Genomic DNA, 121,896 nt, shown 5'->3' on the forward strand with positions numbered 1-121,896 from the left:
TCTATAAGTGTCTGACAATTCTATTTAGTCTCGAAAAGTAAAAAAAAAATGAATTTCGAAACTATTATTTTGGGTCAAAAGAATTATGTAACCAAAGTGAAACTTTTTTGTTAACTATGATACATATAAGAAACTATTTTCCGTCTTATATAACCGAAGGGTCTTGAATAAATCTTCGCACCGGATTCTGTTTTTCTCAGCCACGTCACTGTTAAACGATTATGATACATATAAGAAATTATTTCCGTCTTATATAACCGAGGGGTCTTGAATAACCGGACTCTGTTTTTCTCAGCCACGTCACTGTTAAACGATTATGGTTCGATTCCAATTGCCACCTAGTTGGGAAGAAGGAGACGAAAGAATAACGAAAACCTAAACCTACTTATTTTTTGTTTTATAAATGTAGACATTCCGATATGAAAAATGTATAAATAAACATAAAAAATAATTATTGATAATATTACAAATAACTTTTGGGTTCCTAGTCCAAAAATTTACACCTACACACACATTTAGTCCAAATTGACTTATCTCTATAGGAAAAACATATCTTTTTCGTTTCATAATACCCATTATAACAATTTGTATTAGAAAAACCCCACTTTTGAAAACCAACCCCCAAAATTCTCTTTCTTTTTTTCTCAGATTTTTTCGATTGATTTCAAACTTACTATCTGTTTCGCAATATGCACGTTATTTAGTAACAAGTACGTGTATTTCTACAACAAAACACATTTAATATAGTTAAAGTATGTCTAGATGTCAAAGTGACAGTGTTTTTCTGTTTATTGATTTTTGTTTTGTTTATTGTTAAAGTTTCATACTTTATTTCATTTTTTTCATATGTGTCATACACAACACATTATGCATCGACAATGTTTTTTCCAAAAGAGAAAATGACTAAAATCATATTTTATGAGAAACTTGAACCTTAATCTCTTTTTAAATTTTATTTTGGACCTAAAACCCGTAGACCCTATTACAAATATGAGATAAATACAACTACACATAAAACTAAAAACTTTATTTAAGAAAAAAATCAGGTTTTTTTACTTAAATTTCCTTCATCATCTGTGACTTCTTCTTTTTCGAATATTTTACAGGATAGAACTTGGAAACCTCCCCCACATGGACGAATCAAGGTAAATGTTGATGGAGCTTACAGGAATGATAGAGCAGCAGCAGCAGCAGTGGCGAGAGATTGGAGAGGGGAGATAATAGATACAGAAGCACAAAGATTCCCACCGGTTTCATCACTTCACAGTGAACTACGAGGAATAGAACTAGGGTTTCGGCTAGCTGAGAGATTGGGGCTGCAAAGCTTCGAAATGGAGACTGATTCTTTAGTCCTTGTAAACCTAATAATGGACGGACGTGATGCTTCCCCGTGGCGATTAATCAACGACTTGGATAGATTACGTGGGTATCTAGCAGAAAGAGACGTGGTAATAAACCATTGTACTAGAGAAGCAAACTTCGCCCCACATGAGTTGGCGAAATCCATTTTAAATCCTTAACTATGTCTATAGTTTTCGGTTTGATCCTCTAAAGGATTTGTAAGCTTGTACGATGTACATCTTTTGGATGTTATTAATGGAATTAGCTTATCTGTCAAAAAAAAAGAGTATAATGTTTTCGACTCAAAAATCCATTTTCCATTCCAAGATAAATTTCATAGTCAATAATACCCTCAACTTGTATAGGAAACAAAATACATAAAGATTGATGATTTTCTCAAAAAAAAAAAAATAAAGATTGATGATTTGTTAAAGATTAGTAACAGTTTGAACAAGAAAAAATGAGTGAAAAACCCAAAAATCTAGACCCTAATAAGAAAAAAACCCACTCAAAAATAATAATGTCAAAAAAACCCATTTTTTTAACATTTTTCAAAATGTTCACAACATATGTAATTATGTTGTTAACAAGGCAACATATTTTTTTCATAATTCCATTTTTACCCTTATATGTTGACAACATATATCATTGTGTTGTTATAAAATGTTGACAATGTCTATAATAATGTCCCGACTTATTATAAAATGTTGGCGTCATATATAATTATGTTCTTAACAACATATATAATGTATTAGTCAAAATATTATTTGTTCGTTAACGGATTTGTTAAATACAAAGGATAATATGCATAACATTTTAATTTTTGTAAAGGACAAATAAAAAATGCTTTAGTCTTTATATTTATGTCGAAAGCAAAACAGAAAATGCGAAAACCATTTATTTTTTCACAAGACAAATCGAAAAATGTTGTAGCCAAAATGTTTGTGTTTGTTTGTCTATGTAAAATGCAAAAGAAAAAAATGCGAAATATTTTGGCAAAACAATGTCTAAGCAAAAACGAATTTGTTCAAAAATTTACAAATTGTTGAGACAAACTAAGATTTGTTCAGAAATTTACAAAATTGTCGAGAGCAAACCAAGAATTGTTCAGAAATGTTCAGAACGCTGATTTGGGCGGAAAATTTCATTTTGGAGGGTAAAATTGTATTTTTACCTACTGGGTTTTTTCCTTATTATTATTTAGTATTGGGCCTGATTCTCATTAACTTCCCCATTTTGGGCCTTATAATTACCGGCCCTTTGAACAATTAAAGTTCAACTTGAATATAACACACATTCATGATTCAACTTGATGATGGTGTGGGCCCCCAGTTTCCAATCGTGGAATACAGCGACGTTACTTTCGTCAAGAAAAAGACGTCACAATGGTAACGGTCAAATCGATTAGGATGCTCTCGTATCCTACGGCGAGATTTGCGTCAGAAAACGCAACGTATCGTTTTCTTTTGTCTTTCTTCCGTTCAAATGTATTTTCACGCGATCCCTTGCCAATAAACATTTACCTATTTGGTCCCTTGTTATCACAAAGGCTTTTAGAACCATCCCTTTCTCAGTGAAAGAGGAACCGTCTTGATATTTTGAGATCTTCAACAAAAAAGAGAAGAGGATAGATAATAATAAGAGAATGAAATGAAAAGGATTATTTCCCTAATAGTCTCCAAATTTATGATCGTTTTTCTGCTTAGCCCCCTACTTTATAAAAAATACACAGATGACCCTTTTTTTAGATTCTGTTATAACACCGTTACCTAGTCATCATTTCTCTCTCCTCCATCTCGTTATCTCTCTCTGCCACCTCACCTTATCGCCACCTCATCGTCTTCACCGGTGAAGGTCGACGACCGGCCAATTTTCCGGCTGGCGACCTTCATTAAAAAAAAAAATTTGTTTTCCCTCTCTCCTCTCTCTCTCTCCAATTTTTTTTCTCTCTCTCTTTAGATCTGGAAAAACAAATTTTTTTTTAAATGAAGGTTTTCAGTCGGAAAATTGGCCGCCCGTTGACCTTTGCCGGTGAAGACGATGAGGTGACGATAAGGTGAGGTGGCACAGTGAGATAATGAGATGGAGGAGAGAGAGAAATGATGACTAGGTAACGGTGTTATAACGTAATCTAAACAAGGGGACGTCTGTGTATTTTTTATAAAGTAGAGGGCTAGACAGGAAACCGGTCACAAAATTGGGGGCTATGAGGGTAATAACTCAAATGAAAACACAGGGGAAGAGAGAAAATATAGGAGATAAGACACCTAGGTCCTAGGTACATGCTAATTGTGACTCCACCTACACCTCTTGTATGCGCATAGGATACTTTCAAGCTATTTGGCATTGTTAGCCCTTCTTAAATGACACTAAACCATACAATTAGTTTGTTAATCAGTTTTATCTTTTTTGTATTTCTCATAAACACAGTGAGTCTGATTATGCCGTTGATCTTATGACTAAGGTGGCTTCTAGTTGTCCATTAGAAGTGTCAATGATGTTCTCTTTTTTTATATTATATAGTCTAGGTTCTACATTTTGGGGGTTATTTCTCGAATGCCCTCCAACTTTGTGACCAGCTTCCTGCCTAGCCCCCCTAGATTAGTAAAAATACCCATATGGCCCCCTTTTTAAGATTCTGTTATAACACCGTTAACCAGTCAACATTTCTCTCTCCTCCATCTCATAACCTCTCTCTGCCACCTCATTTTCTAGCCAACTCATCATCTTCTCCGGCGAGAGTCGCCGACCGGCCAATTTCCGGTCGGCGACTTCAAACCTAAAAAAAAAAAATTTCTCTTCATCTCTCTCTTTGAAAAAAAAATTATTTCTTCTCTCTCTAGAACTGTAGTTCTAGAGAGAGAGAGAGAGGGGACCTTCAACAGAGCTGTTGAAGCCCGGGACCTTCAATAGCTCTGTTGAAGGTCCCCTCTCTCTCTCTCTAGAACTAACAGTACTAGAGAGAGAGGAAGAGAGAGAATTTTATTTTTTTTAGGTTTGAAGTCGCCGCCCGGAAATTGGCCGGCCGGCGTCTCTCGTCGGAGAAGATGATGAGGTGCAAAGAGAGGTTAAGAGATGGAGGAGAGAGAAATGTTGACTGATTAACGGTGTTACAACGGAATCTTAAAAAGGGAGTCATGAGTATTTTTGCTAATCTAGGAGACTAGGCAGGAAGCTGGTCACAAAGTTGGGGGCCATTTAGGAAATAACCCACATTTTGGGACAGACCTTCTCATATGTGTATGGCCCACTTACTTTTAGTATTATCTTTTTGGTGTAAAGAGAAAAATAGGTTAAAATGAAAACTGAAAGTCAAACATTAACCTTTTCTTAAAAAAACAATTAGGTTTGGGACTAAATTTCTGGCATCAATTAGAATAGGATCACTTTCAACAAAATAAAAAAAAAAAAAACAGAAAAGGATCAAATATTATGGCAAAAGGAAATAACACAAGCACTCAATAATTTTATTGAGTTAGTATTTATTCTTTCTTTCTCTATTTTTAAGAATTTTTTATTTTAACAATGTTCATAAATTTTCAGTTTCATTCATAATTGAATTTGAGATCACTGTACCAAGTAGGTGGACTTGTTTCAACAAAAAAAAAAGGTACTTGTGGACTTTCTATGTGTATTTTACCTGTATCATGTTTACAATCCCCATACCTTTCATAAAAAAAAATGTGTTGCTAAAGATCAACTTGTCATGCCAATTCATGTAATGACAATGAGTGGGTCCAAAATCCCTAAACAAATTTTGTAAAGAAAAAGTTATAACATAATCAAAGGAAACAAAATCTTAAATAAAACCTTTTAGTTGATCAATTGAAGGCCCAACATTCATTGCAAATGCTTTTAATTTGTAATTTAATAGTTGTACAGAAGGATATGACAACTATTTACTGTTTTTCTTATAAGTCCAAATATTAGAAACCTACCTACTTTTATTTATTGTACTTCTTAGTGTTTTTAAATGGTGAAAAAGTAATTTAATCAATGTTAAATGTTCTATTTTTTTTTTTTCGTATTCTAGTTTAGGGTGGAATTATTTGACATTTCGATAAATCAGACATAATAATATACATATTTGCTGATGAATTTAAAATATTAAAAGTTCGATGAATTCGTCTTGTTAATAAAACACACGAAGAAAATCATTAGTAGGCCGAGATGATGTGACATGAGGTTAAGCCAGGTTGAAGCCTTTCTGTTTATGTAGTATCTTAATTAATAAAATAATCATAAGCATATAAAAGTTAATGACTATATTTTTAAGAGTATCTCTTAACAAAAAAAGAAAAATTTAAGAGTATAACGATTAAGTACAAAATATTACAAAAAGAAAAAGTGAGTAGGTGGAGATGAGCTACCACCTAGGAGGCACACTGTAATGAAGCTGTCAGATTCAATCCAAACACCTAAATATAACAAAGCAAATGATTAAACGGTTAAAGAATAAAAAATACCTAATAAAAAAGTATTATAAAAACTTATATTATATCTTAATTGCAAACTTGTTTAATCAAAATCCAGTAGAGTGGGGGAAATATTAACTAAATATTTTGCTTTTTAATGTTTTTATTAAATTGATTGTAAGGTCCATCGAGTCCTTCTCCCAGCCGTGGACAACTTGCACACCTAAATTTGTTAATAAGAACGTATACTTTGTTGTCTGTATTTTATATATAAAAGTTATAATCGTAATAGTATACATGCATCTTTTCTATATACTACACAATAGTGCTCTTTCAACAAAAAAAATAAAAAAAATAAAAAAAATACAATAGTGCTGCCCTCTTTAGGGTATCTTGTCTTTTACACTTTACATGGTATCAGAGCCATCTCCAAATTCCTAAAATTATTCCCTCCCTCCCTAGTTTTCAGTGCCGACTTTCTTCTTATGAATGGCAGATTCAGTTCAACAACAGTCTTCTCCTACCATCATTTCTACCCCAAATTTCTCAACCAGTTCTATCTCTACTCTACCCACCCTTGTCAACATTTCTAATCTCATTTCTATTCGCCTTGATAACTCAAACTACACTCTCTGGCGCAACCAACTTCTTCTTATTCTTCATCCTCAAGATCTTTTCAAGTTTATAAATGACACATTCTCACCTCCAATTGAGTTTCTACCTTCTTCAACTGAGAGTTCCTCTGAACTTATTTCAAACCCAGATTATGTTTATGGTATCGTGGCGATCAAATGCTCCTCTCATGGATTAATGTTACTCTCACTGAACCTATACTCACTCAAGTCTTAGGTCTTTCTTCTTCTCGTGTTGTTTGAGAATCTCTTGAACACACTTTTTCTTCCATTAACTTTGCTCGTCCCATGGACCTCAAGCTTCAACTTCAAACTACCAAAAAAGGCTCTCTAACTGTATCTGAATATCTCCTTCGTCTCAAAACTCTCTCAGACTTTCTTGCTGCCAGTGGTCATCCAGTGACTGATGATAAGATGGTTCTTATAACCCTCTCTGGCCTTGGTCCTTCTTATGAAAGTTTTGTAACTTCCACTACCACTCGTCTCACTCCTCCCACTTCCTCTGAACTTCATTCTCATCTTCTCACCCCTGAATGTCGCCTTCAGCTTCTTCTATCTCCCTCTCCTCGACCAGCTGCTCTTTTTACTCAACCACCTCCTTCTCGATTTTCTAACTCTGGTTCAAGAGGATGTTGTGGTTCTTATTGAAACAGAAACAGAGGAGGTCGTGGTTCTTTAGGGCATCTTGCCTTTTACACTTTACAAAATTCACTTATTTGCCCCATTGTGTGTTTTTCTTTATCTAAAATAGTTACACAAATTCATATTACATTTTAGCATTTTTGTTCACAATAGTATTAATTTGTGGCTACTATTATTTTACTGGTGTCTTTATGTTTAATATCAAATCTCTACTGATCTCGTGTTATAAAAATCATCCAAAGCATAGCAATAAATCCTGTGAGAAGAGGTTCATAAACGAAACGTCTCCATGAATATACTTGAACGGGGAGAAGTAGGTAACCAAGATTCAAAGATTGAAATTTCATTTCTATAGGTTTAGACAGAGAACGTATAGCAATACGCAATATCACCTCGGGTGTAATGGTATTGTTACCATTATAGTATGAATATCCCTTTTATTGGATAATATTTTTCGATGGAAAAATTAGAATTCTTGTCCCTCTATTTCAGGGAACTACTAGATGATCACTAAGAGATCCATTAGACTGGAATGAATGTAGATCACTAGATCTCATCACATCAAAATTTCATTCTACTACAATAGAATAATACAAGGTAATGGATTAACATTAAGGATTATAATTTGGCTTGAATAAATAATGGAAAATCAGTTTGGAAAGTTAGTTGGTAGACAATGTCATTCTGTTTTGTTTTTGTCATGGTACCAAAGTGATTGCACCTTTTTTGCATCATTCAAGTGTTAGAATTTTAGCTTTACGTGTCATTAAGAATATTTTAGTTTTTAGAATTTAGTCTAAATCAAGTTAATCTTAGTCTAAATCGAATTATTTTTTACTATATTTTTTTCTAATGATTCTTTATATTGATATACTTTAAGAAACATAAAATAATCAAATAATTACAAAAAATATAGAAAATTAGGCAAAAATGATAGAGAACAAGAAAATCCAGACATACTCTAGATATACATCCTATGTAGCTTGTTGTGGTTCGTGTTTTTGATGATTTTAATTCACTAAACAACGAATCACGACAAATAACACAGGATATGTCTGGATTTTCTTGTTCCCTAACATTTCTCAAAAATAGGTAATATCACAGAATCAAGAGAAATAATCTTAATTTGGATACGAGAAATGGACAATTAATTTTTTTTTGTACATATAAATTACGTGGCATAATTGAGGAAATAAAAACATAATCACTTTGGGTGGGTACTGGGTAATTACCTTCTTTACTACCACCTTTGTTGTCTAGTGGTTAGTGGGCTCCTTCCCATTTAGATTTTGGTGGCCACCACGAATTAGGTGCTACCAAAACAATGTTCTCTAGTATGAAAATGGAAGTTTTGAGACACAAGAAACACATTAATTTAAATCCACTGATGTCATATCTTCTAACTACGTATTTGAACTATATTTGAAAATCTTAATATTTACTAGAAAACACAATTGTCTTATCAATTACATTCATTTGGGTGCCTATCAAACTCAAAGAAATTGCAATGTGACTTCTAAAGGCTCGTGGTAAGAGGTTTAGTCTTCCACCTTAGAGGTTAAAGGTTCGAGATACACTGACAATTAAAAAAGGACTTAACTTCTAACGACATATAACACCTAAAAAATTCTACGGATGACAAAGAATGATGCAAGTCATTTATGAATTTGTTGTTTTTTTTCCGAAAGCTTTTGCTTCTATTTGGCTAAACAACTAGGGATTTTTATGTTATTCCATAACATTTTTGTAGGAAAGAACTAATGAATTATCACCCCAAAGGTAGTCTTGAGATTAGGGTTACTTTGTCCACCACCCTTTGGTAACAGACACCCCTCTTAAGTCCGTGAAGTCGTAGGATCGAGTCTCGGTGGAAGCAGTTGCTATCAAAATTTATCATATGTAATTTAGACTATAAATAATGTAAAAATTTGTCGAGCTTTAGGCCTCTTTGTTGTCGGGCTTTAAGCCTTTTTCATTATTGGTCTATATTAGGCAGTTATCGTACTTATTACATCTTCGTGATGCATCAATGCCTTGTAACGACTAACGTAGATCGTAAATGCCTTGTAACGATTAACGTAGATCGTAGTCGAATTCTCAAAAAAGAAAAGAAATTAAAGTTACTTTTAAACATTTGTGTATGGAGGAGAGAGAAAGGATTTGAGTCAGGACTGAGTCATGTCTAACGTGTATTCCATGTACGGTTTACCAAAAACAAAGATTCTTACAGTGGCATAGTCAAATACCAAACCCGATGACCATGTTGTTGAAATGAGAAAAGGAGTGTTTGGTACTCTCTGATTACCTATCCTGACTTCTCTGTGTTGCTGACATTTATTAACACCAAGATAGTAACCCTCGTACCTGCTACCAAACACCCACTTTCGTTTTTTCTCTTTTGTACCGACCATGAATGTTTATGGGCACTCCAATTATCTCAATTTTAGCGTTTCAAGTGCTGAATAGAAATTTAGAGTGTGCCACAAGTTCTAGTTCTCGTGTATAAATCAAAGCTTTGTCTGTCTCAATTCATGTTGGGAGTTTTAATCTCATCCAACTATATTAGAGATATATCTTACGGGGGCGGCGATGAAAAAATTGATGGTCAATAAAAGCACCCTAAACGACAATGTAGTTTTGTGTCTCCCTTCCCATCTACATCATTCGTTTGGACAGACTGTTGGAGGTGCCATTTGAGATATTATGAAAAGTTAGGGGTTGTATGAGAAAGTTGGACTTATAATCATTTTTGGAATTTGGTATGGGTGCGTTTAGCGAGATTTACGGGGAGGTTTTCTTCTTACTAAATCTAGAGGCTAAAAAACGAGTTATTTTGAGAGGGGGAAACCAAGGGATAGGGGAGGACCAGTTTACTTGTAAGGATTGGTGTTTGAAACCTTAGACAACTATCCATACGAAAGATTTTAGAAAATGTCAACAATTGGTTGCCCAAGGTGTTGACATAAACTCCAAAATCCTAGAGGTCCCAGTTTGATTCCAAGAGGAGGTAATTTATTGAACTTGGGTTATTAAGGTATAAATAATATTGTTGGGCTTTAGGCCATAGTTTAGTTGGGCTATAGGCCCGTTCTTTGTAAGAGTTTGAATTCGGCAGTTTCATACTTATCAAAGCTTCAAGGTATTTTGAAGGTTTTTCTTTTTCAGATTTCCGGAATGAATAAAACTTCTATCAAGGGTATGCATGCAAGTAGAGGTGAGGTTTTTCAATTGGAAAGAGAACTTCACACTTTGAGAAGAAAAAATGGTAATCTTATCCAACAAGGTCTACACAAGCAATTGTTGGGTATACACAATAAACCGGAAGATATGACAATGGACAAGTGGTTGGTGCAAGATGAATGAACACTTGTTAGCTCTAAACTTATGGGATGATGTAGGCTGCATTACTCTTAACGAGACAACGACAAAAAGTATATAAGATAATAGTTCGAAATCATGTTTGCAAGACTATAGCAATTTTTTCTTGAAGGAACAATTGTATGACTTGGAGACGGAAAAACGTAACATCACGAAGCACCCAAATGCCTTCAATAGCTGCATCCCCGATTTGTCGAAGATTGGTATCAAATAAGAAGACGAAGATAATGCTTTCATTTATTATTATTTTTTTTTTAAATTGAAAGGAGTGATATCTTCACTATGCTTTACATGACATCCCAACTAGGTTGGCACCTCATGAAGCATCTATCAGTAGATATCATCACCTGATATTATTAATAAATGAAAAAAAATTACAAATAGAAGGGGGGACGTAAAGCCTGACCCTGATAACGAGAGATCTCATAACGTACCTAAGAATCAAAGTCATCTAAACCTATACGAAGAAATACCATTTACATCTTTGTGGACATAAGATAGAATAAAATTAGGCGCAACACTCCACCAATTAGCAGTTGCCAATGAGCAACCTTCATTTGCTAGCCGGTCAGCAGCAGCATTTCCTTCTCTGGAAATATGTGAGACTCGAAACTCCATCTCTCTAATGCTTTCATTTATTGAGATCGTTGCCTAGTTCGCTCAAACTTTTTCATACCACTCTTATGTATGGGTAGGGAAATCATTTGGGTGAAAGATGTGAGTCAAAGTCTCGTATCCTATGTTAAGATGAACAAGAGAGATGATTATAGTAAAAAAGAAAGGTTTGTAGCATCCGGGTTAAATGATAGAGGTCGAATAGAAGAGAGGAGTGAACCAAATACAAAGGGTTCACAATCAAATACTAAAGCTAAGAGTCCTCACTCCGCTCATGAGAATTCCAATTCAACGATTGAAACTTCCTCTTGCTTTAGGACACAAATTAAGAGAAAACTGACAAGTTTTATTTATCTACAAAATAATTTGGCCTTGCCTCAAATTTATGAAGCTATACGTCTGAAACCAATCAACAATTTTTTTTTTAAATAGCTATTTCACTTATTAGATAACAAACATGTGCCTTAGTACCGAACGAATTACATACGGAGTAAGACTAGGAATAATAAAACCAACCTAGTTTGAAAAGTATTTGTATTTCCATTCATGTGTTCCTAGATAAGTTTGTGTCACACCAAAGGTAATAGTGTCGCCATATATATCAAAACTCAACCATGAAATTTCTTTTTCAAAGGCATCAGTGTCTTTTTCTCTACTACTTTGTCCCTTCCATTTCTTTCTCTCTTTCTCTCAAATCAAATCTCCCTTTTGTGAGAGTCCTACATGTCACTCACTTTATTACATGGCATAACCAATCTCTTGCCAGGTCTGCTTACATTGAGCCAAACACACCTTGTAAGCAAAACTCCATACACTTCACTTGTGGTTAGCTTGTGCCACTGTAATTAGTTAAACTTTACCCTCTATATATATAGGTGATATATACATTCAAATTCAATCAATCATCTTATCTCTATTTCTCCCTTTACATTCTACTCTCTCTCAAACCCTAAGAAGCAATGGCACCCATATCAATGTTGATGCTTAAGATGAAGTTAAAAAGACATGCAGATGGTGATGGTGATGATGATGATGGTGGTGGTTATGATTATGCTCCCGCTGCATCAACGGAAGGTGATGGAGATGATGATGATGGTGGATATGATTATGCTCCAGCTGCATCCATAGAAGGTGATGGTGATGATGATGATGGTGGTTATGACTATGCTCCAGCTGCATGACAAAACCCTAAAATTTGCAACAAACTATGAACTACAGGACAATCTATTAACTAGTAGGTTTCCAAAATATTGTATTTTTGGTTATTTGCTCAGTCTTTTTAGGTTTTTTTTTCTAGAAGACATTCCCATGGATGCAGATTAAGATGTATGACTATTATTTAGTGCAGACTGATAGACAATTTGTGTCCCAGTTTACTCCTAGCCTAATTCTGGATGTGTTTGCCTCGGCAATACTCCACCTGCTAGCAAAGCCCTAGCTCTTCTTGTTTTATTTTCTCTTTTATTTTTGAGAAATGGACTATGATCTACCTCAGTCGTTACGAGGCATTAATACATTGTGAATATGTGATAAGCAGGAAACTGTCTAATTAAATCAATAATGAAAGAGACCTAAAATCCAACTACATGAACGAAACTTAAAGCCCAACAAACTTATTACATTATTTATACCTTTAATAACCCAAATTTAATAACTATGAATTCCACTTTCTGTGGAATTGAACCTGGGACTAGTGTTGTTATAAAGGCCAGGCCGGCCCGGGACCGGCCCGTTCCGTACAGGCCTGGCCCGTACGGAAAACGGGCCTGGCCAACCCGGGTTCTATTCCGGGCCCGGGCTGGGCCTATGGTTTGGGCCCGACGGGCCCGGCCCGGCCCGTCAAAACCTGTTTTTTTTTTCTTTTTATTTCATGCCATATCTTAAAAATTTCATAGAGAATTTGAAAACATTCCTTTTCGAAAAGATCTATCCAACAAAATCGTTCCTAAAATATTCATTTCCATAAAATATTTTCGAAAAATCTTTCCTAACTTGTTAATTTATCTGTTTAAATCATCCTCTATATTATTTCCAAAACGTGACTTCTAAAATCACTCTCACGAAATCTTTTCAAAAATCTTTCTTAAACTTGTTAACCTATTTATGTAAATCATCTTCTATTTATATAAATCATCCTCTACTAATTAGTTTCAAAATATAATTTTTAAAATCATTTCCCAAAAATCTTTTCATAGAATCTTTCCTAAACTTATTAATTTATTTATGTAAGTCACCCTCTATTAATTATTTCCACAAAGTAATTTCTAAAATCAATTCAAAAAACTTTTTCTAAAAATCTTTTCTATACTTATTTATGAAAAGAGGGGTTGGACAAAAGGCCCAAAATCAGCCCAACAATATGTATCAGGCCCACTGCAGATAAAGAATGAGGGGCAGGTCCAAAAAGTCAGGCTAGGGGTGGAATATCCGAAACACCCTTCTTATTTTTGAAATTTACGAAACGACCATCGAAAAATTCCCGGGAAACTCGAAAATTTCTGACAAATAATCTGACACGCCTCCCATCAGACTGTGTACTTTCCATAAATTCACAAAATTGCCACCGAAAAATTCCCGGGAAATGCGAATTTTTTTGAAAAATAGTCTGACGCACCTGACATTAAACCTTGTACTTTCCACGAAATTACAGAATTGCCATTACAAAATTTACCAACTTGCCATTTTCGTTCTTTTTTCCAGATTTATTTCTTATTTCTTTTTTATTTTCTCCCACACATATTTCTCTCTCCAATCTCAACAAATTTCGTTCTTTTTTTCCAGATTTATTTCTGATCTCTTTCCAATCTCAACAAATTTCTTCATTTTTGGTAGTATTTCATTGATTTGTATAAAGAAATTTTCTTGTGTACCGGGAACTATTTAGTGTACTGGTCATTTTTTAGATATGTACTACACATTTTTGTACTGGGAATTTTCTTGTGTGTCGGGAATTGTTCTGTGTACAAGCCACTTGGTTATGTACTAGAAATTTTTGTAGTGGGAATTTTCTTGTGTACCGGGAATTGTTCTGTGTACTCGCCATTTGGTTATGTACTAGACATTTTTATACTGGGGAATTTTCTTGTGCACCGGGAATTGTTCTATGTACCGGCCATTTGGTTTAGTACTGGACACTTTGGAACTGGGAATTTTCTTCTGTACCGGAAATGGTTCTGTGCACTGGACATTTGGTTATGTACTTTGATGTTTTTAGAGATGAAGAAGATAAAATGTGAAACAAATAAGAGTGATGAAGAAGAAAAATAAGAACATAAAACTTTTAGAGAGAGAAAACAGAAAACTTTAATGTTTTTAGAGATTGAAAGAGATGAAGAAGATAAAATGTGAAACAAAATAAGAATGATGAACACCCAAAAATGAGAACATAAAACTTTTAGAGAGAGTAAGAACAGAAAATTGATGTTTTTAGAGATTGAAAGAGATGAAGAAGATAAAATGTGAAACAAAAAAGAATGATGAACATCCAAAAATAAGAACATAAAACTTTTAGAGAGAGAAAGAAAAGAAAATTTATGTTTTTAGAGATTGAAAGAGATGAAGAAGATAAAATGTGAAAAATAAAATAAGAATGATGAAGAAGATTTTTGGATGTATAAATAAGAAGAAAGAAGGAGTTGAAACAAAATATAATGGGAGGGATCCAAAAAAATTGGTTGAAATTTCGTCAAAAAATGGCGCCATTTTTGAATTTTCAGAAAATTTGAATGTTTCTCTGACATGACGTCATGTACGGGGAATTAATTGCTTCGCTGTCGTCCGTCAGATTGTCAGAAAACACAGAACTTTCCCGTGGAGGGGTAAAAGAGGGATAAATAAAATAAAAACCAGAAAACTGTGAGCTGTCCTGACAATTTGGACTGGGTTCTCATTTTTTTTTTGAGCTGGGGGTAATGCTTATTTACCCTCCATTTTTTGGGCCTCTCACTCAAAAATCCTTATGAAAATTATATCCTATTAACTATTCCTTAAATCTTTCCAAAAGTCATTTCTAAATCATGTCATTATTTATAGAAAATCGTCTCTAAAGTTTAAATTTTTATATTCGAAATAAACAATAGATTTGTATTTTTTTAATTTAAATTTTGATTTTTCAAATATTTTTAAAAAATATATATTATAGAAAATCCGGGCTGGCCCGGCCCGACCCGGATTCAACCCGCCCCGGCCAGGCCTGGGTCTATACCCAGTCCCGGGCTGGGCCCTTGTATAACCAACCCGGGTTGAGCCCGGCCCGGGAAAATTTCAACCCGGGTTGGCTAGGCCCGGCCCGGTTACTGGCCCGGCCTGGACAGGCCCGGGCCGGGCCGGCCCGACCCGGCCTATTAAGCATCACTACCTGAGACCTCCAGAATTTTGGAATTTATGTCAACATTATCAACCAGTTGGCAACCAAGTGTTGACCTAGCTCTTCTTATAATATGAAATAGTTGTGTCAAAGTTCACATCCATGTGTGTTTTTGGGGTTTTGCTAGTAGGTAGGGTAGTCGGGGCTATATATGTTCCGAGTCGAAGACGACTTTTCACTGAGGGCGGGGGATTGTGATAGTCCCATATTGCTCGCAAGAGTGTCCGGAGACTGGAATATGTTGTAAGCTCAAGCTTAGTAAGTTCTGCAGCCTTTTGGATGGGCTCGTGTGGCTTTGCCAAGAACAAAACCTCGTACCCGTGGACTTAGGTCTGGGGTGGTAAAGCGGAGACAATATCAATAACTGCTAAGACTTGGGCATTACAATATATAGGTTTAGCAAGAGAAAGACTATTAGATCCAATCGAATTTTCATCGTTTGATTGCAATTCTATGTGTGTTTTTGGAACTTAGATCTTTACAAAAATGCGTAACTGAAGATGCATAAGATGCATAATTTTTAATTGGTAAAACAGTCACAAATAACTTGAAATCATTGTCTATTTACAGACCACTTTAAGAATAAACCGATGAGTTGGTTAGAACTCAATTATTTGTCATCAAATTTTCGTTTCTTAGTCATTAAATTTTGGTATATGAACACCTAAATTTTTTCCTTCTCTATGTATTACAAAAAATTCTATTTCTTCTGCTTCGTTGGCCTCTTTACTTTCTCTACCTACAAGCCAACTTCTTACACTGAAACTAGTAAGGACCCTAAGTGGTGTGATGCTATGTGTGATGAGTTCACTGTTCTTCTTCATAATGAAGACGCGGGCCTTAGTACCTAGACACCCTTTAATGAAAGTCATTGGTAACAAATGGGTGTATAAGGTAAAATTAAGAGCGATGGGTTTATTGATTGGTTCAAAGCTCAATTAGTAGTTAAGGGATTTTCATCAAAACATGGCCTAGATTATGAAGAAACCTTCTCACCCGTTGTGAAATCAATTACCATTCGGTTGGTTTTGAATATTGTTATTTCTTTTCACTAGAATGTGAAACAACATGATGTTAAAAATGCTTTTTGTATGGTTTTCATGATAAGGAAGTGTTTATGTTGCAACCAACGGATTTTGTCCTCTCTTTCCAGATCATGTTTGTCGGCTTCAAAGGGCGCTGAATTGATTAAAACATGCACCACGCGCATGATTTCAGCAATTTGCCCTTTTTTTTGGCTTAACTGGGATTTCAAACTTGTAAGTCAGATACCTCACTGTTTATTTGACGTACTTCATCTACTATGATTGTTTTAATTTTTTATGTCGACGATGTTCTTATTACATGATTTGATTTGAATCATATTGATTGGGTTGTTTTGAAGTTCAATTCTACTTTTTTTATGACTGATTTGGGAGAAATCCATAACTCTTTGGGAATTGAGGTTGTACGTTCTACTCTGATACTTCTTTGACTCAGACCCATTAACACTTGACTTATTGAATAATTTAAAGTCAGTGTCTACACCAACCCCATGTGGAAATAAAATGCCGGTTTCTGATAGTACTCCGTCTCTCATATAAACCTTATATCGATCTCTTGTTGGTAGGCTCCAATATTTATCCATGACCCTTCTTAATATTACCTACTTGTTAAATCATGTTTGCAAATTTATGCAATCTCCCATGGATGTTTATTTCACTGCAGTGAAACAAATATTCAAGTATCTTAAAGGGACTTGGGCGCGGTATCTTCTTCTCTTCTCAGTTTGATCACAAATTGGAGACCCTCCACTCTCAATTACATGCATTTTCTGATGCGAACTGGGCAACTGATCCTGAAACTCGCCACTCTATTTCTAGTGGATGAGTTTATTGTGGTTCTCATCTTATTTCTTGGTTTTCAAAGAAACAACCAACATTCTCCCGCTCTAATACCGAGGCTGAGTAACGCTCAATGCCAATCATTAAAGCTGAAATTACTTGGATTCAACACTTACTTCGTGATTTGGGAGTATTTAACACCTTCATTCCGGTTCTGCATTGTCATAAGATCAGTGCCATGTTGCTTACTCACAACCCTATTTTCCACTCAAGGACTAAACACATGGAATTGGATTACCACTTGAACGCGTCCCTCGTGGTTCTTTTCAAGTTCATTAGGTTCCAATATTACAACAAGTGGTTGATATTTTTAGGCCTTATGAAGTCCCGTCACCAGTTCCTCTGTTCCAAACTCCCACTTTCGGTTCAGGCGTTTGGCTTGAGGGAGGATAATAAGACTAAATCTAGAATATACTCTAAAAACATTTAGGTGTATTATAGATAAGAACTTTCTAGTTTTTTATAACATGCATCTTTTGTATCCATGTAAATATTACCTTGTAAATGTCATCCTAATATCTATATGAACAACTCCCTTTTACCATTGAAAGGCAGAGAGACTTTAAAAACTTTAGGGTTCAAGCTCAAAGATTATAGAACTAAGCGAAATCCCCCACTTCCCTCATGAGAATTCCAAATCATCAATTAAAACTTCCTCTTGATTAAGGACACAAATTGACACAAAGTTGATAAAACAACCCTAACTAGTGGTTTCAGTTTCCCTCTTGATTTAAGATTTTTCTTGCTGGATCATTTTCCTATAAAAGTTTATTTATGTATCTACAAGATTATTTCAGAGTTTGACTGCGGCGGGGACAGTTTTTGTTTCTAAGTGAGGAAATTGAGCATTTTATTTGGCATTATAATTGGACACTCTAACATTTCCTTTCAAACCAATTACAGTCAGACCACGAAGAATAAAGCCGACCTAGCTTGGAAAGTATTTGTGTTTGGATTCATGTGTTGCCATCAAAAGGGAATAGTGTCGCCATATATATCAAATCTCAACCATGAAATTGCTTTTCAAAGGCATCAGTCTCTCTCTCTCTACTACTTTCTTCCCTCCATTTCCTTCACACACACACACACACACACACACTCTCTCTCTCTCTCTCAAATCAAATCAAATCTACCTTTTGTGAGAGTCCTACATGTCACTCACTTTATTACATGGCATAGCCCATCTCTTGCCACATCTGCTTACATTGAGCCAAACACACCTTGTAAGCAATACTCCATACACTTCACTTGTGGTTAGCTTGTGCCACTGTAATTAGTTAAACTTTACCCTATACTATATTTTTTTATTTTTTTTGTTAAGATTTACCCTATATTTCAACAAAAAAAAAAAGATTTACCCTATACTATATATATAGGTGATAATATATCCATTCAAATTCAATCATCATCTTATCTCTCATTCTCCTATTACATTCTACTCTCTCTCTCTCTCTCTCTCTCTCTCTCTCTCTCTCTCTCTCTCTCTTCTCCCTCTACATCTCTCTCTTTCCCTCTCTCTCAAACCCTAAAAAACTATTGCACCCATATCAATGTTGATGCTAAAGATGAATCTGAAAAGACATGCAGATGGTGATGATGATGATGGTGGTTACGATTATGCTCCCGCTGCATCAATGGAAGGTGATGGAGATGATGATGATGGTGGATATGACTATGCTCCCGCTGCATCCATGGAAGGTGATGGTGACGATGATGATGGTGGTTATGACTATGCTCCAGCTGCATGAAATTCCTATACAACCTAACTCTACTTTATCTACTCCTTATTGGGTCATGACAAAGCCCTAAATTTTGCAGCAAATTATGAACTACAAGACAACCTATTAACCGGTGGGTTTCCATAATTTTGTATTTTTGGTTATTTGCTTAGTCTTTTTAGGTTTCTTTTCGTTTCTACAAGACATTCCCATGTATGCAGATTAAAATGTATGACATAATTGACTATTATTTAGTGCTGTTTGTTAGACAATTTGCGTCCCAGTTCACTCCTAACCTAATTTTGGATGTGTTTCTCTTGGCAAAATATTCCACCAGCTAGTAAAGCCCAAGCCCCAAGCTCTTCTTGTTCTATGAGATAGTTGTGTCAATGTTCACATGCCATCCCCGTGTGTTTTTTGGGGATTTGGGGTCGCACCGGGTCCCTCAAACTACAACAATTTTTCTTTGTCCGAGGGGTCCTTAAATTACGAACCAAGTCAAATAGCTAGACAATGTAAAATGACTCAAAAAAAGATTTGTAGCTTAGTTGGTAAACAACTTATTAAATACGCATGATTTCACAAGTTCAAAACTCTCCCCTTTTGTTGTTTTTTCTTTATTTTCTCAAATTCTTTGTTATCTCGAACTATTAAGAGTAACAACAACAACTATTAATAAATAGATAATCAAGTAGATTTAGGTTTGTTTAATTTTGTTCCAATAGTTTTAGGTTAGTTTGTATGGTTAAAGACTAATTGTGAAGTGTAATATTTCGTTTTTTTTGGAAGAAGCAAAATAGTTCATTAAGAAATAAAGAAATGGTAGCCGAGAATGCTACTAAAAACTCTCTACAAAGAAACACACCAATACCATGAAAGGCTTAAAGCCTAGATAAAGCATCCCAATTACAAATAAAATTACTAAAGATTGTGTTCTTGATCCATGGTTGTTTGATTGCCCAATGGAACACCAACCCCTTGATCTTAATAACTATGTTTTCTACCGTTTCTTCTTTTTCATTTTCCGCTTCAAACAGTCTTGTATTTCTTTCATTCCAAATGGTCCAAATTGTAGCAGGAAGGGTGCATAGGTTGACAAAATCTTCCTATCTTTGTTTTTCTTGTGGAATTCCATTCTCTAACAAGTGTAATACTTGTTGTTTCATTCATTGAATAAGTTTACTTCGATGCGTGTGATTCTTGCTTAAATAATTTTTTCCGGAACAAAAAATACACAACTTATGTTCATGTGAAGAAAGAAAAAAATTTCTAACTTAGTCCATTTTGATTTTTACTAAATGTGTTACATTTGAAATAAAAATTTACGATTTAATGTTATCGGAGAAATGACCCCCATTTTTTTCGCACGACCCCCAAACTCTCAGCCACGCCATTGTATATATATATGTAATGCTCCAAGCCTTAGCACCTCAGACCCAAGTATACGGATACAAGGTTTCGTTGTTGGCGAATGCACACATGCCCACCCAAAAGGCCTCGATATTTACAAATCTTGAACGTACAACTATATCCCAGTCTTCGGACACTCTTGCGAGTAATGTGGGATTATCACAATCTCCCACTCTCAGCGAAAAGCCGCCATAGGCTCTAACACCACTTTATAACGCCCTAAGTCTAAGCAAATATTGTTATTGTCCCCGCTTTGACCAACGCACACCCAAGCCCACAAGTACAGGATTTTGTTCCACATTGCTCTTCGCTGCTAACTGTTAGAGCAAGACGACTCTTCACTGAGGGTGGGAGATTGCGATAGTCCCACATTGCTCGCAAAAGTGTCCGGAGACTGGGATATAATTGTACGTTCAAGATTTGTAAATATTGAGGCCTTTTGGGTGGTTATGTGTGCCTTCCCCAAGAACAAAACCTCGTTCATGTGGACTGAGGCATGAGGTGGTAAAAGCGGAGACAATATCGTTAACTGTTAAGGCTTAGGGTGTTACAACATTTGGGTTTATCAAGAGAAAGACTATTAGATCCAGTTGAATTTTCGTCGTTTGATTGCAGTTTTATGTGTGTTTTTGGAACTAAGATCTTTGCGAAAATGCATAATTTTTTAATTGGTAATATGACTTATTCCCTAACCAGTCACAAATAACTTGAAATTATTGTCGGTTGGTACTCACGTAGCATTATAAGTTCTTTATGAAACATATTTTTTTTCTGTTTTGTTTCTCCAAATAAAAGTTTGATATTTACAGATCACTTTAGGAGTAAACGATGAATTTGTTAGAACTCAATTGTTTGTCATCAAATTTTTGTTTGTTAGTCATTAAATTTTGGAATATCTAGACCTAAACTTTTTTCCTTCTCTATGTATTACAAATTGTCTTATTTCTTTTGCTTTGTTGGCCTCTTTACCTTCTCTACATACAAAAGCATCTTCTCTACCTTCTGTTACTTCTTTGACTCAGACCCGTTATACACTTGACTTATTGAATAAATTGTATTTAGAAGCCAGTGTATACACCAGCTACATGTGGTAATACATTGTCAGTTTTTGGTAGTACTCCATTCTCTGATATAACTTTATATCGATTTTTTATTGGTGGGTTTCAATATTTATCCCCGACCTTTCCTGATATTACATACTTGTTAAATCAGGTTTGTCAATTTATGCAATCGCTCACGGATGTTCATTTCTCTGTAGTAAAACGAATATTCAAGTATCTTAAAGGGACACTTGGTCGCGGTGTCTTCTTCTCTTTTCAGTCTGATCGTTAATTGGAGGCCCTCCACTCTCAATTACATGCATTTTATGATGTAAACTGGGAAAGTGACCTGGCACTCGCCGCTCTATTTCTGGTGGATGCGTTTATTTGGGTTCTCATCTTGTTTCTTGCTTTTCAAAGAAACAACCAATAGTTGCCCGCTCTTGTACATAGGCTAAGTATCACTCAATGGCTATCACTACAGCTGAAATTACTTGGATTTAACACTTACTTCGTGATTTGGGAATATTTAGCACCTTCATTCCAGTTATGCATTGTGATAATATCAGTGCCACGTAGCTTACTCACAACTCTGTTTTGCACTCAAAGAAACACATGGAATTGGATCACCAGTTTGTTTCTGAACGAGTGTCTCTCGTGGTTCTCTTCAAGTTCATTACGTTCCAATATTACAACAAGTGGGTGATATTTATACTAATGGCCTCATGAAGTTCCATCACCCTTCCTCTGTTGCAAGCTCCCACTTTCAAATTCAGACGTTCGGCTTGAGGGAGGATAATAAGACTAAATCTAGAATATACTCTAAGAACATTTAGGTGTAATATAGATAAGAGCATCTCCAATGCAAGACTCAATCTTAAAATCTTAAGTGCCACCTAGGACTTTAGAGTTTTTTTTGAGAAAAAGCCTCTCCAATGCAAAACTCAATTGAGATCTTAAGATGATGTGGAAGCATTAAGTTTTAAGATGTCTCAACTAGAAACTCTATTTTTGAGATCTCTTTTGAGAGTCTTAAGTGTCCTAGTCATCAAATTAAATTTTGGAACCAATAGAAAGCCTTTCTTTCTCAACCACTTTTCCCTATTAAATGTATGTGTGCCATGTGTATCTATTAGAGTTTTTTAGAGTGTTGCATTGGAGAAAGACTTGAATTAGAGACACTCAAGTTAGCCACATAGGAAAGAGAATCTCAATTAAGACTCAACACATAAGCCAAATAGAGTTTTTTTTAAGTTTTGCATTGGAGATGCTCTAAGAAAGAATGTTTAAATATATTATCGATAAGATAGAATTTTCTAGTTTTTGATAACATCTTTTGTATTCATGTACAAATACATTATTGTCTTGTAAATGTCATCCTGAAATCTACATACACAACTCCGATTTGCCCTTGAAAGACGCAGAGACTTTACAATCTTTCGGGTTCAAGATCAAAGACTATAACTAAGCGGAATCCCACACTCCGCTCATGAGAATTCCAAATCAACAATCGGAATTTCCTCTTGATTTACGACATAAATTAAGATAAAGTTGATAAAACGACCCTAACAGTTGGTTTTAGATTCCCTCTTGATTTAAGATATTTCTTGCTGGATCATGTATCTACAAAATAATATGGTTGTCCATCGAGAAAACAAAGTTGTAGGTTTGAAACCCGTCAATAACCTTTTTTTATATGGCTATTTCACTTATTAGACAAGTTAGACTAGGAAGCATAAAACCGACCTAGCTTGGAAAGTATTTGTATCCGATTCATGTGTTCCTATATATGTTTGTGTCACACCAAAAGGTAATAGTGTCGCCATATATATTAAAACTAAACCCATGAAATTTCTTTTTCAAAGGCATCAGTATCTTTCTCTCTACTACTTTGTCCCCTCCATTTCCTTCTCTCTCTCTCTCTCAAATCAAATCTACCTTTTGTGAGAGTCCTACATGTCACTCACTTTATTACATGGCATAACCCATCTCTTGCCACCTCTGCTTACATTGAGCCAAACACACCTTGTAAGCAAAACTCCATACACTTCACTTGTGGTTAGCTTGTGCCACTGTAATTAGTTAAACTTTACCCTATACTATATATACAGGTGATAATATATCAATTCAAATTCAATCAATCCTGTTATCTCTCATTCTCCTAATTACATTATACTCTCTCTTCTCTCTCTCTCTCAAACCCTAAGAAGCAATGTCACCCATATCAATGTTGATGCTTAAGATGAAGTTGAAAAGACATGCAGATGGTGATGATGATGATGGTGGTTATGATTATGCCCCCGCAGCATCAATGGAAGGTGATGGAGATGATGATGATGGTGGATATGACTATGCTCCAGCTGCTTCCATGGAAGGTGATGGTGATGATGATGATGGTGGTTATGACTATGCTCCAGCTGCATGAAATTGCTATACAAGCTAACTCTAATATCATTGCATAATGAAAAAATTTAACTACTCCTTATTGGGTCATGATAAAACCCTAAATTTTGCAGCCAATTATGTAACACAAGACAATCTATTAACTAGTGGGTTTGTAGAATTTTGCATGTTTTGATTATTTGCTTTGGGTTTTTTTAGGGTTTTTTCTTTCTAGAAGACATTCCCATGTATGCAGATTAAGATGTATGACATAATTGATTATTATTTAGTGCAGATAATATTATGTTGTTCCACAGTTTGTGTCCTGCTTTACTCCTAAACTAATTCCGATCTTTATTATACTGATATAGTTTTACCAAAGTTTGCATCCCTGAGTATTTTTAGATGGTTATTAAATTCACGATTATGTAACAATCGGATAGATAATTTGAAAAAATTGACACGATAATTGACATGGTTCAATAGATGATCTCCTCCATAATTTCAACCTACTTCCACAGAGAACCCAGTTGTGGATTTAGTAATAAACAACACAATTGTGGTTTGATTCATTACATTGCTCAGAATAACTAGATGAATAAAACTCTAGGACCCAACTCATATTTATAGAGTGAACTAGGGTTTCTTAGTTTCCTAAGTTTCCTAAGAAAATATGTAATATTTATCTAAAGATAATTACAAGAGATATCTTAAATACATGAAATTGAATCTTCTGATTTTTCATATATTTCAGAATATTTTCAAGTATATTGGATTCTTCTTGATGGTTGAATCTCGTCATCTCAATCCATGAGGTGATTCACATGTACCTCAATAATAGTCAGGGCGATATATTGGTCAATCAAAAGGAAGATTAGCAAATGCAATAGATTTTTTGAACTTCGATTGTAATTTTATGTGGATTTGTGTAACTTACTCCTTGGCAAAAATGCATAACTGGAGATGTCTAATCTTTTAATTGGTAATATGACTTTTTTTTTTTATTGAATTGTTCAGCGTGTGTCTCGAACCCTTGACTTCTAAGGTGGAAGATTATACCTCTTACCACTCCAACCAAAGGTTGTTGGCAATTGGTAATATGACTTATTCCTCCCAGGTGCGGTCACAAATAACTTGAAATTTTAGAAGAACAACATTTAAGATCAATTAATTTTATTGTGCAAAATTTTGGGAGATTCAAGACCTACTTCCGATGCAAGTTTTGGAGAAAGACAAGATGGAGTGTACAAGAACGACGTACTTCATTGACATCAATCCAGTGTCATCGTGTTATCTTTTTTTCTCTTCCCTCTTCGCTCTTCCTTTATAGGTTGATTATTAATTGAATCATTTATTTAATTTTCATAGGTTTTCTAACTCTTCCACTGGGGTAGATGATGAAACCCTAATATAAATTATGGAGTTATATTATCTTCATTCACCCCAATACCCTACTACCACCATCGCCAACAACCACCAAAGGTAAAACACCACTTAGGGATTTCATTTTTTTTAAATTAATGGAAGAAGTTAACACTCATGAATTGAAAGATATTTTAAAATCCGACGATCAAGAAGAGTTCAAAATATTTGAAGATATTTGAAGATCGAAAAAATTAAATTTCATGTGTTATCAGATAGTAAAATTTAATATATAAGCCTATTTTAGTAGTGCTTGGAGAGTGAGATCTTTTTGTCCCATAAGACCAAAAAGCTACTACTTCAATTTATTCCTCTAATCTACATATAAACCTATTTTATGTAGTGTTTGGAGAGTGAGATGTCTTTGTTCCATAAGATCCCAAAAGGCTTTATACAGCAAAATCAATTCAAGCGCCAAAAAGAGAGGATTAAAGTATGGGTCATTTCTCAAATAACCCCCAACTTTGTGATCAGCTTCCTGTCTAGCTCCCTATTTTATCAAAAATATCTAGATAACTCTTTTTCAGGTTTGTTTTTTTCTCTCTAGATCTGTTCAGAGAGAGAGAAGAAAAAAATTTATTATTTTTAGAGAGAGGAATTTTTTTCTTAATAATCTGGGGAAGACGATGAGGTGGCAGAGAGAGGTTGTGAGATGGAGGAGAGAGTGGTGATGAGATGGAGGAGAGAGATGTGATGACTAGTTAACGGTGTTATAACTGTAATTGAAAAAGGTGGTCATCTGAGTACTTTTGATAAAATAGAGGACTAGGCAGGAAGTTGGTCACAAAGTTGGGAGATATTTGGAAAATAAGCCTTAAAATATTGAATAGATATGAGCCATAAAATGTGGGTCCCTAGACACACTTGTGTGACACAAAAAAGCAATAGTGTTGCCATATATATGAGAATTGAACCATCAAATATCTTCTTCAAAGGCATCTAGCTATCTACTCTATATCTCTTTTCCTCTCCTTGTCCCCTCCACCCTCTCTTTCTCTCTCTAATATCAAGTTTCCCTTTGTGGGAATCCTACATGTCCTTCACTTTTCCATATGGCATAGTCCATATCATGCCATGTCTGCTCACATTGTGCCAAACACACATTGTAACCAAAATTCCATACAGTTCACATGTGGTTAGCTTGTGGTGCAGTGGGTTAAACACTAGTTAAATGCCCTAGGTTTCTCTCTATATATAAGCATAACATGCCCATCTAAATTCAGTCAAAACAAATAGCATCTACTCTCTCTAGCTAGATTTCTTTTTCTCTCCTCCCAGCTCTCAAATTCAAAAAAAAAAAGACTATGGAATCCATATCAATGTTGATGATGAAGTTGAAGTGGAGAATGTATGCAGATGGTGATGAGGATGCTGATGGTGGTTATGATTATGCTCCATCTGCATCCATAGAAAGTGATGGTGATGATGATGATGGTGGTTATGATTATGCTCCAGCTGCATAATATTGATCCACAACATAACTCTAACATCATTTTCCAATAGGGAAACAATTAACTCCTTATTTGGCATGAAAAAACCCTAGATTATTTGCCATGAAAAACCCCAGATTTTGTAGCCAAATATGAGATACAAGGCAATGTATTAATTAGTGGGTTTACATTTTCCAAAGAAGTTTAGGCTTTCTTAGTTGAAAAAACAAAAATTATGCTATGCCCGGTGCCAATCCCGGCCCAAACCCGGGACGTCGACGTGGCACAGCCAACTGGGCATAGCATCTGACGGGATGCAACAGGAGTTGAGATTTCCCAGTTTGCATAAATGGTCCTCTTAAATTATTTTAATTCTAAAGAGGGGCTTCCCTCGAAAAGATGGGTAAAACCCGTTTTTTTTTTTTTTTTGGTTCACGAGCAGTTCATTGAACTTCATTTCTCTCTCGACATTTTTTGAGTTCCAACCTAGGGTTTCATTGTCCTTCATCCAAAGTAAGGGGTTCTGCTCAGAAATCATCATTAACGGCTCTTCGTCATCCAACGCTTTAATCCAGGGGTTTTTCTTCAGCATCCAGCGCCTCGGTGCGGTTCATTAAGAAGCATGAGCTATCATCTAGAACCCCAGAGGGAAGCTGAACAACCCCAAGATGAGACTAAACTGAATAAAGATAAGAGAAGCATGAGCTATCATCTTTGGTGCGGTTCATTAAGAAGAAGGTCCCACAAGTTCAATTACGAGCGACAAAAAAGTGGCACGGAAAGATAATGCAGTCAAGTCTGGTGCTATGAAACTTTTTGATGATATCAACGTTCACATAGAGAAAGGTAGCACACCAGGAAGTTGTAATGGGTTCAGTGCTGACACATCCTCTGCAGTTATAGAGAAAAGTGTTTTTGGGTTCTGAAAACATGAATGGATGACTGAGACAGACGACGCAGCAAAGTGTTTTAGTGTTGTATGCACATGGTAGTGGATAGAATAGAGAGAAGAAAAAAATGTTGTTTATATTCTAAGGCTACTGTGATATTGTTGTTAGTCATATAATGAAGATTTCGTGCCAATTGAAAGGCTATTTTTAGCTGTTTATTTTTCATTTACTAACTTAAGAACAGGCGATCACTAGTGGGATACGAAAAACTTAGTAAAGACCAAGAAACTTAAATCTCTAGACTTCATTGTACATGAATTCAAACAAGAAAAATGGCAGGAATTCGAAAAGGTAAGGGAAGACAAGTCGGATTCAGATAATGAGGAAAAGAAATGTGAACCATAAACCATTTGTATCTGAAGTACTATGATTATGCAACTCTTATTATAGGCTAGTTCATATTTTATCAGGAATTGAAGTTGCGCCTTTCTTCCTGTTCGTCTTCAAAATTCTTCTTCATTTTGCAATATCCCAACTATTTCATTCTGTTAACATCGAAAGCACCCACATCCATTATACAGTTGTTGCACTAATATAAGCATATATGCAAAGCAACAACTCAAATGTGATGCAAGTAGCAGATATGATTAAGCTTCCTTTAAAAATAGTTGGGTTTCATGTAAAAAGGAACTCTTTATTCATAAAATTTAAGAACACAAAAACCACAATTATTATTGTCATCATCTACTTGAACCTTTACACCTAAACCCCTTTCTTCTTTCCCATTACTACCACTAGGGGACTGTAGCGCCCCAAATCCCAAATCTCAAGCTAACCGCCTTGAAATCGAAGATTTGAGACCTTCAAACTGGATCCACGAGCAACACCTATCATGAGTGAACAATCAATACCTGAAAAACAAAATAGCTGGGTTAAAACCCAACCGCAGTAGATTTCCTCAAACCTAAGTCTCGGGTAGGCAAGCTCAATCCCCAATCAAGGAAGCATTGCATTCATATTCATTATTGGCATTATCTGAAATTTAACGGTGAATACTAACATAATATATCAGATTTATCCAATCCCTCTCGAAACTAATAATTTATGTCATTTGATTAATTATTAGGTTTTCGGGTTCTCGTATTATTTTAATCTAATACTAACCCTGATAATACAACGATTTTTTTTTTTTCAGCAGATAGAAAATATCATGCCTTTAACTAAGGTAAACCTTTATGGCCACAAACTTGACATGTACGTCGACAACCACATTATGTCGAAAGACACAATCATCAAACTCTTGTTCAGGTATCTCAGACCAATACACAACAAACATTGACTCTTATCAAGACTTACAAACAAACTCACCAAACAATTCAAGTCAACAACACATGACAAGTCAGAAGGGATGATGCTTATAGTAGATCCTCACGTGGATCGCAATCTCAAACAAGCAAATAAAAATATTAATTAACAAACATAGGCTCACCACTAGAAGGTATCTACCTAGGAGATACATTGCCTAAAGAACAGAAACCATGTGAATTATCTCAATAAATTCGTCCATCGGAGACTGTTCTGACACTTTGTACGAAAACAATCATAACTTCTCACTCGAAAATCGGATGAATGAACCGTTTGAACTACTAAAAAGTAGACGAACAGACCTTTCCAACCATATAAGAATCAAACTTAGATTAATTATATATCTACACCAGATTTAATTTTAATATAAATCGACGTGCAGTAGACATAGTTCTGACACCTTGTACGAAAACTATCGTAACTCTTCACTCGGAAATCGGATTAACGAACTGTTTGAATTAATAGAAAGTAGACAAACATACCTTTCCAAACATACAAGAATCACACTTAGATTCATTATATATCTACACCAGATTTAATTTTAATATAAACCGACTGCAGTAGACACTGTTCTGACACCTTTACGAAAACTATCGTAACTCTTCACTCGGAACTCGGATTAACAAACCGTTTGAATTAATAGAAAGTAGACAAACATACCTTTCCAAAAATATAAGAATCACACTTAGATTCATTATATATCTACACCAGATTTAATTTTAATATAAACCGACTGCAGTAGACACTGTTCTGACACCTTTACGAAAACTATCGTAACTCTTCACTCGGAACTCGGATTAACAAACCGTTTGAACTACTAGAAAGTAGACAAACAGACCTTTCCAAAAATATAAGAATCACACCGAGATTCTTCATATATCATCACCAGATGTAAGTTGAATTTAGACCGAAATACTGTCCTGTCTATATGTTTTATGAAATTCTAGATAAAACTAATCTGTAAGCCATTTAATCGTTATTTCATGTGATTAACAATACTATACCTATCATGGAATAAATTGAAAGAGCCTACAAAAAAATTAGGAGATAGGAAATCTACCTCTTTTCGCCTTAGATGACTTTAAGACCACAACCATGGCTTGTTCTCTCACTAGAGAACTCTATTTCCATCACTTTTCTTCTTTATTCCTCCTTCCTTCACTAAGGAGCGGCTGCACCCTCTTTCTTTTCTATAGGGTTTCCTCAAAAGTGAAGAGAAATAGGGTTTTTAAACCCACTAGTATTTCATCTAAACAAAACTGACCAAGACTTTTATTATTTCCACCCAATTTGGTATATCAAGAAAATAGGGGTGTTACAGGGACCGAAAATGATACGATCGAGATTAAACATCTTCAACAACATCTGCATCCTGCAATTTACAACGAATCGATCCCTTCAATCTGTTGCTTTGCAAGGTATCTTTCTCTTCGTTCTTTGAAAAACGAAAAACAGGGAGAAAACAGAGAGATATCAGTATATATATGTGGAATATTTCGTAAAAGAAAAAGAATGAGATGGTGAGCTAGTTTTACCCATTCATCGATAACTAATCCTTCTCTGATGATATGTGGGTTAGTTTCTTCGGGAGGTTTTTTTCATGCCTCAAGTGCAGCTTCCGCCTCAAGCAAAAGAATGAGCATACACTTTATCCTTTTTTCTTAGTATACTTCAGGGCTGGATGCTGTCGGATACTTCATCCTTCGAAGCAGAATTTTCTTTTTCTCCTGGAGAAGTAATCCCAGCTTTCCATTTTGATTTCTTCGTCTCATTTACATGATAAAAGACTAAGACTAACGGGAATACACAAAATTGACAACATGTTTGGACAAATAAAACATAATAAGATCCTATTTTTCTCTCTTTTGAACCACATCGCGCCAAAATCAAATTCAATCACCCATTTAAACCATAAAAAAGGTCAAAATTTGTCTCAAATCAATCTTAACTAATGTTCAAATCACATCAAATTTCACAACTCATGTATTAAAATTTTCAAACATAACTATGGTATGGTATTACCAAGCCATACTCTTAATCACATCTCACCAATATTGTAGCTTGGGTAACAAGTGGTTCCTAATACAAAACTGTGTATTTCAGTATATACATTAATGCAATTTTCTTTAAAATCCCCAAATAAATTGATGCAATTTTCTTTATCACATCTTACCAAGCCATACTATTAATCACATCTTAGCAAGCCATACTTTCTTTATAAATTGATGCAATTTTCTTTATAATCCAAAACCCTAGTTCTGTTGAAGTAGAGAAATTGAGAAAGAAACAGAAAGAAAAGTTGGAATTCAACCAACCAAAATTGATGAAAATCCAATTGGAAGTAGATAATGAGCTTACCTGATGATGGATTCGAGCAAATCAAACCCGACAATGTGAATCGAGCAAAACCCAACTGAACGAGCGAGGCGAGCGGCTTATTCCCTGATGATGGAATCGAGCAAAACCCTAGTTCTGTCAAAATTCGAGCATAACCCTTTTAGAATCAAGCAAATGAAACTAAGAAACTCAAAAACGAACTGGTCTTCAACCCTGAAACTACTATCCTATAAAACCCTAGAATTTTACTAGGTTTTACTAGTTATGTTAATCGGTTTTGAGTGGATGAACTTACCTGATAATGCCTGGGGTTGGAATCGAGTGAAGAAGAGGTATTTCTCGAGTGATTATGAACCAAAACCTAACTGAAATCGATTTTAGAGAATAGCATCAAGTTTTGCCCTAGCTACTGGAGGAAGAGGGAATGAAATCCCGTGTTTTGCTTTTGAGTTGAAAATGGACTCAACTCAAAAAGCTTAAAACTTGAGGGACCGATTTGTGAAATTTGTAGAACTACCCTTTCACTCTGCCAACTCAGGATGCTATGCCCGGTTGGACTGCCAACTCGGCTGGCCGGGATTCGGCCGGGAAAACCGCCGGGCATAGCATCATTTTTGAGGAAATTATTACCATGATTTTATTTATTTATTATGATGTTTAATGCACCACCACCACATATCACCTTGGGAGGAGGTCTAACTATATATATACTAATATATTCGATTTTATCTTATCTTTGTAGTATCCATTAGGTTTTCTAAACCCTAGCTATGATGTTGTTGTTGCTCTTTAATATTCTTATTGTTTCAATGTTGTTATTGTTTCAGGGAAGATATTTCTTATTCTTTTAATAAGTGGAAGGCTTTCGATCATCATGAACAGAGGATGGAAAATTTGGATGATGTATTCAACAAGGTGCATGCTCGTCTGATCAATTTCAAGTTCAATCTTCCGAGTGAAATTACACAACTATTCCTCGAAAATTTCGTTCGTGAATATAACCAGTTGGAGGTACTAATTAGCTAGTAGTACTACTAAATTATTATTATTAATCAATCAATTTTACTTGAGGAATTATCTATCTATGCATAATTTACTACTAATTACCTCTTTCTTTTTTCAACAAAAAGGAATTGGCTGGTTTGTTGTGTGAAGAACATAGGGCTCTCATGTTGGCTCATCGTGAGAAATCTATGGGGCATTCATATTCGTCTCTTGAAACTATACAAGGTACTGTATAGTAAACAACTCCACTCTCTCTACCCCATACATATACTATTATTATTATTGTTCAACAAATTGAGAAAAAAACTAAAAAGGTAGTGCATGACGACCGATGGTGCCGTAGACCAAATGATATTTACATATGTAGTTTGCTTAGTCACCTACCAGATGTCCTTGACGAATAGACGTTAGCTGTTGATGACACTGAAGAGGCCGACGAAGATGACTATGATGTTATCTGGGAAGAATGGTAAATTGCTTTGAAGAGGGTATAAGTGAAGTTTGCCATGGCTTTTTTAGCTTCATCTTTGGTCTTCGTGTTAAAATTCATAATATGGGGGGTTTGATGATGAGCAAAATGGAAAGAGGAGGATGTGGGTCTAATAAGTGGATGTTAAGCAAAAGGGGAAGAGGAGGAGGATGTGGGTCTAAGAAGAGGTCCGCTGCTTCCTATCTTTGAGGAAGAAGATGGACCATGAACAAATACTTATATAATAAATACTTATATAATAAATTAAAATTAAAAATAAAAGGTAAAAAGGAGCAGAATTAGAGACTAAAATGGAAGCTGGGATTAAATTAGGTTTCATCTAGTTTTTATTCTCAATACCAATGTGAGAATCTGAGATCACAACTTTCAACCTCAAAGCAAATATGAAATCGAGTTTTCTCACGAATTGAAGTTTTGATATGAAGCCTCTGGATTCAAATGTGAAAATAGCCAAGATTGATTAAGAAATTGAAACTTGAGAATCTTTAAGAGGAGACAAAATTCAGCCAACCAAAGCTAAATCTGACAAGGAGAGTTGGCACATTCTTCCAACAAGCCAACATGGGTGGGCATCAATTGCATGATTTCATCATCTTATGTTTTGTTAAAAAAATAAGGTATGTTAATTGATGCAGGCTCATAACACGTGGGCTCACGTCCACGCGTGCCCACGTCCCGGTCGGCCATAATAGTGGTCCTAATTAATATAGGATTAGGAAGTTACTTTAAATTGGTATTTCTTTATTTAAAAATTTCTATGTTTTAAATATTTTATTATTTAAGAATTCTAGTTTGAGTCTATTTAGGAAAGTCTGTTATCCTATAAAAGGAGGTCTAGTCTATTTTATTATTTACCTTGAAGAGAAAAACCATTGAAGTTATTAAGAATTTTAGTTTATTTTATCGTTTCTTATCGTTTTCTTTATTGTTCTTATTTTATTTTATTGTTCTTCTTTAATTCCGCTGCGTCTACATCAAGTGGTATTCAGAGCCATATTTTCTTTTTAACCAATCACAATGGTTAATACTACCGTTCCTGCTACATCAACTAAAGAGAAGACACCAACTTTTGCCTCCGAATGGGACAACATCAACAAGAAGTTATCCGCGGTTACAAAATTGGAAGAAGCTTTCGATAATTACAAGAAGGAAAACGTGGAAAAATTCGACCATATCAATCATCGATTCGATGAAGTCAATGAGTCCATTATGAAGTTATCTAAACAACTCGAAGGGATATGTAAGTCTCCCTCTTCCACCACCACTCCTTCCCCTTCTACTACTATTCAAACCTCATCACAACAACCACCTCCAACCACCACCAACACAATCGTTGACATCACCACACCAATCCCAATACCCCTATTCGGTCACACCATAACCAACCCATGCCCGACTACAATCCTACCACCGATTTGTTCATACACCAACCCTACACCACCACTCTCACCGGTTTTCCCATTATCATACACAAACCCTACAACCATTCCAACCACACCACCTTTCTCCTTCACCGATCAACACACATTAACCCGACCCGAGTCGTTCTCTCACCAATCCATTACCAACCCGAATACAACCCAACCATACCCCTTCCATACTCCTCGGCAACACTACTCACCAACCACCCTCCCAATCGAGACTCACCAACCAAACCGTGACCTTGAATTCTCGAGAAACAACAATGAAACACCCACTCGCCAACACTCTCAAGCCATATCTCCCCACCCCACACCAAACCGAGGTGCCTCCTCTTCAAACCACCGAACCGAAACCCACCAACCGTTTCAAAGCCGAGAACCGGAACCCCTCACCCACCAAGTTCAACGTTTTTCCAACAACTATCCACCTTCCCGAACCCGGCTAACCGAATCATTCACCAACCGACCCAACGATTTCCCATCTCCTCCTCATAACCGAGAACCTGAATTCCCATTAACCCAACACCATAACCGAGAGGAAACTCGTGTCCAACACCGAACCCACCTCGATGAACCCGACTACCCACCGTACCGTATTGAACCTCGTCTTCACAACCAAACCCAATCTTATGAACCCGATCGATCCAATACCCGTTTCAACTACCGAGAACCGAACCTTAATAGACCCATGCAACAAAATCGTACAGCTCCTCCAACACGTCCCACTTATACCGAACCCGACGACCACCATCCCGATGAAGATCATGATCTCCACCAGCTTATTATTCTTACCGTATACGAATGGACGTCCCGGCATATGACGGTTCCATTAACATTGAAAACTTCTTGGATTATATTGTCCGATTGGAAATTTTCTTTGATGTTATGCAGGTACACGGGCAAGAACATGTACGATGTGTTACCAGATATCTTTCAAAAACAGCTTTAACTTGGTGGAAACAGGAATCTGAACAACGGCGATTATCAAATCTTCCTCCCTTATCCTCGTGGTCTGAACTTAAACCGCTTATGATGGCACGTTTCCTCCCTCCTGATTACGAAAATCAATTATGTTTGGAATATCTTCGTTGTCGTCAGGGTCGACGTTCAGTTGAAGAATATGCTTCCGAGTTTCAGTGTTTGAGTACTCGACTTAATCTCCCCGATACAGAATCCATGAAATTGGAAAAATTCAAAGATGGCCTTCGGGGTGACATTAGGGATCTTGTCAACCTCCGTCCTTTCTCTTCCGTCTCTGAATGTATTAGTGTGGCTCGTTCTTTTGAGTCCGATTCTCGATCAATCTATCGGGGGAACTACAATCGTCCCAATATTGTTCGACCACCTCCAGATGATGTCGATCTATCAAAACCAACGGATGACGGATCTAAGAATAGTACTGAGAACCCATATAAAAAACCACCTCCGGGTAAGTGTTTTCGTTGTTTTGAAACAGGTCATTATTCTAATAATTGCCCGTTACGTGGTAAAGCAAACTTAGTGGAGAAACATAATCAATTGGATTCAGACGATGAGGAGGTCGATCATGTCAATATTGACCCTGATTCAGGTGACTGTGTTATGCTAGTAACTCGTAGGGTACTTTTTACTCCACTTGAACACGATCATTCTCAACGGAAAAATTTATTTGTTACACGAGGTACGGTTTTGAACAAAGTTTGTACTATCGTTATTGATAATGGTTGTGTGGAGAATTTGATTTCATCTAGACTAGTTGCTTACTTGGTATTCCTACTATTCCAAAACCACATCCTTATCGTATTGCTTGGATTCAATCCGGTACTGCTACACGTGTTGATCGCATGTGTACCTTTTCACTCTCTATTGACTCTTTCTATTTGTCTGACATTACTTGTGATGTTACCGACATGGATCTATGCCATATTATTTTGGGACGCCCTTGGCAATCAGATGTGGATGCTACTTACAAAGGACGTTTGAATGTTTATGAGTTTCCATGGAAGAAGAATATTATCACCTTGTTGCCGATTGCAGAAGGATCTACTAAACTTACCTCCATCCAACAATCGGTTCGGGACGAACCTTCTGGGGAACGGGGTGCTGATGCAGGCGCATAACACGTGGGCCCACGTCCACGCGTGTCCATGTCCCGGTCGGCCACAATAGTGGTCCTAATTAGTATAGGATTAGGAAGTTACTTTAAATTGGTATTTCTTTATTTAAAAGTTTCTATGTTTTAAGTATTTTATTATTTAGGAATCCTAGTTTGAGTCTATCTAGGAAAGTCTGTTATCCTATAAAAGGAGGTCTAGTCTATTTTATTATTTACCTTGAAGAGAAAAACCATTGAAGTTATTAAGAATTTTAGTTTATTTTATCGTTTCTTATCGTTTTCTTTATTGTTCTTATTTTATTTTATTGTTCTTCTTTAATTCCGATGCGTCTACATCATTAATAGCAAGAAACTTGCTGAGAGAAGGTAATGAGTTCCAGGCCGATCTGGCGATCTGTACGCAGGTAAACAGCGTAGAGGTTGATCTTAATGTCTAGCCTATAGTTGATTGCTGGTTATAGTAGTAGTGGGATCATTATTCTATCTAAATATAATAGCTCTAGCATCGTTCCGACGATTTCAAAGACAACTTGAATAGATTTAATAATATGTTGAATTTAGCCAAACTATGAGAACTCATTAGATCTAGTAGATACGTAGTTCATGGATGCTAATTTTAGATTTGATATTGACTATTAGATGTTATTTCGATATATAAATGGAATTACGGCACTGTATCTTAAAGATCTTTTGTCATGACACATGCACCTAACAATGGTGTTGATATAAATGTTTTTTTTTCTTTTCCAATTTCACTATACCTAATAGTCTGAAAGATCTTCTATCGTGACACTTGCACCTAACACCAACACGGGTGCTAATGAAGAATTTCTTTTTTATAACCCAAAGAGCAATTATATTTTCATCCTCTTTCCTGTTTGTTATTTACAGTCGTAATAGGATGGTCACGACTCATGGTCGGTATGTCTAAATATAACCGTTACTACATGTTTCAACTGATTTCTAAGCGAAACTAAATGTACACGGTATAATGCATTGAATTTAGCCGAACTGAGAGAACTCACTAGGCCAAATGTGTTGTTTTTGGGCACAAATTATATATTCAATAACAAGTTTTGGAACTAATGAATCTAAAGATAGCACTGCACTGTCTGCACCTACTAGTCTGCTATTAATACTGATGCTGGTGAACAAGATTTTGGGCCTTTTGCTTCTACATTATAAGGATAAGCAAGAAAATATTGTAATTATTCCCCATTTGTTTGGTTGGTAAAATGGGGCATCATCAGGCAGTGGGGAAATAGAAAGAAACATTTTAGGGGTTTAGACATTCGATCGATCTGCCTGGCCTGGCTATCATTTTTAGGGTTTCAGGGATCAGCAATCTTCCATGTCATCTCTATGGCGATTGTACTTTATAATTGTTGTTTTTCTCAAATATGAACGAAAGAAAAAAAAAATTGATTTTTTACTTGTATTTTTCCCTTTCAAGATGATTTATTTTTCTCCGCACAAGAACTAGCATTCAAGATAGTGTTTTCATTGCTAATTGAGCTTACAAAAAATTACACTTCCATGTAAACTTATAAAACAAGTTCAAATAAATAATCTTCATCTCTTTTAACATAGATGACTTTCTTTCAACAAAAAAAACATAGATGACTTTTCTCATCCTACAATTACAAAATAACAATTGGAAATATACATAAACTAGTTATAACTCGTGCCTCCGGCACGAATAATGTTATTGGACTAATTAAGTTTAATTGCTTCGTCGTTTGACACGTACGTGGATTTCTGATGATTCAATCTATGTAAAACGACATTTATGGAAAACATAATAAAACCCTTTAATATATTGTTGTTTTTTTGGAGTCTCAATCCGAAGAACAAATTTGTGGTAAAATAGTCATTTCCGGTTGTTTCAACCAATAATAGGCTCGTATAGTTGAGATTTATTTTACTCAGATTACAAAAGAGTCCAAAAATGCAAATGCCATAAGTTTGAGTCGGAATCAAATGCACGAGTTGACTATGATATTTGAAATTGGAAAAGAAAACCACTATGGATCATTTAAATTACTCCCAACTCTTGTATCCACGTAATAACTTCATCTACAATTAGGAGAAAAAAAATAGCAAATATGAAACAAATAAACAAAATAATATTTGATTAAGGTGAAGTACACAATCTGGTTTTGTACCATAGACATTGTTTCAAATTAATATGGGTTGTTGATTTTGTGCTTCTGAATGATCGAGGTGATTCTTTTTGTTGAACTATGATCTAGGTAATTGATTTCACAACTCAAGTACGCTTGATTTCAGCTTCATTTTTAATGTATATGTGAAGAATATATGAATCATTAAGTGCTTTAGCGACAAACTGACAACAATATCCAAATAACTTAGTCTTTCAAGATTTTTTTTTGTAAATCATCATAAAACAATGTATATTTAATTTTTGAAACGCACTTAAACGATTATTGTATCCAGATATGCGTATTGAACAACAACACTAACCTTGTTTTAGCAAGATCATTAGGTTCTATAAAGGATCTATGTGCTAATTATGCTCAAATATCTCAATCATCAAAATGTTGTGACGTCATTCGACACTGTATCGATATTTTAACTTATTAAAACGTTGAAATCCTAAAAATCATTGAAAACGAAGTAAGAGAAAGGCAAAGTCTATAAAAATAAAATAAAAGCTTAATTGGTCCGTTATATTAAGGTTAATAGACAAAATACTCAATCTCTTGATCATCCCCTCTAATATAAAAATATAAAAAGTCTTATGATAGAAAAAATATTAACACATAGGAGTGACTAACAAAACTAAAAAAGATATTTCTCCCATTCTACATTGGTTTTCGTATTTATTGTTTCCAAATTGGTTTCGTATTAATTGTTTCCAAATACATCTTTTTTAATAGATGGGTTAATTTTCAAATGACCCCCAACTTTGTGACCAGCTTCCTGCCTAGCTCCCTACTTTAGCAAATATTCCTATATGACCCCCTTTTTCAGTTATCTTTAACTTTCCGTTACTCTCACTCCTCCATCTCATTTCCTCTCTCTGCCAAGTCACCTAACACGCCACATCATCATCTTCTCCGGCATGGGTCGTCGGCCGACCAAATTTTCGGCCGGCGACCTTCAAACCTAAATTTTTTTTCTCTTCTTTTTCCTATCTCTCTCCTGTTTTCTCTCTCCTGCTTTCTATCTCTCTCTTCCCCTCTCTTCTCACTCGTTCTTTCTCTCTAATTTTTTTTTTTAATTTCATCTCTCCTCTCTCTAAACTCCGGCGAAGGGGGTTTCCCTTTGGCGGAGGTCAGGCAGACCTTGAAGGTTTGTTCCGGCAGACTGTGAAGGTCTGTTCGAGCAGACCTTGATGCTCGAACAGACCTTCCAGATCTGTCGGAATAGACCATGAAGGTCTGTTTCGGCAGACCTTCAAGGTCTACCCGACCTCCGGCGAAGGGAAACCCCCTTCGCCGGAGTTTAGAGAGAGAGAGGAGAGATGAAATTAAAAAAAATATATATTTTTTTAGAGAGAGAAAGTGAGAAGAGAGGGGAAGAGAGAGAGTGAGAATAGAAGGGAAGAGAGAGAGTGAGAAGAAGAAGAGAGATCGAGGAAGAAGAAGAGAATATTTTTTTTTTGAGGTTTGAAGGTAGTCGACCGGAAATTTGGCCGGTCGGCGACCCATGTCGGAGAAGATGATGATGTGGCGTGTTAGGTGACTTGACAGAGAGAGGAAATGAGATGGAGGAGTGAGAGTGACGGAAAGTTAAAGATAACGGAAAAAGTAGGTCATATGGGAATATTTGCTAAAGTAGGGGGCTAGGCAGGAAGCTGATCACAAAGTTGGGGGCTATTTGAGAAATAACGCTTAATAAATCTATTTTCATATAATTTGTTTGGGTATTAATTGTTCCTAAATTAATTTCCGAATTAATGTATGAACTTTAAAATTGCTCGGACAATATATCTTTCTATAGTTTCCAAATTGGACTAAATTTTCTCGGCATGTTTCCATACTATGGCAATTTGGAAACCAACTGAGAATGCCAACTTTTTTGACCTGTTCAATACGGAAAACACTTTTTTTGCCTGTTTCCATACTATAGCAATCCGGGATCCGGGTAATATACTATGGCAATGTATGAATAAAATGTTTCCAAATTGTTTTTTCATGGGTTGGTATTAATTAGGAGAAATCGATTTTATATAATAGATTTGATTTAGACCTTTGATATATCCTTAATAGCAAGGGATTATATTGTAAAAATTAAAGGGCCTCTAGACAATATCCCGTGTAATAATCTATATATTACACGGGATTATTTTGTATAATAGATTTGATTTTTCTAGATATATTTGTATCAATCAAATGTTACGAAATTTATTGTTATATTTTATTGAGAGAGAGAGATTTTTATTAGTTATTATTTTTGTTTCTTTTTTCTTAAATTAGTTATTATTTTATTGAGAGAGATATTTTAATTTTTTTTTAACCCTTGAAATTTATTTTTTTTCTTTTTTTCTTAAATTGGAATTTTTATTTCTAGGAATGAAAAGATTTTTTTTTAAATAGGTAACTTTATGCATACGACGGACTATGTCTTAAATTTTGAGAAGGGCTTCTAGACAATAACCTTTATAAAAAAAGATTTTTATTTCTCAGAAGGAAAGGATTATTGTTTAGACAATATCATTTATCCAAAAAAGATTTTTAATTATACGAAGGAAATTATTATTGTTTTTTAAATAGGTAACTTTATTTCTACGAAGGACTATATTTTAAATTTTGAGAAGGGCTTTTAGACAATATGCATAATTAAATAAGGATGTTTGTCCCAGTCATCGTTTTCCCTTCTGTTTTATATAATAGATAATATGACTTTTCATGTATGAGAACTGCTAATAATTGCGGTTAGCCATTAGGTCCCAAGCCAAAGGGTCACAACCCGACAAGGGTGAGCTAGCCCCATAAAGATGTCCTCAGTTGGGATTGCAAGCTGCTACTAGCCTGTATGAAGTTTATTTATTTGTATGCAGCTGCCGATATTGTCCTCAAAGATAAGAAGTTTTATTCTTGGATACCCTTAAGTGCGCACAATAAAACTATGTTACTAAGGTGTCGTTTGGCAACCAAAAGTAGAAGTACTTTTACTTGTAGTAGAAGTTATTTTGCTTTAAAAAAGTAAAAAAATTTCAAAAGTATATTTGGCAAAAATGTTACTTATAAGTAAAAAAGTCAAAAAGTTAGTTTGGTAACTTAATTTACTATTGATAATTTTACTTTCTTTCTCATAGAGATATTTGATTTTAATTGAATTTAGTTACGATTTCCATGATTACTCTTGTATACGAAGTAGTGGTGATATTGGTGGTAGTGGTGATGCCATGAAGGTATGGTTATGGGGTATGGTGGTGGTTGAAGTTTGATGGTGGTGGTGGTAGAGGTATGATGGTGGCAGCGGACGTATCGTGGTGGTGGTGGCGGTGGCGGTTGTGATGGTGAAGGTACCGTGGTGGTGGTGAAGGTACCGTGGTGGCGGTGGTGGTGGTGGTGGTGGTGGTGGTGGTGGAGCTACGAGGTGGTTGTTGTCGAGGTATGGTGGTGGTGGTGGTGGTGGAGCTACGAGGTGGTTGTTGTCGAGGTATGGTGGTGGTGGTGGTGGTGGCGGCGGCGGTGGTGGTGGTGGCGGTGGCGGTGGAGCTACGTGGTGGTGGTTGTCGAGGTGTGGTGGTGTATGGTGGTGGTGGTGGTGGTTAAGGTGTGGTGGTGGTAGTTGAGGTAGGGTGGTGGAGAGGTGCAATGCTTGTTGTGGTGGTGGTGGGAGTAGAATGGTATGGTAGAAGTTATGTTGTGATAGAGGAGCGGAGATAGAAAAAAAAATCGTCAAATAAAATTCATGCGTGTCTAAAAAAAGTTACTTTACTTTGAAGTCAAAAGTTAAAAATTATAACTTCAAAAGAAAGTCAAATTTGAACTTAAATAAAGTCGGTAATTTTTGCGTACCAAACTAACTTTTTGACTTTTCTACTTAAATAAGTAAAAAAGTAACTTATTTTAGTGTTGCCAAACGACACCTAATAATCGCCGGTAAACCATACGGTGGTGGTCAATAGGCACGGGGCCTTGTACCTATATGCACAAAACGGAAAAAATAATAATAATAATTTAAGACCAATTAATTGTATGCAGTAACATAGAGAGAGAGAGAAGAGCTCCCTTCAAACCAAACAAGAGGAAGAAGAAAGGAAAAGTATCATCTCCTGGTTCATGCAAACCTTTAACGTGCGCCATAATCTTATTGTGCGCACTTAAGGGTATCCATGAACTAGCAGCTGCCAGTTTCCTTTCTATTTATCTTTCATGTTTTGACTTGAACAGGAGCTCTATAAAACCCTAACCATGACTGCTCGTTTAAGACATGATCACTACCTTCACTGTCTTTATGTAGAAAAATGTTATGAATGGAAACCCTAAATATTATACAGACCGTTGGATCGACAATATATAAGTGAATCACGAGAATGAATGAATTTCCCACTGAGAAATCTCGAAAGGAGAGTCAGTTGCTGGTCTGTGCGCTTGGGAATCTTTCCTTTATTTTCATCACCGGTGGCGGCTAAAAGTTCTGTTAGTATTGATTGTACATAAAAATTCATTTTTCTTTCAGGTTTGTGTTGGATAGTGTGCACCTAACAGTGTCCTGCTAGTCAACGCTTAGTTGCCCAAGTGTTTGATAGTGTTCACATGAATTCTAAAATTATGGAAGTCTTATGTTCGAGTAACTGCTCAAATCGGACTAACTAGTCCTAGTTAAGAGATTCAGATGGGACATTTTCACGTCTCATCTCTTCTGGACTTCAATTTGACTCCCGTTTTCTCCTATGGACTCGTCATGGACCACATTTCTCATCCGAGCACCAACGCTGGTTAAGATTTCCAGGACCAACAAATGACCATAATGCCCCTAGCATGTCTTTCTCCTGATTTTAGCGATTTTTCGAGCTCAATTCAGTAGAAGATACCTGGACAAAAAGAAACACACAATTTATCGGAATAACTGCTCGAATCGGACTAACTAGTCCTAGTTAAGAGATTCGGATGAGACATTTTCATGTCTCATCACTCGGTTAATCATCTCTATTCCAATTCATTTCCAAAACTATTCCAAATATGAAATTCGAGCTGAAAAATAATTCGGCAGCAACCCGTCTGTATACAGACACCCCAGAATAGTTAACAATATCCTAAACACGATCCTGAACATAAATTATTCGACGAAACTAAAGAATAACTGCTCCAAATTATGAACCCAAAAGAACTTAGAACCAACTATACAGTTATCGAAATAACTATCATAAACTCACTAAATATGGACGAAATTGAAAATTCTGAACCGGTAAATATGTAGAGCAAGTCGAATAGAATTACCTGTAACGAATTTCATTGAATTCCGACCATTCACCGCGAGGAAATCGCCGACAAAAATTGAGACACTTTCACGGCCAAAACTAATCGCTTCTCACTGCTCACGGTTGAAATTGAATTTGTTTCTCAAACCAGAGAATTGGGTTTTTTTTTTTTTTGAGGTAGAATTGGGTTTAAAGGGTTAATAGAAAGTGGGGTCCACACTTAAATTCAAGTAACTCCTACATTTCTTTTTTTTTTTATGAAAGAAGTAGTAAGAGCATCTCCAATGGGACACTCTAACAAACACTCTATAAGTCCTAGTTGTCAAGGGCCAATAGAGATTCTCTTTCCTAAAATGTCAATATAGAGACACTCTAATTTTTGTTGGTCTCGAATGGAGATCTCTAAAGTGTCTATGCTTAATACACATGTTTTTTTTCAATTCAATAGATAAAAAGTTGTTGAAAAGCAAGATTTTCAATTGGTTGAAATTTAAAAGTAACACTTAGAGAGTCTCAAGTAGACACTCTCATTTTAGAGTTTCTCTCTCTAGACACTCTATAATAAATGTGTCCACCTCATATTAGAGTGTCTAATAAAGTGTTCCATTGGAGATGATTTTTTAACAAAAACTCCAAAAAATCTATGTGGCACTCTAAGTGTTAGAGATTAAGTGTCCCATTGGAGATGCTCTAACTCCTTCTTTGTTTCAACGAAAAAAAAAAGTAGTAACTCCTACATTTAAAACCTCCCATGAATGCACAAGAAAGTCCCACCATCTACTTTAAGTCCTCCATTTATACATACTTCACAAGAAAGTCCCACCACACTTATAGCCAACTAATTTAGCACCATTTGTTACTTTATGAGCCCAACTTAACTTTTTCTTCTTTTCTTTTTCATCCCACAACTGACCATGAAGAAATTACATGACCCCAATTGATTCGATTACGAAGAAAATTATCAGAAATAGGAGATTGCAAAACTATGTCCGATCTTTACGTGTGACTAGCCAAAATTCATTATTTTTCGAGAACTATCCAATGAGCTGTCTAAATCAACAGAAATAAGTATTCGAAACCTCTAGATGTTAAAGAAAAAACAGAGAAAGTTAGTACAAAAGCAAGGAATATGTTCTAATGTGGTACTCCTAACTTTGCCTCGAGGCGTACGCATCGATTTACATCTTATGCGCCTTTTCGAACATTGATCTCCTCTACTATTTTGTCGCTTATGTGCTTCCTCTATTATTTTGTTTAGGAAAGTATTTCCCATTCTTGAATCTGTTGTACTACGCATCGATCAACTTACTATGAATGTAGACGAAGAGCTTCTGAAGGAGGAATTTGGTAAGTCTGTTTTATAATTTTATTTTCTTCAAGATAGGGATATTAGTATTCTGGTGACAATATGCATCAATTTCAACTTATTCTGAATAAATATTATGTGTTCAATCTTTGCTTGGCTCTCAGACTCTCAGTGTTTATGTATATTTAGCCAGTTACTTTGTCTATGAATATTTTCTTCTCCTCTCATTTTTCTTAATCTCTCTATGAATGGATTGACAATGTTTTTTTCTTACTTCAGAAGCTTTATATTACTTGTAAAGTTTGAGTAACTCACCCATAGTTTTAGTCTGCCAAATGACGTTGGATTTTACCTTATCCTTCTATGCGGTGTTACTTTCTGCCAGTACAAATAATGTTTTAGCTTCGGAACCTTTGTATTACTTGTCGAGTTTCAGGAACTTACCAAATAGTTTTGGCCTTCCAAATGATGTTCAATTTTGCTTTCTTTACCATACAGGCGACTATGGTGAAGTTGTTAATGTGAAGCTGTCTATGGATCGTAGTGTAAGTTCACAAATATTTATTTGCACTTTGTAATTTCCTTACCTTTTTATACGTGGATGGTACTCAGTGCTCAATTGTATTGCATGATTGCAGGTCAATCTTCCGTATGGAAGTGGATATGTTGAATTCAAAACAAGAGCTGATGCAGAAAGGGCCCTTCTTTTCATGGACGGCGTAAGTATTAAATAACATTGGGGAGCATATTTGTTCTTGGTAGAAACCGATCTTTCTATTTACACTTTCTCCAGTTAGAAGACGATCTTCGTCCTCTCCAAGACGATACAGATCACCTGCAGGGTTAGTACCTTTCAATTTAAATTGTGTTTCTTTTGTTCGCTTTGTGTTTTTGTACTTCATCCGAGTAAAGTATATTAAGTGGGTGTTTGATAAAACAACATGCCTTTCAAAAAGAGAGTTTCCTCATCTCGTAAGGGAAAACAATGTGCTTTTTTTCTTTTTGATAAAACAACATGCCTTTATTATGATGGAAATAGTGTTACTGGAGCTCTGTGTCACTTCTATTTCCGTAAATTAAAACAAGCTTGAAGAAAAGATCTAACTTGTATTGTCATTGGATGTAGTGGAATGTGAGATTTTTGTTAGATTCAAGAATCCGACATATTCAGTAGCCAACCAACTTCTCCACTTCCTAATCACTGGTATTTCGTCTCAATTCCTAGTTTGAGCATACTCCCTCGTTGGTCGAAAACTGATATTAGAAAGAATGACTTCCACTTACAACGAGAGGGAAACTGTATTAGGAATCGACTGATGCGGAGGCCTACCCGAACAATAAATATCCATCCGAAATTTGATTTGTATCTCCAAATCATCATAATCGAATACACTTCTCTGATCTAAATCTCTCTCCAACTGTACCCATTATGGGCATAAAGGCTATCCTGATCCCTACTGTCCGATTTAAATCTCTCTCCAGCTGTGCCCACATATGGGCATAAAGGCTATCCCGGTTCCTACTAGTTCCATTTGCGCCGTAATTATCCTAATAATAGTTCTTGATAGAGACGTCTCTTCATTACAAAGCCTGCATGACCAATTATTGGATAATGCGGAGTTCATAGCCTTGATGTCTTCCACATCAAAACCTCCATGCTATATTTGTTTGCGTAGTTTCTAAGTTTCTTCTATGTTTCTCTTTTAATTGCTGATTTGGGTTTATCTATACACTTGATTAGTACTTGTTTTAACTTGCTCTTTTTGTGGGCGAACAAGGATTTACTTTGCGTCTTGAACATCTTCCATCTACACTTAATCATGTAATGATTTATAATAAAACAGCTATAACTTGTTTTCAGTTCCCCTCCTAGAAGAGCTCGGAGTCCTAGAAGATCACCTATAGGTCGACGATGTAGCCGTTCTCCTACTCGCATGCCTCTTCGTTCACGCTCAGTCTCTCGCAGGTAAACCACCTTAAACTGCAAAATCCATAGCAGTAATGCACATGCGAAGTAAATGAGCATCTGTTGTTCTTTAAGTATTAATTAATTACAGGATTTTCCACATAATTTTCAGTTAGAAAGTTCTTCACACCCTTTTTTAAGCTGATGCTGTAATTTTGAAAAAAGATTTGTGTGATATGTAATTGGTATTTGTCATCTATAACTAACATATTAGATATTCAGTTGATGAAATCAGTGATGTTAAAATCGTAGGATTTAAGATTCAAATCGTAGGATTTAAATCGAATCGTGCCAAAATCGATTCAAATCGTAACTGAAATCGGAAATAGGCTTGAATCGTGGGACTTTATTCTAAATCGGTTATGGAATCGTGAATCGTGGGATTCACAATGAATCCCGCGATCCAAATTTCAACCCAAAATTTGAAGGGTTTGAAAGAAATCGATGACTTACCTTCAATTTTATCTTCTTTAAAGCAACCAAAGTATGATTTTTTCATCTTTTTTCTTCTCTCTCTCTCTCAAAACCCTAGCACTTCAGTCTTTTTTTATTTTCTGGTTTTTGTTTTTCTTCTTTTCTCTCTCTCTCTATAGAAACGACTCTTCTCTCTCTCTCTCTCTCGTTCTCAATAAGCCTAGAACGACTCTCTCTCTCTAAAACCAGTGTTTTTCTCTTTTAATTTTTATTATAATATTATAAAGGGTACTACTATACTGATAATCTTATTTATAAGTTTGATGTTAACTATAAATTTATATTTTTATTTTTATTATTATAATAATGTCACTGTTCTTGTGACATAATTTTATAAATGAATACTATAATAATGTTTTAGTTTTCTGTTATTATATTTGACATATTTTTGTTGTTTTCCATTATTCTTTCTTTCTTTTATACATTATATAAATAAATAATGTAATGATATTTCTATTTCTATATATATATATATATATATTTTCCATTATTCTTTCTTTCTTTCTTTTATACATTATATAAATAAATAATGTAATGATATTTTTGTTTGTAGTGCTACAGAAAATTAAATTTTTAATAGTAAAGTTAGAGGATATAAATGAGTTTGGTCAGATTTACCCTATTGACAACCTCTAGATGTTAAAGAAAAACAGAGAAAGTTAGTAAAAAAGCAAGGAATATGTTCTAATGTGGTACTCCTAACTTTGCCTCGAGGCGTACGCATCGATTTACATCTTATGCGCCTTTTCGAACATTGATCTCCTCTACTATTTTGTCGCTTATGTGCTTCCTCTATTATTTTGTTTAGGAAAGTATCTCCCATTCTTGAATCTGTTGTACTACGCATCGATCAACTTACTATGAATGTAGACGAAGAGCTTCTGAAGGAGGAATTTGGTAAGTCTGTTTTATAATTTTATTTTCTTCAAGATAGGGATATTAGTATTCTGGTGACAATATGCATCAATTTCAACTTATTCTGAATAAATATTATGTGTTCAATCTTTGCTTGGCTCTCAGACTCTCAGTGTTTATGTATATTTAGCCAGTTACCTTGTCTATGAATATTTTCTTCTCCTCTCATTTTTCTTAATCTCTCTATGAATGGATTGACAATGTTTTTTTCTTACTTCAGAAGCTTTATATTACTTGTAAAGTTTGAGTAACTCACCCATAGTTTTAGTCTGCCAAATGACGTTGGATTTTACCTTATCCTTCTATGCGGTGTTACTTTCTGCCAGTACAAATAATGTTTTAGCTTCGGAACCTTTGTATTACTTGTCGAGTTTCAGGAACTTACAAAATAGTTTTGGCCTTCCAAATGATGTTCAATTTTGCTTTCCTTACCATACAGGCGACTATGGTGAAGTTGTTAATGTGAAGCTGTCTATGGATCGTAGTGTAAGTTCACAAATATTTATTTGCACTTTGTAATTTCCTTACCTTTTTATACGTGGATGGTACTCAGTGCTCAATTGTATATCATTACATTATTTATTTATATAATGTATAAAAGAAAGAAAGAAAGAATAATGGAAAATATATATATATATATATATATATATATATATATATATATAGAAATAAAAAATATCATTACATTATTTATTTATATAATGTATAAAAGAAAGAAAGAAAGAATAATGGAATATATATATATATATATATATATATATATAGAAATATCATTACATTATTTATTTATATAATGTATAAAAGAAAGAAAGAAAGAATAATGGAAAACAACAAAAATATGTCAAATATAATAACAGAAAACTAAAACATTATTATAGTATTCATTTATAAAATTATGTCACAAGAACAGTGACATTATTATAATAATAAAAATATAAATTTATAGTTAACATCAAACTTATAAATAAGATTATCAGTATAGTATTACCCTTTATAATATTATAATAAAAATTAAAAGAGAAAAACACTGGTTCTAGAGAGAGAGTCGTTCTAGGCTTATTTAGAACGAGAGAGAGAGAGAGAGAGAGAGAGAGAAGAGTCGTTTCTATAGAGAGAGAGAGAGAAAAGAAGAAAAACAAAAACCAGAAAATAAAAAAAGACTGAAGTGCTAGGGTTTTGAGAGAGAGAGAGAGAGAAGAAAAAAGATGAAAAAATCATACTTTGGTTGCTTTAAAGAAGATAAAATTGAAGGTAAGTCATCGATTTCTTTCAAACCCTTCAAATTTTGGGTTGAAATTTGGATCGCGGGATTCATTGTGAATCCCACGATTCACGATTCCATAACCGATTTGGAATAAAATCCCACGATTCAAGCCTATTTCCGATTTCAGTTACGATTTGAATCGATTTTGGCACGATTCGATTTAAATCCTACGATTTGAATCTTAAATCCTACGATTTTAACATCACTGATTTCATCAACTGAATATCTAATATGTTAGTTATAGATGACAAATACCAATTACATATCACACAAATCTTTTTTCAAAATTACAGCATCAGCTTAAAAAAGGGTGTGAAGAACTTTCTAACTGAAAATTATGTGGAAAATCCTGTAATTAATTAATACTTAAAGAACAACAGATGCTCATTTACTTTGCATGTGCATTACTGCTATGGATTTTGCAGTTTAAGGTGGTTTACCTGCGAGAGACTGAGCGTGAACGAAGAGGCATGCGAGTAGGAGAACGGCTACATCGTCGACCTATAGGTGATCTTCTAGGAGGGGAACTGAAAACAAGTTATAGCTGTTTTATTAGAAATCATTACATGATTAAGTGTAGATGGAAGATGTTCAAGACGCAAAGTAAATCCTTGTTCGCCCACAAAAAGAGCAAGTTAAAACAAGTACTAATCAAGTGCAATGTTGTCAAATAGTAAATCGTATCGTAAATCGTTTTTCAATTTATTAAATCGTATCTATAAATCGAAAATCGTAAGATTTATATATATAACCCGATCTGGTCTGTTGAAGAACAGACCATCTGATATTTCTATTTCTATATATATATATATATATATATATATATATATATATATATATTTTCCATTATTCTTTCTTTCTTTCTTTTATATATTATATAAATAAATAATGTAATGATATTTCTATTTCTATATATATATATATATATATATATATATATATATATAAATCTTACGATTTTCGATTTACGATATGATTTAATAAATTGAAAAACGATTTACGATACGATTTGACAACATTGGATGAAATGAAGTTTTTACATGAATAGGGTGACTGACTGTGTGACCTATCTGACAAAGTAATGTTGGACACTTGTAGGAGATCAGCCAGTTTTAATTGATTTTGATACGTAATATCCTGGATACAATGGAATGCCTCTAAATCATTTATTAGCTGCTTAATGATGTACTTGGCGTCAATGTTGTCAAATCGTATCGTAAATCGTTTTTCAATTTATTAAATCGTATCGTATCTATAAATCGAAAATCGTAAGAGATATATATATATATATATATATATATATATATAGAAATATCATTACATTATTTATTTATATAATGTATAAAAGAAAGAAAGAAAGAATAATGAAAAACAACAAAAATATGTCAAATATAATAACAGAAAACTAAAACATTATTATAGTATTCATTTATAAAATTATGTCACAAGAACAGTGACATTATTATAATAATAAAAATATAAATTTATAGTTAACATCAAACTTATAAATAAGATTATCAGTATAGTAGTACCCTTTATAATATTATAATAAAAATTAAAAGAGAAAAACACTGGTTCTAGAGAGAGAGTCGTTCTAGGCTTATTGAGAACGAGAGAGAGAGAGAGAGAGAGAAGAGTCGTTTCTATAGAGAGAGAGAGAGAAAAGAAGAAAAACAAAAACCAGAAAATAAAAAAAGACTGAAGTGCTAGGGTTTTGAGAGAGAGAGAGAGAAGAAAAAAGATGAAAAAATCATACTTTGGTTGCTTTAAAGAAAATAAAATTGAAGGTAAGTCATCGATTTCTTTCAAACCCTTCAAATTTTGGGTTGAAATTTGGATCGCGGGATTCATTGTGAATCCCACGATTCACGATTCCATAACCGATTTGGAATAAAATCCCACGATTCAAGCCTATTTCCGATTTCAGTTACGATTTGAATCGATTTTGGCACGATTCGATTTAAATCCTACTATTTGAATCTTAAATCCTACGATTTTAACATCACTGGATGTATTGCAATGCTTTTGCATCTCTTTTCTTTGTTTGTTTTAGTTGTGTTGCATCTAGTGCTTCTTCATCATATCCATCTTCAATGAACTCCCACAAATCTTGTGAGATGAAAATTGTCTTCATTTGAATGCTCCAATAGTCATAGTGCTCACCATCAAAAACAGGAACTGAAATCGATGAGAGGTTGAAACATGAATTGTTTGTCGCCATTGGTTTAAAATGAGATAGATGGCTCTGATACCAAATTTGTTGGGTGCTTTACTTGTTCTTACAAGAAGATTAACAAGAAGATAATTACTAAACTTAAATTGTATTGAAATAGATGCTATTGTTGAATGTTGTTTTTGTTTTTGCTTGATTTCTTCTCATTACAAAGACATCTATTTATATAGATCATAGATGATAGACATAACTATTACAATAACTCCTAGACTCTTAGATTTACAAACTCCCAACTTTTGATTTCTAAACTCTCAAGTCTTGATTGACATAACTCTTGACTCTTGAGTAACATAACTCTTATGTAATTAAAAACATACTTAAAACATAGATAATTATTTTTCTAGAAATTACTAATTACCTTTCAACAGAGATTACAAAAAAAAAAATAGAGAGAGAAAGAGATAGGAGAGTTTAAAAAAATAATTTTTTTTTAAATGTTTGAGTATCAGAGCCAAGAGTTAGGTGGCGAGAAGGTTAGGTGGCAGAGAGAGGTGAGGAGAGAGAAATAATGACTGGTTAACGGTGTTATAACAGAATCTGAAAAAGGGGGTCATCTGGGTATTTTTGATAAAGTAGGGGGCTAGACAGGAAGCTGGTCACAAAGTTGGGGGTTATTTGGGAAATAACCATAAAAGTTAAATGAGCTAATTCCTCTATTAAAAGAGAACAACCATTCTCAGGGGAGTGTTTGGTTTGACAACCGGGAAGAAAATATACTTTTACAGAAACCAATTAAGAAAACTAATTTCTATCTGTATCACTATTATATTTGTTTCTCTCTCCGCTTTTCTTACATTTTCTCTCTCTCTCTAAACTTTATCTCTCTCTACCCGATCGGAAGAATTGAAGAGTTTCAGAATACAAAAATGATGTTATGCCCGGCTGGAATCTCGGCCGGGTGCGTTGGCATTCCAACCGGGCATAGCATCATGACGTGTTAGGGGCGGAGTGTTTTTGAAACGAATTTCTGATTTAATCCCACAATTTATGTGTAATTACAAACAAGGCCTTTTGTAAAACAAATCAAAAAATCCCATTCCTCCAACAGAACAGAATACCTCTCGACAGCCTTTCGTTCTCAACTAGGGTTCTTCTCTTCAAGCTCGATTTTGGCCTGCCATCAACAGCTAGGGCTTCATCAAATCTAATGGAGGTGAGTAAGTTTCGTTTTTCTTCTTCTTCATCCTCTGTCAAACTTGAAACCCTTATGCGATTCACTGTCTAACTCGACTTCTTCTCTGAACAACGACAGCCGCTCGAAATTTGGAGGGTTTCACTCGATTTTGGCCTGCAATCACCACCAAGGGCTTCATAAAATTGGATCCAGGTTGCAAGAAATCGGTTTTCTTCTTCATTGCTATTATACTTCACTTTGATTCTATGGATTGATTTGCTTTGCTTTGATGCATGTTCTTTGATAATTTGAGCTTTATCAAGTTCATCCTGAATTCCTGATTTTGTTGTCTATCTCTCTTGGCATTGGCAAACTCTTGTTCTGCTAATTATGTCTATTTGCTTGTTGTCTAGCTTCTTCAGCAAATGCCTTCTCAGCCATGGCACCCTTGCTTGTTCTTTCATCCTCGAAGCAGCAGGTTCATCGATAGATACGAGTCCCTCCGAGTACTACAATACATCCCAGTAAAGCCATTTTTATTGGAATTTGTGGGTTGATCTGATTTTGAAGTACATTGTTCATGACAGGATTATTGGAAGAGGGTATGAGCTGAAGTTCAAGATTTTGAAGGACTGACAAAGCCATGTAAACTTGTTCAATGGGAGAATCCTTCCAACCATGTAAACTTGTGTGAAATTTATGCTAAAATGAAGGCTTTGTACAGATAACTGAACTATTAAAATTAGATGATTTGAAAAAGTTTTCCTCATTAATTTTGTGCCTATCAATCTTCGTTGTGTTAAGAATATGTATATATAAATTACTTTATAAACAAATTTTCAAGCCTGTTTGAAAAACACCAAGAAAATGTGAAGCAGTTCAAGGAAGAGAGTGTCGGCTTTTAGGCTTTCGCTCAAGGATTTGGTTTCTCTTTTTTCAACCTTTCGAGCATTTACTTACCCATAAGAATAATATGAAAGCACACTTGGTTTAATTAGTACATATTCTCACACAAGGGGATTCAAACCTCGCTATATAAGCACGCAGGACTCAGTAACTAAATCCAAGTCCCATCTATCCCCGAGCTCCTATACCATTCTCTAATACTATCTATGGTCCTAAGTTCCCAACCCTTGAAAAGGGTGCGAATAGGCCATATGGAAGAGAGATGGTCAAAGAGGTGGTGAAGCCCTATGGCTCAGAAGGAAAGTGGTGAGGTTTTAACAAGAATGGCGAGACACAGAAAACACTTTGGAGCTCAATTTTAGAAGTAATTCAACCAAATTTTATTCATGTAACTTCCTTAACAAAAAACCACCTTCAGACACATTGAAGTCATTCTGATCCAATTAGAGCAACAAAACACAAAATCAAAACTAGAAAAGGAGAACACAAACAAGAGTCTTAAAAAAAACACAAACAAGAGGAAATTTGCCCAACTGAGACATCTCTTAACAACTACTTTAGCCTTCCATATCTTCGTCTGCATCGATCTCTTCTATCTTCATCTTCTTCACAGCCTGTGATGCAGCTGATTCATTATCCCTCGGTCCATTTGGAATCTCTATGAATATATCTTCCCTGTACTTGCATTCACTAGTCCTCCATTTTTCTCTACTCGGTAACCAAGTTCTTTACCACCAGCTCCACCATCGATATACACAGTTGAGTTCTGTCCATTTCCTCTCTTACTAGCATCTTAGATAGTTGGGTTACTACTTTCTTCTCTAACCATCTTCTTATTGGTCTTGCACCATACACCTGCAACCACACAAACACAACGTACAGGATCATAACTTTCGGCCAGAACCACGTCTAGTGCCGCATCAGACATGGCTAAAGCAATGCCTCTCTCAGCCAACCGAGAAGCTACATCTTTCATCTTCAACCTAGCCACATTCCTCAGCCAACCAAGAAGCTACATCTTTCATCTTCAACCTAGCCACATTCCTCAACTAACCGAGAAGCTACATCTTTCATTCGCAGAAAACAAAAAGCAAAAAAACCCATAAAATATAGCAACAAAAACTAATTAGCAACAATACCTCACTAAATTCAACTGAATCAGAAAACAAAAAACCCATCACATCTTAATTGCAACAAAGTAATTCAAGACAACTTAAACATATTAAGATCACAGAGCCGTGTTTGGGGACGGGCGGGAAGGGCGTCCGCCCTGGGCCCCCACCCCCAAAGAGGCCCACCTTTTATGAAGGTCGCACTCAGTTATATATAAGTAACCCTAAACACTTCAACATGAAACTCCATCAGCTCTAGTGGTCAAGTTGGTGAACTTCCACACCATGAGACATGAGTTCGAAACTCATCACTCGCTTTTTTCCTTTTCCTTATAATTGTGAAGTTGAGAAGATTCTTGCTAAATCAATTCTTATTTATGCTCCGTCACACTTTTTCTTTAAACTGTTTTGTTGTTTGGGTGCATATCTTTCATCTTTAGACGTGTTTTTTAAGAAAAAGAGATCTAAGTTTTTTTTTATTCTAACAATACATAAATACTTATGAGAAAATCATGATACAAAATATATCATATTAAAAAGATCGCTTAGACTCTAAACGATACGTTGTACAAAGATTTTGTTTTATCAGTTTATGTTGGAAATTAAAAATACTTGCACAAACAAAGAAGAATAAAGAAGATATTAACTTGAATTGAATACTTGACTTGATTTGATTTGATTTGATTAAAATAAACTACAAAGACTGGTCTATTTATAGACCCAAATTCTACCCACTAACTAAGACCACTAGTAACATGATTCCACTAATTCATCCATTAACCCACTAACTTAATCAACAAAAGAAATTAACTTCCCACTAACTTAATTCTCTAATTACTTAATTAAATAAATACCTTTTGAGTTTATAATTTTAACACTCTCCCTTAAACTCAAACATTATAACACCCATCATGATCTTCGACTTGAAAAATCAATGGACCTTCAATGACTTAATAAAAAATATTAGTCATTTAATCATCAACTTAACAACTTCATATCAATCTGGCTTTTCATCATACCCTTTAACAACTAATTTGTCTACTTCATCATCTGGTTTGTACTTGGTTTTGAATGACCATTTCAATCCAATTGACTTCTTTTCTGCAGGAAAAGAATTTAGCTCCCAAGTATCACTTTTCTCAATTGGATAAATTTCGTCGTCCATAGCAGAAATACACCCCACATTTTTTACTGCTTCTTTAACAGTGATAGGTTTGGTGTGATTACAATCTGCAAAAGATATAACACTTGAAAAATATTCGTTAGACCCATTATTATCATTGCTTACAACGTAGTCATCAAACCTTGACAAAACTTGAATGTAAGTTGAACTGGGACATAATTCTAAATTTGAATTATCATCAATATTCAGAGAAATAGGTGTAATCTCAATTACTTGAGATTCTGAAGCTACTGTCTCATCATCCGTATCAATTTTTATTTGATGATCTTCTTTAACCGGACAGTCCCAAACTCCATCTTCATCACTTTCTACCGAATAATCATCTAAATCTTCGTCTAAAATTTCATCAGAATCTTCATCCGAATCGTCATCCATTCTGCAAGCCAATAAAAGAATTTCTCCCTCTTCTACATCATCTTCAGCAAAGTTAGCATGCTCTGAATATTTCTTGGAAACTCTACATTCTGACTTATAATGACCTAATTTTTTGCAACGAAAACATCTAACTTTAGATTTGTCATACCTTCCAAATTTTTTTGGTCCTTTACCATGACTCTCTTCACCATTAAAACCACCTTTTTCAAGCAGAGTCACATTGCTTTGAAAAGCTTGTTCAATAGACCCTGCAGCAGCTCTCTGGTTCATCCTATGTTCATGAGAACATAATGAACTCATCAAACCTTCAACTGACATAGTTGAGAGGTCTTTTCCTTCCTCAATTGCAGCGACAACATAGTCAAAACGACCTGTCAATGATCTCATGATTTTCTCAATAACACGTAGATCAGTTAACTTTTCACCATTAACCCGCAATTGATTAACAATAGACTGAACTCTAGAAAAATAATCAGAAATATTTTCAGAGTTAATCATATTAAGAGATTCGAATTCACCTCGTAAAGTCTGCAACCTTACATTTTTTACCTTCTCATCACCCTTGTAGGATCTTTGCAACAAATCCCACACTTCTTTAGCTGTTTCAGCTCTTGAGATTTTCTCGAAGACAATCTCATCAACAGCTTGATAGAGAAAGAACAATGCCTTCTTATCCTTCTTTCTGTTCTCTCTCAAACTATCCTTTTGGACCTGAGAGAGAGCTTCATGTGCTACCTGATCAACTGGTTCTACATACCCAAATTCGACAACCTCCCAAATTTCCTGGAAGCCAAACAATGCTTTCATTTGGATACACCATTGATCAAAATTTTTCCCACAAAATCGCGGAAGCTGAGGTTGGATTGATCCATTCATTTTGTAATTCGGTTAGTAATCACAAAATAATTCTAGCTCGGATACCAAATGTTGGAAATTAAAAATACTTGCACAAACAAAGAAGAATAAAGAAGATATTTAACTTGAATTGAATTACTTGACTTGATTTGATTTGATTTGATTAAAATAAACTACAAAGACTGGTCTATTTATAGACCCAAATTCTACCCACTAACTAAGACCACTAGTAACATGATTCCACTAATTCATCCATTAACCCACTAACTTAATCAACAAAAGAAATTAACTTCCCACTAACTTAATTCTCTAATTACTTAATTAAATAAATACCTTTTGAGTTTATAATTTTAACAGTTTAAGTTTATCGTGCTCATTATGAGTCTCTAATCGACACGTGGTTTAATTTTTTGCTTGTAATTTTTTTATCATATCAAAGGCCATAGTCAAACTTCGCCCAGGGCCCTCAAATTCCTAGCCACGGCTCTGTAAGATCAAACACATTAGAATTGAAAAGGGTTAGCAGAGTACCTTCAAACTTTTAAACCAAGTTGCTGTTAAGAGGTGTTCTCGGTCGGGAAAACCGAACTTCGACTTATCCCAAATTCGAGCTTAGGTTTGTAGATAGAGAAAAAGTGTTAGAAACTTGAGAGTTAACAAAAAAGAGGTAAGAGAGATTGAAAGAGAAAGAAGAAATTGGGTTTTTTGTTTACCTCGATCTTTGTTGGCAAATAATCTAAATCAAATACAAAAATGTTGTTGTTGATGTTTGAAGTTCTCAGACGAAGAACCCTAGCTAGGTTTCCTGACGAAATCGAGTTCAAAGTCGTTAAAGAAAGGGGAAGAACTCGAACATCAATTTTGCCCTAGCTTTTAGTCTGTAACTCGATATGCTTCTGAGCTTGGCCGGGTATTAGATAAAAGTCCTCAACTCAAAATGACCAAACTTTGAGGGACTAAATTATAAAGATGGTAAAACTCATTTACCAAGCATAACATGTCACCAGCTATGCTCGGCTGGAGTGCCAACTCACCGGGCCGGGCATAGCATCATTTTTGAAAAGGCAATAGTGTTGCCATATATAGGAGAATTGAACTATCAAATATCTTCTTCAAAGGCATCTAGCTATGTACTCTATATCTCTTTTCCTCTCCTTGTCCCCTCCACCCTCTCTTTCTCTCTCTAATATCAAGTTTCCCTTTGTGGGAATCCTACATGTCCTTCACTTTTCCATATGGCATAGTCCATATATATCATGCCATGTCTGCTCACATTGTGCCAAACACACATTGTAACCAAAATTCCATACAGTTCACATGTGGTTAGCTTGTGGTGCAGTGGGTTAAACACTAGTTAAATGCCCTAGGTTTCTCTCTATATATAAGCATAACATGCCCATCTAAATTCAGTCAAAACAAATAGCATCTACTCTCTCTAGCTAGATTTCTTTTTCTCTCCTCCCAGCTCTCAAATTCAAAAAAAAAAAGACTATGGAATCCATATCAATGTTGATGATGAAGTTGAAGTGGAGAATGTATGCAGATGGTGATGAGGATGCTGATGGTGGTTATGATTATGCTCCATCTGCATCCATAGAAAGTGATGGTGATGATGATGATGGTGGTTATGATTATGCTCCAGCTGCATAATATTGATCCACAACATAACTCTAACATCATTTTCCAATAGGGAAACAATTAACTCCTTATTTGGCATGAAAAAACCCTAGATTATTTGCCATGAAAAACCCTAGATTTTGTAGCCAAATATGAGATACAAGGCAATGTATTAATTAGTGGGTTTACATTTTCCAAAGAAGTTTAGGGTTTCTTAGTAGTTTTCTAGGGTTTTTTTTCAATTAATCTACAAGTTGTATGGGAAGGTCAAGTGTTACTCTTTCTAGAGAAGATGTACCCCCATGCATGCAGTTACTATCTATGATTTGACAGTAATATTATTATAATGCTTCGTCACAAGTACTCTATCGCAATTCCCAACTTAACCTAACTAGTCCGTCAGCCATTGGAGGGGTCGATTCGAGGTAACATAAGTGAAACCGGACTAACCCGTCCGAACCGACTTAGTTTTTTAATACTCCGTATAATTTTTTTTTTGAAGAAGGTAAAATAGATTTCACTAATCGCTAAGGTTGCAACTCCAAAAAGAACAACATATAAAAAGATAAAAATTACATACTAATAAGCGCATCCCAACTAAACACCAAGTACGAAAAGGTTGTGGATTTCTTCCACTTTTTATTTGTGCTCCAATAAAAAAAAAGAGGGATTTGATCGAAATGATTAGATTTTCTACCGGACTTGTATTTTTCTTCAGAAGTCCTCGTGTTTCTTTCTTCCCATAATTGCCAAATAATAAGGCACTACAAGTCTCAAAAAAAACTTTACTATCAAGCGTCTTTAGGTAAGTATTAGAGTCAACGAGATCCTTAAAACAATTTACCGAAGTTGTGAGCTTGATGAAAGACGGAGTAAGAGAATTCCATATGTGATAGGAAATTTTTTTTAAATATCAAAATGGTTATATATAAATTAGTCAAAACTGATTAAATTGGTTCCGAAAAGCTTATATACGTATTTGTCGACAAGTCCATGCTTAGAAATCGGTGAGGAAGTCCCATTACATAGGTACACAATTTTTTTAGAGTTCCTTCGTCCATGTTTTTCTTTTTTACTGCAAAGACGATCTAAACCAACAACGGAGGATGTTGTCAGTGAGGTGGGTCTACAGGCCGACATTGATGGCGGATGATGTCTGTGGCAGTCGGTGAGATTTTTAGAGATGGAAGATTGGTGGGATTGTAAGATTAACCGGTCAATCTCTTTTGAAGTGCGTCCAGAGCAATTATTAGGTGTGCCTATAGACACACCCAAAGACTTCCAAGTCTCATGCCGTAAAAAAAAAATCCAATGGTGGGCTAACGTTTTGGTGGGACAAATAAAATTTGGTGGAGATCCAGACACATGTGACGTAATTGGTAGTTATAGTGCTCATTTAATTCGTGATGTATTTCGTATTATAATTCATGATGTGTTAATGTCATAATATAATGATTTTTGAAGTTTAATGTCAAAAAAACTCCACCAAACAATTAATTTTTTTTTGTATATTACACTCATTATACTGGGCAGATGCAACATGAAATCCACAGTGATACACCGTGAATGTATATTGATACATCGTGAATCTATAGTGATACATCATGAAATTCATAGGGATACATCGTAAATGCATATTGATACATCGTGGATGCATATTGATACATCGTGAGTGCATATTGATACATCGTGAATGCACACTCATACTCTTACGATCTTAGACTGATTCGAGTTCGAAGATCACACAAATTTTCCAAATATGTGGATCGAACAATTTATGGCATAGATACACCATGAACGTATATTGATACATCATGAATGCATAATGATACTCCTACTATTGCTATAACTTCTCCACAAGTAAAATGAATCTCTTGTTTTTCTTCTTCTTCGACTAGTGGTGTGCCGACCCGCGAGACAGATATGGTCCGTACATGTTCGGTCTGTGTACATGCCAAGTTGACCCGAGGTCCTTTCTGGTCCCGAGCTGAGTCTATGTTTTAATCACTCGGTAAGTTCTACATTAATTGTTTATCAATTCATCTCTTCAGAGGAATCAACACCAAGTGTACATCAACATAGTTGTATTGGACAACAATTAGAACTTAATAACTCTTAACGAAATCCATTTGTTCACTTATTTATAGGTTAGTTTAATGACAAGTTTGACGATCCAGATGCCAAACCATGAATATTCAATATTTCCAAGAACCGATCGATACAGATAGAATGTACGGAGTTCGAGAGAAAATATTGCATATAAATCTGATTCACAAACGACTAATTTACATTTCACTAGGGTGTATCCCGTGCCTTAGGACATGCACAGTTGTATCAATCAAATTTGACGAAATTTTAAACCAGTGCCTCTATAGGCGCCCCATAGTATTGCTCTAGGCATATCCCCAAACATGTCACCCCATTTTCCATATTTATTTTTGTTATATTTTTGATACCCCTAACATTTTGATATTCTACTTAACTTTTATTTTCTTTTGTTTCATTTTTTCTTGAATTAGTTATTTTAGGCCAGCGCTTTGGGGAAAGCTAAATAGTTTCTGGGGTGTGAAATTTTAAAGGGAATATGCAAAATTTGAAAATTTTCCGGGGAAACATATTTTATGGGGAATATTTTCTAACTTCTACACCTCATGTAGGGGTGGGAATCGGGCGGGTTCGGATTCACGATTTTCGGGCACGGGCGGGATAGCAAGCCACCCGATCGGGATATCGGGCGGGTAAATATGAGCATGTGGGAGCCCGCGGCCCGATTATGCCCGAGTGCCCGTTCGGGCTCTAACGGGGTCGGGCGGGTCTGGTTTCGGGTTCCGTTTATATTAAACTAAATTAAAAATAATATACATAAAAAAAACATAATTAAAAATATCAAAAATTAAACTAAATTTCATCTATTATATTTGGTGGTTATGATAGTGGTGGTGTTGTGGTGGTATATGGTGGATCGGTTGTTCGGGAGTGGTGGTCGTCGGCGGTGAGTGACTGTCAGTGTGAGTGAGGCGGTTTTAGTTTAGGTTTAAGGAGAGTGGTCTTTTGAGAGGGTATATATAGGTTAGATATTATGATCCAACGGTTGATGATTCTCAGCCGTTGGATCATAAAGGAATTAAAGAAATGTGTCTCGGGTAGCGGTCGCGGGTATCGGGCGCGGGTATTGGTTGCGGCGATTGGTCGCGGGTAATGGGTTTAAGTCGCGGGCAGGTAAGAGTTTCGGGCGATCGGGCTTGAATTTCGGTCGGGCGGATCGGGCTTGAATTTCGGGCGGTCTGTATGGGCCGGACCTCGGGTAAGACCCCCTACCCGATGTCCACCCACGCCTGCCCGAAATTTCGAGCCGGGGAAACCCGCGTCGGATCTCCTTCGGTCTCCGGGTCGCCTCAGATCGGGCGGTTAGGACCGGGTTTCGGATTCTCGGACCGTTTTCCCAGCCCTAACCTCATGTATTCGCCACCTCATCGTCTTCACCGGCGAAGGTCACTGGCCAGCCAATTTTCGGCCGGCGACCTTCAAACATAAAAATAAAAAAAAAAAAAAATTATCTTTTTTCCTCTCTCTCTCTCCAAAAAAAGGAATTTTTTTTTCTTCTCCTCTCTCCCTAGATCAGATCTAGAGAGAGACAGTGGAGACTCCATTAAAGGTCCGAGCAGACCTTCAACGGGTCTGTTCGGACCTCCAATGGAGGTCTGGAACAGACCCTTTGAAGGCATGCGAACAAACCCTTTGAAGGTCTGGTCGCAGACCTCCATTAAAGATCCGAGCAGACCTTCAATGGGTGTGTTCGGACCTCCAATGGAAGTCTGGAACAGATCCATTGAAGGTCTGCTCGGACCTTTAATGGAGTCTCCACTCTCTCTCTAGAGATCTAGAGAGAGGAGAAGAAAAAAAAATTTCGTTGTTTTAGAGAGAGAGAGGAGAGAGGAAAAATAATAACAATTTTTTTTTATGTGTGAAGATCGCCGGCCGGAAATTGGCCGGCTGGCGACCTTCGCCGGTGAAGACGATGAGGTGGCAGAGAGAGAAGTGAAGTGGAGAGAGAGAGAGAGGTGAGGTGGAGAGAGAATGAGGTGGGGTGGAGGGAGGTGAGGAGGTTTCCCTATAACAATTTACAAAATAAAATTGTCAAACAAAATTGACCAATTTTTGACCAAGTCTTCACACCCCGGAAATTATTTTACTTTCCCCAAAGCGCTGGCCTTATTTTATCGAAAGAGAGATTTAAATTTTCTTTTCTTTTTTTAAGTCTTGCAATTTCTTTTGTTTTTGTTTTTTTAAATTAGTTATTTTATTTCTGAGAATCACATGATTTTCTTGAGAAATAAAGATTTCAATTTCATTTTTTAACCCTTGTGACTTTTTTTTTTCTTAAATCAGTTATTTTATTTTTAAGACGGATACGGTTATTCTTTTTAAATAGGTTATTTTATTCTAAGAAAGACTATCCTTTATTAAAAAAGAATGTTTGTCTTAGTCGATGTTTTCCCTTCTGTTTTATTATATAGATAATCCCCTCAACAAAAAAAAATTAAACATTATAATGCATTTTCTCTCTCCGTTCCCAATTAGTAATTAGTTCATGAGCTTAAAATTTAAATTTAGTAAAACAAATTATGTGATTAGGCATCAATAATATAATAATAACAATAATGGTAATAATAATAATAATAATTTTATACCTGGGTCACTCTCTTGTTTACTGTTTTAGAACAAGACAGAGAACATTTCGCACATGGGAAAAAACTAAACAGATGTGATACATGAGCATACTTCCTGGTGTACTCCCGCTTACAGGATAAGGCTATTTTGGTCTTTTCAAAGTTTTTGTCAGACTGAAAAGACTAAAATACCTTTGTTATGTGAGGGGGAGTACACCAGAGAGTATACCCAAGGAGTTCCCACATCATTTTGAAAACTAAAACACCCCTTGATTTATTTGCCACGTAAGCGCGGTAGTGTATTAGAGAGGGAGCAAATGGCCGTTGTTTCTCATTTTTCATACTATTTTTATTCCCATTAGTTTTGTTTGTTTGTGCTTTCACACTTAGGGGAACAATTGTTGTTAAGATTCTATGTACAAAAGTAGTGATTATGACTCATTTTTGTAGAAGAAAAATATTCGGAAACAAGAAAAGCTAGACAGATAATAGGCAGAAATCCTATGTTGCTTGTTGTAATATATGTTTTCAATGATTGGATCAATTGAAATATGAATCGCGACGAACCACATAGAATTCTGCCTAGTCTTTCTTGTTCCCTAGCATCATTCTTTATAGAAGACTTGAGATTTAACAATTACTTTCATTTATTGAAGATACAATAACTTAAAAGTGAAATTATGTCCGACCTTTTTCCGGTTATAATCCCGTCAGATGGCATGGTCAGTCAAGATTTAGAGATAGAAATTGTTATCTCGTCCGATCATGTCATCTAGCGGGAGATAGGTCGGACAAAGAGTTACTTTTTATCTAATAAACTATGTTTTGGTTAATGGTTTTTTTTTTTTGGGACATAATTATTTTTGTTCAAGAAATTTGAATTTGGTGTGGACCTTATTGAATTGGGGTTGTGTCAAGCTAGGCAGGCACAAGCCTATGTTCTAGCCTCAACCAACGAGATGAATTTTCAGTAGAAGTTTTGTGGGACATGACTTGGAGTAAGCTTCAATTTTTCAATTTCAAATGTAGATGGCATGAAATGTGGTTCGTTGAATAGCGATATTCATAATGGAAGCAAAATATATTTTATTTTGGGAATTTGATCAAAATTCCCTATAAATTTTTTGTTTTGGTGAAAAATGATCTGTCAATTTTTTTAACTCTTCAGCTCCATAAGTAATTTTTAATTTACAACAGTTTTTGCGAGGTGGGAGGATACGAACCTCTGTCTACCACGACTGGGGTACCATCATTCAACCAAGGAGCCAAACACTATTTTGGGTTAAACACATGTGTTTGACTATTTGACAACAATACTTTATTAGGAACACTTTAACCTTAAACACAATAGAATACTTTAACTCCGGGTTCGTGGGGGCGCGTGACCTCACGGGCCCCTATGTAGGGCCGCCCCTGATTGTATCATTGTAGACTCATTAGGAGTTCTAGCCTCAATCAAAGAGATGAATTTTTAGTGGAAGAAGTTTTGTGAGACATGATTTAGAGTAAGCTTATATTTTTCAATTTCAAATGTAGATTTTAGCATGAAATGTGATTAGTCAAATAGCGATATACCTAATGGAAGAAAAATATATTTTAGTCTGGTAATTTGGTCAAAACTCTCTATACATTTTTTTTTTTTTTTTGGTGAAGAATGTTTAGTCAAGTTTTTCTAGTCTTAAGCTCTGTAGGTAATTTTTTAATTTGCAACAGTTTTGCAATATTTTGCAACACTTTGCAAAAGCTTTGTAATACCTTGCTACAATTTGCAACAACTTTTTAAATAATGTTGGGTTTGTAACTAGACACAATACAAATATATGAGTTTTCGTCAAAAAGGATATAAAAATTTTAGATTTTTAATTAACATAACATGCCTTTTCAACTTAAAAAAAAGTTTTGAATGGATCTTCGGCCAACTTTCCTATTTTGTTTTGGTTGTGCTTAAATTATTTCATGCTTGTTGTTGAATATTATTCCTAAAAACAAGGGCTAATATTTTTACATAAATTTATAAATTTCTACTAATCTCCATTTTCACATAAAATATCTATTATATTAAAACAGCTCAGTCGGTTATCTAGTGGATTAGTCTGACTGTCCATTCTATTTTAGAGATTTAGTTGAAAACACATCCGACGGATGATATAAAATCTTTTTATGTAAATAGAATAAAAAAAGATGGGTATCTATGTAAATCAACCAAAATTGGTTAGAATAACCCGCATATTTTTCTCCCTATTTTTTCTCCCACGGATTGCATCTGAGAAACTACTAATTTTCTCACTTTACAGTAGAAAATCGTGGGAGAGATCGAAATAACTAACCCACTCTCTCATATCTTCCTAAATTTCTCTCTCAACCGCCTAACTATTTCAGTTAAAATTGAAATTCTCTTACTTCCTCTCCAAATTCTTTCTCTACACTATGCTTTCTCTCTCTCCCTCGACAACAAAGAAATTTTATTCAAAAAAGAACAAAAGAAATCTCCTGAACAAATCGATCTCAATCTTTTTTTATCAAAGCTTTCCTGTTAGTGATTTTTTTTTTATTTTTCGTATCGATGTGATTTACTGGCGAAGTCAAGAGGGATCTGTCGTGTCCGTAGGACGCGGCGGAAACCTAGTTCTTTGTTGAAACAAAGCCATATGCTTTTTTAACTTCTTTGGTTATTCAATAAAATTATTAAGCATTACTCAAAACTAATCTCGCTTGACACATCGTCTCATAGATCGATTTGTATTTGATCAGATCTTAATTTGGGACTCAATGTCCATCAAATTTTAGTAGTGCTTCGGCACCCCGTCTCTATCTTATGAGGCATCATAATTAAATCCTGGTAGAAGCATTTTGGTCAAAATATTCCATGTTGATGAGGCATTAATGAAGTAAAGAGTTATTAGGAATGTAAATGGTCTTAAAAATTGGCCTTTGGTACAGGAAGAGCAACGTTTAGTAAAGGCGGTGCATTAAAAAGGTCAATTTTTGTATTTGCTCTTCCTTTACTAAATTAGTTTAAGGAGGGTGTTATAAGGATCATTTAATAAATAGTGCTAAAATATAAGGGCTTTGATAAAAAAAAAAATAATAAGAAATCTAATATTCTATTCGCTTGTAGTTTTCTCTCACATAAACAACCCAACCATAATATCGTCATCACTATCAACATCACCATTAGTATTAAAAAAACTTGCAAAGTTTACCATCACTATAGTCTTAGTTTCAAGCTTTTAATGATGACTCAAGATCTCATAGATGAAGAACCACCATTAATGAAGAAGGAGGCAACCTACATCAAGAAAGTCCTTTGACTTATGACTTAAATGAAGACATCGACTTAAACGAAACCATCGACTTAAACGAGAACATCGACTTAAACGTAGATATCGACTTAAACAAAGACATATATAATGAAGATAATATGTCTCAGGTAAAGAAAAATAATTTATTGTCTCCCTCTATGGTTGAACAAACGTTTAGGGTTTTAGGCCGTTTTTGTTTCGTAAAAGATTTTCGGTTGGGTCGACTGAAAAAGATAACAAATTTCGGTCGGGCTGGCTGAAAAAGACAACAAATTTCAGGCGGGTCCGCTGAAAAAAACAATAAATTTCGGCCGAGCCGGCTGAAATTGTTCTGTGTTTTCATCCGCTCTGGACGAAATTTGGTTAAATTTTTAGTTGTTCTGGATGAAACTTTTCTTTATATTCGGAAGATTAAGAAAAATGCTTACCTTTCCTTCTTTGTATTCTTCATTACAATATTGACACTTGAAATCTTCAAAAGTTACTTTAATCAGTGTTAAAACCCTACAAATTTGTGGAGAAATCAAGCAATAACAAGAATTACAAACTCCTCCATGGAGATGAGTGTTGTGTTATTCATCTTTAGGTTTCCATCTCTATCTCTCTCTTTTTGATCGAAAATAATAGATTTAAGTTTTTTTTTCTCTCTTTTGGTTGAACACGTTTTAAGGGTGTTTATTCTCTTCTCTCTCTTTGATCGACGAACAAGTTTTTGGTCGAACATGATTTTTCTCTCTTTTCTATATTTCGGTTGAAAATAGTTTGAAGGGAGGGACCAAAGTTTAAAGTTGTGATATTTTAGAAAATAGTGTGTATCTCTCCCTATTCTAAAAAGACTGCTCTCCCTATCTAATGCAATGCCTTTGCCAAAAACTGCTCTTTCTGTACCAAAGGCCTAGAAATTTTATATGATCTTTCTGATCTGATATCTCTATTTTATTCATTATGTATATCGATATTATATATTTACAGTCCATACATGCCATATAATTTAATGATTCTTGAAGTCCAATGAACAAAAATATGAATAATGCATATGCAAAAAAAATATGAATAATGAAATATAGTTTTTATGATGCTCCTAACAAATGTAAGTTTTGCACCCAAAAAATAAATGTAAGATGTGATCGTCCAAATTACCTAATGACCTTATTTCTATTCCAAGTGTGTTTTACTGAGAAAGGGGAAGCAAAATTAAAACCATGATTAGATAATATAGAGATAAAATATCCTCTCTTTTGAGTGTGAACTAGTCTATGACATATTTTCATAACAGAAGAAAAATCAAACCCAAATGTCCTTTTTTTGTTAACATATCAAATCCTAATGTCAATCTGAATCATGTTTTTTTTTTTGAGAACCCAACTACGATATAGGTTAGTCGTTACAAGACATCGATGCATTATAAAGATGTAATAAGCACGATAGCTGCATAATTTAGACCAAGAATGAAAGAGGCATAAAGACTAACAACAAAGAGGCTTAAAGTTCGACACATTATTACATTATTTATAACTTAAATTACATAGGATAAATCTTGATGACAAACTACTTAGACCGAGACTCGATAGCATGACCTCATTCGCTTAAAAGAGGCGTCCAACCTTTACCACCAAAGGGTGGTGGACTAATCATAGGTCTGTGAAAGCATATATGAGGATTTTGGGATGTTAGGTAAACCGTTGACTAACTCTATGACTTCTTTCTATTGCTAATGTTCACGCACATCAAGAAACATTCTCTTATACTACTCCGAAGGTAAAGAGCCGTCCAGATTCTGACACGTGTCAATATCAAAGTCAAAACTTCAGTCGAAGAGATTTACATGCTAACCACATTTCATATATAGGTCCCACCATTTAATCCGTCCACCAAACCTCACCTTCCAAATACCAGAACCCGGTTGGTGAATACTGCTTTCCCATTATAAAGTTCTATAGGCACCCAGTATAATACTGTAGCCGCCCTTATCACACCCAAATTCTGGAAGTGCCTTGCGGCCATCTGTAAATGAAGCGCCTACAATAATTATTCTGTGCGCGTTTATCCACAAAACCACTTTATCTTTCCCCACCTAATCCCTTTCCCACCAAATCCTTTAAAACCACTCTCTCTCTTCTTCTCTCCAAGCAACCCCTCTCTCTCTCTACTTCTCTCTCTCTCTCTCTCTCTCTCTCTCTTTATTTCTCGTTCTCCGCCGAGTTGTCGCCGACACAAGGCTGAGAAAATGGAAGCGCCACCGAATTTCTGGGGAGACATGCCGGAGGAGGAGTACTATACTTCACAAGGAGTACGAAACACCAAATCATATTTCGAAACAATCAACGGTAAGATTTTCACTCAATCTTTCCTACCGTTAGATCTTCCAATTAAAGGGAGTGTTTACATGACTCATGGATATGGATCCGACTCTGGTTGGCTTTTCCAGAAAATCTGTATCAATTTTTCATCTTGGGGTTATGCTGTTTTCACCGCTGATCTTCTTGGTCATGGTAGATCCGACGGTCTACGTGGTTACTTAGGTGATATGGAAAAAGTTGCAGCTACGTCGTTATCTTATTTCGTTAGCGTGCGAAACAGCGAATCATATCGTAACCTTCCTGCTTTCTTATTTGGTGAATCGATGGGTGGATTAGCAACTATGTTGATGTACTTTCAATCCGAACCGAACACGTGGACGGGTTTGATTTTCTCGGCTCCACTTTTCGTCATGCCTGAAAATATGAAACCATCGAAGGTGCACTTATTCATGTACGGCCTCTTGTTTGGGATGGCTGACACGTGGGCGAGAATGCCAGATAATAAGATGGTTGGGAAAGCAATCAAAGATCCAGAGAAATTGAAGATTATAGCTGGAAACCCTAGGAGATATACGGGCCCACCAAGAGTTGGGACTATGAGAGAACTTGCAAGGATGTGTGAGTATATACAGAATAATTTCTCAAAAGTAACGACTCCGTTTCTAACGGTGCATGGAACAGCTGACGGCGTTACATGTCCGTCATCATCGTCGTTACTTTATGAGAAGGCGTTAAGTGAGGATAAAACGTTGAAGTTATATGAAGGAATGTATCATTCGTTGATACAAGGTGAACCCGATGAGAATAGTAGTCGGGTTTTGGGTGATATGAGAGAATGGATCGATGAGCGGGTCAAAAGATACGGGTAATTTGTTTGTTCTGTCGAGTTATCGGGTTAATTGTTGTATTGAGAGAGTATGGAATTTGGGTTAAAACTTTGATCTTGAAGTATGAGGAATTACTTGTGATTTAATGTTAACTAATAAAATTAAAAATGATAATTTAATGATATATGTTTGTGCTTTACGTTTTCGTATGTGTTAAGATGCTTGAAATGCGTTACGGATCGAGAAGATCAGACTATGAAAAATGTCATAAATATTTGAAAATCGAAAAGATAGACATATATTTAGGATATCTCACTTATATTTGATTAGTATTATCTAGTTTCCCATATGAGTTGGCTCGTAAAGTTCTAATTCGGAATCACCCATTTTTCCGTAGATGTAAGTTTCTAGAATTATGAGGATCTTCGACTAAACCACGTTAAATACTGGTCTTATTATTTCCGTTTATCTTTTCGATGATCATCAAATCGTCGATTTTTTGCCTCTGGCTTATTGGAAGAGTTCTCAGATTGTTCTATCAATTCATCATCAACTAATCCTTCCCATTCTTCATTGAACTTTCAAGAATCAGAAAACCCATTTTCAGATCATTTCAATCCCCTTAGCTATGAAACTTGTAGGGTTCCGAAACCGTTTCTGGTAGCCAGGGTACGACGTAAAAATGTACTATAGGAAAACATCATCTTCTGTGGTTTCATAAATTTTCTTCTGAACTCGAAAATAATTTGCTCGTCTGACTCAACATATCACAAACTTTTTTAATCTCCGGGTTCGAAAAATCACCAACAACAAATTCATGAACAACACTATTTACCTCAATTGAACTACACCCAGGAAGTTTCTTTACTCCAAAATCCTTCATCTTCTTCCTCACTTTGTTCACATCGTCCCATTTATCAGCTGCAGCATAAATATTAGCAAGAAGTGTATGAATACCAGAATTGTTCGATTCAATGGCAGAAAGGCGTGCGGCTACTCGTTCGCTCGTTTCGGTATTACCATGAATTCTGCAGGCTCCAAGCAAAGAACTCCATAATGGTAGTAAATCCTCGATGTTTCTAACATTTGGAATGGTTTCTACTAGTTTTTCTGCTTCATCTACCAATCCAGCCCGTCCGAGGAGATCGACTAAACAACCATAGTGTTCTAATTTGGGTTGGATTCGATAAATCTTCTTCATGGAATCAAAATAAGAACGCCCTTCCTCGACAAAACCTGCATGATTACAAGCACTTAAGACACCTATAAATGTGATATCGTCTGGTTTTATCCCGGCCGATTCCATCTCTGAGAACAATTCAAGGGCTTTAGTTGTTTGCCCATTCATAGCAAGCCCACAAATAATTGAAGTCCATGAAGCTCTATCCTTGTCGTCTAGTATCCGAAAAATTTCCATAGACTTATCAATGCACCCACATTTTGCGTACATATCGATGAGAGCAGTACCAACTATAGCATTGAGTCTAATATTATTCTCCTTAATGAATCCATGAATCCATCTTCCTTGCTCTAGTGCTCCAAATTGAGCACAGCCTGTTAGAAGAGAAACTATAGTAAACTTATCTGGTTTAACCCGATTAAGTTGCATTTCTCGGAAAAGAAGCATAGCTTCGTCAAAACGATTAAACTGCACATACCCATTGATCATAGCTGTCCAGAGAACTACATCCTTTACCGAACTTCTCTCAAATAGCTCTCTAGCTATATCAATTTGACCAGAATTCACATACCCAGATACTATACTAGTCCAAGAAATCACATTTTTAATCGGCATTTCATCAAAGATTCGGTGAGCGAGAGTTAGAGATCCACATTTCGAGTACATATCTAACAACGCATTACCAAGAACAGTTGTGAATTCAAGCTTATTGATAATATACAAGTGAAGTTCCTTACCAAGTTCCAAATTACCCAAACCCACACAAGCAGAAAGCGTACTAACTAAAGTAGCTTCATCAGGCTTAACTTCATAACCTTCTTTCATCAACCTAAAAACAGATACAGCTTCCTCAAATTTCCCACACTTAACATACCCAGAAATCAAAATGTTCCAACAAACCAAATCTCTTTCAGGCATTTCATCAAACAGTAAACGTAATATCTCAAAATAACCCATTTGAGCATACATTTCCATAAGTGAATTCCTCACAAAAGGATCAAACTCAAACCCAGTTTTAACAATGAACCCATGAATCTTTCTTCCTTCGAAACCCATCTTTAATAATCCAACTGATTTGAGAACAAAAGGGTAGGTGAAATTATCAGGGGAAATGTCATCTTCTTCTCTTAATTGATTAAAAAGAGAAACAGTTCTTTTCACATTACCCTTCTTTGTGAATGATTTGATCATTAAGTTGTACATGAACAGAGACGGGTCTTCAATGTGATTGAAAATTCTGTTAGCATAATTTAAATTTCCAGAGTCTGGGTCTGTACAAAAGACTAAAAGCTTGTTTATTGCATCTTTGTTTTGATTGAGACCTATTCTGAAAATCTGGGATTGGATTTGTTTCAATTCTTTCATGGATTTGCAGTTTTGTAAATGGAGTAGGCATTCTTTCTTGGTTAGTCTTCTGGTTTTTGAAGTGAAATACGATAAAGAGTAATATTGTTTTGCAAATAGATGGAAGGAAATAAAATTAGAGAGTGAAGTTTTAGAAATCTGAGATAACATGGTTACTCAAATGTTCGTCTACAAGGAGAATTCATAGTTTTGCTGTTGGCGTTTTAATATTCGATGAAATGCCTCAATGAAACTCTTTCGAGCTAGGACAATCTATTGAGAAATTTTGTTTCGGTAAGAACAGAAACTTGTGTAAATGAATCAATTGATTTGATCAGAATTCTATAGACAATTAGTATTGGACCAGGTACCGTGAAAGTAAAACAATCGAAATATTGGGAATGAGAAGATCATTTTGTTCAATAGCTTTCTCTTCAAAAAGAACAAGAAAAACAAGTAGACAAACCCCTGTCTGATTGTTGGCCACCCCACCGATTGTTGGCCACGATTGCTCAAACTACCAAGGCGTTGGTCCAATGTAAATAGGATGAGGATTGTTCAGCCACCCCCGCCAATTGTTGGCCAGGATTGCTCAAACTCCCAAGGCGTTGTCCCAATGTAAATAGGTTTGTTCAGCCATCCCCGTCTCAAGAGAAAATATTTCAGTTTTTCGGGTCTGGAAGGACAACATCGCTAAGGTTTTCCGTGTCTGACATATATTGAGTTGGAAGTTGTTACATTCGCATTTAGAAAGGTGATTCATTTCACAAGAATGTTAGTTACTATGGGGTTCAGACAATTGGACCCAATTTTTTCCACTATTTTTGTATTCGTAGTAGCAGCGCAAACTAGAAAAAAGGCAGGTTCCGAGGCTTTCAGGAATAGTAGGGTTGAGTTTCTAGACCCTTTGCCATAAGATTAGTCAGGTTTATTTCTCAATAGGGGCCGGAGCGGAAATATAACTGAGCGGTATAGTGTCACCTTGACGTGGTGAAAGTCATCAGTTCAAGCCTGAGTGCCTGACTATCCCTAAAGGATCTGATAGTGGCTGCGAACTGTTGTACAAGAATTGTGTCACAGAAGAAAAACTTATTCAAGTGAGTAACAATGATACAAGATTCAGATGGTACAAAAATCTTACATAAATCTTATTTCTGCATGTGGAAATAAAACAAATAACTTGAAGTCCAGACCTCGATATTGAATCACAAACTATGTCGTTCTTGTTCTATAAACAAGTTGAAGAGACAACTAGTTTCTTGGCACATAATGAATAGATTTCACTTACCCAGTTTTTGAGGGCCATGTTGCTTGAGCCGACATGATTATACCCACGATGACTCCAAACAACCCGAGTGCACTTCCGAATATTTCAATCACTAAAATCTTCACGAAAAGAGACGAGTTTTGGGCATCTGATAATGCGCAACTGCTTCCAATTACTCCCACACAAAGCCTGTTTCGGAAAAACAAATAGAGAGAGAACATCAATTGCTGCAGTGTGAATCAGGTAATCGAACAATGTTTAAGTGATACTTACCCACAGACAAGGTTTGCGAATCCAACGATGATGCCAGAGGCAAAGATAGCATATCCAGCTCGAAGTGATTCAGGTGCATATATCTTGGAGTTTGGTACGCTCTCAAGTTTTGTTTGTAAGATGATAGCTACAATGACCCCATAAATAGCAACAGCCTCACAAAAAATCACACTGCAAAGTAAAGAAAAAGTTGAATCACAAGGTCCGTCAGCTGTTGAAGAATGGCACTATAAGGCCCATCACAAATATCTTCTGAAACAGAGTGCTCATAAATCATAAATGTCTATTGAAACTTTCAGATAAAAAGCCCAACATTGAAATACAAATATAGAGTGCTTTCCCCTTTCATTGTTTTGAAGCATTAGTGCATTACTGCTCTAGTCAGGAATATGTGGGATTAAGTCTTTTAAGTTAAGTCCTTACTGCGGAAACCTGGACCTAGATGGGCTTCTAGTTCAAATCCTTTTACTTCGAAGCTAGAACTCAACCCACGATCAAAAGCAGTCTGACCGCTTCTGTTTGGGATTCAATACCTTCCTTCAGGAAGCATTGTCATCAGTACTACCCAAGATACTAATGACGGACAACCTGCAAAGTTGAGGATGACCCACGAAAAATAAGTATGTACTTTGTCTCAAGCAGGAAGAAAGGTGCAACCGTTTACCACTTCATCGTGAATTTGCTTCTTGGCTTGGAACTATATGGCAAGTTCCACTAACATCCAATGGTGCATGCCGGAGAAGGTAAAATAAGCTCACTATGATTTGCTTCTTGACTTTGACATGTTAGAATAGTTCCACATGAACAAAGGGTAATCTCATACAAAGAAAATAATACCTAGGTCCTCTTCACTCATTATGAATTGGTTTTGAGTTAGATATAAACTTAACATCGTACCAGAGCTAGGATTACAGATAGGCCAAACATCACACGTTTCCCACGTTACCCAACAAAAAAAGGCTTGTGTTGGACTCAAAGAACGTCGCACATGAGGGGTGAGTGAATGTAGTCTCACATGGACAATCAGTACTCTCATACCCAAGAATCCGCTTAGTTGATTCTAGGTGGGTAGTTTTTTTCCGAGGATGCTCGTGAAGACAATTCGCTTAGAGTTAGTTGATTTTGTGCTTCTAGCTCTATCAAGCAAAACCCATGTTATGAGCATATTAGTTTTATACCTAACTCTATTTGAATTATATAGTGTCTTTGGAAGTTGTCAATCTCAGCACTTTGTACAATTTCAAAACTACCATGACAAGATTAACAAGTTCAAAGCAAATTAAAATGGATTGACTTGGAAGGATGATAATCAAGCCCTAGAATAAACTTAATATGAGAACCATAATCTGTTTAATTAAAAGTCAAATCTATTAATCTAAGCTAATTACCTGATGAGATTCTTAGAAGTGATTCGAGGAGCTTTGATCGCAGCACCAATCAAACTACTACCAGTTATATAAATTCCCCTGTAAGAATTAAACCCCAGAATTAGAATAAGATCAAATCAACTAAATCAGCAAAAAAAATATATGAAATTTTAATCATACCAAGCAGCACCCAAAACAGAAACACCAATGGAGATTGCAATTCCGATGGCGGCGAAGGTGTAAGGTGAGATCTGTACCAAAGCGTGAGACCAAGAACTCGATGCCCCAACCATCGTTGAAGTAGACATTATTAGATCGGAAGATGAATTTGAAGTTTTTCTGATCTAGTTAGGGCTAGAGAGAGAGAGAAAGAGATGTGGAGTTCAACTTCTCTCTTGTGCCTTGTGAATCGACGTGGATGATGGATCTGTAGAAGAAAAATATTTTTCTAAAAATCATTATTTTTTTTCAAAAATCATATTTTTTTCAAAAATCATATTTTTTTTAAAGACGTTTAAAAATATCCAAACAATAATAAATCATAGGATTCTTAGTTGCCAAACAAGCCAAAAAATATTACTTGGATTCATGAATCCGGGGAATCATGAATCTCAAGGACTCATGAATCCGCGGATTCATGAGTCCGCCATCCAAACACACCATTAATTTTAGATACCTGCTTCCTTTTTGTATATATTGTATTCAGATCCTTATCTTTTGGTAAATTGGTAGAGAATCCAAACTTTATACAGATGTGTAAATTTTATTTTCCACTGAAAGTCGGATAATTTTGAGGACCTAGTAAAAAATAGGGAGAATTTGACATACACCCCCACTATTATATGAATATTAGGACTACACCCCCACTTTTCGAAAACTTTTGATATACACCCCCACTTGGACGGAAGCCGTCAACTTAGAGTTAAGTTGGGTGTGTGCGAAACACACGCGCCAACCATGACGATTTTACCCTTTTGTAGTTGTTGAAATATTTTGAGCGATTTTGACATACACCCCCACTATTATATGAATTTTTGGACTACACCCCCATTTTTGGAAAAAAACAAAATTTTTCAATTTGCCCTTCAACGATCATCTTTTACCTTTTGTCTTATAAGCTTATTAATCTTAGACAAGATAAAAGATCAAAGCGAAAGAACTATTTGAGATATCAAACTATAGAAGGTAGGAGGAACTATTTGAGATATCAAGCGAAAGAACTTATTTATCTTATATGGGAGGAACTTATTTATCTTATTTGACATATAAGATAAATAAGTTCTTTCCCTTTGATCTTTTAGCTTGTCTAAGATTAATAAGTTTATAAGACAAAATGTAAAAGATGATCGTTGGAGGGCAATTGAAAAATTTTGTTTTTTCAAAAAATGGGGGTGTAGTCCAAAAATTCATATAATAGTGGGGGTGTATGTCAAAATCGCTCAAAATATTTCAACAACTACAAAAGGGTAAAATCGTCATGGTTGGCGCGTGTGTTTCGCACACACCCAACTTAACTCTGAGTTGACGGTTTCCGTCCAAGTGGGGGTGTATATCAAAAGTTTTCAAAAAGTGGGGGTGTAGTCCTAATATTCATATAATAGTGGGGGTGTACGTCAAATTCTCCCTAAAAAATATATGTCATAAAAGAAATAATTTGTTTTTTTTTTGTTAAAGAAATAATTTGTTTTGATAGTAAAAGCTTATTTCAACTTAAAAAAAAAAAAACTTATGTAGATTACTTTTGAAGGCCTCCTTCTTTGGTCTTTGAGAGTTTAAGTATCGATGTTATGGTAACTTATGATCTTATTTCACCTACACATTGTATCAGTGTTTTATTCCATAATGATGCTCTCTTGTAAGTTGTGTTTTCTAATTTATCTATATGTGTGACACTCTGACCTTCCTCTCGGAGAATAAAATGAAACACAATTTTATCGAAAGTTGATATCGTGAAACGAAGAGCGTAAATCGGGTGTTATTAAGTGTTTCAAAAGTAAATATTTATTTTTCATAATTATTGTTTAAAAAAATGAAGAAAATGAAACACATTAATAATAGAATATAACTAGTCAATACTTGGTTATCCAAGTTGATAATGTTGACATAAACTCCAAAACCCTGGAGGTACCCAAGTTCAATACGCGGTAGAGGTTGGATCCTTTGATTAAAAATATGAAGAGTAAGTTTGTTGGGTTTTAGGCTCTTTAATATATTGTTGTGCTTTAGGCTCCTTTGATTCGTGGTTTAAAATTAGACGGTTATCGTGCTTATTACATCTTGATGATGTATGAATGCCATGTAATGACTAATGTAGATCGTAATCCATTTCAATACAATGACCAAGTTTGACTAATGGGTCATTTATAAGGCCGTTTGCCTTTTCATTTTCATTGTTAAAGCTAAACAGAGCAAACAAGAGCGCTCGTTTGTGATTTTTGTGTGAAATTTCAATCGTCGCGCCTTGTGCTCCAAATTTATTGAAACTTTTTGTAGGAGAGTCCAGTTACTTCTACTTCAATAGTAGTAAATTTTTTTTTTATCTCAATTTGATAGTTATTTGATGATTATGTCTAAATCTATATAGTCTCGTTGAAATTTTTACATGGCTTATAGTTTGAAGCTATTTGGATGGTTATCCTTAAGATGATTTATATCGTCAAACTTGCAAAGGGTTGATAATGTTGATAATGTTGAAAAGTGATTTTCTCATTTGTTGTCTTGATCCACAATCAGATAGTGAACTATTCTTGTGTGATTGATAAACCTGCAACAATTCAGAAATCACTCTTACGCTCAAGTCAGTAAGGTATTTTTGCAATTTACGGAAATGAATTCAAAGTTCGAGTTTAGAAATTGGTCTCTCTATCCATTTCTAGAGCAGAGCTAATATGTTTATGTACGCTTGGTTGATCCACCGTTATGTTTTACTGAGACGATGTGGTGGTAAAACACCAATCTTGATGAGAGCCACGTGTCGATGATTGTGAGGAGGATATATAATACCTGACGATTGTTATCTTTTAACACTAAAAGATCTTCTGACATTTAACGGTTTGTGTGTGAAAAGTGAGTCGTTGATTTTTTTCTAGCCTTCCACGACATTGGTGTTTTTTTCATGCATAGTAGTGTCGGGAGAGACTAAACTCACTCTTGCAGAGGGCTCCGGTTGCTGAGCTTGACTCTAATCCACCTTCCCGTGCCTCGAGACAATATGGACTCAAAGTGTCGAGCTGATTTCAGCAGACCTCCAATTTAAAGTAGAGAGAGTGGAAACAAATTCTTTCTCAGTTAAAAGCATGATAGAGAAAACAATTTTTGTACCAAGGCACACACGTTATTTGTACATACACATCATTTCCCCAATTTTTGTCGATCGGCAAACCTCACTAAAGCCGTGGATATTGATCGACCATCACCACCATTTGTTCCATAAATAATCCAACGTTCTTGATCTTTCTCTAACTCGGCGTTGATGAACAGTCCCTCCAAAGTTTCCTCTTCCAGTTTGTGGGCTTAACAAAAAAATCATAATCCAACACTTTCAACCAAGTCAAAGGAATAAATATGCCCCTAAGAGCAAGTCCAATCCCAACCTGTCTTAGGCCGAAAAAACCACTTTTTCACCTAAAATTATTGGCATCAGCTCAGCCTCTAAAATTCAGCTCCAACCCCAGTCTCTCTTGAGGCCGAAAATTTGAATTTGGAATTTCCCAATTTACTAATAAAATTCAATTAAACAAACATCGATTACAACTAATAATTGATTAAAAATTTAAAACTACTTAAATACGACTAAACAACACTAGAAAAATTAATTAAAAATAACTAGAAGGGGTTTCTTGGGTCTCTTGGTGCACCGTTGAACAAAGCCTCTCGCGCCGCTAAAAGCATTTGTTGAGCATGTTCGTCGAGAGACCTAATATCAATCTTCATTAATTCCATCGCATATTGTCGGTTCGCCACCTCCGTTTGCACCCGTAGAAAATCTTGTTGCACCTTTAGGGTCTCTTGTTGAACCCGTACTGCTTCACTCAAAGTTACTGTTCTTTGTTGGGAATCTTCTTCTCTTTTTTCCCAATATCCCTCACTGGGAGTTTTTGAAGCGGTAGAATGTGTGGATGGTTCGCCAACTCTTGCATTTGCTTTGGCTTGTTTACGGCCAATTGGTCTTTCTTCCGATGGATTGGTATTAAAATCTCTTTTACCGGATGTTGACTCTCCTGGCATGTCTGCCATCCACTTGTTGTGTGTCATCAAAATTTTGTAAACATGTAGGAACCTAAACCCTTTACCTTGATGATTTTTTTTATACATTTCGATAGCTCTTTGTAACTAAAATAAACAAAATATATATATAAGTATATATTATGAATGAAGTGAAAAGATAGAAAAAAGAAATTAAAAAGTTAGAAACAATTACCCGGTCATAATCGTTTTCTCCGCTTTTTGGAACTTTATTTATTATCCTCAAAGTCGATATAAAACTTTGACATTCCGAGCTTATCTCACTGAAACGAGATTTACAACTTCTAAGTGTGCGTTGAAACTTTGCACTCGCATTATATTCATCCGATATTTTTTGCCAAAATACTTTATATTTTTGGCTATTTCCGACAACCGCATCAAATGTTATTTTCAAATAACAATTAGTAAGTAAAATATCTTCATCCGGCTTATACGGTTCCCGTTTAGTCTTTGTCGAAGACGTCCCTCCTTGCACACAAGAATCCTCACATACTTCATAATCATCAACTCCTAATTGAGCCGACGGGTAAGTAGAATTAGGGGACAACATTTCCATATAACTTTGGTTATCGAATTCGTTGATGTCTAATGGATCCATGGGTGAACAAATGAAAAGATGAAAAAAAAATTGAAAGAAAGAGAGATAGAAATGGAGAGGAAGTTGCAAGAGATGGAGAGAAAGAAAGTGATGAAGAGGGTGAGAGATGAAATTGATCCAACCCCTATTTATAGGGGTTGGATCGATTTCTAGCCGTTGGATTTGCTCCAACGGCTAGATCTAGCCGTTGGAGCAAATCCAACGGCTAGGGGGGATCCCCAAGTGACCGTTGGAGGCCCCAACGGTCACTTGGGGCCTCCATTCAGTCGCCCCTAATGTTAGGGGCGACTGAATGGCCGACCCCAGCCTCCGCTCCAAGCGGCTGGGCTTGGAGCGGGGGGCTGAGGCCAATAATTTGAATTATTGGCCTCAGCCCGGCTGGGATTGGACTTGCTCTAACAGTTTTCTAAGAGAATAAACCCATCACCCATGTACGATGGAAGTGGGCCTCTCCCGGTTCGAGTGGCTTCATGGATCATGGAACATATGGTACTGTGCTCTGTTACCAAGAAGTTGAACTGGGCTGAACCCAGATAAAAGAGATGTCCAGACATTGAAATTAGGGTGGTCCAATAGGAAAATCGTACGAGATGACGTGTCAAAACGAACGTCTATCTTTTCTACCAGATATTTTGGAGTCCGTTCATTGGACTGCGTGTGTTTGTAGTTCTCGATGTTGACGATATCTCCTATATTATTGACACGTGGACCATTGGACTCACTCTATTACTGAGAGACGTGTTCAATTGGGAGCTATATTAGGAGCATTTGGGAACTCCAACCATGAAGCCAATTTCTTTTTGGCAAATATAGAGGGAGACCTAAATGGCACCCCATCTTTTGCTCTTAGCTCACCCATTGATTGGCTTTCTCTGTGAGTTTGGGATTAAGTGGTCTAAGGACATAGGGGCAGTCCAAGTCCAAGAGCATTTGGACTCGACCTAATCTGCATTGTTCAAGTCCAACAAAATTTTTCCTACGAAGGCCTTCGATCTGCCAAAAACCGTAGAGAACAAAGAAAGAGAGAAACCCAGGAGTAAAAAGAATGGACGCTTATAGAGCGACCCAAATAAGAATACACAAACAATATTATTCAAAAGAAAAATCAATTCGTGTACATATTTTCTTGCTAGAAGTTCGTAACGAGCAAAAAAAATGTTATCTTGTATTTATCAATTAAACAACAAAATAAAATTAAAAATAAAATTTATAAAACCCAAAATGAAGATATGGGAGAGAAATATTTGTTAGATAAATGGGACACAAAAGTAACATAAGAAGTGTCAAACTTTTGGCAAATCATTATTCACCCAATGCTGTATATTTGGCGCTACTCAGTACTCCCAAGAGTTCTCCGAACTATCTAAATTACAATAATTTAGCATTTACACTATGGTTGGACGTGCTCTAATGTATCAAAATATCTTCTTGATCTGACATATCTTCGTCTCCAGATTATTTTTTCATACAAACAAAGACATTAATTGTTTTCTAATGACACAAAAATGTTGCAAAGAGAGTAGAGAGAGCCATACACCGACAAATAATCTCATTGCACAGATAAAAGATTTTTGAAAATTTTGTTAATCGAGTTTGACCAAAGGGTTGTAGCAACGTAATAGTCAAACGTCAGAAGAAATCATTTATCTCTCCTCTCTCCCATTATCTATTTCTTTCTTTTTTGTAACTTCTCCACCAAACTTCCCATTGTTAAAATTTCACGACTAGGTGATTATTGGAGAGATGAACGAGAAGTAATGAACATCTTTTCTCGTAATCTCTATTTATATTTACGAAAAAACCAAAAATGAATTTATTATACGTTATAAGACTATCAATTACATTGAACAATAACTTAACTAATAAGAGTCGAAGTTTTCTTATTATGAGCATCAAACAGTTGAAAAATATTATCTTTAGAGAAACTATTGTTTTTTTCCTGAAATTTTTTCTATAAAACAAGACCTTGTCGAAGTCCTCCCAACCATTTAAGTATATTATTTTAGTCCAAATGAAGTGCTCTTTTTTCGTCCTTTAACCAAATTAATTTGGATCAAAGGATATCTTCTCTATATTGATGAATGATGAGACTATGTCCGACACGAGTCTCGGCGGCCCAACGTGTTGCCCCACGATTTAGAGGGAATGTGAAAAACTCTCTCTACCATGTTTTAGTTCGCCGGAATTCGACCAGGCCTCGTGCCACCACTTCAAAGAAAGATCACTTTGTCAACGGGCTCTCACAATTGGGGCTTTGTTATGATATCACAACTATTGTTGAGGGAGTATAGAAAGTCTTCAAATGGAACTATGGAAGTGCATTAATCACGGTTTAGGAGGCTCACCAAACACTATACTAAACAAATAAACAGGTGCCACATTCACAACAAAAAGAAAAAACATGTGCCACAATAATTTCCCATAAAATGACTACCACATAATGCCAATTTTAGTTTTTTTTTTTTTTTTTTTTTGTTGAAGAATGCCAATTTTAGTTGGTCATTTTACAAAATAAGTCGGTGTTTTAGAGAAATTAAAATAGTTTGGAGAAAAAGTGAGAAGCTAAAAAACAAGTCACCAAACGCACCTTATTTCTATTCTCTCTCTGTTCACTGTCTCTCTCCGGCCATCTCCAGCCGGCTCCCTCTCTCCGGCCATTCCAGCTGGCTCCCTCTCTCCGGCCAGCCTCTCTCCGGCCATCTCCAGCCGGCTCCCTCTCTCCGGCCATTCCAGCTGGCTCCCTCTCTCCGGCCAGCTCTCTCTCCTCTCTCTATCTCTATCTCTCTTCACTGTCTCTCTCTCTTCTCACATATGTTTATCTTTCAACAACAACAAGAAAAAAAAAATCACATGCCTATTGGATGAATACAGTGGTTTTGAGATAGACTTGGCCACTTGGGTACTTTGGTTAGCGAGAAGTTGAGAACAAATACCAACCTTTCTTTTTCTTTGTTTTTGTTGAATTTTTTTTTTTCTGTTGTTGAAAAAACACATTGGTACTTGGTGGGTAGGTATACAAAATAAAACGGGGCGGCAAGATTTGCGTGTTAAACACTGTATTATTGCTTTTTCGAGGCAATAAAGAATTTGAAAGTACACACAACTTGGATTTTTCACCTCATAAGGAAGGCAAGTTGAATTTGACGTCCCACTTTTTTTTGTTGGAGTAATGCTAAAGATACTAATGTATTTCAGAACAATATGAAATTCACGTTCCTTAATCCGAGTAAATTTTCTTTCTCTCTTGATTGATTTTGCAGTCATTTGTGAACGGTTGATTCCTAGTAAGGTTTGAAGTAGGTCTATTTATGTAGTCTCTTATATTACTTTTCAAGAATTTTTTATCTTATTATTATTCACTGAATGTGTAGTCCGATACCAAAGGATAATACTTTTCGTTCGAATATCCAATTATTTCAATCGAAATGTCCAAGAATAATTAGAAAATTAAAAATGTTTTTTTTCTTCTTTACACAGATATGTTGTTGTTACAAAACCCCGAAAAAACAAAATTTGTAACTTTTCTTTATTGTGAAATACATAAATTGAACCAATTAGTTTTATTTTAAATGTTTAATATTAATTATTTCCATTTTTTTTTTGGAAACCGATTACATTGTCGCGATGTGATAAGCTTGCTACCCGCCCACTCAAACTCTAACATGACCTGGCCTATAGCCCAACTAGATAATGGCCTAAAGCCCAACTACACTACCTTATTTATACCCTAATAATCGCAATTCAAATAACCAAGGATTCCACCTTCTCTTGGATTCGAACCTGGGACCTCAAGGGATTTCTGGAGTTTATGTCAACACCTTGGAACTACTTGGACTACCAACTGTTGACAATTATTTCCACTTTTAACTAGTAAATTTTCAATTCCCCCAGGGAGTTTAAAGTTTTTCACTCAAAAAGAAAAAAATATGTCTATTTTTATGTGCTATATATTAACTTTTCTCTGTTAGGTATGTGTTGAAATAGTCTATGTACACCAAGTTTTATTAACAAACATTGACGGTAGGTGCACGATTCTATCTAAGCTAAACATACATACAATAATTATGCAGATAAAATATCATCAAAGGACCATTATAGGAACTTAGTTTTTATTTTATAAGCATCAACACGTATGCACAAACAAAGTTTTGCAATGTTACATTGTTTTCGCCACAACTCTTATTTCACGCATTATCTGCAAAACAATTCAAACTAGTCTAATGGATTATCTGCAAAACAACAAAAAGTATAATCAACCCGCTGTCTGGGACTCCCGCTTTGAACCAGAAAGGAAGGGTATTTTGGGTAATGAACCTGTCCCCAATTCTAAAGGGTAAATAACACTTCTCCGATCCTATTTTTCAGATTGACCCTTTTACTGTTCTTCAAGTACTCTTTCTTTTGACTCTTATCTAGATTTTCAATATTTTAATTTACCCATTCACCTTCTGTAACAGTTTCTGTTTGAAATCTCTTTCTTCTTTAGACACTTCTCTTAAGAAGCAGATTTTTACCAACAAAGTGTTTGTTGAGTTCTTCTGGTTGAATAAAACCCCTCTCTGAATTTAATACAAGATTCCAGCTTTTCTTTCCTTCTCTTTAATTTTTGTTTTTTCTTGAGTGTTTCTTGTGAGTGCTTTTTTGCTATCTGTGCTGGAAAAAAAAAGTCATATTTAAGTTGTTTCTTCATTTAAGAGCTTTTTCTCTCTAAAACCCATTTCTCTTCTCATCTTATCTCCTTCTCATGTTCTCCTCTTGAAGAGAAAAGTTTGTACTAATTCTTTTGTTCTTGAGGAGGTGATATGGAAGCTGTTCTACAAGCAAAAGGGGTTCTTTCCCTTCCTTCAAACCCTAAAACCAGACTTTTTAATCCACAAAATGGGTTAAGAAATCGTTTAAACATCCAAAAAAATATAGCCCTAAATGGGTTTTCTCAATCTATTAATGGGTTTCAAAAATTTCAAGGGGTTGTTCCAAAAAATAATGGGTTTTTCAATAAAGATGGAAACTTGAAGATTTCTTGTTCAGCAGCTGCAGGAGCTTCAGCAGATGGTTCAGCTTTTATTGATGATGTTGATAGTAAACCCAAAGTTTTGGGTATTGAGATTGATACTCTAAAGAAGATTATCCCATTAGGGTTAATGTTCTTTTGTATTCTCTTTAACTACACAATCCTTAGAGATACAAAAGATGTTTTAGTTGTGACAGCTAAAGGAAGTAGTGCTGAGATTATACCATTTTTGAAGACTTGGGTTAATTTGCCTATGGCTATTGGGTTTATGATTTTATATACTAAGCTTTCAAATGTTTTGTCAAAGCAAGCTTTGTTCTATACAGTTATGCTTCCTTTCATTGCCTTTTTTGGGGCATTTGGGTTTGTTCTTTATCCTCTTAGCAATGCAATTCACCCCACAGCACTTGCAGATAAACTGTTAGCTGCACTTGGACCTAGTTTCCTTGGTCCTGTTGCAATTTTGAGGATTTGGAGTTTCTGTTTGTTTTATGTCATGGCTGAGCTCTGGGGTAGTGTTGTGGTTTCAGTTCTGTTTTGGGGGTTTGCTAATCAGGTAAAAATTTCTTTGTGAATTTTGGATTTTATTAGTTTGAGTTTGGTTTTTGCAATTCCAATTGTTGCTTTTGGTAGTTTGGTGAATACTTATCCACTCAATTCTGTTTTGGTTTAATGCTTATCCATGTTGTTCTTTCAATTGTAGTTATTACTTTTTGCTATAGTTGTTGGTGTGTGATTATGGGTTTTATTTGTTTTCATCTTTTATTGTTGATTTTATGACTTGTGAAGATATAGATAGGGTCTTATCTTCTTTAGGTTGCTCTAGAATTGTTAGGGTTTGATTGATTTGGTTATCGATGTTGCATGTGGATGTTTGTTTTATAACTATCTAATAATAAGTATTAATTTGTTTTCACCAGAATACAAGATTCTGTTTTAGGCCCTTCTTTGCATTATTTTAGTATTTTGCATTATCGTTGTGCTTCGACTTCTATGAGGTTAAGTGGTATAGATGCATGATAATTTGCAGTACGCTAAAAATATGAACTAAAAATGCTGTAAGCATGATTTGACGCACTTCTAAAACTGCAAAAAATCATGACTTTTGTCACTTAAGTAGTACAGGATAGGAAGCCGCTTGTTCAGTGAATTACAATAGAGCTTCATACTTGACAGCTCATGAAGCTCTTGAGTCTCTATGGTTTAGAGTGGACTAATTCATCCAGCCAAATTGGAATAAAGAACATGAATGACGTGATGGTATCTGTCCTTACTTTATAGATATGTTATGAGATTTCTTGTGTCAACAGAAAGAACCCAACTTAGTTGGGTGCTATAATGTGATGCTTTCCACTCTGGAATTTTGGGGTTATACCTTTGGCGGTGAGGTTCCTGGACCTCTTTAAAGACCCAACTAACATCTGCAAAATAGGAAATGTCGTATGTGTAATTTATGTTCTGCAAGTTGAAATGTACACTTATGAACGAGTGAAAAATGTGAAGTTTGATGATTTAGAAGTATGATGTGATGTGCATCGGGTAACTTTAGAAGCTATCTTGTGAAAAAAATGAGAAAGGTTAACTTAATAATGGTAGTTTTTGAGAATTTGCTGGTGAGTAACGAAAGAAGAATGAGATAGGTCTTATGTGTATGTTAATAAAACTTTCATAATAATTCCTAGACCGTTCATTTATTTTATGTGTTTCTTGTCGAACTTTTTTTAAGGTCTTTGAGAGATTTGGCTTCAATATGCTTGATAATTTTCACGAACTTGTAGTCTTGGCTGCATTGTTGGAAACTTTGTTGATTGAAGCTCTAAATATTGGTTGTTGGAGTTGTAAATAACTCTCTTCTTAATATATTGCAGATTACAACAGTAGATGAAGCCAAAAAATTCTACCCACTATTTGGACTTGGAGCTAATGTTGCCCTTATTTTCTCGGGACGGACAGTCAAGTACTTCTCTAACCTGAGAAAGAATTTGGGCCCTGGGGTTGATGGTTGGGCCGTCTCCTTGAAAGGAATGATGAGCATTGTTGTGCTTATGGGGCTTGCTATTTGTGGTATATACTGGTGGGTGAATACTTTTGTTCCTCTTCCGACCCGTAGCACTAAGAAGAAGGTAAATTGGTGAAATTGATGTTTTAAGTTTCGGTTCTCGTAAGAGTAAGTTTGACAAAGCAGCCAATTCCCAATTTTAAGTCTTTTTGTTGGTGTTACTTTGTTTGCAGGAAAAGCCGAAAATGGGTACAATGGAGAGCTTGAAATTCCTAGTTTCATCAAGATATATAAGGGATCTTGCAACGTTGGTGGTTGCTTATGGTATTAGCATCAATCTTGTCGAGGTTACTTGGAAATCAAAGCTCAAAGCACAGGTAAAAAGTGATTTAATTTCAACTTACTAATTCCATCTTGCCATCTCGGTGTTACTTGAGCTAACACAATATTCATTTATTAACCTTCCTGTAGTCTCACATGGACCAATAAAAGTCTCATAACCAATAATAAAATATATAGGACCTCCTCGCTCACGACCAATTGATTGAGTTGAACATCCACCATTTCATATGGTAGCAGAGCTAGGTCAACACGTGATAAGCTCAATAACGGAGTGCTCCACATCACTAGACAGAAAGACATGTGATAAGCTCATAGAAAGCACATGTGAGGGTGCGTGCTAGAATACCCACATGGACCAATGGAAGTTTCACCACCAGTTATATAATGTCTAGAACCTCCCGATTCATGGTTTTGAGTTGGGTCTCTACAATATTGACTGGACTGCAATTTTTTCAGTTTCCAAGCCCGAACGAGTACTCAGCTTTCATGGGTGACTTCTCGACCGCTACTGGGATTGCAACTTTCTCAATGATGTTACTAAGTCAATGGATTTTCAACAAATATGGATGGGGAGTTGCGGCTAAGATTACGCCCACCGTTCTCCTCCTCACAGGAGTTGGATTCTTCTCTTTGATTTTGTTCGGTGGTCCTATAGCACCTCTTATTGGACAGCTCGGTATGACTCCTTTACTCGCCGCAGTTTATGTAGGAGCTTTGCAGAATATATTCAGTAAGAGTGCGAAGTACAGTTTATTTGACCCCTGCAAAGAAATGGCATATATTCCTTTAGATGAAGACACAAAGGTTCGAAACTCTGAAATACCTGAATTCGTGTTTATGAAATCCGCCAATCTTTTCTCTCTTTTGGCTAAAAGGTCTCATGGATTTGCTTACAGGTTAAAGGCAAGGCAGCCATTGATGTTGTCTGCAACCCATTGGGAAAATCTGGAGGAGCTCTAATCCAACAGTTTATGATCTTGACATTCGGGTCACTCGCGAATTCTACTCCTTACCTTGGTGGAATTTTGCTGGTGATTGTTATTGCTTGGTTAGCAGCAGCAAAATCTTTGGATACTCAGTTCACTGCTCTACGCCGAGAGGAAGAACTCGAGAAGGAGATGGAAGAAAGATCAAATGTTAAAATTCCAGTCGTGGCCCAACAGGATCCAAATAATTCAGTTGGTATCGAAAATGGATCTCTTGCAGGTGGGCTGAGCCCATCCGGTGGCGATCTATCTAGCAGCCCGTCCGAGCCTTCTAAGCTCTAGAAAAAGTTTCATCCATTAATGGGTCATAAGAAGAAAAAACCCAGGTTGAATGAGAAATAAAATTTAGTTGGTGGATTTAGTTAATGTGGATACAAATAATCAGACCCTGAGAGGCAGGTGAGTTACTATTTGATTATTCTGATCAAATCCTTGTTTGGTTTGTTAGGTAATGAAGTTGAAATGCTGTTTTTCTTTTTCTCATCTGTTCTGGTTTTTAGGTTATGAAATACATGAAAGTTTAATTATATATCAATCGACTGGATGAGTGACCATCAGTTTCTCAAACTCGAGTTCATGTCTTTTCATATTTCATTATTGCTTTGAAGTTGAATGTATCTATTCTAAATTGGTATCGATCAGACTCTTGTGATCGAGCAACCTAACGATAATATTCAACCACTATAGGCACTTTGAAATTTTGGGTTATTGGGACAAACATAGAAGACTATGCCAAATTTGAAGTCAAGCTCAGCCATAAATAAGAGTAGGGTTTAAGAGGGTAGGTTAGGATGGTCTTTGGCTGGATTCTCACACTATCTATCATACTTGGGTCTCTTTCAACAAAATAAATAACTTCACTTGGTTCGGTGACTTGAACCATCGTTGGACCAAGTCAATTATTAAATACACACCAAAAAACCCGACATCTCCACTCATGCATCTTCACCACCCCACCACCATATCCTCGTCAACCACATTTCTCATTTGTCGATGTCATAGGAACCCTTTTGATGTTGGCCTCCATTCGGGGTCGTGGCTGACAAAGTAAGGGTCTAGTGACAAATTTTAGTCGAGACCTTTTATTTTTTTTTTGTTGAAAAGTCGAGACCTTCTTTTATGAGTTTAAAGAATTTTTTCTTGCGTACACAAAGTAATAAGAGAAAAATCGATGTAATTTAAGTATAAAAGAAAATTGCTATGTTACCGTCCTAACAAAGTTTCTCACAAAATTTTATTATGAAATGAGAAAACAAAGTGAACTCCTAGAGATTTGTGAGAGGAAGGGAAGGAGGAAAAGGAGATTCGGAATTTGCGAGACAAAATGAAAGACGTGATTTGCAGACCCTCAATATATTGTTGCTACATTCATATTATGCCAAACGAATTGTTAGACTATCAAAATTAGACTGTTGTCAACGAATATGCGCTACATAAGAGACTCAAACCATTGATGTATCATTCATTCTAGGCACTTAAAATAATAATGGTAATTAGTTAACTATAGCAATCAAACTTGGGACCAGTCACAGAAGATCAAAGAAACAACCAAGCTACTAACATTTTGTTGTCCATGACTAGACATCACTTGTAATACATTAAACGAAGTAATATTGAAGAACTTTCAAAAATAGGCTTCTTGTCGAGGGGGGTATGTGCGGGCGCCCAACCCACACCACCACCACAAGGCTCTGGTCACCCATACATAGAAGCAAGATATGAGAGAGTGGCACAGAGATGAAGATGGTGGCGGTGAAGATAAGAGAGAGAAACTGTTGCATGCCCTTCACTTCATCTTCTTTTTAAGCCATGCACTAGTAACGTGAGTGTTTAGAAGAGTTTGGTCAAAACTCTGTGTGCAAATAAATTTTGAAGAGAAATTTGGTCAACTCTATAATTTTTTTTGGGTTATTTCCCTAATGGCCCCCAACTTTGTGACCAGCTTCCCGCCTGACCTCCTACTTTACGAGAAATACCCATATGGCCCCCTTCCGTTATAACACCGTCACTCTCTCTCCTCCATCATGTTTTCTCTCTCTGCCAAGTCATGCCACATCATCTGTTACGCCACCTCATCACCTTCTCCGGCGAGAGTCGTCGGCCGACCAATTTCCGGCTGGCAACTTCAAACCTAAAAAAAAAAAATTTCTCTCTTCCTCTCTCTCTCTCTAAATTTTTTTTTCTTCTCTCTCTCTAGAACTGGTTAGTTCTAGAGAGAGAGAGGGGACCTTCAACAGATCTGTTGAAGGTCTGGTCGACCTTCAGCAGCTCTGTTGAAGGTTCGTTCGACCTTCAGCAGCTCTGTTGAAGGTTCGATCGGGACCTTCAACAGATCTATTGAAGGTTCGTTCGACCTTCAACACCTCTGTTGAAGGTCCGATCGGGACCTTCAACAGATCTATTGAAGGTCCCCTCTCTCTCTAGAACTAACAGTTCTAGAGAGAGAAAGAAGAAAGAAAAAAAAATGTTTTTTTTATAGAGAGAGAGGAAGAGAAAAAAAAAAGATTTTTTTTTAGGTTTGAAGTCGCCAGCCGGAAATTAGCTGGCCGGCGACTCTCGCCGGATAAGGTGATGAGGTGGCGTAACAGATGATGTGGCATGACTTGGCAGAGAGAGAAAACATGATGGAGGAGAGAGAGTGACGGTGTTATAACGGAAGGGGGCCATATGGGTATTTCTCGTAAAGTAGGGGGTCAGGCGGGAAGCTGGTCACAAAGTTGGGGGCCATTAGGAAAATAACCCATTTTTTTTTAGTAACAAATGACCAGCAAATTCTTTTTTGGGGTATTTAGCGATACCTCCTCACCCCTAATATCCAATTAGGGATGCCCCCATTTTTGTACTTAAAAGTACAAAACTACCCTTGTTCTTATTGTTTCTTTTTTGTTTGATATCTTATACCTCTTCGATGTTATGTTTATCAACTTATTTTCGTTTCTCATAATTTTTTTCTCTTATCCATCTTTTTTTAATTTACCACCAACCTTTATCGAAAATTTAAAATTGATAAATCACAACGACCGACATATTGTATTTTATTTTCTTCCCTTTCATATCATTACGACCGACGTAACATTCTAACTTTGGTCTTCTCGTGAATTTTTCTATCTAGTTTGTAAATTCACGACTAACATAACACTCTAATTTTGCCCGTTCTAAGAATTTTGAAATCTCATTTGCAAGCTCATTGAGTAATTTCATTTTAATTTTTTTTAACTTTTTGTTCGATTCATAATCTCAATTTTCATTTGTATTTTTTGAATGATACGAGTTATAATTAATAAAAAGAACAATAAATATCAAGAGGTCTTCTTTAAATGGGTAACTACATCAATTTTATCATAAAAGAAAAAATAAATGGAAAGTTAAATTTTTTTCTTAAAATTTACAAATTTTATTTCGAATTGTTGTGATTTATTAATTTTTTATATTTTTGATAAATTTTGTTAGTAAATTAAAAAAAGATAGATACGAGAAAAAAATTATTAGAAAAGAAAATAAGTTGATAAACATAACATCGAAGAGATATAAGATATCGGAGAAAAAAAAAGAAACAATAAGAACAAGGGTAGTTTTGTACTTTTAAGTACAAAAAGGGAGTATCCCTAATATCCAATTTAAAAAGGGGCATCCTTAATTGGTCATTAGGGATGAGGGGGTATCGCTAAATACCCCTTCTTTTTTTAGTCTTCAACTTCATAGGTACTATTTTAATTTGCAACAACTTGCAACACTTTGTGACAATTTTGTAACCCTTGCAACAACTTTGCGATAGCTTTATAAACTTTGCGCATAAGAAGTATTTGAGTTTTTGACCAAATAATACATAAAGATTAGGGTTTTTAACTAAAAAATTATAACTTCTCTCTTAACTTAAAAAAAGGGTCCGTGGGTATATAGACCAAAATAATATTCAAAAAAGGTTTATGATCACATCTTCTCAAAACATGGATACTTAGTTCTTTTACATTATGGACATAATAACCCATTCTTTATGAGATAACTACCGTCCATGTCCCTCCTACAAAAATCACGGGATTTTTAATTTTCCAGGGTGAATTTGGAATGTTTCTAATGTGGGCGTGATTTAGGGGATTTAAAGCAGCTAACGTATAAATCCGAAATTGATTTTTCTCTATCTTCTAACCGTTTTGGAAAGCAAATCTATTTCCAAATCAATTCAAAACAACCAAGTCAATTTTCTCTCTCTTTACAGATTTGGAAACCAAATCAATTTTCTCTTTCTTACTATGTAAATTTTTTTCGATTCAAATCAATTTTCTCTCACTTAACTTTCAGATTTGGAAATAGTATATTTTCGAGGATCAATTTAACATGATTTGGGGGTTAATATACAAAACATATATATCACTTTCTCTCACTTAACATTCAGATTTGGAAATAGTATATTTTTCTGGGAACATTAAAGCAACATATATATGTTTTCGTTTTTACTTTACATAAAGGGTGCGTCTATAGGCGCCTCCCAAAACTACTGTAGGGGCCTCCCCTCTGTAGGCGCCTCCCTAACCGACTATAGGGGCCTCTCGAGCACCTCCCTCTTCTCCTCCTCTTCTTCGTTTTTCTCTTCATCTCTCTCTACTTTCAATCTGAAAATTAATCCCAAATCTAAAAATCAACCAACTAAAACTCATTCATCTTCAAAAGAGATTTAACACTAATCCATTTTCTATCTCCTTTGACTTCTTTCTCTCTCTACTTCCTCTCTCTATCTTAAACACAAAACTGAAAACCCTATTTGACCATCCAATTTCGAAAATTTGGTGAAAAAACCCTAGATATGTTGTCCAATTTCAAAAATGTGAAGATTTAAAACAAAAATTAAGCAAAAAAGATCCATTAATTTATAAAAAAGATCAAACCAACAATAAGAAATAACCAAATCTCTATATTTGAAAGTGTAAAAAAAAATGTGTATTTTGATTGATCTTAACCTAAACTGATTGGTGATGAATCAAAATGCCTTTTGATATTAGAAACAAGTTTTTGGAAGTTGACGACTGTCGGACTCTCCAATCCGATTTGTTTCGGGCTGGGCCAGTCCGAGACAAAGTTGTGAGCCTCGGACTGGTCTACACGAATGGGGGGCGCCTATAGGTGTCGAGTGTTGACTGCAGGTCAAACAGCTATGGGAGGCCCCTATAGCAATTCGGGGAGGCGCCTATAGAGGCGCCCTTACATAAATACACATAGAATACAAATTATGAAACAAATACGTAAATTATGTATTATTTATGACGAGGAAACCATCATTTGTCAAGTATACAACATAATTTATCAAATGTATGTGGGGCTTGTTCAATAAATTACACATAATTTCTTTTACATTACACATAATTTCTTTTACATTACACATCCTTTACATTCTGTTACGAAAAAAAGGACAAAATCTTCACTGGTTCAACAATGGTGGCCATCCATGTACTCTCCATTAGTTTCGTTGACTCACTTTGATTTGATGATTCTCTTGGAAATTTCATCTGGTATATCAAATCTACACACATAAATACACATACATTAAAGAAAAAAAAAATCATAAATTGTATTATAAACTACATGTACAGTTTCGTACATTATGTATAATGTTTGTCAAATTTTGACAACATTTGAAGGTTTTGAGTAGTTTGGTAAACTTATCAAGGCTACTGTTTTGGATGAAAGTACACGTAATGGTAAATAAATAATACATAATTTATGTGCACTTATACGTAAATTATATACATAATGGTAAGAACATGAAGATATACATAAATTATATATACTTTATTGCAAAGTACACGAGATTTGATAGTAAAGCGAAGTATTTCTACTAATGAAATGAGTACTGTTTTGGTGTTAAAGCACGGGTAATGTTCTATAAATTACCATAAATTATGGTAATTTACGATAAAGTACATGTACTGTAAATTCTGTTATGAGTAACCGTACGAAAGAACAAATGTTTCATAAATCCGTACGGATTGAAAACCAGATCTGAAGAAAAAAATGAGAATATCATTAAGCTTAAAATACAAATCTAAAGATATCTGCTATGATGATTGATGCAATAATGTCAAACTCGAGTTGAAGGATTAAACATCAAGATCAAAAACATAAATGAAATTTTAAGAGAGAGAAAGAAAATAAACATCAAACATTCGATTGTTTCTATGAATTAGTACAAAAAATCTTTGAAACTTGTACTCAAAATCATATATGATCAACTTTAGAGAGAGAATCTGTTATAATAAACTGAAACATAATATAAAATCGTATAAAACAGAAAGCGTTTTACCTCATTAACGATGAAGAAGATGATTTCAGCAGCTCTAATGAAGATAAACAATGGAGGTCTTTACTGCTGCTGTAATGAAGATGAAACAATGGAGGTTTGTACTGCTGCTGGTGAGTTTAATGGAGGTTTATTGGAGCATTCGTTTTTAGAGAGAGAAAGTTTCCAGATTTCAGTTACGGAATATATTGAAGATGAAATTTACTTTGAATTTAAACATGATTGGAGAGAGAATGTGGAGATAAAAATGGAAAAAAGATATTTTGGATTTTAGAAAGTAAATCAGATTTTATATATAAAGAAGGTTAGTATAGGTATTATAAATTAATATGTATTATAGGGATTTGTGTTTTCTCTCTAGATGAGACTAAATTGACTAGATATCCATTTATATTATTTTTTTGGTTTTGAAACCCTTTATAGGATCAGAGAAGACTATATCTACTATTAGGACCCGTTTTTTGGGCTCTAAATCCAAAAATTCTTAAGAAAATTCAAAATTGAATCTTCGGCCCAGTTTCTCGAATTTTGAATGGGGACAAGGGGTTTATCGGGATCATCAATAAAGAATTATAGCTTGGGTTTTCATCAAGAAAATTCTGAAGACACAGTCCATTTTGCCCACATGGGCAGACCACAAGCCATTAATTCGGCTAATGACGTTGGTATTCATTTTAAGAATTTAGCCTTATCCCAGAGCCGTGTTTGAGGGGGGGCGGGCAGGGCGTCTGCCCTGGGCCCCCACCTCAAAAGGGCCAATTTTCTATGAAAGGACCCACAGCTAAGGTTATATACTTTACAATACCAACTTAAGCATCTATCCACTACTAGCTCTGTGGGAAGGGAACTGGTTATTCATGTAGTTGACGCGGGTTCGAGTCTTGAGGGCCACATTTAGAAAAAAATTTTCTTGAGAATACAATTGCTAAGTCTATCTTTATTTTTGCTTCACTACACTTTCTCTTAACCATTTTGTTATTTTAGGCGTATTTCGTTAATTTTGAAGTATTTTTTTAAGAAATAGAGAGCTTGGTGTTTTTTTCCACAAAAAAAACTAATAATACATAAATACACATGTGAATCATTAATGATTTTCATCATCTTACATTTTGTTCAATTTTGTGCTCGTAATTTATTTATGTACGAAAGGGCCGCAACCAAGTTTCGTCCAGGGTCCTCAAATTCCCAGCCACGGCTCTGCCTTATCCCCTCTTTACTCATGTCTAATCAGAGATATCTCTTTTCCAACACCGCTTTTTTTTATTTTAAGTTGGACCTCTTTAAACTTCAATAATGTCTACTGTCAAAATTTGTTAAATTTCTTCGTATTTGTGCATGCAGATGTGAAATTTTCTTTAGACACCATCGTGTTTTGTATTTTTCCTTCTGACCCTCTCACTTTTCTCTAAATTTTCTAATTCAATTTCCAACTCCTAGAACTAATTTTTTTTTTCTCCATGATTTTGTTGATTTTATTGAAGTTAGAAACTCCTGGTCCCAAACCTCATCTAAGTTGAAGAGGAAATCAGACTTCACGTTTTAAAGTTGTGGGTTGGACTTAAGGTGGCCACAAGGACCCCTTAGGCCCTCACCATATAGATGCCAAAGATTACAACCTCAATACACCTTGGATTCCATATTTCTACCTCTCTAATGATAGAGAAATAAGAAAGGAGACAAATTTCTCTTTAAATGAAATTTGTTTGTTATGATTTTGAGATTTTTATCTTCTCTCATAGTAGTTTAGATACTAGAGAACATGAGATGGTTGACAAGTCATTCATGTATCTAAATATTCATATTTTTTGTCCCTTTACTTCCATTTGCTTTTATTACTTTAAATTATATCCATGGGACATTGGGATACTTTATGTTTAGGTTACAGACATATTACAAGCATTAAGGGTTCGAGGCACGCTGACAAATCAAAATAAATAAATATTACAAGCATTGTGAAATGACCGTGTCCTATTTGTATTTTGAGTCGCAAACTAACGAAGTACTAATTAGATTCAGTTATCATTGATTCTGTTAAGAGTTAATTTAGGTCGCGACTTTGGGAATAAAGAAGAATCTTTGAGGCATAAGGAATTAGTCAATAACAAATTGATTTAGAGGGCATATTCTTCTCTTAACCCAAGAATTGACTTGATCAAACATTGCCCCTAATCTTCATCTTCTCTCTCTCTCTCTCTCTCTCTCTCTCTCTCTCTTTCTCTCTCGTTTTCTCTCCCCTTTCTCTCTCTATCTCTCGCACACTATCTCTTTCGCTCCCACTGACTATCTCTTTGTTGTTCTCCCTCTAGATCTCTCTCTTTCGTTGTAGATTACTCTCATCTCTCTTGTTATAGACATATCTCTCTGTAGATTAGTTTCTCTTTTCTTTTTCTCTCTCGCATTCTTTATTTCTCTTTCTCGCCCTCTCTCTCTTGCGACATGTATAGATCTTGATGCAGAGATCACATAGTTTGTGGCCACGAAATCCTCGAACGGTTTCGCCAAAAACCCTCCTCAAGGTCCGATTCTGGTGAAGGGAACACTTCCCTTCGCCGGAACAGTGTATGTATGTGTGAGAGAGAGAGAAAAAAAAACAATGAGAGATCAGTCAATAAACAATGAGAGATTGAGAGAGAAACAGTGAGATCGGGGGACATAGATAGTGAGAGCAATATAGAGAGATAGTGAGAGAGAGAGAGAGGGTAACACCACAACAGTAAGCGAGAAAGGAGAGAGAAGAGGCAATGGTGGTCAAAATGGTGGTGGTGGGAAGTTGTGGTGGCCATGGTGATAGAGAGGATGAAGATTAAGGGACAATGTTTGATCAAGTTACTTTCTGGGATAAAAGATAATATTCCTCCGAGAATGTACAGATACCGTGGATTCCCTAAAAAATTTATTCTTCGGGGATTATTCTTTATGCCCCAAAGCCGCGACCTTAATTTAACAACGTTTGAGTTAACTTAACGTCGTTAGATTCCCTAGACGTATTTAGTTAGTTTCGTACTTCCATTTTTTATTGCTCCTTTTGATATAATGACCAATAATTTATATTTAATTACATTATTTACAACTTCAATCCAAAATTTTAGGGTGAGCAAAATAAACCAAGCAAAACCAATCTTAACTGATATAGTTTGGTTTGGTGGCATTTTGAACAGTGACATAGAAATCCAAATCAACGACATAATTTTCCCTCGACTTAGGACACAAATTAAGAATAATTCTAAATTTGTTTAAAATTTTCCTTGCTAGATCATTTCCAACTTAACACAACTGCACAAGCTTGCCCGAAAAAAAAGAAAAAAAATTAGATTCTAAAAATCTCAAAAGATAATCCCAAATGTTCAAAATTGTCTTCGAAATATGGGTTAGTCCCAAACCCGGTGGAAAACTAAACCTCTTACAACTCCAATAAAGGGTTTTTGGCGAATTTCTTGTATTTTGTTACATCAAGTAGGTGGGATTGTTAATCAACTACATGAATATAATTACTTTTAGTAAAATTCAACTATGCAATGATGGCCTCTTAGAGTAAAAACTAATACAACAAATGTAACAGTAACTACATGATATGAAGACAAGATAGGATACCCAACTGCATGTACATAAATGTCACATGTCTGCCAACTATATCTATGACATGATAGTATGATACAAAAGAAATGATCACATGATAGTAACTTGTAACTTAATTCCATATAACCTATTAATCTTATTTGTTTTTTCTATTGGTTTCATTCAAAATGTTAATATTGCTCTTTAATTTCGATGTATCAAAATCAATGACCCAATATTCCTTAAAAAAGATCCGTTATAACAAGGTTGACAGAAGCAAAAAAATGAGATATATCGGATAGGGTGAGACGTGGCACAAGAAGGTGGGGTGTACTGACCATTTGCAGAGATAATGTATAAACTGCAGGGGCGAAAATTTAGTACAAATAATAATTCACTTAAGAGGAGCCTAATACTCCGTATGTTTTTAGATTTTGTACTAATCAACACGGGTCACTCTAGAGTTATGACTTCGCCTTTGACAAAATAGCATTGTAGTAGTACCACCAAGTTGCCTTATGTGGTCAGAATCGAAGGTTTCGAAATCGTAGTCTGTCTTTTCTTTCTAGCCTCAGTTTTCGCTCTATAAAACGAATACTGTACTGTTTTAGGAAGAAAATGTAAGAAGTCTGAGTTTTTCATACCTTATAATGGAGAAGATAACAACACCTGAATCCACTGTCATTCCCACCACATCAAGGAAAAAACTTGCAGGCAAATATTGGTTCGACCATTCATGTATACTTGACATGGATAACTTCATCAAGAACATATCAAGTCTTCAAGAAAAAGGAGTTAGACCTGACTTGATTTCATCCATTGTTTCAAATTATGCATCAAAATGGCTTCCTGATCTTCTAATAGAAGAACAAAATAAGAATTTAACTAGTCTTGAAGGATCACCTGAGAGTATTACAAGTTTATGGATGAAGAAGAGATTCTTTGTTGAAACTTTAGTTGGAGTTCTTCCAGCTGAGAAAGATTCTGTTCCATGTAATTTCCTGTTACGACTTCTTAGAGCAGCTAATATGGTTGGAGTTGAGATGAATTACAAAGATGAGCTCGAAAAACGAATTTCATGGCAACTTGATCAAGCTTCATTGAAAGAGTTGATGATACCTGCTTTTAGCCATACATGTGAAACTCTTTTAGATATTGAACTTGTTGTTCGATTACTAAAAATGTTTGTGAACTTAGATGAAAGATTTAAGAGTGGTTCTTCTATGACTAAGGTTTCGAAGTTGGTTGATTCTTACCTTGCTGAAGCTGCCATTGATGCTAATTTGACTATGTTGCAGTTCATTACACTTGCTGGTTCTCTTCCTAGCCATGCTCGTCTAACAGATGACAGGTTGTATCGAGCTATCGATACTTATCTCAAAGTAAGTAACTTTCTCTTTTCTGTATTAGAAATGAATATTTACCTTCCAGGAAAAGGAACAAACAGCAAAAAGAGAAAAAAGTCTCAATCTTAACCTGCTCAAAATAAAAATGAAGGCGAGAAAAATCTTTACCTGTTTGCATTTATAAAAGGAAAATGAAGAGCTTGGTTGTTTAGTCTTTACAAATTGAAGCGATAGAAAGGCTCGGTTCTTTACCTACTAAAAAAAGAGGAGGTAACAATAATGAAGGCTCATTTACTATGTTAGTTATTTTAAGGATGAAAAATGGCACACCTTTGGAAGCGCCATTGTTTCGACTTTGAGTACTTTTACTGCATTGTGTTAGTAAAGATAATCAGTATTAATAATTCGTGGCATAAGCATTTTTTTCTTAAGAGTGGCGACAAACCTACTTTTTTTCCTTATCGTAGCAAGAAAATGAATCGGAAATTTCATGTACAAGACACTTAGTCCCACATTGCTTAGGAAACCTTCCAGACCTTGATTATAACACAACACCTTGTCTTATATACAGTTTTTAAGCATATCGTGAAGTGGAGCAACCCCAAGCTGTGATAAAAAACTAATTGATCTTTCTCAAAATGTAACTCTCACGGCCCATGTTTCTGGCAACAGGTGCATCCGGGTTTGTCAAAAGAAGAAAGGAAGACTCTATTTAGCTTAATTGACAGTCAGAAATTGTCAACTGAAGCAACATTTCATGCTGCACAAAATGAACGACTACCTGTTCGTGCAGTAATCCAAGTGTTGTACTCCGAGCAAACAAAGCTGAATAAACAATTTGAATGGAGTGGTTCTTTTAACGGATCTCGGACACCCAACTCTTTCCCTGACGCTTCTGTACGGTGCCCCTCAAAAAGAGACGTGCAAAATCATCAAATGGAGATAAAGAAATTGCGGGAAGATGTTCTTAGGCTTCAAAATCATTGTAACTCCATGCAAGGACAGATAGAAAAGCTCGTGGAGAGAAAGAAGAGCTTTTTGTGGAGGAGACTAGCTATTCCTCTATTCCAATCTGTCAATGTTGTCAGTCGAGTTGAAGAGAGTGAAAGTAATTATAAACCAGGGTTCGAGCGACAAACTCCATTGAACAAGGCAAAGCTCAAACGAACTCCTACAAGGTGGAGGAAATCCATGTCCTAAATAAGGGTGATCACTAATTATGTACCACTAAGTTAGATTCTATTATGTTCATCTAAATAATAAACAGTTTAATCTTCTTGTTTCATTTATTAATATATATATATATATATATATATATATATATATATAGAACTTGGTACATTCATGATACAATAAGAACTCGATATAACACCAAAGTTATAGCAAAGCTACAAAGATTCATAGTACATTCTATAAAAGCAAATTGGTCACACAAGTTAAATACAGAATAAACATTACCAGAAGTCTTTACACGAACAGAACCCATCCTTGAAATGATGAAACCGGTTTCTGTCCCGCAAAATAATCTCCCTGTCATAGATCTTGGAAATAAGTTTGGCTGCTGAATGACAATCACTACAAACACGAAGATTCTTCATTACACGAATCGGAGTACCTGGACTTGTACTTATAAGCCCAAAAGAGATTGCTAGTTTCTCGCTGTGCAAACTAAGGGCATTATCCTTTTCTTCCTCGTCCATATCTAATAATACTTCAGATTTGTTGGGTATATAGCCAGCTTCTTTCAAACGGCGAATCATGTCTTCGAGCATTTCGTATATTTCAGAGGATCGTGGGTGCAACTTATCACCTTTAAAGAATTCATGAACAATTCCATCGACCTCAATCGAACTGCAACCTGGGGGCTTTTTGATGTTCCTTTCTACCATGAGTTCTCTTGTTATTTTAGCCTTTTCCCACTTCCCTAATGAGCTATAGATATTAGACAATAACACATAAGTTCCGCCATTGTTCGGGTCAAGTTCTAAGAGTTGCTGACCAACTCTTTCTGCAACTTCAAGATTACCATGAATCCTGCAAGCACCAAGAAGGCCTCCAAGAACGAAGTAGTCTGGTTTCATGGGCATTTTTCGTATTAACTCCTCAGCTTCATTAATCCGCCCGGCTCGTCCTAATATATCAACCATACACCCATAATGTTCAATAGTAGGCTGAATTCCGTACAAATTTAACATCGAATCAAAATGTAAGTACCCTTCATCAACAAGGCCTGCGTGACTACAAGCGGCCAAGACACCGACAAAGGTAACCGCATCTGGTTTCACTCCAGATCTCTGCATGTTATCGAAAAATTCTAAAGCGTTCTCTCCCTTCCCACACATAGCTAGACCAACAATCATTGCCGTCCAAGTCATAATATCTTTTTGAGGCATCTCATCGAAAACTTCTAATGCCCTTTCTACACTCCCGCACTTTGTATACATGTCCACTAGTGCGGTTCCTAGGGCTACATCGATCTCAATGTTTTCTTTCTTAATGTAGGCGTGTAACCATAAACCAAGCTCGAGAGTGCCTAAATGGGTACATACAAGTAATAAGCTCACCATAGTAACCTTATCAGCTTTAATGCCTTTGATTTGCATTTCACGAAATAATGATAAAGCTTCCTCATAATCACTATCTTCGACATGTCCATTTATCATAATATTCCAATGAAATAAATTCTTTTTAGGAATCTTGTCGAATAATGCCCGAGCAAGTGAGAAGCAACCGCACTTACAATAAACATCCATAAGAGCTGTGCTAAGAACTATACTAAACCCAATTCCATTCTCATCCATATACTTGTGAATTAATTTCGCTACCTCCAAATTCCTAGCTCTAGAACAAGCGGCTAAGACATTCAATAAAGTAACATCATTGGGCTTCACATTTTCATGCTCCATCCTCTGAAAAAGCTCAAGAGCTTCAATTGGTTGACCCCACTGAGTATAAACATCAATCATAGTTGCCCATGAAACTATACTTCTCTCAGTCATTTTATCAAACACAGTTCGAGCAGATTTTAAACTCCCACATTTCGAATACATATCCATCAATGTGTTCTGAATATAAGAATCCGACGAAAACCCAAGTTTTGTCGAATGACAATGTAATTGTTTCCCTAAGTTCAGATCCCCACAAGACTTAAACAAAGAAGGGAAGGTAAAATTGTCAGGAAATAAACCATTTTCGACCATTTCTCGATAGAAAAGGATGGCATTTTGGTGAGAGTTTTTGTTGGTGAAACCTCTGATTATAGAGTTGCAGATGAATGAAGTGGGATTGGGAATTTGGGTAAAGACAAGAAGGGCATAATGAAGGCTACCAGATTCTTCAAGAGCACAGAAAGCTATAAGTTTTCCGGCGAAGAAGACGTGGGAGATGAGATCTGTTCTGATCATTTGGGCATGGATTTGTTTAAGCTCAGACATGTTTGAGCATTTATCGAGTAAAACAAGACATGGGTGTGAGTGAATTGAGTTGCTGCTCTTCTCTTTGGTGGTGGTGGAGGTGGTGGTGGAGGTGGCGTTGGTGGTGATTTTCACCGGAGTCTTTTCAGAGAGTAAGGGTGGTCTAAGGTTGTGCAAGGACAGTGAAGCAACCATAGCTACTAGGTTAGTTATTTCTGTTGAGGGAGTTTTCAGTTCAAACAACCCGTCAACCTTTTTGCTCTTTGGACCAAGCAAATATACACACCCTCTCTTAAGCTTTAAGCACCTCATTGTATTGGGCCACACAACCACAGGCCCGACAATTTCTTCTTCGGAACATAGTTAAATAAGAAACTCAAGTTGTCTGCCCAGTTGGTAAGTGCATATACTCCGCAATGCGGAAGTCTCAGGTCCGATCCTATGGAAGTACAAATCTAGGAATATTGAACTCAGGTTCTTATCACATCGATACGATGTGATAAGCACGATAACTGCCGAAATACTACTGTGGGCTTTAGGCCATTTAATTTTATCGGGCTTTTGACCAGTAGTATTTCGGCAGTTATCGTGCTTATCACATCGTATCGATGTATCAATGCCTTTGTATTTACCGTTGTAGTCAATATTCGAAAAAAAAAACTCAGGTTCTCACTTCTGCCATGGAGAGTTGTTTATGTCATAATTATTAGTTTTTTCTAGAGAGAGAAAGTGAATTTTGATATCCTTCGTTCTAATATTATTAGTGACCATAAAAACTAGGGTTTGATGTTCTACGCGAAGGATGTTTAAAATTTTGATGTCTATTAGTTGATTTTTTTTTTCCTGGTTTTGGATCTATTCACACTTGCAAATTACGTTTGGGAATTTCATGAACCAGTTTGTGAGCTTTTGCGAAACTAATTTGCAAGATTGACAGACTAATTTTGCAGAATTTGAACCGGGTTTACAAACCCATTTTGCATTTGCAGACACACTTTACGATTGCAAAATTAAATCCAGTATGCAAAACACTAAAAAAGAGGAAAGAAAAACTGCCGCTTTTCTGTTTTTGTTTTAGAAAAAAATTGTTTAAAGTGGATCTTGGTAGGAAGATCATGAAAAATCCTTTCTAAACGTATAAGTTTTATCGACATTGGATCGTACTCCATACCATCCCTGAGTGCCTATAGAACTTCTCATATAAAAAGGGTGTAAGTAACAGACCCATTAATAATCTTTAGAAATTATTATTAACACACAAAAAGAAGTTAACGACTTATCTTCTCGCTGAGCTAAAACCCTTGGAACAAATTACAGGCTCAGTTTCTCCGAAAATGGCGGTATCTGCTAAAACCCCTCCAAATTCTCTCCCACATGACCTTATCTATCCTCACAACTCAAAACCCCACTTACCCAAAACCCTAAAACTCTCCCAAAACCCTACCCACCTCCAAATATTATTCAAAAGAAGCAGAGAAATCTCTGCTCTTCATAGTAATTCCCTTGACAATTTCACAAATTTGAACTCAGAAATTTGCCAACTTTGTTGTCAAGGAAAACTAGAAGAAGCTCTTAAACATTTAGATTCCATTGATGAATCCACCAGAATCCCCATTGAAGAAGAAACTTACATTTCATTGCTAAAGCTCTGTGAATCGAAACGAGCTACCCATGAAGGAGCTGAAGTTTATGATAGAATCTCAAAATCAGTTACCCTTTTGAGTGTTCGATTAGGTAATGCTTTGTTAAGTATGTTTATAAGGTTTGGGAATTTACTTGATGCTTGGTTTGTGTTTGGTAAAATGGAAGAAAGAGATGTTTTTTCATGGAATGTTATATTGGGTGGATATGCTAAAACTGGTTTCTTTGATGAAGCTTTGAATTTATATCATCAAATGTTGTGGGTAGGTGTTAAACCAGATGTTTATACTTTTCCTTGTGTTTTGAGGATTTGTGGAGGAATTCCTGATTTAGGTAGAGGTAAAGAAATTCATGTTCATGTAATTAGGTTTGGGTTTGAATCAAATGTAGATGTAATTAATGCCTTGATAACTATGTATGTAAAATGTAGAGATGTTTATAGTGCACGTTTGATTTTCGATAAAATGCCGAAGCGAGATAGGATTTCATGGAATGCAATGATTTCCGGGTACTTTGAAAACGAAGAGTTTTTGGAAGGACTAGGTTTGTTCTTGTTGATGCGTAATCTTCCGATTGACCCGGATTTGATGACACTGACTAGTGTAATAGCTGCATCGGGGAGTCTTGGTGATGATAAATTAGGAAGACAATTTCATGGGTACATTACGAAAGTGGGTTTCGGGGTTGATGTTTCGGTGAATAATTCTTTAGTTCAAATGTATGCTAGTGTTGGGGAATTAGGAGAAGCTGATAAATTGTTTCATAGAATGGAAGTAAAGGATGTTGTATCGTGGACGGCAATGATATGTGGTTATGAAAAGAATGGATTGCCTAATAAAGCTGTAGAAACTTACGAACAAATGGAGGCCGAGGGTGTGACTCCAGATGAGATCGCACTTGCCAGTGTTCTATCTGCCTGTTCTTGTTTAGGTAGTCTCGGTACAGGTATTAAGCTTCATGAATATGCTAATAAAACAAGGCTTATTGAGTATACCATAGTTAGAAACACACTTATTGAAATGTATTCTAAATGTAGGTTAATTGATAAAGCTCTAGAAGTTTTCAAACAAATACCTGAAAAGAATGTTATATCTTGGACTTCGATAATCTTTGGGTTACGGACCAATAACCGAAGTCTCGAGGCATTAACATTCTTTCGGCAAATGAAGCGCAGTTTAAAGCCCAATTTAGTTACCTTGGTTGCTGCTGTATCTGCATGTGCTAGACTAGGAGCTTTGATGTGTGGGAAAGAAATTCATGCTCATATCTTAAGGATTGGGTTTGATTTTGAGAAATTCTTATCAAATTCACTTCTTGATATGTATGTAAGGTGTGGAAGGATGGATTATGCATTAATCCTTTTCGAACACGAAGAAAAAGATGTTTCGTCATGGAATATTTTACTAACCGGATATGCTAGACGAGGAGATGGAAAACTTGCTTCTGATCTTTTCAACCGAATGATCGATGAAGGGGTGAATCCTGATGAAATTACGTTTCTTGCTTTGTTATGCTCTTGTAGTAAATCCGGGATGGTGAATGAAGGTTTGGGGTATTTTAACAGCATGAAAAGTCAGTACTTTGTTACTCCTAATCTGAAACACTATGCATGTGTGGTGGATTTACTTGGCCGTGCATCTTTTCTTGATAAAGCTCTTGAGTTTATAGAGGAAATGCCTATAAAGCCAGATGCCGCTGTTTGGGGAGCTCTATTAAATGCTTGCAGAATCCACAAACAAGTCGAGCTTGGAGAAGTTGCAGCTAGATCTCTCTTTCAGTTGGATACCCAAAGTTTAGGATATTATGTACTTCTATGTAATCTTTATGCTGAAAGTGGTAAGTGGAATGAAGTTGCTAGAGTGAGAAAGATGATGCAAGAGAATGGGTTAACTATTGATCCTGGGTGTTGTTGGGTAGAAGTCAAAGGAAGCTTTCACGCCTTCCTCAGTGGGGATGAATCTCATCCTCAGATGAAGGAGATAAAAGCTGTTTTAGAAGGTTTAGATGAGAGAATGAAAACTGCAGGTCTTGAAACTCCTAGTAGTAGATTATCAGACAAAGTTGAAGCTTCAAAAGCAGATGTCTTGTGTGGTCATAGTGAGCGATTTGCCATTGGTTTTGCACTGATAAATTCTGTTCCTGGAATGCCAATTCGGGTGACAAAGAACCTTTACATGTGTGAAAGTTGTCATATTTCAGTTAAATTCATCTCTACAGTTGTTCGTCGAGAGATAACAGTTCGGGATACTAAAAAGTTTCACCACTTCAAAGATGGAATATGTTCCTGTGGAGATTAGGATATCAGAGAAGAATAGGCATGTAGTAAAAAATGAAGGTACATCACCTTTCCAAATTTACTTATTTGGAGCTTCATAAAAATAATATTACAACACTTTATAATTGAGAATAGTAGATTAGTGTTACTTGTTACATCTTTGACTCTTTTGCTAATACAATGCTTCTTTCCTTTGTTTTACTTGCAAACCCATCTACCTAAATTTGAATAAATCTCTATGTTACATGTTATAACGAAGTAAGAACAACCTAGAAAAGCAATAATGAAAATAAACAATTGCACGGGAACACAAAAGATTATGTGGTTCGCTCGTAAAACCTGCTCCTCGGTGAACGATGGCACGATGATTTCACTATGTAGGAAAAACGAGGTTACTAAGATTTCTCAAGAACTTCTGAATATAAATAACCACAACCCTGGCACTTTGTACCTCCGTGGTGCCTTTCTAAAACCAAATCACATAACAACTCCCAATACGTTGGTAACAGCCCTTTATAGACTAGAGTAACATAACGTAAATGGGTAGAATAAGGTAAGTCAGTCTGGTAAAAAATTGGCCGTGGGGTTCTCCCCTGGACCCCACCTGAACAATGGGGCCCCGTCGATGGTCAAGTCATATTCAAGACACATTTTTATACGTAATCTCTGTTATTTTTAAATTAGAAATACTTGGTTAATTGACAAGAAGGATTTTATTCTTAATGATCTTGAATGTTGTTTTAATTCGGCATGCAAGAATCTGCAATTCACTCTTAAATTGTAGGTATTTCGTATTGTTTTTGTTTGCGTAACTCCATATGCTCATACAAGTCTTTGTTCATGCCGTGTTTTTCACATAAATTCTTGATTTTTATCTTCATTTATTTATGTGATTCTAGTTCTTCAATCTGAAACTTAGTTATCATGTCGTCGTTCTTTGTGGAGTAGGTTTTACGACCGAACCCCGTAATCTCTTGTGTTCTTGTGTGTGATTGATTATCTCGATCGTTCCTTTTCTGGTTTCTTGTGGAATGTGGTTTGTTATAACAATATTATATTGGTATCGTATCCTAACAGGATAATTGTTGCCTACTAATGAAACCCTTCAATTTTGGATACAGATATCAAATATTGGACATGACTTCTTTATTATGTAAGATGGGAAAACTTTCAGCTCTGGATGCTCAGTAGCAATTGTCGAATCATATTTCTGTAAGTCTATTTCCTGGCTTTTTATCTTTCAACTCTTTTTCAAAAAAGCCTTTGTATGATCATTCAAATTCTCGAAAAATTTCAGATCACTTTTGTTTGAAAACCTTGAACCTTGAATACCGGAACGCAATAATGTCGTACAGGTTTAATAAATTAGGGCTGGCATCGCTTTGCGAATATTGAAATTCGAAAACCTTGGTTTGAATGAGCAAAAACTTTCTCTTTATCTGATTATGTAGTTCAATTCTGCATTTGGTGGGGAGAAGTAGACAAGCTCACTATCATGTTCTCTAGGTTGAATTATTGAATCACGCGGTACCCACTAGTCGTTATATGGATAAGGATTGAACTATATTGTATATATATATATATATAATAGATAATACTTATATCGAGCTGAATCGACGAATCATTGGTCAGGGTAATCTGACGAAAATGGGGAATTCAACAATTTCGTGCAAGTCGATGGTGCTTAATTTGCAGATGGTTGGGCAATGATGCCAACTATTTTGCCCTAGAGTCATCTCCATGTCGGCTGATTTAGGAACACAAAGAAGAAAAAGCTCGACTCAGTGTAAGGTATGTGTTCCTTCTCTCTTTTGTCTCTTTTGGTTTATCTTGTTAAAAAACAAAAAGTATGAAATGGAAATTGGAGATTTGGTTAATCGGAGTCAGATTACATCCTGTTTGTTTTCACTTTCATTTTCGACTTGCAAAATCTGACGTTTGAAAACGCCTGATTCAGAACTTTTATTTGTGTCCAATAGATTAGAGTCTCATTGCACACGACTATATAGGCGTAGCTTGAGATCACTATGTGGATAGACGTATTTTTTCTTTTTCCTTGAAAATTGTGTGGTGAAAAGATAAGGATTTTTTTCCACAAAGAAATGTTTTCGAAGAAGATTTTGAGAAGCAGCTCAACAAATGCATTTGAGAGCTATTTTACGTCAGCTAAAATATAACCCTTGAAGTGTTTCGTCGATTCTTCAGTGAGCAACACCACAAATGGTGTACCTTGGCTAATTTGGCTGCATTTCGAGCTCAATTCTACTTGGAACCAGAGGTGACAGAGAACATAACAGGTACTAACTTCCACTTAAAATGGACTTTACTTGAATCTCATCATAGTATTATACAAAATTATCATTCAAAATGAATTAAATATTTGATATTGAATTTTCACCAGGTTATACCTAGTGGATATGTATAGGTTAAGTTATTTTTTCTATGATTTTTTTTTTTTTACTTTTTAATGCTGTAAGATTTTGAAACAAATCTTCTGCTCCAGTGTGTGCTTCAGTTAAAAAATAAGTAGATTATGGGTTACTGGTTTAGTCATAATTTATTGGAAAATAAATACAAGTAATTTGTTATAGACCTTTAGCCTTGTTGAGATTGAAGTCATAAATTGTGCTTAAAACCAAAAACCAAACTCTCATTTGGTAAATTTTGCCGAGTAGAAATGCGATAATTGATATGTTTGTATATATGTCAATTAGTCTTTTTATTATCTATGGCCGGCGCTACGAGAAACAAAACGGGTAGAAAAATTTCAAAGGGAAATTTGTGATTGTCAAATATTTTTGGGAACAAAATCTCTTTTTCTTCCTATCTCCAGCTACCAATTCTAGCCACCCCCTCTGGCCTTCGCTTCCCACCAATAGTACAGTACCACCATCATTTTTTTCTCTCTTATCTCCCTCTCTAAAATCTCTCTCGGATTTCTCTCTTTTGGATTTCTCTTTCTCTCGCATCTCTCTCTCTCTCTCGCAGCTAGAACTTAGGGTTTCAAACTAGAAAGGGGAAAGAGATGAGAGAGAGAGACATTCATACATAGAGAGATCTGAGAACTAGAACAACTCGTCGTTTTAGTCTTCATAAGTGTCTAGTAGTTCGATTTGGCCTTCAAGGCCAAAAAGATTTCAACTTTTTCTAGAATTATCCTTAGGAGCACCTTCTCTAGACTTGTCTGGTAAACCAGACCTGTAAGGATCTGGACTCTAGATCCAGACGAATCTTTAAAGGTCTGGTTTACTAGACTTCTGACAAAAGGGAGGAGCCCTTTTGCCTGACAGTGAGAGAGGGGGAGAGAAGAGAAGTATAAGAGAGGAAGGAAAAGAAGAAATTAGGAGAAAGAGGGTTGGTGATGGTGGTCAGTGGTCTTCTGGAGTAGAAGAAGAAATCATTTTTTTTAGAGTTGAAGGTCGTTGATAAAGGTTGTTGGCCGACGACCTTCTGTCGGAGAAGAATGGTAAGGTGGCGAGAGGAAGAGATGAGATGAGGTGGAGGAGAACAGGGGAGTTGAGGTGGGTATCCATGCTTTAACATTTTTTTGGGTCATTTTAGTCCACAAAGGTTATTTTGCTCGGCGCCGGACTAAACAGTCCACCCCCTTCAACAAGTTGCTTATTTACGCCCTTACTTGAAAATAGATTATCATTAAGAAAGTAATATAGATGTAAACTGCCTAAATAACTTAATTTTGTGATGGAATTTTATACGTAAAAATAATTATAAACTAGTAAAACTATCACTTATACTAATTTATGATTTGTGATCAACCAGTCTTGTTTAAGAGGTTCCCCGAACGTTGAAGCAGAAGTCTAACTAAATTGATGTGGCAAGTTTAGTTTGACCAAAAAAATGTTTAGCTTTGTTTGTTACAGTCTCTTGGATCCACTTTTGCTCGAAAATGATACAGAAGGTTACAAAAGTATACCTACCTCAGACCTAAACAGGAAACCGTTCATCGAGAGTGAAAAAATCCATCGAGAGAGATGACTTGAAATTGGAAATGATAGCCGATGCAAGAAAGATAAATTTGGTCTTTACAAAAGCATTATTCTAGTATCAAACTACACAACCAACTACAGAGTGTACCATATTTAGGGTTACCATATCAAACTACACAACCAACTCCAAGATGTACCAAATTAGGGTTACAATATCTTCCAAATTTAGGGGGTTACAACTTCTTCTAGTTATTGACACATGTTTCAGAATCTTCCCTAGAAAACCAACCACCACCAAAACAAGAATCAAGTTGTCTTAACTTAATCAACAAATATACAACAATCCCAACACCAAACCCTAAAGCAGCACTTGAACCAGTCAAAGAAACAGCAGCACAAACCAACATAACAAATGATTCTTCCTTACTATTCATATCCTTTGAAGCCATTGCTAATTCAATCCCAGAAAACAATAACAGAACACCCAATATCCCAATTGGAAATTGACCTAAAATCCTCACAAATGAATTCCCAAAAACAAGACCTAAAATCAATTTCCCAATCCCTAAATACAAAACTGATGATCCACTCCTACCTCCAAATCTATATTGTCCTGCTAATCCACCTGCTCCATGACAACAAGGCATAGCTCCAAACCAACACCCAATTAAATTCATAATTCCAACACTAATTGATACTGATTTAGCTGAAACTTCTCTTTCTGGAAATAAATCAGTTGATAATTTACAAACTGCAATCACTGAATTCAAAACTGATAATGGAATTTGGGGAATTGCAGCTCTAATAAACCCAATTTTCCAATCTTCCCAACTTATTTTAACAATTGAAATTTTTGATGGACCAAATTTCAGATCTTTAATAATTGAAACATCTCTCACAAAACAGAGTATAATCCCAAATAAAAAAACAATCAAAGCAGCTGGAATTGCTCTTAAAATTCTCAATCTTCTTCCTCGAGAATTCGAAGAATTCCTCAAATTTGATGAATTTGATGAATTTGAGGAAGTGGGTAGTCTTTTTTGTTCTGATTGATGATCAAATTTAGGGGTTTGAGATTGATTAACTTTATCATCATCATCATCACCAGACCCAGTAACTAAAATAACAAAAAACAGAGCAGAAAGAGCAAGAATCAATCCATCAAGACCAACCCAAGATCGAGAAGACCCAGATTTCCCAGTAATGAAATTTTGATTATAACGAATATATTTAATGGCTGAGAAAGCAAAAGCAAGACCTTGAGAAAGTTGAACACCACGAACAACAGGTAATGGTATAAATTTATAGAAGAAAGACATAAGTCCAGTAACACCAAGAATCAAAAGAACAGAAGCAGTTGAAATACCAGCAGCCATGATTTGAGGAATAGTAAGATGATTTTGAGATTCAGAAATAGCAACAGCAGCAATTGATTTCATGGGTTGAACAGGCATTGGAATACCAAATAGAAAACCAGTGATTATATTATAAAGAGCAGTGAAGATTAAAGTAGTACCTAAATCAAGATGATTAACTAATGAAAGAGCAAGAACAATTGGAATATAAGTACCCAAATCACCAACTGATCCACCAAGTTCTGACCAGATTGAATTTTTGAGTTTGAAATTGTTTCTCCATCTATTACTAGTTTGGTTGAGAAATGGGGTTGTGTTGTTGTTATCTGATGATGAATCCATTTTGTCAAGAGAGAGAGTGAGAGAAAGAGGGACTGTGAGAATTCTTGCTTTTGTAGAGAGGGAGAGAGAAAGAGATGAACTCTTGGGATTGATTGATTGATTGTTTTTCCTTTTCTATTGATAAAATAATAATGAAAGAAAGAATAAATGAATAATAAATTAGCTATTGGGAATCCTAAAGGGCATTTTTTTGTTAAGTGAAATAACCGTGCACGTATTTAGTTATCTATTTGTGACATAAGATAAGCAACATAAATCTATTTCCTTATGGATGGACTAATTCCATTTTGGCCTCTCAACAAAAAAAAAAAAAAATCTATTTTGGCCTCTCAACAAAAAAAAAAAAATCCATTTTGGCCTTTGAAACAAAAAAAAAGAAAAAAAGAAATCCATTTTGACCATTCCAATATAACCAACCACTTATTTTGGCATCCCCAATTGTTCCACCGTTTATTAACCCCTCACAGGTTGTTTTGAGGAACACTGGTTGTGCAATGTCTATGTTATTGATGGGAGATATTTTAAATGTTCGTATCATTCGTTTGGGACATTTCAAATGTCTTGAAATGTATGCGTTATTTGTTTAAGATACTTCAAATGTCACTTAATGTCTTTGTTATTCGCTTTGGATATTTCAAATGTCCCTCGTTGTTTGTTTTTCATTTGGAACACGAAATTACAAACATTTCAAGACAAGTTGGTTTTATAGACATTTTAGTGTAAATTTGGAGAGCTTTTGAAAATTCTCTTTGAAAAAAATGGGAGACCCATGTGGACATTTTGATAAGGAAGATAATAATATTTCCTCCCTGCGAGACTCTTGTATCCCAAGTTTATTAATTGCTTACGATCTTCGCCGATTGATATCTTAGATTGAATTCGGGCTTAAGTCGGGAAAGCATTAGGCACGCTTGTACCCACATATTTCAGGATTAAGGTATCGATCTTACTTCCACGGACCCCCTTGTCTTCTATGAAATCTTAGGACAAACCTGATCGTAATTAGAGCCACAACAAGGCCTAAGCGTCTAAGACACTCGTACTGACCCCACAACTCTAGGCTTAAGTGGTATAGTTCTTTCGGATTCTACCTCCCTGTTGACTTGACACAAGTTGACCTGTTGAGCTTCGGTATTTTTTTGACTTGTTGACCTTAAAAATCAACCGATGACCATTTTGAGATCATCACTGCCGGACTTCTTAGTGAAGGAGAAAGATAAGGTAAAGAAAGATGAGGTAGGTGAGATGACAACCTTAACCTAATTATCTAAATCCCTTCTTTTCCCTTTGCTTTGCCCGTAAAATACAAGTCCAACCGAACCCATTCACCCTGGTTATCCACTTCAATCTTCATCTTCCTTCTTCCTTCATGACACTTTAATTGACTTCTTTTCACTTTGTTCATTACACATTTCTTTGGTGAAATTATATTATAGTTTGCACTTTCTTCAATGTTTGGAATGTTTTTTGTCGTATTATGTTAGTTTGATTGTTTCTTTAGGTTTTTAGGGAGTATTGTCTTGACTTTATGTATCATATATTCATATTATGGTATTGTCTTGACTTTATGAACCAAACCATGATTAGTTTGCTAACTGTTTGAAAAATCATTAACCAAACCATAAGCGGTTTGCTAATGGATGACTCCAAAATACTAGATACTGAACCAACAAACACCCCTGACCATGGTAGTCGGAGGTGGTGGAAGTAAAGGAGGGAGAACATGTGATTTTTTTTTTTTTGTCGGTCATGGTAGTAAACTGGCAACCCTTGCGGCAAACTTGAATAAATGTGGTGGCAGGGGATTGGAGGAACAACATTTTTTTGGGATGTTTTAAAGGTGCCTCCCGTAAGTGTTACATAAGTGTTAACATAAATTCCAAAATCTTGAAGATCCTAGATTCGATCGTCAGAGGAGGTGGAATCCATAATTAATAGATTTGAATTATTAAAGTTATAGATAATGTAATAAGTTTGTCGAGCTCTAGGGCTCCTTCATGTTGTTGGGCTTTAGACCTCTTTCATTATTAGTTTAACTTCGACGGTTATCGTGCTTATCACATCTTCATGATGTATCAATGCACTTACATAAGTGTTAACACTTTAATACGGCGATTCCTTCTCCACAAATTTCCTATTTTGAGGGAGGCGCCTTTAACCCTTACAGGGTGCCCCTGTAAAATTGCTCAAGTCCTCGGATTGATTCTCTCTTATTTTTCCTCGTATATAACCTAATAACAAGTTCTTCAAGACTATTTTGTTTTTTCAAATCTCACAAAAAAAAGATGACGATAGATGATGAAAATTCAATATACGTAGGAGGTATTCCTTATGATTCAACTGAAGATAGCCTTCGCAAAGTTTTCGATATTTATGGAGCTGTTGTTGCTGTTAAGGTTTTATTCTCTTTTCTCATCTAGGGTTTACTTCCATTCCACATTTAGGGTTACTCTTTTCCTGATAATGCTGCCTAAACCTTTTTGACAAACAATTTTGTTCCTGTTCTCTACTTTAATTGATGAAGAAAACGTATTGGATTCTGGGGAGAGAGTAATTCACTTGTTTTTGAAGATTTTGATTCAAATTCAAAATTCTGTCTCTGAACTTAATCGAATCATGGTATAGTTATTGAATGAAATTGAAGTAAGAAATTTTGGGTGTTTGTTTGGTGAAAATGAAAATGAGATTATTTGCTTATTCTGTGTTTTACTTTCTGGGTGGTTATAAATTTATAATGATCAGGTAGAAGAGATTGCATAACCCTTTATTGATAGAAAAATCTTGCCCTAGGGTTTATTGAGGAAGAAGAACAGATTTGTTTTAAGGGTATTTAGTTATTACTATAGATCTGCTTAACTCTACAATTTAAATTCATCGAGGACTTATCTGACTTCGATATTTAATGAAGTTAATATTAATTTCTCATTTGTTGTTAGCTATTAGTTTAATAGGTACACCACCTCTTGCGGTGGTAGTGGTTGGACACCCACTTCGGAACCCGGACATCCCAAGTTCTATTCATAGTGGAAGTAGAAATCTGCGAGTTATTGAACTTCAGATAAATAAAGTAAAGGTAGGAATAAGTGGGCTTTAGGCCCCATAGGATGGCCATAAGGACCTTTACATGGCCTTTAGGGCCCAAGGCGTCTTTGATGATGGCTTATTCAATTCATGATGTAACCATGGCATGTAATGAATGTAACTCTAGAAAAACCGAAGGAAAAGGACATTGGTTTTGAAGTTCAATAGAACTTTATCAGTTTTGTTAGATACTTTTTGAACCTAATTCTATATTTTATTAAATCTAACTAGAAAAACCGAAGCAGAAGGAGATTGGTTTTGAAGAGGTTACGTGCTTATTAGATATTAGATGTCATATAGGAAGAACTTGAGTATTTATCCTAAGCCAGGAGATTCTTTTACCTGCATTCTCGTTTTACCTTGTAGATAATTAATGATCGTGGAATTGGAGGAAAATGCTATAGCTTCGTCACCTTTATGAATCCGAGATCTGCAGTTCATGCAATTAATGAAATGAATGGAAGGGTATGACTTATTTTTCATATCTCGAATCTGTTTAACTTTTTCGCTTTGTATTAGTTATTAATATATGCACAAAAGAAGATTTTTCAGTTGGATTTTGTGTCTTTTCTATACTCATAACATTGCGAACCTTTGAATTAGATGATTGGTGGGCGTGTAGTGAAAGTAAATGAAGTAAACAGCAGAGGTGGGAAATCTCAGTTTAATCGTGAAAAGGTTCATCGTGATTCTGGGAGGGACATGGGCTGGGAAAGGGGAAGAGAGCGAGAGAGAAATCAAGATTATGATAGGGAGCATTTTCGGGGTAGAAAGAACGATCAGTCTCGAGATCGTCACTTGGAAAATGAAACTAACTATGAACGTCCACACTCATACGATCGGATTAGAGACCATTCGCTTAGTCGAGATCGATTCCGTGATGGTAAGCATAATGAACCTGACTATGAGCGGTCACGATCACAATCACGTGATCGAATTACAGATCGTATGTTAGATCGAGATAGAGTTCAGGATCACGAGCAAAAAAGGATCAAGAGTCATGATCGAGAATGGGGAAAGGAGCATGGACTAGACTTAAACCGGGAAATAGAAGCTGATATGGGAGATCATGATAGAGAAGGCAGGGAACGAGATCAACTCTCAAAGAGTCAGAGCGGGTAAGCTCTTAACTTTATGCCTTTGTTGCTTGTCATTTCATAATTCTTAGTAGGTATAGCCTGTATTTGAATAACATTAAATAGGTACAAATGGTTGTAACTGCTATAATGGGGAAAAAATGCTTGTTATAAGGTTTTCTCTCAAAAATGATCATGGGAAAAAAACTAACAACAAAGGCTATGCCTGTTCAGATTTTAAGTACAAATGGTTATTGAGCGTCTCGAAATAGTTAAAACGAAAAAAGCATCGTTATTGCCACATGGACAAAAATGAGATTATTGAAGTACTGCTAAGAACTGACATTTTTCTTTAAATCTTTGTTTGATGAAATAGAATATGCTTAATGTATTCTTTAGCTTTATTATATTGTCAATTAGTATGGCCTTCTTGGTTGTGCTGATGCTCTTAACTGCTCGTCGATACTGTGTTTGTCTATCTCGACCCAGGATAAGCTCTTACGTGTCCAATAGATGGGCAAAGCTTTATCTTTTGCCTGCAATTGTTCATGGATGTGAATAATGTGATGTAATTATTACGTTGAACCTAGAGAAAACTAATTCGAGCCTATTGTAGTTTGTGAACTTGAGGCTGGTGCCGTAGAGAAGTATTTTTCGTTGATGGAGTACAGTATTTAGAAGTCTTATAATCGTAGGGGAGATTTGTTGTTTGGACCCCCTTTTACATAATTGACTTGCTGTTTGGACTCCCTTTTTCCAAAGTTGCACTTTGGACTCCCCTTTTCAAAAAAAAAGTTAAATATAACCATTCCAAAGTAGCAAAGACTATTTTGCCCTTCTTCTTCTCACTGCCATTACTCAAAATTAATAGAACAACAACTATAAGAATTAAGAACAAGCAGTAATCCTCCTATTTGCTTACTGCTATTACTCATCATCTTTTTAAATCTTCAAAATTAACATACCCATCACCACCCGAATCAACAATAATCATATTAACACAATCATGACCAATTCTCACCCAAAACCATCAAGACCATATGTAACTCACTTGCTGATATAAATCCATTCTTATCCTTATCATACATGTCAAATGCTACTTTTAGTTCTTTAAGTCCATTTTCACTTCCAGAATCACTATTTTGAATGAAAATCACAAATTCTATGAGATTTATGAATCCATCACCACTTTGTCAATTTCATCAGTCATTTTCTTCAACTTATCTGACCATGTGTTTTTACAACATCAACTAGTTCTCTTGATGATATCTTGCCATCTTTATGTGCATCAAATCAATCGAAATTTTTTCAACTTCGTCCAAATTTTCATAACTCACTGATGAGTATTCTTCTTCTTCTTGTAATTTTCTCTCTCTAACTGACTCTCTCTCTAAACTTGAGCTACATAAGTTTTTTTGCTAAGAGTTGAATAAGTTAGGGGGTCCAAATAGCAATATTGATTATACAAGGGTAAAGTGAGAATTTTTTAAAATATAACTTTAGAGACGGAATATTCTCGAAATATTCCATCAAAAGGGAGTCCAAAGTGCAACTTTGGAAAAAGGGAGTCCAAACAGCAAGTCAATTATAAGAAAGGGAGTCCAAACAGCAAATCTCCCATCGTAGGTTATTTGGATGAGTAATTAACGTTTGGTAAAAGAAGCATCAAATTCTAACTCTGTCAATATAAGTTGGCATTTCATGTATATATATGGAACTGATTATATGTTCGGTTATTCTATGCAGCTCTCATATAAGTGACAGACAGAGTAGAGAACTATCATCAAACTCTAGAGATGATGATGAAGAGGTAGAATATTAACATTTTATATGCATATTGACATTTGTTAGGGCTTACCTTACTCATCTCTTTTCTTAGCAGGTAAAGGAAAAATTAGATGTATCACTCCGAAGGCACCGAGAGCTTGAAAAAGAGGTTAAATCATTTTTTATATCTATTGTAAACTTGTACTTTACTTGCTACAAGGTTTGGAGCCCCGAGTGAGCTGAGGCCTGAGTGAACTAAGGAGCCATTTGGCTGGAAAGTAGGCTCAATAATCTCTAAGTTACTTGGCTGGAAACTGTGGTCAGCAATTATTTATACGTATAGACATAAATATGATATTTCTATGCAAAAATGAAAAGATATAGTTCTTTCTCACCAATGTGAAGTCCCACTGGGGATATGAAAACATAAAGACAAGGGGGGTGGTGATCAGGGGAGAACTCAGCCAAGTTCCCCAAACTCGGGACCCTCCACCACGAGCCTGATTTGACTCATGAGCCAATTAGATGAAGAGAAAAATGTATTGAAGAAAAATACCTTCATGTATGAGTTGGGGGCAGGGAAGGAATTCAGCCAAGTCCCCAAACTCGGTTAGGGTTACCCGCCTGGCGCAATCTGCCGTGTGAGCTCAACTACTTGGACTGAAAATGAAGTCTCATAGTCTTAAAGGTTATGTTTTTTTTTTTCAACTGCAAATTAATATATAATTTAAACAAAAGCAGAATATACTAAGGAAGAACTCCGAGAGAATTAAATTGTCGCGAACATAGCCTCTGCAATCATACCTTCTCTATAGTTGGAATTCTCTTGGACCCAGACAATGTGTTTACTGTTTAGGACCCGGATTTATTATATCCTCCGAACTGGAATCTCAAGGTCTTTCATGGAACAAGTATATAAGAACTTCTAGTAAGAACAAGGTCATGGGTGTATTAAATTCTCTGACTTCTGATGAGTACTGAATCTATGAACAATTCTAACATTTCATGCACATTTTTCCTGCTTTACTGTAACTTGTAGTCTATAATGAAGTGCGCCGTGCTTTAATTACATTGACAGGTTACTCAAATGGAAGAGAAGCTAGAAGAAAAATACCAACATGTTTCAGACTTAAAGAGCAAATCTCAGGTCATTTTTGTATTTCTTTTACGGGTTTTCTTTTGGACCCAGATACCTTGCTTATGTTTTATGCCCTAAGACTGAGTCATTTCATGGTACAGAAACTAGAGGAGGCATTAAATTCTGTGAGAAAGCTCACTACTCAGCGAGAACAGCAGTTAATAATGGTAATCTTTTTCTTCTTATTGTTAGAAATCGGACTTGCTGAGTATGACATGTCTGAATCTAAGTCACCTGAGTCTTACTTGTTTCGTTTAGTGGCACAATAGACTTGTTGATATTGAGAAGACAGTAATGCGGCTTCTGCCCTTGACTATATTTCGCAGGTAAAAAGATGTTTCCTCCAAGTGAAAGATTACACCGAAAAGCTTAAAAGTTCTGAACAAGAACTCCAGGTTACTCTCTTCCTATCATTTTAAAACAATCTAAAAATATTTATGGATGTAGGGTTGTGTTCGTTTTATTTTCTTCTTCTTGTCGGAATCTGATTCTAATTCTGTCTTATATGAATGAGTTGCTTGAGTCTAACCTGATTATCTCAGACGACACCGAAGCAATCTTTTCTTTTAATAAATAGTCTGAAATTTGAAGAGCCAAATGATGGCTTGATTCTATTTTTAAATCTGAATTCAACAAAGAACGAAGGCCACATGTAGTAAGAACTAAGAACGTTGAAATATGGCTGATTATGAAATTAACTTGCGCACCGTCCTTTTATGTGTACAGTCTCTTGTTAACAGTGCAATGATTGAATTTGACGATGGAGAGGACGCTGCAAACGAGGGTTGGTAAGCGGAATGATCAACATTGTAACAAGTTCATAAAAGAGAGGTAATATTTGAATGTCTGAACTTTATCTTTTATCAACTAATATGAACTTATTGACAAATGAGACTGAATTGCTAATTGTTCAAGATTATCTAAATTTTCTCCTATCTATGTTCTAAGTGATTGATGGGTTGGTCAGTGTTGAAAGATTTTATGATATTATCATTAGAAGAACTGCTTCTTTTGGGCTAATATATATATTTTTAAATATCTTATTGACTTGAAATCAATGGTAGGATTGACATTGTAAAGGAATAATATAAAGACCCATACGAATAAATAGATAAATTGAATTAATTGGATAACTACCCCCATCAAAGACATCTTAGGTCATGTAAAGACCCCCAAGGCCATGCCATGAAGTCCATCCCTACCTTTATTTTTTATACCTTTAGCACAAGTCAATAAATGATGCGTTTCCCATCTACCGTAAATCGAACCTGTGACCTCTAGGTTTTGGAGTAGATGCACAACTAGGTGGCCAAGAAGTTGGTGGTTGTCTATCAAACTTTTGAAGTCACTTTCGAAGATGATATTTGTAAAGCCATAGGTGACTGCAGTTATCAAGCCTTGAACAACAGAAGATTCTTCAATTCTAAAGCAGAGGAGCATATTTGTATAATTGTATCCATGGAACACCCGGCAAGAAGTCTCCTAATTGGTTACATATTGTCACCGAGCACTTTGCACCCACTGTTGTAAAAGTCCCGTCCACATGTACCTTCACTGTTGATTCCGGTGGAGCCGCGTATGTGTCATGGATTAAATGGCAGTTTTTCGTTTTACAGATTTTGGGCGATCGTTAGATTAGTGAAATCATGTTGAATCAATGTATTATCCTCTCTAGGCTAGAAGTAGTAGCATTAGATAACATTTTGTTGCATTCCTTCCACAACCTCCAAATCATTACGTACGTCTTAGAGAAAAGGGGCGAGCAGCACGCGGTTTCTGACCATTTCGGATCAAGCCGCAGCAAACCGATCAATGAGGATTTGTTCAAATCATTGGCCGAAGCTGACTGTTCAAACCTTGCTAAGGGACAAAGTGCTCAAGGGAAATTGAGAGAGATGTGCAAAGGGGAGAAGTGCTCGACAACAGAGAGAAACGGGAACGGAACTGTTTAGGGGTGGGAA

General features: G+C 35.7%; 11 protein-coding genes and 4 long non-coding RNA genes across 22 annotated transcripts; 7 read left to right on the forward strand and 8 right to left on the reverse strand.

The window, feature by feature from the left end:
- Window positions 1-28,237: 28,237 nt before the first annotated feature.
- LOC147539755 (uncharacterized) lies at window positions 28,238-30,238 on the reverse strand. Its single transcript, XR_015226155.1, has 2 exons — window positions 29,990-30,238; window positions 28,238-28,475 (listed from the first exon to the last, which is right to left on the reverse strand). It is a non-coding gene; the product is annotated as an uncharacterized LOC147539755 (long non-coding RNA).
- An 11-nt stretch (window positions 30,239-30,249) lies between these two features.
- Window positions 30,250-31,744, reverse strand: LOC147539756 (uncharacterized). 3 transcript variants are annotated; one of them, XR_015226154.1, is made up of 4 exons: window positions 31,562-31,744; window positions 31,245-31,401; window positions 30,465-30,656; window positions 30,250-30,364 (listed from the first exon to the last, which is right to left on the reverse strand). It is a non-coding gene; the product is annotated as an uncharacterized LOC147539756 (long non-coding RNA). The 3 variants fall into 3 exon arrangements; XR_015226153.1 differs by having other exon boundaries at window positions 30,250-30,357; window positions 31,288-31,401; window positions 31,562-31,718; XR_015226152.1 differs by having other exon boundaries at window positions 31,288-31,401; window positions 31,562-31,718.
- A 2,002-nt stretch (window positions 31,745-33,746) lies between these two features.
- LOC147539757 (uncharacterized) lies at window positions 33,747-36,538 on the forward strand. The gene is made up of 2 exons (XM_086644092.1): window positions 33,747-34,001; window positions 35,074-36,538. The coding sequence occupies exon 2, from the start codon at window positions 35,212-35,214 to the stop codon at window positions 36,142-36,144; it is 933 nt and encodes a 310-aa protein (XP_086500218.1). The 5' UTR covers window positions 33,747-34,001; window positions 35,074-35,211; the 3' UTR covers window positions 36,145-36,538.
- A 16,295-nt stretch (window positions 36,539-52,833) lies between these two features.
- On the forward strand, window positions 52,834-53,721 carry LOC147539758 (uncharacterized). The gene is made up of 3 exons (XR_015225204.1): window positions 52,834-52,987; window positions 53,087-53,161; window positions 53,362-53,721. It is a non-coding gene; the product is annotated as an uncharacterized LOC147539758 (long non-coding RNA).
- Window positions 53,722-54,210: 489 nt separating this feature from the next.
- On the reverse strand, window positions 54,211-58,604 carry LOC147539759 (uncharacterized). Its single transcript, XR_015225203.1, has 3 exons — window positions 58,093-58,604; window positions 57,911-57,990; window positions 54,211-54,921 (listed from the first exon to the last, which is right to left on the reverse strand). It is a non-coding gene; the product is annotated as an uncharacterized LOC147539759 (long non-coding RNA).
- Window positions 58,605-69,065: 10,461 nt separating this feature from the next.
- LYSOPL2 (lysophospholipase 2) lies at window positions 69,066-70,278 on the forward strand. Its single transcript, XM_086641191.1, has one exon. It carries the CDS (start codon window positions 69,196-69,198, stop codon window positions 70,135-70,137), a length of 942 nt encoding a protein of 313 aa, XP_086497317.1. The 5' UTR covers window positions 69,066-69,195; the 3' UTR covers window positions 70,138-70,278.
- Window positions 70,279-70,332: 54 nt separating this feature from the next.
- Window positions 70,333-73,257, reverse strand: LOC147539761 (Pentatricopeptide repeat (PPR-like) superfamily protein). Its single transcript, XM_086641190.1, has one exon. The coding sequence runs from the start codon at window positions 72,788-72,790 to the stop codon at window positions 70,811-70,813; it is 1,980 nt and encodes a 659-aa protein (XP_086497316.1). The 5' UTR covers window positions 72,791-73,257; the 3' UTR covers window positions 70,333-70,810.
- A 434-nt stretch (window positions 73,258-73,691) lies between these two features.
- On the reverse strand, window positions 73,692-76,296 carry LOC147539762 (V-type proton ATPase subunit c''1-like). The gene is made up of 5 exons (XM_086641192.1): window positions 76,187-76,296; window positions 75,707-75,974; window positions 75,548-75,625; window positions 74,160-74,330; window positions 73,692-74,075 (listed from the first exon to the last, which is right to left on the reverse strand). Exons 2-5 carry the CDS (start codon window positions 75,832-75,834, stop codon window positions 73,904-73,906), a joined length of 549 nt encoding a protein of 182 aa, XP_086497318.1. The 5' UTR covers window positions 75,835-75,974; window positions 76,187-76,296; the 3' UTR covers window positions 73,692-73,903.
- A 2,944-nt stretch (window positions 76,297-79,240) lies between these two features.
- Window positions 79,241-80,496, reverse strand: LOC147539763 (uncharacterized). The gene is made up of 2 exons (XM_086642584.1): window positions 79,947-80,496; window positions 79,241-79,858 (listed from the first exon to the last, which is right to left on the reverse strand). The coding sequence occupies exons 1-2, from the start codon at window positions 80,367-80,369 to the stop codon at window positions 79,352-79,354; spliced, it is 930 nt and encodes a 309-aa protein (XP_086498710.1). The 5' UTR covers window positions 80,370-80,496; the 3' UTR covers window positions 79,241-79,351.
- Window positions 80,497-84,388: 3,892 nt separating this feature from the next.
- On the forward strand, window positions 84,389-89,274 carry LOC147539764 (ADP,ATP carrier protein 1, chloroplastic-like). The gene is made up of 5 exons (XM_086639395.1): window positions 84,389-85,936; window positions 87,249-87,503; window positions 87,613-87,756; window positions 88,178-88,525; window positions 88,618-89,274. The coding sequence occupies exons 1-5, from the start codon at window positions 85,172-85,174 to the stop codon at window positions 88,987-88,989; spliced, it is 1,884 nt and encodes a 627-aa protein (XP_086495521.1). The 5' UTR covers window positions 84,389-85,171; the 3' UTR covers window positions 88,990-89,274.
- A 9,662-nt stretch (window positions 89,275-98,936) lies between these two features.
- LOC147539765 (Phototropic-responsive NPH3 family protein) lies at window positions 98,937-101,185 on the forward strand. The gene is made up of 2 exons (XM_086642656.1): window positions 98,937-99,936; window positions 100,573-101,185. Exons 1-2 carry the CDS (start codon window positions 99,205-99,207, stop codon window positions 101,098-101,100), a joined length of 1,260 nt encoding a protein of 419 aa, XP_086498782.1. The 5' UTR covers window positions 98,937-99,204; the 3' UTR covers window positions 101,101-101,185.
- On the reverse strand, window positions 101,154-103,577 carry LOC147539766 (pentatricopeptide repeat-containing protein At5g06540-like). Of its 2 annotated transcripts, XM_086642654.1 has the most exons (2): window positions 101,516-103,559; window positions 101,154-101,430 (listed from the first exon to the last, which is right to left on the reverse strand). In XM_086642654.1, the coding sequence occupies exons 1-2, from the start codon at window positions 103,506-103,508 to the stop codon at window positions 101,243-101,245; spliced, it is 2,181 nt and encodes a 726-aa protein (XP_086498780.1). In that variant the 5' UTR covers window positions 103,509-103,559; the 3' UTR covers window positions 101,154-101,242. The 2 variants fall into 2 exon arrangements, with proteins under 2 accessions (XP_086498780.1, XP_086498781.1); XM_086642655.1 differs by having other exon boundaries at window positions 101,246-103,577.
- A 783-nt stretch (window positions 103,578-104,360) lies between these two features.
- On the forward strand, window positions 104,361-109,819 carry ECB2 (Tetratricopeptide repeat (TPR)-like superfamily protein). 4 transcript variants are annotated; one of them, XM_086641370.1, is made up of 5 exons: window positions 104,549-107,289; window positions 108,351-108,441; window positions 108,585-108,756; window positions 108,862-109,020; window positions 109,435-109,819. In XM_086641370.1, the coding sequence occupies exon 1, from the start codon at window positions 104,648-104,650 to the stop codon at window positions 107,249-107,251; it is 2,604 nt and encodes an 867-aa protein (XP_086497496.1). In that variant the 5' UTR covers window positions 104,549-104,647; the 3' UTR covers window positions 107,252-107,289; window positions 108,351-108,441; window positions 108,585-108,756; window positions 108,862-109,020; window positions 109,435-109,819. The 4 variants fall into 4 exon arrangements, with proteins under 4 accessions (XP_086497494.1, XP_086497496.1, XP_086497497.1 ...); XM_086641371.1 differs by having other exon boundaries at window positions 108,681-108,769; window positions 108,904-109,020; XM_086641369.1 differs by having other exon boundaries at window positions 108,681-108,756.
- Window positions 109,820-111,249: 1,430 nt separating this feature from the next.
- Window positions 111,250-112,989, reverse strand: LOC147539768 (molybdate transporter 2-like). The gene has a single exon (XM_086641372.1). The coding sequence runs from the start codon at window positions 112,871-112,873 to the stop codon at window positions 111,422-111,424; it is 1,452 nt and encodes a 483-aa protein (XP_086497498.1). The 5' UTR covers window positions 112,874-112,989; the 3' UTR covers window positions 111,250-111,421.
- A 2,025-nt stretch (window positions 112,990-115,014) lies between these two features.
- On the forward strand, window positions 115,015-120,971 carry LOC147539769 (uncharacterized). 2 transcript variants are annotated; one of them, XM_086641170.1, is made up of 9 exons: window positions 115,015-115,269; window positions 116,321-116,419; window positions 116,558-117,072; window positions 118,777-118,840; window positions 118,913-118,966; window positions 119,876-119,944; window positions 120,037-120,102; window positions 120,262-120,330; window positions 120,662-120,971. In XM_086641170.1, exons 1-9 carry the CDS (start codon window positions 115,159-115,161, stop codon window positions 120,725-120,727), a joined length of 1,113 nt encoding a protein of 370 aa, XP_086497296.1. In that variant the 5' UTR covers window positions 115,015-115,158; the 3' UTR covers window positions 120,728-120,971. The 2 variants fall into 2 exon arrangements, with proteins under 2 accessions (XP_086497296.1, XP_086497295.1); XM_086641169.1 differs by having other exon boundaries at window positions 115,104-115,269; window positions 118,910-118,966.
- The last annotated feature ends 925 nt before the right edge of the window (window positions 120,972-121,896 follow it).

Source organism: Eschscholzia californica, unplaced genomic scaffold, assembly GCF_041429995.1.
Source record: "Eschscholzia californica isolate CP2 unplaced genomic scaffold, dmEscCali1.0.p SCAF_5, whole genome shotgun sequence".
In the NCBI taxonomy this organism is placed as follows: domain Eukaryota; kingdom Viridiplantae; phylum Streptophyta; class Magnoliopsida; order Ranunculales; family Papaveraceae; genus Eschscholzia; species Eschscholzia californica.

Bases quoted from the DNA above. Each gene is read 5' to 3' on its own strand.
- LOC147539762 (XM_086641192.1), bottom strand. From the start codon at position 75,834: ATGTCTACTTCAACGATGGTTGGGGCATCGAGTTCTTGGTCTCACGCT. The intron at 75,626-75,706 runs GTATGATTAAAA...TAATTCTTACAG, and splicing joins TCTGTTTTGGGTGCTGCTTG to GGGAATTTATATAACTGGTA. The intron at 74,076-74,159 runs GTAAGTATCACT...TTTCCGAAACAG, and splicing joins TTCGCAAACCTTGTCTGTGG to GCTTTGTGTGGGAGTAATTG.
- LOC147539768 (XM_086641372.1), bottom strand. From the start codon at position 112,873: ATGGATTCATCATCAGATAACAACAACACAACCCCATTTCTCAACCAA.
- LOC147539766 (XM_086642654.1), bottom strand. From the start codon at position 103,508: ATGGTTGCTTCACTGTCCTTGCACAACCTTAGACCACCCTTACTCTCT. The intron at 101,431-101,515 runs GTACTCCGATTC...GATCTATGACAG, and splicing joins GCTTATAAGTACAAGTCCAG to GGAGATTATTTTGCGGGACA.
- LOC147539761 (XM_086641190.1), bottom strand. From the start codon at position 72,790: ATGTTATCTCAGATTTCTAAAACTTCACTCTCTAATTTTATTTCCTTC.
- LOC147539764 (XM_086639395.1), top strand. From the start codon at position 85,172: ATGGAAGCTGTTCTACAAGCAAAAGGGGTTCTTTCCCTTCCTTCAAAC. The intron at 85,937-87,248 runs GTAAAAATTTCT...AATATATTGCAG, and splicing joins TTTGGGGGTTTGCTAATCAG to ATTACAACAGTAGATGAAGC. The intron at 87,504-87,612 runs GTAAATTGGTGA...CTTTGTTTGCAG, and splicing joins CCCGTAGCACTAAGAAGAAG to GAAAAGCCGAAAATGGGTAC.
- LOC147539769 (XM_086641169.1), top strand. From the start codon at position 115,159: ATGACGATAGATGATGAAAATTCAATATACGTAGGAGGTATTCCTTAT. The intron at 116,420-116,557 runs GTATGACTTATT...CCTTTGAATTAG, and splicing joins TTAATGAAATGAATGGAAGG to ATGATTGGTGGGCGTGTAGT. The intron at 120,103-120,261 runs GTAATCTTTTTC...TATATTTCGCAG, and splicing joins GAGAACAGCAGTTAATAATG to GTAAAAAGATGTTTCCTCCA.
- LOC147539757 (XM_086644092.1), top strand. From the start codon at position 35,212: ATGATGGCACGTTTCCTCCCTCCTGATTACGAAAATCAATTATGTTTG.
- LYSOPL2 (XM_086641191.1), top strand. From the start codon at position 69,196: ATGGAAGCGCCACCGAATTTCTGGGGAGACATGCCGGAGGAGGAGTAC.
- LOC147539763 (XM_086642584.1), bottom strand. From the start codon at position 80,369: ATGGATCCATTAGACATCAACGAATTCGATAACCAAAGTTATATGGAA. The intron at 79,859-79,946 runs GTAATTGTTTCT...TGTTTATTTTAG, and splicing joins GAGAAAACGATTATGACCGG to TTACAAAGAGCTATCGAAAT.
- ECB2 (XM_086641368.1), top strand. From the start codon at position 104,648: ATGGCGGTATCTGCTAAAACCCCTCCAAATTCTCTCCCACATGACCTT.
- LOC147539765 (XM_086642656.1), top strand. From the start codon at position 99,205: ATGGAGAAGATAACAACACCTGAATCCACTGTCATTCCCACCACATCA. The intron at 99,937-100,572 runs GTAAGTAACTTT...TTCTGGCAACAG, and splicing joins CTATCGATACTTATCTCAAA to GTGCATCCGGGTTTGTCAAA.